At 36.3% G+C, this 118,205-nt stretch overlaps 9 protein-coding genes and 3 pseudogenes across 12 annotated transcripts; 4 read left to right on the plus strand and 8 right to left on the minus strand.

Annotated features, from left to right (window-relative positions):
* The first annotated feature begins 9,727 nt into the window (after nt 1–9,727).
* Nucleotides 9,728–15,761, plus strand: LOC143625125 (uncharacterized). Its single transcript, XM_077095568.1, has 6 exons — nt 9,728–9,820; nt 11,208–11,486; nt 11,557–12,202; nt 12,850–13,053; nt 13,138–13,399; nt 14,980–15,761. Exons 2-6 carry the CDS (start codon nt 11,218–11,220, stop codon nt 15,759–15,761), a joined length of 2,163 nt encoding a protein of 720 aa, XP_076951683.1. The 5' UTR covers nt 9,728–9,820; nt 11,208–11,217.
* A 3,174-nt stretch (nt 15,762–18,935) lies between these two features.
* On the plus strand, nt 18,936–20,755 carry LOC143625126 (aquaporin NIP1-1-like). The gene is made up of 5 exons (XM_077095569.1): nt 18,936–19,019; nt 19,134–19,358; nt 20,008–20,205; nt 20,323–20,384; nt 20,469–20,755. The coding sequence occupies exons 1-5, from the start codon at nt 18,936–18,938 to the stop codon at nt 20,689–20,691; spliced, it is 792 nt and encodes a 263-aa protein (XP_076951684.1). The 3' UTR covers nt 20,692–20,755.
* A 489-nt stretch (nt 20,756–21,244) lies between these two features.
* Nucleotides 21,245–23,317, minus strand: LOC143625036 (seipin-2-like). The gene is made up of 2 exons (XM_077095501.1): nt 22,424–23,317; nt 21,245–21,724 (listed from the first exon to the last, which is right to left on the minus strand). The coding sequence occupies exons 1-2, from the start codon at nt 23,315–23,317 to the stop codon at nt 21,245–21,247; spliced, it is 1,374 nt and encodes a 457-aa protein (XP_076951616.1).
* Nucleotides 23,318–29,368: 6,051 nt separating this feature from the next.
* LOC143625037 (putative leucine-rich repeat receptor-like serine/threonine-protein kinase At3g14840) lies at nt 29,369–37,040 on the minus strand (annotated as a pseudogene). Its single transcript, XR_013152207.1, has 23 exons — nt 36,903–37,040; nt 36,749–36,819; nt 36,612–36,680; nt 36,468–36,539; nt 36,313–36,384; nt 36,153–36,224; nt 36,003–36,074; nt 35,823–35,894; nt 35,648–35,719; nt 35,500–35,571; nt 35,353–35,421; nt 35,209–35,274; nt 35,035–35,097; nt 34,916–34,963; nt 34,754–34,797; nt 32,775–33,163; nt 32,485–32,680; nt 32,270–32,413; nt 32,011–32,129; nt 30,867–31,077; nt 30,551–30,788; nt 30,122–30,272; nt 29,369–29,671 (listed from the first exon to the last, which is right to left on the minus strand). The product of XR_013152207.1 is annotated as a putative leucine-rich repeat receptor-like serine/threonine-protein kinase At3g14840 (transcript).
* Nucleotides 37,041–43,681: 6,641 nt separating this feature from the next.
* Nucleotides 43,682–47,603, plus strand: LOC143625038 (26S rRNA (cytosine-C(5))-methyltransferase NOP2B-like). Its single transcript, XM_077095502.1, has 17 exons — nt 43,682–43,958; nt 44,057–44,223; nt 44,314–44,377; nt 44,462–44,595; nt 44,667–44,750; nt 44,829–44,903; nt 44,983–45,054; nt 45,138–45,211; nt 45,313–45,365; nt 45,445–45,554; nt 46,043–46,111; nt 46,195–46,269; nt 46,384–46,476; nt 46,575–46,654; nt 46,741–46,846; nt 46,953–47,209; nt 47,303–47,603. Exons 1-17 carry the CDS (start codon nt 43,682–43,684, stop codon nt 47,358–47,360), a joined length of 1,848 nt encoding a protein of 615 aa, XP_076951617.1. The 3' UTR covers nt 47,361–47,603.
* A 2,230-nt stretch (nt 47,604–49,833) lies between these two features.
* On the minus strand, nt 49,834–52,167 carry LOC143625127 (uncharacterized). The gene is made up of 8 exons (XM_077095570.1): nt 51,992–52,167; nt 51,274–51,367; nt 51,127–51,177; nt 50,872–51,045; nt 50,614–50,793; nt 50,412–50,531; nt 50,190–50,323; nt 49,834–50,081 (listed from the first exon to the last, which is right to left on the minus strand). The coding sequence occupies exons 1-8, from the start codon at nt 52,123–52,125 to the stop codon at nt 50,018–50,020; spliced, it is 951 nt and encodes a 316-aa protein (XP_076951685.1). The 5' UTR covers nt 52,126–52,167; the 3' UTR covers nt 49,834–50,017.
* A 1,138-nt stretch (nt 52,168–53,305) lies between these two features.
* LOC143625180 (MACPF domain-containing protein CAD1-like) lies at nt 53,306–57,340 on the minus strand. The gene is made up of 6 exons (XM_077095610.1): nt 57,056–57,340; nt 56,222–56,460; nt 55,462–55,657; nt 55,198–55,384; nt 54,942–55,096; nt 53,306–54,164 (listed from the first exon to the last, which is right to left on the minus strand). The coding sequence occupies exons 1-6, from the start codon at nt 57,338–57,340 to the stop codon at nt 53,562–53,564; spliced, it is 1,665 nt and encodes a 554-aa protein (XP_076951725.1). The 3' UTR covers nt 53,306–53,561.
* A 4,533-nt stretch (nt 57,341–61,873) lies between these two features.
* LOC143625181 (oil body-associated protein 2C-like) lies at nt 61,874–64,983 on the minus strand (annotated as a pseudogene). The gene is made up of 3 exons (XR_013152232.1): nt 64,710–64,983; nt 64,548–64,630; nt 61,874–62,259 (listed from the first exon to the last, which is right to left on the minus strand). The product of XR_013152232.1 is annotated as an oil body-associated protein 2C-like (transcript).
* Nucleotides 64,984–66,129: 1,146 nt separating this feature from the next.
* On the minus strand, nt 66,130–66,989 carry LOC143625129 (uncharacterized). Its single transcript, XM_077095571.1, has 2 exons — nt 66,764–66,989; nt 66,130–66,465 (listed from the first exon to the last, which is right to left on the minus strand). Exons 1-2 carry the CDS (start codon nt 66,929–66,931, stop codon nt 66,295–66,297), a joined length of 339 nt encoding a protein of 112 aa, XP_076951686.1. The 5' UTR covers nt 66,932–66,989; the 3' UTR covers nt 66,130–66,294.
* Nucleotides 66,990–81,831: 14,842 nt separating this feature from the next.
* On the minus strand, nt 81,832–84,697 carry LOC143625183 (organic cation/carnitine transporter 7-like). Its single transcript, XM_077095611.1, has 5 exons — nt 84,203–84,697; nt 83,884–84,121; nt 83,226–83,739; nt 82,359–82,561; nt 81,832–82,272 (listed from the first exon to the last, which is right to left on the minus strand). The coding sequence occupies exons 1-5, from the start codon at nt 84,469–84,471 to the stop codon at nt 82,015–82,017; spliced, it is 1,482 nt and encodes a 493-aa protein (XP_076951726.1). The 5' UTR covers nt 84,472–84,697; the 3' UTR covers nt 81,832–82,014.
* A 3,181-nt stretch (nt 84,698–87,878) lies between these two features.
* Nucleotides 87,879–89,806, plus strand: LOC143625182 (CBL-interacting serine/threonine-protein kinase 12 pseudogene; annotated as a pseudogene). Its single transcript, XR_013152233.1, has 2 exons — nt 87,879–89,339; nt 89,759–89,806. The product of XR_013152233.1 is annotated as a CBL-interacting serine/threonine-protein kinase 12 pseudogene (transcript).
* A 3,010-nt stretch (nt 89,807–92,816) lies between these two features.
* Nucleotides 92,817–96,178, minus strand: LOC143625184 (uncharacterized). The gene is made up of 7 exons (XM_077095612.1): nt 96,121–96,178; nt 95,042–95,404; nt 94,732–94,959; nt 94,303–94,657; nt 94,092–94,216; nt 93,862–93,997; nt 92,817–93,099 (listed from the first exon to the last, which is right to left on the minus strand). The coding sequence occupies exons 2-7, from the start codon at nt 95,383–95,385 to the stop codon at nt 92,860–92,862; spliced, it is 1,428 nt and encodes a 475-aa protein (XP_076951727.1). The 5' UTR covers nt 95,386–95,404; nt 96,121–96,178; the 3' UTR covers nt 92,817–92,859.
* Nucleotides 96,179–118,205: the final 22,027 nt, after the last annotated feature.

Below are 118,205 nucleotides of genomic sequence, written 5' to 3' on the forward strand. Positions count from 1 at the left end.
TCATGGACCGATAGGAATCCTGGTCGGCGTTTCTATTCATGTCCCGACCAGGTAATTGACGATAATTAGGGTTTTTTACATTCTTTGTCTAAAATCTTGTTTTTATGTGAAAATCCAGAATTCAAGATGTGGTTTCGTTGGTTGGTACGATCGTAAGTGTCAAAGATATGCTGACATCATTCCGGGCTTGCTTAGGGTGAAGGACAACCTTGAAGTTGGGAATGAAAGGCTTGTGGGGAAACTGAAAGCAAGAGAATCCGACGCAATGAAGCTTAACAAGTTGCTAATTGTTAGTTGGATAGGGTTTATTTTGTATCTTCTTTTGGTTCAAGGTGCAAACAAGTAATGTTGTGGGTTTGGCTGTTGATAGGTAGTCTTTTGGATGTGGGGTTGGTTGTTGATAGTTAAGTTGTCTTTTGGATGCTATCGTCTTTTGGGGTTGGTTTAGGTTGGTTTTAGGTGCAAAGTGCACGTCTTTTGTATCTCTTTTGTATGTCCAAGCAACATGATGTACAGTTTGTAGATTAATGAAAGTGTTACAATGCACAAGTTTGTACCACAACCATTTGTCATACTCTGGTGCACAATTGCAATACACAAAGTCAAAAATATTCATGCCAAACTTAATCAAGTCAAACTTATTGAAGTGAAAGTGTTTAACTGTAAGGCCCCTAACCCGGGTGCCCTACTTTCTCGCTGGTTGGACTTACTCATTCACATAATTCGTAAAATCAGAGTTAATTAAAACATTTCGCGGAATATAAAGTCAATCATTCTTACATAACTTAAATACTTTGTCTTTAAACTGAAATATCATAAGTCTTAAACATCAAACATAACTAACACGTGTCTCTTCTTTTCTTCGATGTCAGTCTTCCTTTATTCGCCACGTGTCTCCCTCAAGCCACCCGTCTCATCCTACTCACCTGCGTGCATACTAAAAGTCAGCTACGCTGAGTGAGTTCTAGTTAATTAACATACAATGCATCCACTTACTTATTAATACGCGTCCTAAGATACGTATTAATTAGTTTCCGGTTCTTCTACATTCATACGTACATACATACATACATACATTCATACAATCTTCCATACTTTATCTGACTTTCTTTAATTAATACCTACGCGTCCCTTCTATATTTTAACGAGCCTTTCATCCTATAAACTTCGCAGATATTATTAGGGTCTGCCACCCTTTATTCTTCGCAAATATTATTAGGGTCTGCCACCCTTTATTCTTCGCAGATATTAGTAAGGTCCGCACCCTGTATTCTTCGCAGATATTAGTAGGGTCCGCAACCCTATATTCTTTGCAGATATTTGTAGGGTCCGCAACCCTATATTCTTCGCAGATACCCTATATTCTTCGCAGATATTTGTAGGGTCCGCAACCCTATATTCTTCGCAGATATTTGTAGGGTCCGCAACCCTTTACTAATCGTTCAACCATACAATCATACATTCGTTCGTTTCATACCTTTATCCTCCAATTATAATATACTTAATTATAACTACGGGCATACTGAGTTAATAAACCCATATCATTCACATTCATACGCGAACATATATCTAATATACACTTACCATTTAAGTTAAGTGTATAAATCTAAACACATCGTGGTATGCACACAGCCCCGAAAACATAACACATAAAAGGGGCTAGAACTCACCTGGAGTTGATTCCTCTCTGAATTAATAGTAACTCCTTTCTTCAACTGGGCTCAACTAACTGTTAATAACGTACATGTGTTAATTTCTATATTTGCTTCATTACTTACTTTATTAGGTTAACGGGGTTAACTTTCAAGTTTCACCGAACCGACATGTATTCATCTTTAACCGTTCATATTAATTTAATATTCTTAATCCTTCTTTATTATTTTTGTGTTTATATATATGATTCTTATTTCATTATTAGTTCATACCTTCAACGTGTTTATAAATTAATGTTTCCCTAAACGAGTTCGGGTTCGTATCTAACTCATACTCGGTTAAGTTCTTACTTTTGCTTATTATAAGCTATCCTTCATTTAATCTCATTCTTACGGGCAAGTTCTCATGTTTGGCTCCTTTAGCTCACATTCCTTTATTTGGGGCGGTTTACGGGTCATTAGACGAGCCGGGTCTCGGGTTCGGGTTTCGTTCATGCCTTCTTATCTCCACGATCCTTTTATTATAAAATCTTTTTATTCTTATCTTATCCTTTTATATATTTTTTAATTATTTATTATTATTATTATTATTATTATTATTATTATATAAACCATCACCACCCCCACCCCCACCCCATCTACTTTAACCCTAGCCCCTTCCCCCATCATCCTTCATTCTTCTCTCTTCTCTTTACCGACGAGCAGCCACCGCCGCCACTCTCTATATCCGGCCACACCATACCGTCGCCGCTACTCCAGAAGTCCGGCATCTCCACTACGGTGCTACTCAAGAGACCTCAAGCGGGGAATTCTCTTGGGACGCGAAATTCAAGTTTCGCTTGGAATCATTTCGCTTGGAATCATTTTGCTTGGGATCATTTCGCTTGCCGGACTTTCGCATCCCGATGATTCGCGTGCCGGGATTCGCACGAAATGGGTTGTCGCACAAGGGGTTTCGGGTTCGCACGGGGTTCGCATGGGTGGGTTTCGCATCACCGGACTTCGCGCGAGTCTTATCCGGCCCGGATCTGGTTCGTTTAACTCGCCTCGGGTTTCGTGCAGCTTTTCCGTTCACCGGAAATGGGTTTACATCCTTACCGGAATTCGTTTTGTATTGTGTTGCCTTTGTTATTTGGCTTCGTATAAATAGGGTCCGATGGTTCGAGTCTCGGCACCACGGATCTGGTTCGGGTCCCATTTTTGGCCGGATCTGTTGGAATCCGGGTCTCGTTGAAGACCCGTTTTCGATGGTTTATTATTTATATTATTTATTTTCTTAAACACATTGACGTTATTATTTTGATTGAAACTCGTTTATCACAGTTCGTTTTATATCGATTCGTATATGTCGGTTTGGCTCGGTCTTATATTAATAATCTTAACGAGAAGGGAATCGAGATACATAAATATACAGTTTACCTTTTAGATTGGGTGAATCTTGAATAACTTGAGTGGAAGAGATGGGATTTGAAATGTTTGTGTAAAGGAGATTTGTGATTTGTGTGGTGTGTATGGGTGTGTGTACAATGATTGGATAATGACGATGAAATGATAAGGATGAAAAAATATAGGGTTTTAAGGGTTTAAATAGGCAAAAGTCTAAAGGCTTTTAAGCCCAGTTTACTTTCAAGTCCATTAACCTTTATTAACTTATCCATTCTCCTTAAATATTTAATTAATTTGATTGACGTCTCTCGATACGACAACTAAAATAAACCCGAAATATTTCATTTATTTATTACTGAAACGAGGACGTTACATTAACACAACCTCAAACATAACCAAATCAACATAAACCTCACAATTCACATAACATAAGTTGTTCACAATACATATTACCACACCTAATAAAGTCAAGTGCTGCCACAAACTTTAAAATACACAAAATCATTAGAGGGTTCAAAGTACACAACCAAAAGACCTTACTAAAGCAAGATAACCAAATGAAGATCTAGTGAAGCAGGATCCCATTAAGCTGCCTTTTTTCCCTTCTTCTTTAGTGGGCCTGTGCAAGTCCTCACATTATGGCCAGTGCTCCCACACCTGTCACATGCTCCAGAGGTGTTCTTCCTTGTCAATTTGCTAGTTGCTGGTATATCATCCTTTTCCACAACTGACCTCTTTCTTGCCTTCTTAGGTCTGCCTGCCATGGTGTGGTGCTTGGGTGCTACAATGGTTGTAGGAGCCTCACATTTTGTCCATAAAGTCATCCCATTTATTGGATTTACTTTAAAGGAGTAAACCAACTTCCACCTGTCCATTGTGTGCACCGGGTGAACCTAACTTTCTAATGCCCCCACCCTCCTCCATTAGCAGCCATGAACCAAAGTGCAGCCACATGTCTGCAGGGCATACCTGTATACAAGTCTTCATATAAACAAGGCAACTTGCTACAATTAATTCAAACCAAATGTAATCAACATACCTGTAATTTCCCAGCCCCTGCAACTACAAGTCCTTATTGCCAAGTTGACAGCACATGTATCAGTAGGTTTTCCACTCACCTCATACAGATCCCCTCCATTCCATTGCACACTGTAATGATTTGCTTGTTTCTGGATTGCTTCAAACAATTGTGTGGCCCTAGGTGTAAGCAGGCCTTCACATTTATCAATAATCCCAAGCACAGTTACAATCCTCCTCATTAAATACTCCCTTACATACTCAAGTGCAAATATGATGGGTCTGTCCCTGGCTTCCACAATCTTGCCATTGTATACCTCACACATGTTGTTAAACATTACATCGGAAATTGCCAATCATGTTAAAGGATTACACAAGATAATAAGCAGACAGTCTGGTAAGTATCACAAGCATACAAACTATTGCTAAAGTCTTTAAATACTAACCAGAGTAGTGTGACCAGGACCAGGATTGAGGTGCTATTTTTGACAACCACAAGTGTGCTTCCTTGTTAAACTCCTTTAACTCATTCATTGCAGTAAGAAACTCAGGTTCGGTTGTTGAGGTAGCACATTTGTATAACATGTTTTTGTACAGCACACCTATATATCCTGCAAGCTTCATATTCTCATGGATGTGCCTAAGACAGTATCTGTGCTCAGCACAAGGAAACAAAGTTTGAATGGCTTGAAGAAGCCCCTGTTCAACATAAACAAAGGTTAACAAATAACATAATGACAAATAGCAAGTGAACCTTTAATTCCTTACTTTTTGCCTGTCACTCATGAAAGTAAACCTTGAATTGCTTCCTATTTCCAGATCATTTGCCATAAGCTCTAAGAACCAAGTCCATGAGCTAAAACTTTCTGACTCCACAATTGCATAGCAGACAGGGTAGATTCCATTGTTGCTATCAAGACTCACTGTAGTAAGCATTTGACCAGGAAAGATGCCTTTCATAAATGCACCATCTAGACCAATCAAATTCATGTCTAATGCTTTAAACCCCTGTTTTAAAGCAGCTTGAACTGTCTGGTTGTAGCTTCATGAGCTGATGGTACTTCAACCTCAATCTTAACAGTGCTACCTGGATTTTTATCAACCAACTCAGCAACATAATCCCTAAGAAAAGAATACTGTTGCTTGTAGTCCCCTTCAACTTTTCTCTTTGCTTTCATCTTGGCCCTGTATGCTTTCATCTTATGAACACTAACACCATACTTCATTCTAAATTGATCTTGAACTGCTTTAACAAGGATGTTAGGGTTTTCTTCAATCTGTTCTAACATCTATTCAGATAGAAAAGTGTATGTGCAAGCATATATATTCCTTGATTGAATGCATGTGTGGTTGGTATTTAATGTCCTAACAACCCAACTTTGAGAATCTTTTACTTTGGAGAGAAACAAGACCCATGGACATTGATAAGCATGTGACTTTGTCCTTTTGCCCCTACCACCATCATGTAGTTCGGCTCTTGTTCCCACTAGCCCCTTCCCCTTTCTCTTTTTGTTCCCACTAGCCCCTTTACTTTTTCCTTTTCAGCCCCTTTGCCTTTCTCTTTTTTGTTTTTAGATTTCTGTTGGCTAGCAACATGCACCCCACAGTCATCAACCTCAAAGTCTAGCTTAGAACCAGTGTAAACTACCCTTACTTTCAACTTTCAACTGCATGTTGTCTAATCAACAGAAATCTAACCTCAAAGTTTGGAAGAAAATAAGAGGCTAAGAAGTTTATTAGACAACATGCAGTTGAAAGTAGAAGCATATATATTCCTTGTTTTTAGATTTATGTGATCATCTTGTTTAATTTTAATTAACCTTCTACTTTCAACTGCATGTTGTCTAATCAACTTCTTAGCCTCTTATTTTCTTCCAAATACCTGGCCAAGATAAAAGTTTGACATGTTTTCATTGGATCTTCTTATACTGTGAAGAATGTTTTTCCTATTGCTGGTCTCATTATCATATGATTCTGACCCACTAAGAAACTTGTCATTGTCTATTACATCCTCACCAAAATCTAGTGGTTCTAATGTTGGATACTAGTTCTAATGTTGGAAGTAATTTCCAACTTAATAGGCCTGTCACGTGTAGGTGATCAGGTTGGACCTATTGGGCCTATGGAATTAGGGTTTTATTATATATGGTAATGTCTTAGCTAGCAAGTTAGGTTAGTCTATATAAACAAGTCATGGTTAGACATTATAGATTGTGGTGTGAGATGCAACCGAGTTAGGGTTCATCTAGAGACACACACGAGATGTAACCGAGTTAGGGTTCATCTAGAGAAACACGAGTTATGTGTAATAGGGGTTTTTGAGTTATATTTCCTCTATATAGTATTGAGAGTTATTCAATATTAATTATCGTGTGTTTACGTTTTGGTGAGCTATATCAATTCGTCCTTGAATTTGTATCAGATCAAGACCAAGATGGTTGTGAATGCCAAGAAGGTCAAGATCATGGTTCGAATCAAACATGTGAAGAAGACAAGTTTGGAGACAAAGATTCACATATTTCGAGTCGGAAATTATGGGGGGGGGGGTGATTGTTGGAAGTAATTTCCAACTTAATAGGCCTGTCACGTGTAGGTGATCAGGTTGGACCTATTGGGCCTATGGAATTAGGGTTTTATTATATATGGTAATGTCTTAGCTAGCAAGTTAGGTTGGTCTATATAAACAAGTCATGGTTAGACATTATAGATTGTGGTGTGAGATGCAACCGAGTTAGGGTTCATCTAGAGACACACACGAGATGTAACCGAGTTAAGATTCATCTAGAGAAACACGAGTTATGTGTAATAGGGGTTTTTGAGTTATATTTCCTCTATATAGTATTGAGAGTTATTCAATATTAATTATCGTGTGTTTACGTTTTGGTGAGCTATATCAATTCGTCCTTGATCTAAATCATCCCCATCTTCAACATTCGTATCAACATTCAATCTGTAATCACTCATGTCCACTTCAGGGTCTGTCATGTTATTCTCCTCATCCAAAATATACGTATCATCATCATCCTCATTGTCAACCCTATTCTCCTGTATATCCTCTTTCTCATTCCCAAGCCTACTTTGCTCACTAATGTCTACATCCTCTTGATAATTCCCAAACCCACTAGAATGACCAATATCTATATCCTGATTGTCATTTCCAAACCCACTAAAATGACCAACATCTATGTCCTCATTGTCAGCCCCACTAGATTGCCCAACATCTTCATTTAACTTTAAAGGCACAATAGCAAATGGTCCAGGTTCATCAATCTCTTCAATAGTGATGGACTTTGACTTAGTTGGTGAGGTAAACAATTCCTTTATGTTTTTAACACCATGAGTGGTATAAACATGGATGAGCTTATGCTCTTCCACATGTCTAGCTAACTCCAAACAATCTCTGTCACTACTTAGGTGTTCAAGGCCATTGTCTAAGTTATTTTCAGGATGCAAGAACTGGTAGTACATTGGCATTGTCCCATTGTAGCCTAACATATCCAACATCAGATCAAGCTCATGAATTGAAAACTTGTCTATGCCTATCAAGTCCACAAACGTTATCTTACCTCCAACATAGGTACGGTTTGGAGGTATCGATAACCTACCACCAGTATGCTAGCACAAATTGAAATAACTAGGATATAAGCCTGCAATTTTTTTTTTAAGTTAATCAACGGTTAATCGCACCTAGGGTTACAAATTGTTAAATTAATCAGCAGAAAACGCAACATTACCGTATAGAGCATCGAGGTCATATTCTTCGGTTGTGTCGCGTACGACCCAGCCCGAATCACCCATCGGAGTTCATGATCGGTCTTTTTGTGGCTGAACCCTAATTTATCGAAGAGCGAGGATGAAGAAGATGAATTATTGAACGGTCAGGGGGTTAGGGTCGTTTATATATTGGGGGAAATTTGAAGGATAGTTGAAAAGACCGAAATGCCCTCATGTGAGTAGCAGCTGGCATGACTTAACGACATAATCTAACCGGGTTAGGCGAAAAGGACAAAGGGTGTCGGATTTTGAAACGTAAAGGACAAAAGGGATCAATTTTGAAGATGAGGGACAACGAGTGAAATTTGGGTGAAAGATAAAGGACAATTTCTGTAATTATGTCTATTGATTTAGAGATATTTTTACAATGTGTTATGCACAACTAGATGACAAAACTAAAAACACTAAAGATTTTTTTCCCAAAATGTTATGCTATTTCTCATTAAAATCAAAACGATTACAATAAAGTGGCAGACAAACGGGCAACAAGCTGCGCCGCAACCCCCTTTTGGATAGCAAAAGTCGATAGGCAGACCCTAGACGGATGTACGACTGGGGAGTTGAGTGTATTTGGATTACTTGGGGAGTACTCGGACATGGTAAATATAAAGAAAATTAAATTTTAGATATGATATATATGTCAAACTAGTTTTTATCCCTCGTATTACGAGATTGTTGTATATTATTCGTTTACAATATTTATATATTTTTTGGATTTTAGTTTTATTTATTATAAAATAGTTAATAATATACCTATTGTTTGATGATGAAAGGGTTTCACAAATAGGTGAAATGTTATAATCCGGTTTAAAAGCTATCTAGGTTTGGTGTGACTCATGACCTGCTTATTTTTTTTATTGTAAGATTGTTTCTTAATTGTAAATAATATTTTTTATTTTAAAAGCCGACATTAATTTTTAATATATCCCTATTTTACATAATTTTCGTATCAAATATTTGATAAGATTAATTGTTAATTTAATGAGATGTTATAGCCCGTTTAAAGGCTATCTGAGTTTAGTGAGACTCATGAAGTCGGGTCAAATGAATGAGATCCCTCAATTTACAAATAAAACAATCTGATAGCTTGAGAGAATGTATGGATGCTTCGTTTTTATATATTTAAAATTAAGACAGGTTTACTAATATTTATAATAAAACAAGTGAATATCAATATAAATAAAAGAAAGATATTTTTAAATAATAAACTATAATAAAAATTGTCAAAATCATTAAGTGAAATGATATCTGTTCTTTAATATTATATAAATAGGAATAATGTTTTTATATTTTTAAGTCAAAATCGGCTCAAGTTTACCGACTAAATGTAATTCTGGCAATGTGGACCAACTTTGACCGATTCTTAGTAACTAGATGGAGTTACAGAAACTCATCTCAGCGACATACCTTGTAGTGGCCTTGTAAACCTACTTTTACAAATTATTTTTCAAAATGTTTATAGACTGCAAAGTGTTTTTTTTCCATCCTTTTCAATGTGATGTGATGGTAAGAAACTTGGGTTTTTCAATTAAAACCCAAATTCAATTTCCATTTACAACACTTTGGAGAGGGTACGAGTGACTCAATGAAGGAAGACTATGATCTTTGTTATATCTGTTTGATCTCAAGGGCGTCTGAATTTGACCACCAGCTAATGGGTATTCTCCTACTGGAGATAATTTGGTAACGCTTAAGGTCTCTATACAACTGGGTTAAGCCGGTTAACGGTGACCATCTTGTACGAATTACGAAGTAGCTAAACAATTATAGCAGTTAAAATAATAATAATAATAATAATAATAATAATAATAATAATAATAATCATTTTGGGGGTTTAAAGATGTAAAGCAAACCCAGCCACCATCACCCATTTTGTAGGAAAAACTAAACTAAAAGCCCTATCAAAAACCCCTACTTCTGCCACCGCCTCTCGCCGATTAACTTCCGACGGCCGTCAAAACCCACCGACAACCAACCCATCTCGTATTCGGGTTCGTTCCACCGTCACTCTTCTTATCTACACGAACAAATTTGTATTTGTGTGTTACTCTTTATTATCATATGTATTGGTTAAATTCCTTAGGTTTTATGCCATTGTTGATTAGTTTTGATCCTTGTAAGGATGTATTTCAATCTAATTTATGTCATGAACTTGCTTTTCCCCCGGAATTTGTTAATTTGTTTGATGATAGCTCAACGCCTAACTCTGTTTTTTTTTAAACCAACCCTAGTTGTAACCAGAGCCGTCCCCGAGAATCGTTAAAAAGTTGTGGAGAAAATGAAAGGATTTTTTACTGGATTCAAATAATTAAATTTTTAAATGGGCTCATCGGATTAAGATTTGGGCTGTGCAAATTTTTTTTTAATAAAAACGGGGGTAAAGGAATTGAGTAATTAGGTTTAAACATTAAGAATACATTTTTTTTTCAATAAAAAGTATATAAATTTAAAAAAAAAATATTCGGGCCTACCTTGCTGATCGGGCTGTGGACGGTTGCCCTCCCCGCCCCTCTCTCAAAGCCGGAAGTGGTTAAGATTGAACGGAAATGAAGCAAGATTTTGTCTGTTAATTTATTTGGGTGTGGTGGGGTGGGTTTAAGGTTTAGAAATAACAACTTTAAGGCACTCTGCAGTGAACCAACATGAGTACGCAAAAGCTTGTACTATGTTTTTGATTTTTTTAAGTCAACTTTGAAATCGCATACTATTATGGCCACATTCTAATACATGCTAAGGGACTGATTTTGAAACTCAAAAGAAAAGGATTATGTTTAAAATGGAATTTATGTTTTAGTTGTTGTATGCAAGTTTAAAACAGGACAATCAAGCTCTAAAAAATGGAATTTATGTTTTCTTTTGTTCTATGTATACCAAAGTTTATAGTTTCTTGAGTAGTAATTTGTTTTCAGCTAATATATACATTCTTCTTACAACTTCCATGCGTATCCCTGCTGTGAACTTGATACTTTAAGTTGTATGAAGTATTAAGTTTCTCGTTACGTCTAATTGTACAAGTTTTAAAACTGTTTTGGAGAATCAGTAACATATTAGGATTGTTGAAAGACTTTTTCTTTTTTTACTTTGGATAGAAAAAACTGTATTTAGTTAGTATTCATCACTCATTTTTTAAAACCTTGAAAGTCTTTGCAAGAATATGATTCATTATGGCCATATGGAATACATGCAAATGGATTGTTCTCATGCGTTCAAATTCAATTTTACACAAAGTTTGTGTGAAGAAATTTCTAAGTTTATATGAGCATTAAATGGTGTTTTGAGTACTATGTTGTTGTTATGCAAGTTTCAATTCTTGAACTCATGAGATTTTCGGTCTTTATTTTCTCTTTTCTAATATTGCATTCTCTACTCTTCTCTTAGTCTATAACTTATGGACCTGGTTGAATCAATCAATGAAATCCCGGTGCAAAACCCGTCAGCGGATGACTTCTGTGCTGCTGATTTAAAATGGTTCAAATTTGGCACTCCCGAGCATCATGATGACGTGGCACTAATTCCTTACACTCGAGTTGACGAGTTCATTTTTGGAGAATGTTCAAATGTCGAATCCCCAACACGTTTCCACATCGAGAGAGGAAGAAATCGTTCAAAAGGCAGCTTACATGAATACAAAAGCGATGAATATTTACAATACTGGCTGTAAGTAAATAAATCTTTTTAAACATAATTTTATATTTCAACTATTTTTTAATTCTTTTTTTGTTTAAAGGTACTGGTGCTCATTCGGTCCCGAAAACTACGGGGAAGACGGAATAGTATTACCGAGCCGAAGATACCGACTCAACACACGAAACCGTGCAGCTCTGCCTCAGTCAATGCGAGGGTGCACGTGTAATTTTATGGTCAAACGTCTATATGCACGCCCGTCTCTTGCACTCATCATATACAATGACAGGAGACACGTGAACGAGTCGGGCCTTATCTGCCATGGCCCACTTGATCGAGATGCTATCGGTCCGGGAGCCAAGAAGATTCCGTATGTCGGGAATGAGATTCAACTGCAAACTATGTCAATGATTTATCTTGGAATACCCGAAGAGAATGTTCTAGAGAAACATATAGAAGGGATCCAACGGTACTGCGGGTCAGACGTGATAGTCAATTCCCTTGCTTCTCAGTATGTGCATAAACTCGGGATGATTATTAAACGGTCTACACATGAACTGGATTTAGATGATGAAGCGAGTGTACGGATGTGGGCAAGTCGGAATAGGAAATCTATTTTTTATTATCAGGAAAACACGGACCCGTTTGTTCTCGGGGTTCAAACTGAGTGGCAGTTGCAACAGATGCTTCGGTTTGGACATCAAAGTATTATAGCAGTTGACTCAACATTTGGAATCAAGAGACTAAAGGTAGGATGTAATCGTAAAAACTGAACCGACGAAAACAAAAACCAACGCTTTTGTTTTATGTTTTTTTTTTTATATAAAACTTGCATGTAATTGAAACCGAAAAAACGAACTGAACTGATTTTATGAGTTTTTGTTTTTTATTTTGAATTTTAAGTAATTTATAAGAATTTAATAAATGGCATCGCCCAAATGTATACTAATCAATTAGTGTGTTAATTCACAAAAAGGTTTAAGGCCAGATTCATTATTGTAGGGCAATTTTTTTTGGGCCCAAAAATTTCAACCCCTGATGCTAAACCCAAAATGACTGAACTGAATGGTTTTCAAAAACTCAAAAAGCGATTTTTTATTCTTTTGGTTTGGTTTGAGCCCAAAACTAACCCAAAGCGACCCATGCACATCGGTTTGTACATGTTAGTAGCCACTGAATATTTCTTTAACCACTCAAACCTATAACTAGAAATGAAAAATGGGTTGAAACTGGTACGAGTCTAAATGCGTTGAAATTTATACGGGTCAAAATGGGTTAAAACTGGTACGTGTGAAAACGCGTTGAAACTGATACTGGTCAAAGTGCGTTGAAACTGGTACGAGTCGAAACGGGTCGGGCTAATTATTATTATTGTTTTTATTATTATTTCTGGCAGTATCCTCTGTGCACGCTTCTAGTGTTTGATTCAAGACAACATGCACTTCCCGTAGCATGGGTCATTACACGTAGCGTTTCTAGTGTTGACATAAGCAAATGGATGAAAGCTTTACTTGTTCGTGTTCGTGCTGTTGACCCGACCTGGAAGGTCAATGGGTTTGTTATTGATGATGCAGCTGCTGAGACTGATCCTATAAGGTACGTTACTTGTTACCTCAAACCTAGTTTTTGACTGTCATAAGGTCAACATGCATTTTTGACCCGGTAACTTTTTGACTCTGATGAGTTTATATTTCTTTTTAGGGAAACGTTTTCGTGTCCTATATTATTTTCTTTGTGGCGGGTTCATCGATCGTGGCTGCGACATATTGTCAAGAACTGTAGGAATATTGAAGTTCAAAGAGAAATATTCAAACGGCTAGGAGAAATAGTTTATAGCATCTGGACAGGAGTAGATCCTTTTGCGGTTTTAGAGAAATTCTCCATTGACTATGTTGACCAAACCGACTTCATGCAATATTTCACTGCCACATGGGTGCCTAAGATTGGTTAGCCCACTCTTCTTTTGCTTCTATGTTCACCTGTTGGATTTTTCTTTATTTTACACTAGGATAATAACCCGTGTTACACACGGATGGAAAACATATCAACAAACAATATAAAATATAAACTACGCATTCAGTCAACACAAATATTTGACATAAGTTTTTTACCCTCTGATGTTACAAAAGATGTTAAACTACATCTATAACATAAAAAGAAAATACTTTATAAATAAACAATGCAAGGAATAAGAAATAATATAACATAAATGAACCATTAGACCTGAAAAAAAAATAAAAAACACATATTAGTAAAAGATTTTGTAATATTAATTGAAAACTAAGTTTACAAATACATACCAACTTTAAACTGTATCACATTAAGTTTTCGAAAATATCTTTGTAAACAGCTTTATTTAATTTTTTTAAATGTTCCTAATTGTTCTAAAGAACGTTTTTTTCTTTTTTCTTTTAAAGTGTTTTTTATAAATAATTTTCAGAGATATCTATATTTTTATAGCATTTTTCATGTTATTTCTTAATAAATAAATAAATAAAACTTAAAGAACATTCGGTTTGATCACCATCTCTTCTTCTTTCCTCAAGAGTAATTTAAATCATTGACAAGGTGGTTATTAATTGGAATAAATAGACTTAATCATGGAGTTAATTGCATTAATTTGAATAAATAGATGTAATTGTAGAATTAATTGAATTAAATTGGAGTACTTATTTTAAATCAGTGGATTAAAAATAATTGTGAATATGTGGAAATTATTGATATGGAAATGTGATTACATGGAATCCTATGTGGATAGGCTAGAATAAGGACATGTGGAGAGAATCATCTTGCTTTAATATATTAGTAAGATTAGGATTGTATACGAACTGAACGAACACGCACGAAGCATGTTTGTGTCCGTTCTTTCATTTAGCTTTAACAAAAACTAACAAACATAAATGAACGTAAATGGGTGAACATAAACTAATTTAAATGAACAAGCAAGACATGTGTTAAATTAACAATTTTTTTAGTTCATCTTTGCTTGTTTATTAATAAATAAACGAACTTCTCGCTGAACAATTCACCAGTTGTTCATTAAATGTTCGGTTCGTTTACATGCCAGTGTGCATGGTTCGGTTTAGGCTCAAACTGAACCAAAAACCAAAAAATTGGATTTTGAAAGTCGGTCTATTAATCACTTAAAAGTCGGTTTTTTCAGTTAGGTTCGGTTTTTGGTTAATGAAAAACCGAAACAGAACTGAAAATTGGTTTTAAAAAAACACAAAACCAAACTGCCAGTTTCTATATTTGGTTCGGTTATTTTGGTTTAGTGACGTCATTAGTTGTTTCGATTCGGTTATTTTGGTTTAGTGCGCACTTTAAATTTTAGGGGTGGCGATTTGGACCCATTTGCTTATAAATGAGTCTATTTTGTTTATGTTTTTTTTAACGGGTCAAAAATAACATAAAAAAATAGCATAAAAGGAAGCAAAGTCAAATGGGTTTGTGTTTTTTTTATTATTTTATATAAATTATTGCAGTTTCATATCCTTCTCTGATTTCTTAACAATTTCTGATTCAGAAATGTGGTTAACTGTAATGAAAACCCTCCCGCTTGCTAGTCAAGAAACATCCTGTGCAATTGAAGCTTATCACGTGAAGTTAAAACTAAAACTTTTTGATGACTCGCATCTCGGTGCACTCCAACGAGTCGATTGGCTGATTCACAAATTAACCACCGAGTTGCATTCGAGCTACTGGCTCGACCGATATGCAGACGAATGTGATTCCTTCCAAACCGTTAAGGAAGAATACATCAATTCCACATCATGGCACCGTGCAGTTCAAATCCCCGACACAGATGTCACTTTAAACAACCATTTTGCTAAAGTAGTTAGCCAAAGTGACCGAACCCAGGTCCATCTGGTTTGGAATCCTGGGTCTGAGTTTGCCTTTTGTGATTGTGAATGGTCGTTGCGCGGGAATCTATGCAAGCATGTGATCAAAGTCAACATGATGTGTGAGAATCAACCCGGGTATCAAAGCTCGACTTCGTTTCAGTCATATCAGGATATACTTATTAACATGTTTAAGAAACCGCCAGACGATTCGATGGAACTGGATTTGTCGGTAGCGTGGTTGCATCAGATTAATGATCAAATTGAGAAGCTGGTGGAATTAAGCCGGTCAGCGGATATTGGTATGCTGGTCAACAAGCTTCCATTGAAGTGGGGCAAGAAGAGAAACCGGACATTGCCATGTAGGCAGGCGGCGGCGGTTAGACCGTGTGTCAGCTCATCTTCAAAGAGTGTTAATGTTCGTAGGAAGAGTCGTAAGAGGAAAAGGCTGTCGAGTATAAGGTGAGAGTTCGTTATGCGTCGGTTATTTTAACTGTTTTTGTTTTTAATCGGTTAAAATTGTTGCGGATTTAACGGCGAGAACAGTGTTGGTCGTTCAAAGTTTTGAGGTTGAATAGAGTTGCGTCAAAAGGTGTATATAACATAACATTATTTTCATGGAAGATAGCTTATGGTTGAGACGTTTTACAAGAAAAATGAGAAAGTATGTTGTTTTTAATAGTTAGAAAATCTATATTGCTAACAAATAGTACATAAAGAAAAAACTCTTGGTGCATGTTTATACGCCAAAGCTATAATATAGAAACGTGTAATCGATTTCCTGGTCCAGAAGACTGGATTTCCTTATCAGGGTTTAGCGGGTTATGAATAGTTATTTTTCAACCCCAAGATCCAAGGTTTTGTTTTTAGTAGGATTGAGTTTGATATTCAAAATATTGTAATATTTTGAGTTTGGCAATGATACTAACATTTATCTACTTCTGCTCACAACTTAAATCTCAAATGGTTTCACATTATTGTTAAGTAAATCAATAACATGAAACAAATCATTACATACTATATTTTATAAAGTAACATAACAATCTAAAATATGAATGTTTATTTATATATTAGTGAATAATGATTTGATGCAAGCATTAAGTGAAGTTGTGAAGTATGAAATAAGCGTTGTATATTTCTTGCATTGTTTTGCATGCTATCGAAGTATCAAGCTACATTTGATATTTATACCTCATATGACATATATATTGGTTTGTAATTTTATATAAATTTGCAAGCTTTATACATAATGTCAAAATGGTTAAATGAAGATTTAGTTTACATCATTATATAAAGGTTTATTATCCGACTACACATATCTCATCTTTTGTTTGTTCTAACCTTTGCCAAGTACAAAGACTGGGTGTCCATACCTTTTGGCTTGTTTGACTATACAAACTTGTGAGTTGTGAGTCTCCATGTGGATTGTAAGTTACACAATTTACTTCTTTAAAATACTTGCATGAGACGGCTTTTAGTTTAAGAAAAGTGATATATTCAGTCTTTTATGACTAAAAAATTATTATTGTTTGCGTCTTGCATCTTGCTTGTTTCCTTGGTTTATACTTTTTAGCGGTATTTCCTTCGGCTTGTAGAAAAAGAAATACAAAATAGGTTCTGCAATCCACATGGGACAAAGTGACAAACTACGAAAGCCTAGCTGTTATATCCAAATTTAACCATTTAAGGATTTAATTTCACTAATTAATATTTTTCCCAATTTCTGCAATTGTCAATTGCTTTTCAATAAAACTCATCTTACTTGAGAATTATTTCCGTGTTCATATTGGATGATAGATCTTTAATCGTATAACTCAGAAATTTAAAGTTGGTTAAAATAATAAAATATGTAAAATGAAAACGAAATATAAGCATAAGTCAAATATAACATGGTCATTAAATAAACAAATTCGTAAGCCTTGCCGGTGGGTTGTTCAGTGGTTGCACTAATGCCAACCATATCTTACAACTTTAAAAGTATTCATTAAATATACTACTAAATTCAAGCTATTTAGTTTTCTTATTATTTTCATTTTATATAGAATAATATAATATATTTTATATTTATTATAATAATATAATATATGTTATATTTATTATAATCACAATAGCATTATGGATCTGTACGTATTAAAGTATGGCTCGGCCACTACGATTCAGTTATAGTTCAATATACGGTATGTGCATTTGCAATAGAAGGAAAAGAAAAAATCTAATCACTCATACCAACTTTACACATACTATATGTATAATGAACTTTTGTTGTAATTTTTTTAAATATATTATAGTCTCTCATTTTCCTTTAAAATTAACACAATCTGTTTTTATACCTAAAATCTATTTGAATTTATTAATATATTAGATTAACATCCTATATTACACGAGTTAAATAAATATAATATAAAATTTAACTATAATATAATGTACATAGTAATGACAAAAGTTATGCATTTAGTAACAAGTATTATCATTATTATTTCATTTTTTAATTATTTTAACAAAAGATAAATTTGAACTTGATAATATTGAAGACTTAAATAGAAGCCTTTAAGTGAAAAATCATTTAATTCATAAAGGTTCATAACTAATTTCATATTAAATTTACTTTATTAATGATATAATAACTATTCATAATTAAATTTATATTAAATATCTATAAATATATTCTCTTAATATTATTATTATCTAATATTCTTATTTAATAGAATAGAAAGATGGGAAAACAAAAATTAGATGGCCTAGAATAATAACAAGTGCGCCCCAATAATTTTTATTAAATAGCATAGATACGAGTTTGTATTAACTAATTTTGGTAACGGTGATGACATGTATGAGGTGGTGTATGTGGGTGGCGGTGGTGAAGACAACTATGATGGTGACGAAGACAGAGGCGTTTAGTGTTGTGTGGTGGTGTTGGTGATGGCAACGAACAACGATCACGAGTCTTGTTATCCCATTCAAACTCTTTTATATTAGCAAGTTTCATAGTAGTTACACGTGTATATCCATTGTTTAAATGATCAAAGCAAATGTAAATACAATTTATTTTTCCTAAATCAACTTATCTAATCTAACTATTATATTAAAACATTACATGGTGTTCATATGGCATTTAATTAAACTGTTCACATAGGACTCCACCTCAACAATTTCCAAAATTATAATTTACACCTAATAGGTCATTCAATTTTAATATTATTACCATTTATATAATTATTAACAAAGTCACAAATATAATTTTAAATGTTGTATTAAATCAGGTTTTTATATATTTATGAATTATAAATTTTATTTATCATTATTTATGTCATATAATCCATAAGGTATTTATTATATCTGCTATTAAATTTAATTTTTTTGTTACATTCTTTTAACCACCCGTGTATTAAACGGGCTATATTCTAGTTTTATATATTTATAAAATATTTAAGTCATACGTATTTCTAACATAGTTTTATTAATAAGTATAAATTCCTAGTAGATAATCCAAACTAGTTGTTATCTACGTTTGAAAAAGTAAGATATAAACATATGACAACAATAATAATAAGTTCCCAACCGTATAGAAAATAGAAAGTGAACAAGGTCTTCTTGTCCACCATAAATAAACCCACATTCCGGCAACCCACGGCCACTTCCAATGGCGGAGATAGACGGCGGTGCTAATGTGGAAGATCAAACGCATCCAACGTCATGTTTTCCAACTGTTCCTTTTCTTCAAAAGGTTCTCATTTTCCTAACTATTATTATTATTATTATTATTATTTTGTTAAAACATATTAATTGTTTAGAAAAACAATAATAATATTAATAGCATTTATATAATCATGGTGTGCAGTTGATAGCTGAGGTTCTGGGAACCTACTTCGTGATATTCGCCGGCTGTGCGGCGGTGGTGGTGAACTCCGGCCAGGACAAGGTGATAGGTCTTCCCGGAATATCCATTGTGTGGGGGTTGGTGGTCATGGTCATGGTTTACTCCGTTGGACATATCTCCGGTGCACATTTTAACCCTGCAGTCACCATTGCTTTTGCCTCTTGTAGAAGGTTCCCGGTCAAACAAGTAATTTTTTTAAAAAATCTTTGATTTTTTTTAAATGTTCGATTATTTACTGAAGAAAATAAAATAAAAAATATGTATAATCTTTTGAATATAAAAAAGGTATTGGTTTTTTTTTTAATAATTTTATAGTTTTAATTATAATTTTCTTTATAAAAGTTTTATATAAATATACTTAAGTACACAATGATTCATTTGTGATACTAGTATTAATTTGTCACAAGTATAGTGAACTTTTTATTATTATTTTTAACTGCTTAAATATAATGAAATTAATTTTGGGTTTGGTTCAAACTATCTAAAATTTAAATCTAGAAAAATAATAAATTAAGTACACAGATGATTCATTTATGACACATTGACACTATTATTATTTGTCATAAATATGGTGAAATCATTTATGGGTTTGGTTCAAACTATCTAATCAATGTGAAATTTATGTAATAAGATGATATGAAACTATGAAAGTGAATAGATAGTCATTTCACATGAACTCTTTTTTTATGATCTCTTAATATTAGAGACCAAAGCTAATCCATTATCAAACAAAAGTGTTAACATGTGGGCCAAGCTCGAGACTGTCGAAGCTTGAACTCAGCTTGTTTAGCATTTTCTTTCTAGAAATCAAGTTTAACTAATATTTATATGAAAGGTACCGGCATACGTGGTTGCTCAAGTACTTGGGTCAACCTTAGCGAGTGGGACTCTCCGTTTAATATTTAACGGCCATGAAGATCATTTTGCTGGAACCCTACCCGTTGGATCTCATCTCCAATCTTTGGTTTTAGAGTTTATTATAACATTCTACCTCATGTTTGTCATTTCAGGCATTGCAACCGATAACCGAGCAGTTACTATCCTATCCTTTATTTTATTTTGTTTTAATAATAACATTGGTAAAACATGATAATTAATAATATGTTAAAAATAATTAAATGCTAAAAAAATATGACCATTTTTTTTAAAGATTGGAGAGTTAGCTGGACTTGCAGTAGGAGCCACAATTTTACTCAATGTCATGTTTGCAGGGTATGTTTTCTCATGTTTATTATTTTATAAAGACAAATCTTTATTTTCTTTTTTTGTTTGGGTAAAAGTGTTCGGTGATCACAGGCCAATATCAGGGGCATCAATGAACCCAGCAAGGAGCTTGGGTCCAGCCATTGTGTCGAACCATTACCACGGCATATGGATTTACATGTTGGGTCCAACCGCAGGCGCCATTTCTGGAGCATGGGTCTACAACATCATAAGGTTCACCGATAAGCCTTTGCGTGAAATCACCAAGAGCACATCTTTCCTTAGGTCTGCTAACAGCCGTAATGCATCCAAATGATTATCTCCAACTCGAATGATTAACAAAACTTTTGTGCGTATGTATTCGTACTCGCATATGACTTATTTATTTATACTACTTTTTATGCGATTTAAAAAGATAATGTTATCATAGGTAAATTGACAAGCATATCAATCAATCAATCAATCACGCCCAGTAAAATCCCACCGACAGCAAAGCTATAAGTAGGGTCTGGGGAGGGTGGGATGTAGGCACACCGTACCTCTATCCAAAGGAATAAAGAGGTGGCTTCCAGAGAGACCCTCGGCTCTAAGTACAAGTGTATGAAGCAAAATAAAGGAAAATAAAGCAAAATAAAGGAAATCAAAGTTTAACAGTTATATAAAAACTACTACTAATTATAATAATATTAATAATAAGATCACAGTTTAACAGCTATATAAAAGCTAATAATAATAATAATAATATATGTAAGGGAAAAACCATTATGGTAAATTGACAAGCATGTCCATACCATATTCACATGTTGTGAGTTATTATTATAAAAAATATTGTTCTATTTGAAAAACCAATTTTATGTAAACCAGACCGATTATTCTACTAGTTCACTGGTCGGATCAGTATCACTGGTATCATTTAAAAGCGCACCACCTCTTAGACCTAGCCACGAACCACAACAGGACATCATAACAACCGAACCCAACATAAATATAACGAGACCAGTCCAAACAAACACAGTCACTTTCCACGACCACAGAACCCGCTTCAAAAATGGTAGTTGAGACTCGAGTTTCAAGTAAGCTGTGTAAATTTGAGGAACACCGCGACCCTTTGCAAACTCTGCCCGCGGTTCTAGTGCCACCCTCACACAACTAGTTGGAGTTTCCCGTTCAGTGTATTGGTTAAACTTGATGTGCACGGTTTGGGATTCTGATGAGTAGCCGGTTATTAGCGGGGCCAGCTTCAAAACCATCATCAAAAGGCGGATAGGCCCACTTTTGAAGCGGATTGTACATGGTTGAGTTGCACTTGCAAGGAATTTGCCATTGCTTGAGAGGAAGTCTACCCTCACCTTCAAGAAAACATTAATTCAAACCGTTATTCTAGTAGATAGTTGAAGTTGTAAAATTGACCCGATTCTTTATGACCAGGTCGAATCTGCTTGGTTTTATCTCTAAAACCAAACGGGTTTATCATTCAATCCATAAAACCTTGTTTTATTGAAAAGTTTAGATTAATATACGCATTACGTTTAAAAGAAAGTCATATAATTGGCACGACCCATTGACCCACTCTAATCTTAACGTTTAGCGGCATCTAAGCCTGGCAAAACGGGTCGGGTTCGAGTCAAAATTGGTTTTAAGAAAATGGATAGTCGTCAGATGGGCCATTTTAAAAGAGTATCAATTTGGTGGCGGCGGTGGACACTAGAGGCGCCCAAAAAAACCAGCTCAGGACCTATAACCGGAACCGGTATTAAAACTGGTTTGACCCGGCCCCTAGGGTTGAAATTGGGCCTTAACACTGGCCATGATAACTGGCTTGAACAAGGTCAAACCCGACCCGAACAAGTTAAAACTGCCTTAAACCCAATCCTTTCCCTTCAAAAACCGGTTCCAACTTTGACCAGAAAACGCCATTGACTTTTGTTGACCCAACCCAAACCAGTTTGGGCCCAGCATCCATGTTGTGCACCTCTAGTTAAGACAAATAACAGACATTGGTGGCCCGTTTAGACGCGCTTAAATATAAAAATGTCCCAATTAAATACCTGAAAATTTCCAAGATTTCTGTTATAGTCCGATTCGGGAAACGTCAACTCGACAGTAGCCTGCAACTTATGATCAGGCGGAAACACCCTCAACAAACCAACATTGCTAAACCCAATCTTGTCAACACAATCCAAACAAAGGGGCTCGAAACAAGACATCACAGGCACAAAAGCCACCGGACTATCTCTCGTATAATCAAAACTCAATCGCGTGATTTCACTCACAGGCGCCTCCACAACACACTTCATCACCACACCACCAACAACAAACGAAGAAACCAACAAACCAACCAAAATAAACCCGACAAAAGCCGAACACAGCAACCCCCATCCTATTTGTAAACATAACTTAAATAAAGACTTCTCTGTTTTAATGCAGTCACACATAATCTTTTTAATAATATGCAAACAGCATTTCAGTATAGCCTTCTTTCTTTCGATGCAGTCGCATAGAACCCGTTTGATCATATGCAAAAGGAATAATAATATTGCTTTCTTTCTTAGGAAGCAAGTGTACATAACGTATTTGAACTTATGCCAACAGAATAACAAGAATCTTATAATGATTATTATTATGTAATGTTCAGCACGTGTCGTAATCCCAATCGGGTCGGTAAAGAACCATATTGGAAATGTGACACATGTATGTATTAGCCTTGCCACGGTGGATATTAAATTAGGGGAGTTTACTGTGACGGACTGATCGTTGACGCTTACGTCGTCAGTTAATGAGCTGATAGGCCTAACACGGACCCTAGCGTCGGGTTTTTTTGGATTCCGGCGGCGGCGACGGAGACCGGCGGAGAATTGTGGCTCCAGCGGGTGATCGGAGTCATCGGAGAAGGCGAGATCGTGAAAGGCGTCGGTGAATTCGGAGTCGGAGTGTTGTGACATTGGAGTTGAGTGATGGAGAATAAGAAGCAGAGAAAGATGATGAACGATTTAACAGTGAAGTGTGAAAGTCTGTTATGTTTGTGAGTAAATGAAGGTCATGTTTCTTGAGTTGAAGTCTCAAGTCATAACAGTCAACACCTATCTGGGCTATTATTCAATTCACTTTTTTTTTTAAGTTATTATTTAAGATTTTCTTTAAATAACATCGAAGAAACACTAATCTAATCTAACACCAGAGGGATTAGCTTAGTATCTCGACCAAGTGATGTATGGATTATGGTTTGCTATGAGTTAGTATCGGCTTAACCTGTAATACAGAACACCGGGGGGGGGGGGGTGGTCTTCTCGTAATAATTGTTCAGAATGACAGGTTGCAGATGCCTTTATCGTTGGTCTTGCCTAGGTATTTATAGCCAAAGGCGTTGAGAAGGATGGTCCAGCTGTCCTCCAAGTCGAACCTTCGATTCTCATGGCTGCGCATGCTAGAGGTTTATGATTTGTAAGGCCCTCGACCCGGGTGCCCTACTTTCTTGCTGGTTGGATTTACTCATTCACATAATTCGTAAAATCAGAGTTAATTAAAACTTTTCGCGGAATTTAAAAGTCATTCATTCATTCATAACATAACCATCTTGTCTTAAACATCATAACATAAATTGTAACATCCTAAAATTTTAATGTTGAATAAAGAAAGTTATGTTTAGTGATTTCGCGTTATTGATTAATTAATATCGAGTAAGGAGCGGATCATGGACTTAGATTAATTGAGATGGGTTAAATGAGAATGGGCCTTAGGTCCATGGGCTTTAAGGGATATAAATATCCCCTAAACCCTAAACCATCACTCATTCCATCTTATTCTCTAACACACTCCAAAACACACACACACCACATCACCGCCATACGGCCGGCGGCCGAGAGAGGAACGAACAAGATCCGAGAGAGAGAGAACGACTAGTTGTGATTAAACAAGTTAAACGAGATCCAAACGAGCACAAAAAGGTATGTTCTTGATCTTTAAAGTTTAAAGATCCAAGCTTTATAGTATACACGGGGTATATAAACGACCGAAAACGGTTGGGGAACGTAGTGGATGATGTTGAACCATAACAAGGGTGTTAAAATCGCCAAAATGCTTGATGAAAACCAAACCCGCGGCTGAACTGGGCAACTTCGCCTGCGACTGGGCAACTTCGCCTTCAAAGCGATAACTTCGCCTTCAAAGCTTAACTTCGCTTACGGCCAAGTTCGCCTAAATGGTAACTTCGCCTAAAGCTAAGTTCGCCTAAGGATTAACTTCGCCTAAAGCTAAGTTCGCCTAAGGATTAACTTCGCCTAAAGCTAAGTTCGCCTAAGGATTAACTTCGCCTAAAGCTAAGTTCGCCTAAGGTTTAACTTCGACCCCAGCCAGGGGCTCTGCCCCTTGGACCCTGCTAGGGGCTGCCGCCCCTAGACCCCGCAGCCAGGGGCGCTGCCCCCGGACCCCCGTTCGTTGTGGGTAGTAATTAAGACTAGAAAGATGATATGAGTAGTGATAGTTAATTGATATGTATACTTGTTATACAGTCAGCCGTGCACAACTGAAGAAAGGGATTACGATTAACGGTGAACGTAACCGTGTTCAGGTGAGTTCTAGCCCCATTTATGTGTTATGCTTTCGGGGCTGTGTGCATACTCGATATGTTTGTTAATACGCTTATCCTAAGAGATAAGTGTATGCCTTATGTGAATGATGTGATATGTATGAATGATTGCTTGATGGTATGTGAACGATCTTCGGATATTGCACGTACTGTCAGGTTGTAACGCTATGTATAAGGTAAGTATGATATGTATGCTTATGTGTATGAACGTAATAAAGTTAATAAAAGAAGAAAATGATGGTTGTATGGTTACGAAAAGGGTACCGAGCCCTAATAATACTCGAGGTATGATGTATGGTTGTATGGTAACGAAGAGGGAATCGAACCCTACTAATATTCGAGAACTAGGGAACCGAACCCTACTAATATTCGAGGAAAGAGGGACCAGACCCTTATAATATCTGTGATGTTAGGGACCAGACCCTTATAATATCTGTGATGTTAGGGACCAGACCCTTATAATATCTGTGAGGTTATAGGGCGAAAGGCTCTTTAAAACGTAGGATTATGTATGTAAAGAAAATATGAATGAAAGTATGAAAGTATGAATGAAAGTATGAATGAAGGTATGAATGAAAGTATGAAAGTATGAATGAAAGTATGAATGAAGGTATGAATGAAAGTATGAAAGTATGAATGAAAGTATGATTGAAAGAATATAAGTTTATGTGTATTGTATAGTGTATGATTAACTAGAACTCACTCAGCGTAGCTGACTTTTAGTATGCACGCAGGTGAGTAGGATGAGGCAGCTCACTTGAGGAGACACGTGGCACTGAATAAGAGGCTGGCATCGGAAGACTCAAGACGTTTAAGTTAAATGTTTCGATTATTTGGAAAGACAAAATGATGTTTTAAGACAAGACGTGTTTTGTTATGAAATGTTTTATGAAAGTTTTTATATTCCGCGAAAGTTTTAATGAACTCTGATTTGTACGAACTGTGTTTATGAGTAAATCCGACGCTAAAGTAGGGCTACCGGGTTCGGGGCCTTACATAAATCCATAAAACATAAAACATTAAACGACACAGTGTCTTCTTCATAGCGATGTCAGTCTTCCTCTTATTGCCACGTGTCCTCATCAAGCAACTTGTCTCATTCTACTTGCCTGCGTGCACACTAAAAGTCAGCTACGCTGAGTGAGTTCTAGTTAATTAACGTACATTACATCCACTTACTTACCAATACCGTCCGAAGATACGTATTGCTACTTACTCATTCGTCTATCATTCAATCATACGTACATACATACATTCATACTTTCATTCTAACAACATACCTCGGATACTATAAAGATCCGGTCCTCACTTACCTTGGATATTATAAGGGTCCAGTGCCCTACATACCTTGGAATTATAAGGATCTGGTGTCCTTCATACCTTGGATCTCCTCAGAGTCCAGTCCCTACTTACCTTGGATATTATAAGGGTCCAGTGCCCTACATACCTCGGTTATTATTAGGGCCCGGTGCCCTCTAACATACCATACCATTCTAACTTCATTTCATTTCCTTCTAATTCCTTCAATCATAACTAATATAACATTACGTGCATACTAATTAATCAATCCATAACGTTCACATTCATACACAAACATGTATCTAATATACACTTACCATTTAAGTTAAGTGTATAAATCTAAACACATCGTAGTATGTACACAGCCCCAAAAACATAACACATAAAAGGGGCTAGAACTCACCTGGATCCTGTTACGTTCACCGTTTATAGTAATGTCATTCCTGAGTTGTGCGCGGCTAACTGTTTAACACATATATTCATTAATTAACCATGTACTAACATAATTAATTAGATTTGTATTTATTAATCTAGCGTACTTGATAGGCTAGGCTCGTTTGTTTGGGCTAACGAATCAAACGGGATTACTTATATATATATATATATATATATATATATCTCCCCTTTATAATAATGTGTTTCTTTTCATTAATATATTATTATGTATGTATATACAATATATATATATATATTTATATACCTTTCTTTTAATTAAATATTATATTTCTCTGCTTTAACGGATTATTTATCTTAAAAATATATCGGTTTATACAGAGGTGACGAGGTTAGTTGGTTTGGTTCATCTTGGAATGGCCCAGTTCACATCGCATGGCCTGGGTCCATTAGAGTTGCATAAACCAAAAATGAGTTGTGAGAACCGGGACTCGAACCCATGACCTCCGGTTTCCATGCTCATGTCTTATCCACCCAGCAGCATATGTGTGTGTTTAATGTTTACCTTCCAAACCTTTTATACACACATTGGCTGCTCATCATGAGCTCCTTTCCTTTTCCTTTTTTTCTTTTCTTTCTCTTTTCCTTTCTTTTTCCTTCTTCTTTCTTCTTTGTTTACGAGAATTATTATTATTATTATTATTATTATTATTATTAATACTTTTATTAATTTATTTTTATTAATATCAACAACTAAAATATAAACTTGGTTAGATTCAAGCTTCAAATATTATATTCTAGGCTTGCAAAGAGCCAAACTCGTGTTAGATCTACAAGTCATGAACGAGCCGAATTTAACTAACGAGTTAAACGAATTCGACCCTCAAAGTTCACATTTTTTACGTCAAGTTTATATTTTTATTAACCTTTAGGCCCCGATCCATGATTCTACCAATTTTCATGGAGAACCGACACTAAATGAACCACCTTTACACTACAAACGTACCTCTAGCGAAATTCGTTTTAGAGCTTAATCTTGACACGAGCTAGATCTTGATTCTTCTTGTTGTTTGGACGCGAAAATCACTAAAACGACTTGGATCTCGTTCTCGGGTTTCAAAGTATGGAGTGTGTGTGTGTGGTAATAATGGAAAGGTAGGGAATTATGAGATCTAGGGTTTTAGGAAATGTTTAAGAGGTACTTATACCCTTACCTTATGGACCTTAGGCCCATTAATTCACTAAGTCCAAGTTTTATTTTTAAGTCCATATCCATTAAGCCTACCATCTCTCATTTTAATTTATTAATTATTATTATACGACGATTGAATAACAAACTTTATTTAAATATTTCTTTATCTATTATTTCAAAAAGTCGGACGTTACATGATTGGACGTACTAGCTAGCGTACGGAGACAGGTGTCGTCTGACGGTACAACGCTGGAGGCTTGTAATTGGTTTAAAGTGCAATTGTGGTCCTTATAGGAATCTTGGCCTGTCATGCGGTATTCTGTCTCCTATGTACGACATGTCTTCCGCTTAACTCGTTGATTTATGATATGCCAAGGCTTCCTACGTAAGTGATGTTATCATTCACCTCGCGAATGGCGTTATGTGTTTCGCGGTCAGTCGGCTTTGCCTTACCTCTGGAACTCATATTGCTCCGCGGATGGTATATGACCCTACTTTCCATGTTCCGCGATTAGTCGGCTGTTCCTTACTTTTGGAACTTGTGGCATTTTGTGGATGGTTTATGACCCTACCTCAACAAACATTAACTCATGAAATTGAAAAATTGACTCGTAATTGAAAACAACGAAAAGGAAAAACCATTGGTTTGGTTTTATGTTTTCGTAAATACAGAATTTTCGGTTCAATTTCGGTTTTGCCTATAATTAAAAGTGAACCGACTTTATGTATGTTCAGTTTTTTTAATGGTTAGTAATTTCAAATAGTATAAGCCAAAATTTTTAGCCTGAACGAATAATTGATTAATTATTACTTAACAAAAAGAAATAGCCCAAAGTTTTAGATTCATATTCATTTTTTTCCAGTTATAAAGTTTTGAGCTCAAATGGTAAAATCGAAAAAACGATAAACCCAAATGAAAACTAAAACCAAAATAACCTAAACCAAACGGTTTTCAAGAACCCAAAAACCGAATTTTTGGGTGTTAGTTTGGTTTTGAGTCTAAAATTGATCCAAATCAACTCATGGCACCCTACGTTAAGTTTTCTGTTAAATTTAGGTAAAAGTTCAAATTATCCCTCACCAATAAAATTATAAAACTTATACCAAAACGTCAAAAGACCTTACCAGGAAATCATGACCCCTTATGGTATTTAATATTTATTGTATTATGTGACCAATCACAAAATCCATAATGCGACCCAGCCCGGCCCTAAAATTCTAATTTTGGCTGTTAAAAAACTTAGCACCAAGAAAAATAAAATACCTGCTCGCCTTTGCGATACATATTACCATGTATAACATACAAGAGTATCATATAGTTAAGGTTACATGTTGTGAGTTTATAATGATGTTTTTTATCCCTTTTTTTATTCAAACATGTACAGTCAGGAAAAGTAAGAAAAATCAGTTTACTTTGTGAACACACATATATTTACATAACTCTAAAACTCCCTTCGCACTTGTTCGGTTTGAACTCGTCTGGTGGATCATCATCTTGTCTCAACGGGCTCGATCTCAGAATGATCATAAGAAGACATTGAAAACAGCGGGTCCGTTTGAACCGAGCTCGATCTCGCGTAAGTCTTTCATGGCTTTAAATCTCAAATCATCCGTGTAGCCACCTGCTTCTGGGTCTATATCCGGGACACATATTCGACCTTCAAGCATGCTCACCACCTCAGACATGATTGGTCGTATAGACGGTGAACCATTCGTGCACAAAAGTGCTACTTTGACCATGATTTCTGCTTCTTCTTTGTTGATATTTGACCCCAATTTCTCATCAAAGATCTCGTCGTAGTTTTTACTTTTTTGCAATTGGCAAGCCTGCAAAATATGTATATTCATCCTGAGTTATATTTAAGATCTAATGGGTCAAATGAGTAAACTTTATTTAAATAAAAACCGATAAAAGAAAATGGGTCAGAGTCATCCAAAGCTCTTTTGTTAACACCTAAAACCTTATAAAATAATCTTACCAAAAAATAGATTTGAAACAAATTCCAACTAACTGGTATTCATCCGATTTATGTTTAACATTCAATGTGTCAAATGAGTATTTATTTATATTAAATCAGTTCAAAGAAAACTGGCCAGGGTCATCTTTACTAAAAAAAGAATATTATTAAATCTGCCACAAAGTCAACCCGCCTAGCTCAGTTCAAATTTAGTGAGGTTTTAGATTATAAATAACTAAATCCATAATGTAGAGGAGCATATAAATCATTATAACTATTGCTTTCTTAAGTTAGCTTATAAGAAAGAGTTATCTAATACCCAATCTAGAAGACATATGCAATCGTCCCGGGGAATGTAACTCATGTTGTTCTTCCCGCTCACAATATCCAAAGCCAACACCCCGAAGCTGTAAACATCCGCTTTATCACTTAAGAAACCCCATAGCGCGTACTCAGGTGCCATATATCCACTGCAAATCAATAAACTTTTGTTAACATGGCATTTAGAGCACAAAAAATTCCATTTATATATAAATTATAAATGTATTGTGCTAGAATATATACAATGGTTGGCCATCAGGCCTATTAGCTAAGCCTATTAGGGTTCTTGGTTCTCAGTCTACATATAAGGACTACACATGTATATAGACTGAGAACCAAGGACCCTAACAGACTTAGCTAAGGGCCTGACAGCTAACCGTAATATAATATTCTAACACATTGAAATGTTATAGATATTATAAATTACATTGTGCCAGCAACACGAGTGCTAACATGAGTTTGGTCATCCTCATTCAGCCTCGCCAATCCAAAATCTGCTATTTTCGGGTTCAAGTCTTTGTCAAGAAGAACATTAGTAGCTTTGATGTCTCTATGCACAATTTTGAGCCTTGATTCTTCATGAAGAAAAGCTAAGCCTCTAGCAATGCCAAGACATATCTTAAACCGTGTTGGCCAATCCAACATCAATTCACTTTTATTTGAACCTACAAAATGAAACTTTATTGTAAGTAGCAACCTTATAAAAGAAAAGGTGTTTATGAGCATGTTATTGAAACACTCACCAAACAAAGCATTGGAAAGGCTATTATTTTCTAAGTACTCGTAGACGAACATTAGTTCGTCTCCTTCGATGCAACATCCATGAAGCTTCACAAGATTTGGGTGTTGTAAACAAGATATTACACCAACTTCATTCAAGAATTCGCGGTTCCCTTGTCTTGACTCTGATGAAAGCTGCTTCACTGCAACAACCGTTCCATCACTCAATGTACCCTGCAGCAAATATCACACAACTTCACAATCCATACATGTAGAGGTGTAAATGAGCCGAGTCGCTCGTGAGCTACTCGAGATCAGCTATCTAAAAGCTCGAATTCGAGCCAAGCTTAAATGTGATCGATCCTAATACTAAGCTTGTTAAATAAACGAGCCCAAGCTGGCTCGCAAGCCTAAACGAAAACCTACTATTTGTATACTTTTTTTTATTATATTAAAAATATATTTTTATAATAATAATAATTATTATATAAATGTGATAAAAAATAGATAAATAAGATGTATTATGTTATATATAGAAACAATAATTAAAATATATATACATAAAATAATTATAAATGTAAATAAATTAATTAATAAAATACAAATGAGCCTAGCTCAAGCTTTGGAAATAGAGCTTGAAACGAGCCGAGCTCGATCTTTCATAGGTTAAACGAGCAGAGCTCGAGCTAAAATGAGATCGGGATCGGCTTGGCTTGATACATGGAATTTGAACATGAGTAGAGGTGCAACCCAGGCCGATCCGCTAATGGTTTAAAGTTTAAACTCTAGTACCACTCGAAACGGGCCAAGTCAGGTTGGTTGACCCACAAACAATTTACTATCAATATTATTTTATATTTACCTAATCAATTATTGTGATCACTATTACAACACAATAAGTTCTTCAATAAAACGTTTTAGGAGGTTGCATGTATTTAAGTGCAGACACAATGTTAAATATAGATATTATAATATTAGCGTTTATTTGTGTTTGGTCCACGTGAGTTAGGTTAGTTTAGATTTGTTTCCGGTGAGTGGTTTCCTATATATTGAGGGTCCCCCCTCCTTTGTAAACACACAATTTCAGCCACAACAAGTGATTCATTCATAAGTAAATCGGTCTACTTCTAGTGTCTAATGAGTAATCATTTTCTTGCCAGATATAACCTTGTATACAGGGCCGAAACCTCCCTGTCCTATTTTATTTGCAGCACTGAAGTTGCGTGTGGCAGATTTTAATTGCTTTAACGAAAATGAGATTGTTCTCAACTCCAATCCTTGAAAATCTGTTCAACAAAAGCATAAAACAAGTGAAAATAAAACATACAATTTATAAATGCACCATCACATAGATTTATTATGTTTCAAAGACTAAAACAGTAAAAACACCCAAAAAATTGCACATAAATTAATGGAGCCTTCATACCTTTATCTTTCCTTTTATTATGTTTCAAAGAGCGTTTCCACCATATAACTGCCAACACTAACAATACCAAACATGATACTCCAACTGCAATACCAACATAACCAATTTTCTTCTTTTTTCCACCAGCTGAACAAGTTTTGAAATCTGCCCACAAAGAGTTTGTCAAATATAATAATACATCACAAAAATGTAAAAATAAAGATATGAATACTTACAAGGCTCGACAGAAACAGCAGACACGAGAGGCCCATAAACTCCTCGTTTAGGAAACCGAGTTGTCCCTTTACCAGCCCAATAAAACCGTATCTCTAAAATATTATTCGTCACACTTACATTAAATGGAATTACCACTGAATTTCCCATTCCTCCAGATTCATCTTCAATGTTAAAATTCTTCTTAACAAGTCGCCCCTGTTACATAAATGATACAAAATCAGTTAGTATTCAATGCACACACTTATTCAACGTTTATGCAACTAACCCTTTGTGTAAATATCTTTATCACCTGAATAAAAATATCAAAAATTCGTCTGCCAAGACTTCTATAAGTAGTATCATTAGTGAACTGTAATTCAGCAAAGTGTAGTTTAACAGCATATTCACCATTTTCCAGACAATGGGCAAAGTAAACAAGTGAAAGAGGAGATAAGCATGCGGTTGCATAAACAGAAGACGATAAGTTTGTTGATGTTGTAATGTATCGTGTGTTTTGGAAAATATTGTCATCCATGAAGTCCCCAGTGCTACTTAATCCCCAATTATTATTATTATTGTTTATGTATAATCGAGATGCACCACCATCGACATGTGCATCTCCTTCATAAACAATATTCTTATTATTTTCTTTAACTCTCGCGCCATCTCCACCACTATTAATATGCATGGAACACCCATCTGTCAAGCACATCAAAATATGCATTAAAAATAATTTACTTTAATGGGGAGGGTTAACGTACAAATGAAATTAACGTGCTAAATATGAGAATCAAGTAGAGTAATTACATATACAAGTAGAGTAATTATGTAATTACACTATAGAGTAATTACGTAATTACTCTATGATGTAATTACATAATTACTCTACTTGTATATATAATTACTCTACTTGATTATCACGTTTAGCATGTTAATTTCATTTGTATTTGATCCAAACCCTACTTTAATACTCTAAATCTTTTAACAAAAAAGACATAGGAGGTTGTATGCGTTAAAATTAGTTTGGTGACTTTCAACTAATTTGATCAATTTAATCAGGTCAGTCTTTAGTTAAAAATTTGTTTGACCCTTTTGAGATATCTATTCATATGTATACGGGTCTAAATTCCCTCCTCTAACATCAGAGCAGGCTTGTAAACCAACCGAACGAACACGGACAGGGCATGTTCGTGTTCATTCGTTCAGCTTTAACCGAACAAACGATCGAACACGAACTAAACAAATGGGGTTTCTTGTTCATGTTCATTTATTAAGATTATGACTTATGAGCGTGATGGTGTTCGTTTATGTTCGTTAACAGTATAAATGCACGGTTCACGAACATAAATGAACTCCTGATGACCGAACACCAATTAAAAGTAAGCATGAACATTAATATGGGGGGTCTGAAAAGTTAATAAAGCTAGACAAATCTGTAATGGGTGATATGTTAATTTCACAAAACTAGACTAAATTGTAATCATCCTCAAATATTAAACAAAATATATAAGCAAGCGAACTTAAAGAAACGTCGACTAACAAGCATAAATGAACGTAAACGAACGAGCGTTCACAAACATAAATGAACAAATAAGACACGTGTCCATACTTTCTTCATGCTTATTAAATAAATGAACACAAGCAAACTTTTCGCTGAACGGTTCACTTGGGGGTGCAAACAAGCCGAGCCGAGCCCGAGCTCGACCAGGCTCGAGCTTGGCTCGTTTAACTTACACAGAGCTCGAGCTTGAGCTCGGCTTGTTTCGAGCTGTATTTCCAAAGCTCGAGCTCTGCTCGTGAGTAGATTTTCAAGCTCGGGCTCGGCTCGTTTACCATTTTATAAATTATTGTTTAAATAAATAATTATTTTTATATAATTTTTTGTATAAAATAATATTATTTATTTATTTATTTTTTTTTATAACATTATATATATATATATATATATATATATTAATTATGAAATATATATTTTAAAAAAACATATAAATGACAGGCTCGTTTAGGCTCGCAAGCCGGCTCGAGCTCGTTTATTAAGCGAGCTTAGTTTTAGGCTCGAGTTCGGGCTCGGGCTCGATTAAGCTCGGCTCGATCAAGCTTTTTAACGAGCCGATCTTGAGTAGCTCGGCTCGTTTGCACCCCTAGGTTCACTGAACGTTCGATTCGTATACAGGCATGTACAAGGGCATAATAATTTGGGGAAATCAATATTCACATAGCATAAGTATCAAAAAATAAGTAAATACTTGGAAATAACATCAGTGTACGTTTAAAGATGTAAATACTTACATCTTGGACACTTGATATGCTCTGTGCAGGCCACTATGTCCTGTCTGTTAATAACATTAATGTATAAGCAATAGACATTTAAAATAGATATTATCTTCCTTATATGAGTAAAAATTAAAACTAGGCGCGTTAAGATTTTAAATAAACAAAAAACTGTCTTACACTGAGTTCCCTGTTGATGAGCTTTTAAACAAGTTAATGTATGTATTCCTGAAAGAATTAGAAAAAAGAATTAGTATTGGTATTGGCAAATACAAAGGTAACAAGAAAACCATACATACGTGTTTTGTTTGCACGCAGGTCGATCAGGTCCTTGCCATGTAAAGTTGTTGTATGACAGGTCACTGTATTAAAAAGGGTCACATATGGTTGATCATCAGCACTTGTTATCCATTTTCTATAAACTTTATATATGACTACAAAACTTTAAATATAAGATCCATGAATAAACTTACATACCAGCTCCATTTAGCAAAATTGAGTCAGGTATGTCTCCACTTAGCATGTTACTAGTTAAAAACCTATTTAAAGAAACATCACGTTATAGTTAATCCATAACTAACCAATAATAATTAAAATGGATTAATAATCACACGTACACAAACCTCAAACTCCTCCCGATAATGTCTGGGGATATTCCACCAACTAACCTGTTAAAACTTACATCCCTGTCCAATTACAGTTAAAGTGATGTCATTACATGTACCAACAAACAAAAATTGGTGTTTGTATACTTAGTTACTTACAATGTTTCCAGTTCTCGGATCATCCAAACATAAGCAGGTAATTCACCTGTTATGTTGCAATTTCTTAAAACCCTAAATTAAAGAACAAAATTTTGTCATTTTGTATGTCTTAAAATAAAACTCATAAGAACATGAATTTTGTACATACAGTCTTATTAATCCACTAGCATTGTTAAATGGAGGAAATCTTTGTGCTGGTCCCGGCATGTCACTAATCCTCCTGCAAAACATGAACAGATGACAGAATCAGTTTGACCGTAAAACAAATAGATTAATAGTAAAGGTTAACTAGCTATGAATATTAAAAGAGATTCTTCACTCACAAGTCAGTTAAACCCTCAAGAAGAGATATATTTGAAGGGATCGGGCCCTCGAGTCCACTTGCAACCATTTCACTTCAGAAAGAACAAACAAAGAATAAAATCAATGGAATGAATGCCTGCCGTAACGTTTATATTAGTGTTGTAGTGCAATTAAATGATATAAATGAAAAATAATATTACAGTCGAGAAAGTTGTCTCCCGTTCTGTATAAAATCAGGTATGGGCCCACTGAAGTTGTTATCATTTACCCTACTGTATTGCAAAAGAAAGACAATGGATCCTTTCTTGGAATAAGAGAATAACATGTAAGCTATAATGCAAACAATTTACAAATTTGTTAAGTTTCATAGTTCACCAAGGGCTGCAGGCAATGTCCCCGTGAACTGGTTTGAGGACAAGATCCTGAAATAAACAAACTTAGTTAGGAATTTGGAAAGGAAAAAAAAACATAATGGAGAAAACATGTCATCAAAAGATTAATAAATCTTACAATGATTTCAAATTAAATAATCTCCCAAGTTGAGAAGGAACGGTTCCTGAAAGATAGTTTGCTTCAAGATGCCTGATTATAAAGTTTACTTAAACCACTGTTTATTTGTCTAAATAGCTTCACATTAAATATACAATATAATCAAGATGACATACAGCTTTGTGAGAGTGGTAATATTCCCTAATTCAGGTGGAATTTTCCCGGTTAATCGATTGCCAAGAACAGAACTGCATCATGGTCAGTGCATTGTTACTCGTACAGAAAAAAAATTCAGAGAAAAAAATTAATAAAAATCTCACATTTCTTGTAATTGTGTCATGCCCCATTCTGGTGGAATTGTGCCATTTAAGTAATTGTAAGCAAAGTCGCTGTAATTAAGAGTTGAGATTAATTGACTTTAATAATGCAGCGTTATCAAGATAAAGCATGAGCTTACATTGATTGAGATAAGGAAGCTTCATCAGTTCGGGTGAAAGAACACCAGGAAGACTGTAAAACTTCATCGTGCTGCATAGATTTAAAATATTAACAACTATAATTAACAATGTATATGTAACATAGACTAGGAAATGAGTATTATACATCCTTACGACATGACAGTCGGTATTGTTGTTGATGTTGCAATCACATCCAGTACTAGCATTAACTTCTTGAGTTAGCTTTGGCACTTGAGAAAGAAGATCAAGATTGCAAGTGTCACCATTGAACCTCCAATTGGTTGCACCCATTGTTGTAAGAATATTATTAACAGTTATCACTGGATCAAATCAAATGAAGAAGAATTTTGTAAGTATGGTTCGGTGTTGTAAAAAACGTGATTAGTCACCGATTAATCGCTAATTGGTATGCCAGTGATTCGATTTCGCCTAATTGGACCAACAAATCAGTAGTCGGTCAAAATTGGTCAAACTTCGGCCAAAATCTTTAAAATATTTGAAACATAATACTTGTTAATCCAATTCGATTAATAAGTTTAAAAAACTATAGAAAAATTTTTAAAAATTTAAAGATTTTCTGTGCGTGTGTATAATTTTGAAAAACTATGCATAAAATTCCAATCCGATCAATCCCTATTAATCACTAGTCGGTGGCTCACCACCCGACTAGCGCCTAGAGAGTTCTACAACACTGGTATGGTTTAAAGTGTGCATCATGCAACGTTTGCTTCAATGTTTATTCCAAACAGTAAAGCTAACAGCTGTCATAAATCTATTAGATAATATTGCATATCATACGTTTATTATACGTTTTATTACAATGACGGAACTTGAATCGTCACCTTTGAAAAAACAAACATTTATCGGACACTTTGATACCGCCAAGTTAAATGTCCTTTAGTGGCAATTTTAACAAATTAACTTATGAAATACCCTTTAACTTCTAACTAAAAAAAATATTAATCCAATGAGAAATGCCATGTATTCCACCTAGCTCATCATAACCATTTTCTTGCGCCAAGGTGTAGCATATCATAACCATTTGTATGCTAGAAAACCATTAAGTTGTAGTAGATCCATGTTACATAAGATTAAGATTCATGCTCTTACTTATATTAGGTGTGCAATACACCTACACCTACATTAAAAGACGCATGTAAAGGAATTTAAATATAGCAAATAAGACAACAGTTTTAGAAAAAAAAACAAAAATAATTGAACATTGTTATAGTTAAAATAATCTTTATTTTTCAATGCTACAACATTTGGGAGTCAATCAGATGTATTGTTAAGATAACAATGATTACAAATTTGATTAATCTCTTGTTTTAATAATGATCAAGATTATGTAACTTGCATTGTTGGTTGTTTATTAAAAATTATTTTATATCACATACATGTTACAATCCCTACAAACTACACTCGAATGATCACATGCAAATATTAAGTGCTACAAGATCCAGGTTAAAAATTACGATATGAAAATGTTAAGAGATCTAAAATCAATAAACTAAATAACAATAAAAGGATTTCTATAAACATAAGGATGCTGCTATAGCAACCATGATGTTATCCTAAGTTTTTTTTTTAAAAAACAAGAAATTTAAATAAAAAAGTTTTAGAGCGGTTTTTGAATTTCAAATTTATTATAGTCTTGTAGACAAAGCTTACTATTTTAAGAAAGTATTTCCAATGATTTATCATTTCAATTAATAATATGCAAACCATCATAAACCGTCTTGAAAGGGCTCAGGAGTTCAGGACAAAACCAAAGGGAAATTAGCATCCTCACTTTTGTAAAAACGAAAGTAAACGTAGGAAATGAAAAGGTCAAACACACATTATTTTAACTTGTAAACATGACCTAAATCTATGAAAAAATAATGCATGACTACCATTCATGTTTACGTGAGGGCTTGGTGATATGCGAAGTCTTACAAACCTCTTCATAACGGGACACGAGTTGAACTATATGCAAGGCCGGCTGGAGGGTGGCGACGGTTGGACCGTCGGTCGGGGCACGTAATTTTTAGGGGCCAAAATTTTTTGTATCTATATTTTTTATATATACATTTAAAAATATAAAACTTATAAAATATGAATTGCTCTTTACCATATTATAATTATTGGGTCCGAAATTATTTTTTATCCATAATCCATTTAATTAAGTTTAAATTATTGGGCCCAAACTAAAATAAAAACTAAAAAAATTAAATAAAAACCCGATGCACAATAAAAGAAATAGCGGTCGATTGAAATTTCCTTTTGGTTCATTTCTTCTTTGCGAATGCTGAACAAATAACCCAGCCGACCATCACTGTTGGTTCGTTGTTAACCACCAGGCTCCTTCACGGTTGACCAAGCTAGCCACCAAGGATCAAGCTATTTTTTTTTCCAATGTTAGGACTTAGGAGAGTTTCACGAAACATTAGTTAATCGTTAATTATTACGGTATTTGATTTTAATAATATATTTTTCTATGTTTATTGTTATAACATTAAGCCTCGTTTAAAAAAATTAGCTTATATATTTCGTTACTCGTTAAGGCTATGGGCCTTTTTTTTCCGTCTCGGCCGAGATATTTAAATCCTTGGAGACGGCCCTGACTATATGCATGACGAGTGGTTAAAGAATTAATAATTACACCAAACCTGTTGGTAATCAAGATTCTCATGCACGACATAAGCATCCGTTGTTTTATATTGACGCATTAACCCGACCGTGAGAATCCTTCGCACCCTTCTCACATTAAGCCTCCATTGCATTGGGGGAATTACAAGTATCCTGTTTACAACAATCTCATTACATATATACCTAATCCAAAACCTAAATTACACATATCCACTTCCTAATAAAAATGACATGTAATGACAATAATACCTTTCTCAAATTATGAAACATCAAAACCGATAGATAACCATCGATCGACTGAAACCTAACATCATATGTTGAAATATATACATAGTTTAATTCAATGTCAAACACGTGGTTCATACATTTGTTCTCTTATTATTTGCATTCTTGTTTACGTGATGATGGAATGATGCTCCGCTGTTGAGATCGTGAAAGGAGTTATGCTATTGGGCATGAAGCCGTGTCACACCCCGACCAATGAATGCGGAAACGTCGAGGCGCGACATGATTGCTCATTGCACAATGACACTATAAAGTTACAATATTTAAACAACTCATTTAAATCCATATCATTATAAATAACACAACAATTGTTCATACAAAATGCCAAATAGATAGATAAACAAATAACTTGTTCTTTTATTTTCTAATATCCTAAAGCCAAGATAATAAGTTTCTTCAAGTAATCTAATCAAACTAACATCAAACCTGTAACATTGCATAAAATAGAGTTTGTCAACACGAAGGTTGGTGAGCAATTTTCATAGTTTTGGACAATAAGTATATAGTATGAAATCCACAACTAGTATATGAAAACAATAAATAATAGCAACAATTTAGATAATAAAACCGTCAATAAGAATACATTGACGTAATACATTGACGACAATAATGAAATCGTCAATAAGAATACATTGACGACACCTTTCTATATGGGGATACCATATATACTCGAAATCAACGTATGATCATACTTTGATGAGGCTACCCGCCTTAGCATTCAAGAGGCTACCCGCCTTAGCATTCAAGAATTTGTACATAATCATGTAAAGCATATAACACCAAATCGAGCATTTATTTAAGTAAACATATACAATACGTGTTGTGGTTTAAGACTCAAGTATAAATCATTTGAATTTGAATAAGTATGCAATGCCACCCCTAAAACGAAAGATGGAAAACGGGGGATGAAAAAGTACTCACATTAACAAGTAACTTGAAAGATAGTGTCGTGAATAATCGGAGAGATCGGTTTAACGAGCAAGACCTATATTAAACGGGTCTTGTGTTAGTAGGTAGTCTTGGAAGGGTTTAAAATAAAATACATGACAAATAAAGTAAATAAATAAAGTTTAGGATTTAAAATGTAAATATTTGAGAAATTAAAGAAACGAGTTTTGTAAAATAAGTTTACTCGAAACCGGGTCTCGGTATTCTATTCATTAGTTTTTTTCTTTTTTTACTCAACCTATGTTAAGTAATAAATGTGGGTTAAAATGCGATATTGCAAAACCTTTGGTTATAAGAATACCAAAACGAGGTTTAAACGAGTGTTCGGGTTTGTCGGTTCGAGACTTGATAATTGACCAAGCTCACAGTTAACTTCCCAAAATAATAAATGTTATGAGATAACTCAATAAAATCAAAATAGACTTAACCAAGTATGTAGTTCTATTGTGAAGAACCTTAACGTTCGTTAAGCGAGTATACGACCTTGTCGGTTCGAACTTGTTATAAGAACAAGTTGGTTACCGACATGCCAAGTATGTTTAGAAATTAACTAAAATTGATTTAAAATATAATCTTGAAGAAAAATATGAGTTTTGGTGGCTAAAAACACACTTGTGTGTCTTAAGCGAGTGAACTCGGTTTAGTTCGGTTTTTTGGTTCGGTCCTTGACTCGGAATAAGATCGAGGATGATTACCACATACCCAATTACCATGGAACTTGTAAAATAACTTATAAATAATAATACTCAAGTTTTACATTCAAAAAGTTAACAATAAAGCTTTTAAACAAAAGTTCGGTTTTTGGTTCGGTCCTTGACTCGGAATAAGACCGAGGATGGTTACCACATACCCAATTACCATGGAACTTGTAAAATAACTTATAAATAATAATACTCAAGTTTTACATTCAAAAAGTTAACAATAATGCTTTTAAATAAAAGTTCGGTTTTTGGTTCGGTTCTCAACTCGGGATGAAACCGAGGCTAGTCACCACATACCCAATACCATGGAACTTGACAAATATGAACAATAAACTAAAATATGTAGAAGTTAAGCAAGTATAACAAGTTATATGGTTAGATTTGTTAAATATATAAACAAGGACTACAAAGTCCTCCATGTAACCTTGCCTTACTAGACCGACATTTCAACCGGCCGAGACCAGAGAAATGAAAGACCGAAGGTAAACAAGGAGTGTATATTATATATATGTTGTAACATCAAGCTTTAAGTATTGAGAAGTTAGTTAAAATGAAAGATTAGCTTATGAAGAACAAACTTATAATTCAAGAATTTGAGAGAGAAATGAAGAAATGAGCAAACACAAATGAAGAATATAGGTGTGTATATATAGGGTAAGTTGAATGGGTCTTTCATAAAGGGTATTTCATGAAAATGGGTTGGTTATAGACCCAAGAAAGCACAAACTACAAATGGGTCATTCAAGTCTCTATTTTGGTAGTTTTAGTCCATGGAGTTCGTTTTGAGAGTTTTCGGGGAATTTTAAGAACCGAAAAGCGTGTTTTTTTTTATCCAACAACTATAAAACAAATATTTAACATTCAATTCATCATTTTGATAATATCGAAAGGTTCGGGATACAAAACGGGTCGGGTTTACATTAAGAATACAAGTATAAAATAACCTGAAATTGACAAATGTCACAAGCCGGGAGCAGCCAAGACCAAGGATTTAATGTTTGACTAGATTTACAAATCTTAAAAAGTTGAGGGACTAGTTATGTTAATACTTAAACTTGGAAGCCTTAATGAACATTGTTTGACGTTCTATTGTCAAATGAACGTTAACGAAGAAACTAGCACACACCCCTCAATCACGTGAAAGGACTTTCTTCTACCTAGACTCTCTCTTCTCAAACGACCACTTGGGAATGACTTTGTTGCTATAAAGGTGTGCCTTTCATATCAAAGGGCATTAACAACAATCAACAATGCAGTATCTAGTTTCCTTGTTGTTAGGGTGTCATCCCCTTTGTCTTCTTCAATTTATAATTTGTAAGAATTTGTGTTTAGCTTGATTATTGAAAATAAAAAGCATTTAATTATCTGTTTTTGACATCATCGGCTATATGCAAACTAATGCAAATCAAAAGGAAAATCGTTAGATGACGAAAACATATGCAATTTCAAGGCTTCTTATCCTTTCAATATTCACCAATGATGTACAGCGCTTTCACTCACCTTCAACGACATTGAATGTGTATACAGTATGTACTATACGAAGATAATACACCTTCAGAGAATCCAGTCATTGCCGATCTGGTATCCTCTGTGGCCCCATTCCCCATTCTGGCATCAACTTTCTCAACTTTAACAAAATAAAAAAATTGATAATTTGTTACTTTTCACTAGAAAAAAAAAGATACATGTCATTCATCTAATTTTGTAAGTTAGACTTATGAAATTGTCCCTTGTATTTACACATTTTTCTTAAACAAGTAACTCCTTTATAAGAAACCTTTTATAAAAACAAAATAAATTAAGGGTCCTACCAGGGACACCCCACACCCTACCAATACGCCCCGTATAGAGCAATAATAACAAATAATAAATTAAAAATATATATATATAAGAGGCGGCGTATAGGGCTATACGCCCATTCTGATAATAAGACAAAAAAACATAATAAGATAATATTGATGGTTTTTTCTAGAAAAACCAACCAATATGCGCCGTATAGAGCTTATACGAGACGTATTTGTGGGGTGTTTTAGCAAAAGGGGTAGGCTGTAGAAAACCGTAAATTAAACTAGCTTGGCTTAAAAGAAAATATGTTTATTCATAAAAAAGAATAATATAAAATGACCCTTAAACCCTAATATAACCAACCCTTGAACCTCTTGCAGCATCACTCCTTCTTCTTGTCCCGTATATCGTTACCGCAGCCACCGCCGTTTCTCCGGCTGCTCAGGTTGATTCTTTTATTATTTCATATTTACGTTTTCTGTTCAATTTGTACCCAAACCCTAAAACTAGGGTTCGTGTATTCCTCATTCTTTCGAGTTATTTTCGTTTTGTGAAGTAAATTACTAAATTCGAACTCTGTTTATGCTAATTAGGGTTTTGTTTTACTGTAGCTTCAATGGTATAAAAGGCAAAAAGTCCCAGAAGAAATCAACCAAAAAGAAGCAAGTCAAAGAGCTTCCTACTTTTAACAAGAAGAAGAAAGTTGAAGTCTTGAGTGAGTCTGATTCGGAAGATGAAAACTTTGAAGAACAGAAGAGTCTTGATGGTGATGAAGGAGGAGATTCCGGGTCCGATTTGTTGTCTGACGGAGACGATGCGTTCGCAGGCGATTTTTTACAAGGCAGTGGTGATGATGAAGGTAGTTTTGCATATTGCATTGACTGTTATGTTATTGAATTATTATTATATTAGTATTGTAGTTTAAGGTTGTTTTTGGTTGGTTGTATTTGTTAACAGAAATGGGGTCCGGTTCGCAATCAGATTTGGATTCTGATGATACTGATATCGAGCGGAAAGCTAAGAAGATTGATGAAGCAAAAAAGAAAGAAGATGAAGATGCTTTAGATGAAATACGGCTTAATATTAAAGAAGCGCCCGATGAGTTTAGATTGCCGACGCAGGAGGTATTGCTGCTATCTGTATTAGATTTTCATGTATTCATGCTTAATAATTGTTGACTTTTGTGTTTTCGCGTTTGTGAGCTGTTTATGCAGGAACTTGAAGCGGAAGCACGTGGCCCCCCTGATCTTACCGGTCTCCAACAAAGAATAAAAGAAAGTGAGTCTTACTTTGTGGTCATGTTATGCAAACAATATTCTTTTTCCATGTTTGTTTTTTCATTTTTTGAATTACAATGTTCAGTTGTTCGGATTCTTTCAAATTTTACATCTTTGAGGCAAAAGGGAGCAACACGAAAGCAATACATAGAGCAACTTAAGATGGATTTGGAATCATATTATGGATACAATGAGTTTCTTATGTCTTCGCTTGCTAAGGTAATTTGTGTACTATGTGAATATGTATGTCTTTATGAATCATAATGGTTTTAATTTTGTGTTTTGTGTAGATGTTTCCACCTGTTGAACTTATGGAACTAATTGAAGCTCTTGAAAAGCCTCGACCAATTACCCTTCGTACCAACACATTAAAGGTGATAACTAATTGTATTATTTTAGCTTCTTTTTTGGTTTTTGAGCTATTATACTCACGGGCTGACCGGATGATGTAGACACAAAGACGTGACTTAGCTGGTGTCTTGTTGAACAGAGGTATCAATTTGGACCCGTTAAGCAAGTGGTCAAAGGTAAGGACTACTCCTACTCATTTGACTTTATATTGTTCTTTGATGTTTTATTAATTGTGTTTGTTTCAATGTAATACAGGTTGGTTTAGTTGTTTATGATCATCAAGTGCCATACGGTGCAACCCCAGAGTATATGGCTGGCCGTTACATGGTAGTAATTTTATATTTTGTTTCTTTTTTATTCTCAAGTTTTTGTTAATTCATTTCTTTCTATCTTTCTGCTTTTGTTTACAGGTGCAAAGTGCAAGCTCGTTTCTACCTGTAATGGCACTCGCTCCTCAGGAGAAGGAACGCATTGTTGACATGGCGTATGTATCTACTATAATTGCATCTTTATATCTGTCTTGAACTTTTTAATATTATTCTATTATCTCTATATCCAATTTAAATGATGGTTTTTCACTTGTAGGGCGTCACCTGGTGGTAAAACGACTTACCTTGCAGCTCTTATGAAAAACACTGGTAAGTTCTTGCTATACAGTTTTATCAAGTTAATCGTTTTCTTTTATTTGACACATTGTAACACACATATTATTATTAGGTATAATATATGCTAATGAGATGAAAGAGCAGAGGCTTAGTAAACTAACATCAAATCTACAACGATTGGGTGTTACAAACACTGTAGTATGCAGCTATGATGGAAGAGAGGTTAGTCTTTATAACTTTTACATGATCTTGCGGTGCGCGCATATAATGTATATATGTGTGAACCCTCGGGTGGGCAAAAGTAAAATTGCACTAATTTTGACGTTATTTTACTAATCTCGTGAAAATAACGTTAAAAGTGGCGGAAGGTTAATCAGGCATCATGTGGTGGCGTTGATAGCCGAAAGACAAGGGCACATGCACCGATCAGCCGGTGTCCCGATGATTGAGTGCTATGTGCCTTATGTCCAAGGCTTGATGCAAAACTACTATCGAGCCGGGGGTCTCACCGGAAGCAGCCTCTCTATCCCTATGGGATAGAGGTAAGGCTGTCTACATCTTACCCTCCTCAGACCCTACCATAGCATTGCTATTGGTGGGATATACTGAGTACGATGATGATGATGATGATGAACTTTTACATGATCTTTATTGTTTTAAAGCCTTAACTTTTAAGTGGTCTGATTTATTTGTCTGTAATTCTACTTTAGCTGCCGAAAGTTTTGGGACACAACACAGTAGATAGGGTTTTGTTAGATGCTCCTTGCAGTGGTACCGGGGTGAGGATTTTTATGTTTTCTTGTTCTAATTTTGTGCCTGGTTTTTTATTTTCACTTCGATAAAAAGGTTTTTGATGTTGCAGGTTATATCTAAAGATGAGTCCGTGAAAACCTCAAAAAGTGCTGTCGATGTACAGAACTGTTCACGTCTCCAGAAGGTACTTGCATCCTTTTTATTAATCAAATTTATTAGCTTTCAGGTTAGACATGTGTTATAGATTTATAGAGTTATAAAAGTAGTTATAATCGGGCTTCGTTTTTTTTATTTGCAGGAACTAATACTTGCAGCAATTGATATGGTGGATGCAAACTCCAAATCAGGTGGTTATGTGGTATACTCCACTTGCTCTATGATGGTTATTGAGGTAAGGATGCTTATTATTATTATTATTGTTGTTGTTGGTGGTGGTAGTGGTGTTGTTACTACTATTTTTATGATCATTTATAATTATTTCTTTTGCAGAATGAAGATGTTATAGATTATGCACTCAAGAAGAGGGATGTGAAACTTGTGCCATGCGGATTAGACTTCGGTCGCCCAGGGTACATAACTAGCATTCTTTTCTCACACTTAAAAAAAAAACTTTTGTAAATGCATCAAGGAAGGTGTGTTTTGTTTATGTATGTAGGTTTGTACGTTTTAGAGAAAGTCGATTTCATCCTTCGTTGGAAAAGACTAGACGTTTTTATCCTCATGTTCATAACATGGATGGATTTTTTGTGGCAAAGGTATTCGTGTGTTTCAATAGGAAATCGCAAGTTAATTACAGGTGGCATATTATGTGGTCAAGTTAATAAGTTGTGTTAATGTTACTTTTAATTTCATTTTTTTAGTTGGAAGAAAATGAGTAATGCCAAGGCAGCTCCAGCAACGGCACAGGTGGCGGAAGATGGTGATGCCGAGACCGAACCTAGCGTCATAGAGGTCCCTGCGAAGCAAAATAAAGTTGTGGCTAAAAAGGGGGAGAATAAGCGCCCACAAAATGATAATAATAAAAATAAAGATAATGCTTCTCTTAAGAGAAAGAAAGAAGAAAAGCCTCATGAGAAGAGGAAGAAATACAAACCTCCTCCAAGAGAAGAGATCTCAAGAGCCAGGTTGGTACCATCGTGTTCAGGATTCCGGTCTTTTTTAGTTTATGACTGTAATTTACTCCTAGTAACACAATGGCGTGTCTTTGTAATTTGCAGGGAAGAGAAAAGACAAGCTATGAGAGAAGCCAAGAAGAAAGGCAAACGTGCGGTTTAACACTCTGCGCTATGTTCACATTGTGGCATACATTGGATGGTCATGTTTCAAAAAGCCGATTTAAGACTTATAGGTTTTGTTTGTTGCCATCCAGGCACGGCTTTCTTGTTGTTCAATGTTCATTGGTTTTTATCCTATAAATTTTGTTTTTTCGGTTTTCTAGTTATTTCTCTTAGGGGCATACTCTGTTGACTTAAAAGGAAGTTATTAAAATTTGATATGAAATATTTATTAAATTGGTTACCCAATGTTTTATAATTTTTATGAAGTTATATAATTTAGTCAAGACATTTAATATTTCACTCGTCTAATATAATTTAATCAAGACATTAATATCTCACTCTTCTAATAGGTTATTCAAAAGAGTTAATATCAATAGATTCTAATTTTAGTTTTTTTCTTAAATGTTTGGCTAATTTAAGTTTTGAAGTTTACTTTACTAAAAGATGAATATGATGCTGCGTAATGAAGGGCTCTGATAGAGACAATGCTTTTTTTAAAAAGGTTGGTTCAAACCTGGACAAGAGAGTAGTTTAAAATTATTATTAAGAGTAGCAACAGTCCAAAATTATCATTAAGAGTAGCAACAGTTAAACCTGGCCGCGAGCCGTTTAAGGGCCGTCTTAGTATTTTTGTTCCTTCACTATACCTAACTCGTTCAAAATGTCTGATCTCTCTTAAATTTTCTTACATATTAAGGGGTACTAGTATAATACCACGGTAGTTGTAATGGTACCTCTCCGATTGAAAGAAACTTACATACACGAATCCGAAAGCTCTACTTGAACAAGGTAACACATTGTGCCATCGTGTAAAGCTTCATGTCTCGTGATTATCTTTATGATTATGGGGTTTATACTAACCTAGATATACTACATTATGCTTAACCTAGGTGCCTAATATCAGGAGGCTTGTTAAATATAAACTTTCAAGGTGAGACATTCGAGTTTGCACAACTCATATTTGTGTGAGACAACTGATTTTCCAATACTGTCGTGATACTTTTCTAAACTCATGATAGATAGTCCAAATGTTTTTAAATACATTTTCAAAAGATTTTAAGTGCATTACAATGATTAAGTCTCTGTAGACTTACGAGATGGTTACTACTGGTATTGTGGGTTTTGTATACAATGCTTGTCTACTGGGCTATTGCACGTTACTTATTAGACAAGTGTTAGCCAATAAGTAATATGACCACAGTCACAGATACAGTAGAGTGACAAGTAACTTTCGGTAATTTGTAAGCAGGCAGATGTAAAAACATCTTAATGCTGAAACCGTAAAATGTGTCGTTTATAAGGGAATGTACTCACCAGTATTTCCTGCAGATTAAATATTTTTAAACATTTTTCAGGTGACTTGTTACAGACAAAGGAATAATACTTTCGGGCTTCCAGCTTAAATAAGTGGTTTGTCACCAGAATAAAGAAACATGTTTTGTAAATTAAGGTTTATTCCTATAAAACCTATGTTTGTATAAAAATGGGTTTTAATCCCAGTTAATGAAATAAGAATCATGGTGTTTTACAACTCTGATCATTTTTTCTAATTACGGTCCTAATGTAATATTCCGCTGTAAATTATTTTAATAAACATCGATACCACCACTCGATGTTCGTGGCTCCCCTCCCGGGGTACAGGGGTCGGGGGCTGTGACATAAACACCCGCTTATGACGCTTACGAGCTATTTACATAGGATCGTCAAAACCTAAACAGCCGTTTAAAAGGTAAAACTGGTGATGCGACAGAGAGAGTGAGTGTCCAAAAAAGAGACAACCCACTTTATGTGATGTATATATAGAAGCCCTTTGACAAAAACATCTACATCAATATATCAACCACTCCTTTAATAATAAAACAAGCAAGCGATGAGCATAGTCAACCGTTAATCCTAGTCCCCTTGACAAACTGAGTACAAACAAGTTATATTACTATTATACAACAAAATGAAATATAATACAAAAACAATTATTACTATTACTGTTACACACCATATGAATAAACATGCACTATGCACACAAAATAATCAAATATGAGATGATGCAGTTTCATGACATCATGTCATGAAACGCTTAATGTATAAGGCTACAGGCGCATAACATTACAAGCATTCTCATTGGGCCTGACAATGACCGTGAATGGCAAGCAACAAAAAGAATTTAGAAAATTTGAACATCACGGTCGTGTGTGAAATATTTGTCTTGTGTTTTAAACTCAAAATATCGATTGTGCATAAATAACTTCAACATGATGCAGCTTGCCAAAATCATTTAGAGAACACCCTTTTCATAATAGGAACCGTAGGCATGATTAAAGAAAAACCATAGCAGGTTGAAAAAAAACTACCTCCTACTCTTCGTGTGTAACCTTAAAAGGTTTGTGCCAGTAACAGGAGACAAGGACATGTGTATCAATTATGTAGCGCATGCATGTCTGTTGTAAGAAGAGTAAAACTCCTGCTATCGAAGAAAAAGAGGTTCAAAGCTACAAACTCAGGATTTAATAAACTGTTTACTAAGTACATATGCAACGAGTAATTAGGATGCCAATCAAACCAACACCAAATCAAAGCAAAATCTTGATAGCCAAAAAATGAACAAAAACTTTCTTAAGTTCGCTATCACAAGTGTATCCAAATGCAGATTTCATTCAGTTATGCGTCTTTAAATATCTTCGGAATCACTTCATGTGCACTGATATCTAACGCCACTGGGTCCCTGCAAATAAATATTATAATGTGGACCATTATACCTTCTATTTCTCCTTACACTCCAAACTAATGCAAGTTTCAAGAGAATGGTAAAAATGTAATGAAGTATACAAACCTGCATAGTACTTGGCCTTCTTCGGAAGAACTAGGAACAAACCATTCTTTTCTAACGAGAGGCGATTCAAACTCCACAAAAAACCCGTCACTTTGTCCATGCTTCCATCTCCTCGGTCCCTGTCCTTTCCACACCTGTAAATCAAGAAACGCATCAAGTGGTTCAGATCATGAAATACACAATAAATGAATTGAAAGTATACATAAAAGATATCCACATTACCTGCGGATAGGATATGACACTCTTGGGTACAATTAAGCATGCTGCATGAGAAAACGATTCCACTGCATACTGCCTTAAAAAGGAAACACAATCACCATGTGTATGTGGCGACTCAAATGCCTGTTCAATAAAAAAGTCAACATCTTTAGAAGCGGGTCAATCAGGTTATGTTTATCTCAAATGGGTTGACTAAAAAACATACCTTGTCAACATTGACCACGGGTGCATATTTTTCAGTGTCGGTTTTTTCCTTATCGAGCAAGAAATAAACACGCGCATCAACTTTTGATGTTTGATGCCATGATTTAACCGCAGTCTCCATTGTTTCAACCACAAACGAGAAAATCTCTTTCCAAGATTCCTCACTACCATACTTCTGTGCCTGAAAAAAATAACAACTTCAAAATCTACTCACTTTATTTTTCACACAAAGAAAACAAAATAAACAAAACTAAATTACCAATTCAAATTTAAAACCATCCAAGTGTTTGGCCAGATCAACATTGGATCTCATATTATCCACTTCTTCTGACCGTTTTTTATCCTTTGACAACTGTGTAATCCTCTTGATCTTTTTCGACACCTCTGTACTTTGTGGATTATGCTGTGAGGCTAATCTAAAGGCTTCCAACGCCTACATTACACATAAGCATAAACATTAACACTATTAGGATAATAAAAATACAAAATACATCTAGAAAGACTGTTATCATACATCATCGTATCGCTCCAAGGCCTCTAATACACACCCTTTCCTGAAATAACCCTGTGGAACAAAAAATGAACACTTTTTTCAGAAACAAATTAACATCCACATTGGACAATATATAACAGATTATAGGTTCTCTTTTACTATTACTACCTTGTCCCAGCTGGGATTCAAAGATATGGTTGTTTCCGCATCACTCAGTGCTTTTTGTAGCTTAACAAGATTTAGGAACGCTGCAGCGCGATTGCTAAAAAGTAGAATAAACAAAAACAGATTTTAGTTATGTTAATTCTCAAATCTCAAACCATCAATTAAACCAACTAACATCAAGGAACAGGTCAAACGGGCGGAAAATGTCCGCAATTTCTACTTGTTTTTCCGATCAGATTTAGGGTTTTGTATCTAGCGGAAGGATATCCTAGAAAGGTCTATTTTGCCTAAATAGCCTAAAAAAGATTTCTGTTTTGGATCGAAACCGGCTCAAATGAACTCCAATTGAACTCATTTCTGCGGCATCAGAACCTACTCTAACACTAAGCCCTAAAGCTAAAGCTCAAAAGCTAAGCTGGTAGAGTTGCATCGGGCAGTTACAATACCGCAGAAACGAGTTCAATCGGAGTTGGTTTGAGCCGGTTACACATAAAATAACGCCCCTATTTATTTTTAGGTTTAGGCAAAATGAATTGTTTATTTGATCCTCAGTGTTTGTATATAATATAATATAATATAAAGATGATTAGAGATTCGATATATCCATTTTGAATTAAAGTGAATCAGACAGTAGTTTGTAAGTCATAACAACGGCGGTAGCGATTCATGTATGAATTTGTATTTGTGTATCAAGTAGCAGATAAATAACGAGTGTAGCTACCTGTAAAGGGTAGGGTTGGAAGGATCTTTCTTGATGGCTTGAGTGTATAAAGCTGCTGCCTTTAGGTAATTTCCGGCCTTGAAGAACTGGTTTCCTTGGTCTTTCAGTGATACCTCTGCTTTCGATTCCGCCATTGCAGCAGAGGTTTAATCGAGTAGTTTTAGGGTTTCTGTATTTTACTGTTAAATTGAGATGGGAATGGGAGAGAGGCGCCTGCCTTTGATGGGACAGATGCTACCTTGCTGTGGGTTTAATATGTTAATAATCTTATGCTTCTCTCTCAGATATGATATCTATTTAGTTCATTTAGCTTTCTACTCGTCTTACTTTACTATTTTTTTAACCGAAACTATACCGTCGGCCGACACTCGCCACAAGAACAGAACTCTCTCTGGCATAGCACACGGTGGGACCAAAACCTGGGTGGGCTCGGGATCTGAACTGACACCCTCGCAAAGCCTGACTCAAATCCGTCATTACCAATATACATCCAAAGTGACAAAAGTATAAATCAAGCTTGGAACGTAAGACTTTAAAAAAAAAATTCAAAGTAAAAATAGAACTAGAAAAGACATGAAAACTTAATAGTTAAGATAAGATAACAGATGAGTAGGATAACTTTTAAAGAATCGTTAACAGAAGAACTATGCATCCACAATATCATGTCTTACCAAATTAAACAAGTTGATCCTCTATCATTTTTAAATGTAAATAATGTGGACATATAGTTCGTTAGTTTTATTTTTTTAAAAGTATTCAATAATAAGATCGAGAGAATTCCCACTTTAATTCGAATGTGGTATTACAATAGTATATAAAAAACCTTTTTATAGCGTTTTGAACCAGGATATTTTAACAATGAGTTAAACGGTGTGTTTAGCTTTAGCAAAGTACACAGGTGCAATAGGTTTTTACGTTTTTGTTGGACACATTTACCCTTCACTGGCCTCTATTGGTCGTTTATCATCAAGTTCTTACTTTTTATTATAACCAAAATTCATTCTTTATATTATAATTGGCGTCATGTTAAAAGGTATAAGAATCATATAACACACCTATACATGATTCCATAAAAAAATCACATCTAATATAAGAGAGAACACAACTAAATAACCATGTAGTGTGTAACGTTTAAAAAGTAAAACAACCGGCACAAATAAATTACCCCTTTTTAAATTTATAATCATTGTTTTAGAACGAACTCAAATGTGTATATATTCACATATGTTGATAGTTAACCTCAACACTAACATCAAGAGCACTTTCCTAGTTTATTTTTCTCCAAACAGTCATACATTTGACTTGCAATTAAAATACATAAAGGGGGGGAAAAAAGATTAAATGCATATAGTCAATCATCCACATCAACAATTCAACATTCCTACAAGACTTCTACTTTGGTGTAGATCATATCATATACATGTATGAACTCAAACAAGTAACTTTACCTTTGTTTCATAACTACAAACAAATTTAGAAAGAACATAAACCAACAAAACAATAACCTCTACCTTCACTAAATGCATAAACATAATAATACTTCATTTGCATGTGCATAAAACCGCCATCATTAGTAGTTCAACAACGAGTATTTAACCCGCAGCCCGATCTTCCCTTTATCTACACCAAGTTTTGCCCCCGTAACCAGCCAATGACCCGGTACATCTTGCGGGCCCTTCGACATTTCCGTCATGTCCACAATCTTCGCAAGCTTCCCGGATTGACTCGGTCCGTCTCCTCCCTTATCATCACTGGGCTTTTGAAGATTATACGGGCTATGATCCCATACGGACCGACGTATGGTACACCCTGGTACTTTGGAGAAGAGAAGTTTGAGATGCAGGACACTTCTAGCACCAAAGTCCCATACCCCAAACTGGGCCCCAGTTACAATGTGGACCCCAGATAGATCGCCAATGTATGTCTCTGTGTGTTCTATGGGTGCAGTGCTTACATGTGAGAAGTTTTTCCACTTGATGGGCTCGAACCATCGGCTGTCCTGCTCTTCGGGTCCTTGCCACTTGGGTGCACCAATGGCCATGTGTGCATCCCAATGCGGTTGCAGGATTTTGGGAAGGGATACCAAGTGTTGTAAATGGACTGCTAGCCTGTTTTGCTTGCTTCCTTCTAAGTTGAGTCTTAGGCCCGTGACGGGCTTGCGCCCGACTGTCACCTGTAAATAAGGATGAATATAATGACTTATTTTGAGTAACAACCTTGACCCGCTTATATATAAGACAAAACAGTTTGAAAGTACAAAGTATAATTCAAGTGTTTACAATCTCCTAAATTGTTGTATTTAACAAAATCAGATTATAAACAGTTTTTAAAGTCATTATTATGCCAAATACTTAGGACATTTTAGAATGGATTCCAGCCGATCAATTATTTGGTTTGTTGCACGTTAAATGTTCGTTTCCTTTCTATTGCCACAATTTGACATCAACAAAGGTGGCACGAGGGCATGTAGAGCGGGAGGTCAAAACGGGTAATATTTTGTTAGTAATAGTAATAAAACATAATACTATATTAAATTATTAGTTAGTAACTTATGCGAGATATTTGACTTATACGTAATTTCAATAACATCTTATCTCAAAATATTGTTTTATGACTCCTAAATTTTCATTTACAGTATTTAATATTTCCTTTATTCAACCCATGTAATACACAGGTTTCTAACCTAGTTTAACATGCAGAGGGACTTCAATGTGCAAAAAGTTGACGGAGTTTGTAGGAAAGCTCCTAAAGTATGTTGATTTTTATGGTATTTACCCAAAATTATATGTAGGACTTTCGTATGCATTACAAATACACTTGCCATTTTTCTTTATTTTAGCCTTTTGATCTGACATGCTAATCTGTTTCAGGGCAATCCTATATTAATGGGAGGATATTGCTTCCTCAAGAAATCACTCAGTAAACGGGCTCATAAAATTTTAAAGAATACCTGCTCCAGACTTATGTAAAGCTTCGGGCCCATCAAACTAAACTGAAGAGATGGACAAACGGGTTCCTTTCTTTGAATGCTACTTTGTTCGGGAGCCCAAACTCGAGGTATTTGGAACTCCAAAAAATATTGTAAATCCTCTATAGGAGGCTTGTCTGGAAAAACGAGCAAATGTATGAGAATCTCAGGACTAATTGAATGTGTGACACATTTTTAGTTATAATACAAATTGATAACATTTGAGGTAAGGTCTTACATTCCAAATATAGGTCAATGGCACGGGTCAAATGTTTTATTCCGGGTACGCTTTGGTCAAGCAAAGAAACAATGGGAGTAAAAGTCATATTGATCACATCGGGTGCGGTTTCTACAGTTTCCGCCCATTTTGCATGACTTTGCTCAAGATCGTCCCCTCCTCTTCGCCTAAAAATAACCGTCACATCCTACAATAAAAAAGAAGAAAATTCGATTATTTTTTCAATACCACGTAATCACTTTTAGATTGCAAATTCAAACAAACCTTGTCCTTGTACTTTAACGGGCCCGAACTTGATTGGCTTTTTGAATCAACAAATCTGTGTTTTCCAATGTCTCTCACATAATTTTCAATGTCCGATATTGACAAAGGAGATGATTGATGTTGCTTTATATAAACTACATCTCTCCCTCCAACTGTTGTAGAGGTGACAATATGGGTGCCATAATTTTCAATAAAGCTGCAAAATTTATGATTATAAATTATAATAATCATATGAATATATGATACACTCATATGATTAGAGAAATATGACACAATCTTGTATAAAATCTGGTTTTCAGCTTCTAGAACATTCAGGAAATCATGAAATTCAATTTGTGGTGCATGCTCATTGATACACACTAACTGAATCTGTTAAAGTTGAACTATGTATTTATATGTATGTTACATCAATAATAATATATTTTATTAATAACTGATCAAATCGGTAATCCTAAAAAACACAGGTTTTTTAAAAATTGCTTTAATATAAGGATTGATCATTGTTTTGATATCAATTATCGTAATTATATCCATATATTAGTTATTTGTGTTTATTATTAAAAAAAAGCCGAAACCATCTTGACATGTTTTGACACAAATCTAAGAGAGCACTTATAAAATTATTGGATTAGTATTGAAATACAATAGTCTTTCTAATCATATTTAACACACTACTAATTTATCAACAAAAAGAAAATACGGACATGAAGTGTTGTGAGTCAACCCAACACGTTTGACCCGTCCTGTGCATATAACTTACCTGGCTAAGGATGCAGGATCCCAGGAATACGGAACCGCACGCTTGACTTCATCAAGCAAAACAAAATCTGAAGGTTCTAGATGAACCTCGTATAACGGAACTATGTATCCAATCATTGCAAGGGATTTTGTTGATGATGCATCAACTTGCCTCGATCCGGTAAAATTAAACATGGCATTAAAGCTTCCAAGAGGAATGTCACTGCTGAGATTCGATTTCATATTGAAGTATTTTGACATCTACAGTTACATAAACCAGTCATCAGCATTTAAAGAAAAAAATCTTCTTTTCCAAAATAATATTAAAAACGATCAATAACCAGCATTGTTTACACAGACTGTATTTATGTGATTCAATGTTACACTTTCCGAATTGATCAAACGGTAACATATATCGCTAGACGCGCCAATTCTAAACAAATGTTGTATGCATAAAACTTAATGCTCATAATTTAAAAGATTCTAAAACATAATAATGATCATGATTTGATGCTCATGAAGTAATGACAAGAATCCCTGAACTAGGATCACGGCTTAAACCTTCATCATGAAAACGTTACACGATTAACAGACATAAAAAGCCGATTTCTTTATAAAATCTAAACCCAACAAATGGGGCATAATGATCATCCACCATTGTCAATACAGCAACTATTATTCCACCAAAAACCAAAAGTTTTATTAAAAAACCCCCAAATTTCAACAACTTCCAACACGCCCACCAGCTGTTCGACGAATTGCCCACCTCAATTACCAAATCCAATTCAAATCATTCAAACCCACAACAAACAAATTCCCAATTTAAACAAATTAACACAGAATCAGTCAATCAGACCTCATGGAAGTTAAAAATCGGTGTGGCTTCAGTGTTTCTTTCGCCCGTAGAATAATCAATATCCACCGAAACATTAGGGATCGTAACATCGTCGGAAAACACAAGGTCTTTGGTGTGCTGATCGTCCAAGTGAACCAACCGAGACCCAGGTGCGCCTTTGCAGTAGAGAAGCCTGATGTCAGAGGTGACGTCAAACCCACGACCGAGTGCTTGAATTGAGTTCTTGAGAGTTGTGGTCAAGGCGTTGGTTTTGTCTTCCATGGAAGAATGATGGTAATCTATCATTACAGCAGGTTTCGATAACTACGATGTAGATGGCGATGGTGACGGTGATGGATTAGGTGAAGAAAAATTATGAAGAGATTGGAGCAGCAAAGGTTTGAATTTGGTGTGTGTGTTGGACTTTGACGGTGTGTGGTTGAATTATGGTATGGTGGTGATGAGTTTGACTTGAATATCATATCATTATCATAGATAATAATAAATGTGTAACAAACGCGTTTTTAAGGGCTAGTGTCTTTATGTATGTATGTATGTATGTTTTGTCAAGTAACTTAACCTACTACTTTAAGTCACAAATTCAGACCATGATTTCCAGAAACAGGGCGGCATTGACTTGTGAAAAGAATGATGTTTTTTATTACCTATTTAGATTTAGATTAACGTTTTTGGCGTGAAGAGAATTTATGGGAGGTGGAGGAGAGAGGAGGAGAGAAGGTGTGACGGATATGTATTGTTAGAAAGAAGAAGAGAGTGGACGTTATGAAAAGAGGGGTTGGTCGTTTGGCAACCCACCCGTGAAGAGGGACTGCAAGTGGTTTTATAGTGTGTTCGGAGTTAAGCGGTCAGACTTATTAGGTTAAATGGATGAGTTAAGATTAGGCATGTGGATTGGTCCCTGGAGATATTTATTTAATATTTGACGTAAAAGGTAGCTACACGTGTATCTTTGAGTTACTTTATATGTTATGTGTTATTAGCTCTGGATAGTTCGGTATAGCGTGATTTAATTATTGTTATTCTTTGTTACATCACAAAGTTATTGCGGCTACTTAAATATTGTTCTCCTTTCTCACGTCACGAAGTTATTAGGGCAATTTAACCATTATTCTTTGTTACGTGTCACACCCCGACCAATGAAGGCGGAAACGTCGAGGCGCGACATGATTGCTCATTGCACAATAACACTATAAAGTTAAAATATTTAAACAACTCATTTAAATCCATATCATCATAAATAACACAACAATTGTTCATACAAAATGCCAAATAGATAGATAAACAAATAACTTGTTCTTTTATTTTCTAATATCCTAAAGCCAAGATAATAAGTTTCTTCAAGTAATCCAATCAAGCTAACATCAAACCTGTAACATTGCATAAAATAGAGTTTGTCAACACGAAGGTTGGTGAGCAATTTTCATAGTTTTGGACAATAAGTATATAGTATGAAATCCACAACTAGTATATGAAAACAATAAATAATAGCAACAATTTAGATAAATGAAACCATCAATAAGAATACATTGACGAACCGTTAATAAGAATACATTGACGACAATAATGGAATCGTCAATAAGAATACATTAACGACACCTTTCTATATGGGGATACCATATATACTCGGAATTAACGTATGATCATACTTTGATGAGGCTACCCGCCTTAGCATTCAAGAGGCTACCCGCCTTAGCATTCAAGAATTTGCACATAATCATGTAAAGCATATAACACCAAATCGAGCATTTATTTAAGTAAACATATACAATACGTGTTGTGGTTTAAGACTCAAGTATAAATCATTTGAATTTGAATAAGTATGCAATGCCACCCTCAAAACGAAAGATGGAAAACGGGGGATGAAAAAGTACTCACATTAACAAGTAACTTGAAAGATAGTGTCGTGAATAATCGGAGAGATCGGTTTAACGAGCAAAACCTATATTAAACGGGTCTTGTGTTAGTAGGTAGTCTTGGAAGGGTTTAAAATAAAATACATGACAAATAAAGTAAATAAATAAAGTTTAGGATTTAAAATGTAAATACTTGAGAAATTAAAGAAACGAGTTTTGTAAAATAAGTTTACTCGAAACCGGGTCTCGGTATTCTATTCATTAGTTTTTTTCTTTTTTTACTCAACCTATGTTAAGTAATAAATGTGGGTTAAAATGCGATATTGCAAAACCTTTGGTTATAAGAATACCAAAACGAGGTTTAAACGAGTGTTCGGGTTTGTCGGTTCGAGACTTGATAATTGACCAAGCTCACAGTTAACTTCCCAAAATAATAAATGTTATGAGATAACTCAATAAAATCAAAATAGACTTAACCAAGTATGTAGTTCTATTGTGAAGAACCTTAACGTTCGTTAAGCGAGTATACGACCTTATCGGTTCGAACTTGTTATAAGATCAAGTTGGTTACCGACATGCCAAGTATGTTTAGAAATTAACTAAAATTGATTTAAAATATAATCTTGAAGAAAAATATGAGTTTTGGTGGCTAAAAACACACTTGTGTGTCTTAAGCGAGTGAACTCGGTTTAGTTCGGTTTTTGGTTCGGTCCTTGACTCGGAATAAGACCGAGGATGGTTACCACATACCCAATTACCATGGAACTTGTAAAATAACTTATAAATAATAATACTCAAGTTTTACATTAAAAAAGTTAACAATAAAGCTTTTAAACAAAAGTTCGGTTTTTGGTTCGGTCCTTGACTCGGAATAAGACCGAGGATGGTTACCACATACCCAATTACCATGGAACTTGTAAAATAACTTATAAATAATAATACTCAAGTTTTACATTCAAAAAGTTAACAATAATGCTTTTAAACAAAAGTTCGGTTTTTGGTTCGGTTCTCAACTCGGGATGAAACCGAGGCTAGTCACCACATACCCAATACCATGGAACTTGACAAATATGAAAAATAAACTAAAATATGTAGAATTTAAGCAAGTATAACAAGTTATATGGTTAGATTTGTTAAATATATAAACAAGGACTACAAAGTCCTCCATGTAACCTTGCCTTACTAGTCCGACATTTCAACCGGCCGAGACCGGAGAAATGAAAGACCGAAGGTAAACAAGGAGTGTATATTATATATATGTTGTAACATCAAGCTTTAAGTATTGAGAAGTTAGTTAAAATGAAAGATTAGCTTATGAAGAACAACTTAGAATTCAAGAATTTGAGAGAGAAATGAAAAAATGAGCAAGTACAAATGAAGAAGATGGGTGTGTATATATAGGGTAAGTTGAATGGGTCTTTCATAAAGGGTGTTTCATGAAAATGGGTTGGTTATAGACCCAAGAAAGCACAAACTACAAATGGGTCTTTCAAGTCTCTATTTTGGTAGTTTTAGTCCATGGAGTTCGTTTTGAGCGTTTTCGTTAAGAACCGAAAAGCGTGTTTTTTTTTATCCAACAACTATAAAACAAATATTTAACATTTAATTCATCATTTTGATAATATCGAAAGGTTCGGGATACAAAATGGGTCGGGTTTACATTAAGAATACAAGTATAAAATAACCCGAAATTGACAAATGTCACATTACGTCACGAAGTTATTATGGCATGCTTGATATTCGATGATTAAGGATTAGATTCCATCCTCTAATTTGGCTATATAGGGGTACCATCATACTGTTTGTATAGGATTTATTACGTGTCTATCAAGCGTACGGAAAACTTAAGTTGAATTATTTCTGTTAAACCTACCATGTTAAGTTCTTAACTTAAATTCATTTTATTATGAAAAACACACGCACACATGTTGGAGGCTCCCGTTATCTCAATTGTTGTGTCATCCTCATCCTCAACGACCCCTACGTTGTATCCATCATAGGCGACCCCCTTTGCAGATTTTGTTATTAAATCACCTTGGTTTTATAGTGATATAGTTGGCAAACATCTAAAACATAAAAATAAATTGCATTAAATGCTTGGTGCAACTTATTCAGTTTATTCTCTTATTAAAATTAAAAACCTATCATGTTTCAGCTACACATCATCGAAACAATTAGTGTGAACTCCTTAGTAGGAGTAAGTGGTACTTGACTGCCCACCAAGGAAGTGGCAACTGAGCCCGAACTCCTTAATTAGTAGGAGTACGTGGTACTTCACTACTCACTAAGTGGGTGCTAACCGAGCATCAGTAACCACCCACGAGAAGTGACAACCGGCTCGCGACAATACGAATGTGTGAAAGGACAAATACGACATCAAAGCGTCACACTACTTCCATTACAATTGCCCTTACCCGTCCATTACAATTGCCCTTACCCATGCCAGACGGACATTAACAAGTTAGGATACTAGTTTCTTGTGAGGCTCCCTTTTATATGCTATTTTAAAATTTGCGACATCAAAGCGCCACATTAAGTTTACGACATCAAAGTGCCAAATTATGCCCGTTACCCACGCCCGTCAAACGCCCATTACCAGGCTTGACAGACGACACGAATTAGGATACTTAATAATTTCTTGTGTGAGGATCCCTTTTATATGCTATTTTTATTTTAAAGTTTGTTTCAAAGTAAATCCCTCAATAATTTCCAGACCTACAAAGTAAATCCCTCGCTCACACCAATAAATTATCTATCTAGCTTTCACAACTTCGAATATCGGTGGCTCTTTCACGTCTGTAATGAATATAGAACGTTTAGTCCGTCAGATCACAGGTATAAATATCCTATTTATTTTAAACACATACCATTATATAATAAGTTTCCCCTAGCAGTCCATTATTAATTATTTGCTACTACAACAAATCTACATGAAGCCTACTACGTATGCAAGTCGAGCCTCACATAAACCACCATTAGCTCACGAGTACTCAGTATGTGTCTTGATCTGAGTGCTTTCAACGTCTACTTCAAAACACTTCTTGTGTTGTCTCCAGTAATCAGCCATTGGGTTTATCCACTCCGGCTCTGGATCTCCATTCTCGACTTCATGAGATCGTCCTTCAATATCTTGTAGTTATCGTCTCTCTTCTTCACCAACTCCGGCTTCACAACACCATCACCCTCAGCTTGCGGGGACACCATTAACGATGGTAGCCCCAATGAAAGCTTGTCGCCTCTATCGGTTTGCCATGTGCACCAAAACTTGCCGTAAGTTTTGGCTAGGTTCGTTAGCTCCGGCATGATAATCATATCCGGCATTCGCGGGTGTACCCAAAGACCAGACTTCACCTTAAAACAACAAATTAGCGTAATGTAATAATTACTCGATCTAGAGAATTTATTATTATATTTTGTTGTAGCATAATAATAATTATAATAATTAATTAATTACGCTACAAAAAAATAACTAGCGTAATAAAATCACTCTATTGGCCCACCACTTCATTGTAAATCGTTTGGTTGTTTTTTAATGATATATAAGTCGAGTTGGTATTCTTAAAAAAAATGGCATAGTTATTAATGTTCATGTACTTGCAAAAATGCCACCGCACAAATTTCTTTCTGCAGTTTGCACGAGTACACGCACGTTTTGTACAATAAGAATCCTTTGTATATTTTGTATAACACATTAATTTAATTTTTACATTAACTTTCCTAACATATATAATATATTACCTCGTAGTAGAGGCGGCAAATGGGTTGGGTTGGGTTAAAACGGGTCATGGGTCGGAACGGGTTAGGGTTGAAACGGGTTAGGGTCGAAACGGGTCACTTAAAAAAAGGGTTGTTTTGGTTCGGGTCGGAACGGGTTAGGGTCAACAGGTTCGGGTTATAACGGGTCAAGGTTGGAACGGGTCAAAACGCGTTTAAGCGATTTTTCAGTTCGTTTCAGCGCGTAACAGCTCGTTTAAGCGATTTTTCAGTTCGTTTCAGCACATAACAGCTCGCTTAAGCGATTTTTCAGTTCCTTTCAGCGCGTAACAGCTCGCTTAAGCGATTTTTCAGTTCGTTTCAGCGCGTAACAGCTCGTTTAAGCGATTTTTCAGTTCGTTTCAGCGTGTAACAGCTCGTTTAAACGATTTTTCAGTTCGTTTCAGCGCGTAACAGCTCGTTTAAGCGATTTTTCAGTTCGTTTCAGCGCGTAACAGCTCGTTTAAGCGATTTTTCAGTTCGTTTCATCGAGTAACAGCTCGTTTAAGCGATTTTAAAGTTCGTTTCAGCGTTTAACAGCTCGTTTAAGCGATTTTTCAGTTCGTTTCAGCGCGTAACAGCTCGTTTAAGCGATTTTTCAGCTTGTTTCAGCGCTTAACAGCTTGTTTAAGCGATTTTTCAGTTCGTTTCATCGCGTAACAGCTCGTTTAAGCGATTTTTCAGTTCGTTTCAGCGCATAACAGCTCGTTTAAGCGATTTTTCAGTTCGTTTCAGCGCGTAACAGCTCGTTTAAGCGATTTTTCAGTTCGTTTCATCACGTAACAGCTCGTTTAAGCGATTTTTCAGTTCGTTTCATCGCGTAACAGCTCGTTTATGCGATTTTTCAGTTCGTTTCAGCACGTAACAGCTCGTTTAAGCAATTTTTCAGTTCGTTTCAGCACGTAACAGCTTGTTTAAGCAATTTTTCAGTTCCTTTCAACACGTAACAGCTTGTTTAAGCGATTTTTCAGTTCCTTTCAGCACGTAACAGCCTGTTTAAGCGATTTTTCAGTTCATTTCAGCATGTAACAGCCTGTTTAAGCGATTTTTCAGCTCATTTCAGCACGTAACAGCTCGTTTAAGCGATTTTTCAGCTTGTTTCAGCACTTAACTGCTTGCTTTAGCGATTTTTCAGTTCCTTTCATCACTTAACAGCTTGTTTCAGCATGTTTTTGTTTCGTTGTTGTCGACATTTCAGTTTCGGTTAATTTGTCGATTTTTTTTTAACGAGGACAACGGACGAAACGTTTTAGTTTTTTTACATTTTTTATTTTTGTTTTATTTTTTGAGTTATGATTTTTTTATTAATTGTTTTGAATATTTTTTGATGATTTCTATTAAGATCAAAATCCCTCAAAAAAAAATTCAAAAAAAACAAATAAAAAATCATAACTCAAAATATAAACAAATAACGAAAAAAGTAAAAAACCAAAATATTTTCACCGTTAACCTCATTCATCAAAAAAAAAAAAAAAAAAAAAAACTCGACAAATTAACCGAAACCGAAATGTCGACGAAAACGAATCAAAAACCTTAATCGACCCGTCTAGTGCGAAAACTCGAAAGAAACCGAAACCCAACCCGTCCAGTGCTAAAACTCGTGTCGGCACGAAAGCTGATCCGAGCCGAAACCTAAACCGATATCGTTCCAATCTAAAACCCATTTTAACCCGAACATGTCACTTTTCCTTAATACACTAACCCACATCGACCCATGTAGTTAAATTTGTCAACCCATTTTGACCCAAAAATAAGAATGTGGAATTTCAAGTGACCCATTTTGACCCATTTATTTAAAACCTATGACCCAATTCAACCCATTTGAATTTTAAAACAACCCAAATTGACTCATTTGAAATGGTTTGGGTCAAGGTTGCCACCCCTACCTCGTAGGCATGAGAGTGCCATAGTTTTTGTTCCTCAGGTGGCAGTTTTTCAAATATATCATCAGAAACTATATATTCTACCCCTAAAAAATCAAACAATCAAATTATATCAAACCTCACTTAATTATTACAAAACCAAATGATCAAAATAATATTATATACCAATAAGATTTCCGCTAGAGTTATCATAAACCGTTGCTTGCAGGAAGTCCTGGTTAACTCGTGTAATAAAATGATGCGTCTCGATTTGTCGACTCATATCATGACTATACAAAGCAAAAGTACAAGCATGCTGGCTCATGTGGCTGATGGGTTTGAAGGATTTCAACATCTGAGCACCTTTGTCTAGAATTTGTTGTCCCATTGATAACGGTTTGGCGGCCATCGGTTCACCGTTCTTTTCGGCTCCGGCTCCGTTCTGGTTATTAGTTGAAGACATCGTCGGCCGTCACCGAGGAATTAAAGTTCCAATTGTGGTTTGATTGTGATCAAGAAATAGGAAGAAGTTAAGAGAGGTGGCGAGTGATGGTGTGACAAGGGGTGCCACGTGTTGGAGATTTTTGTACACGTGTGATTGTGTTGTCTTGTTAATACTAAATCAAGTCAGTTTAAGTGCACAGGAAGATCTTTATTTTATAATATTCTAATTTTTTTAAATAAGTTATATTTTAAATAGGTCCTTATTTTACCAGGGTCCAAGCTCTAGCTTTACCCATCATAACTGTTTAAGACGAGCCTAGTTATGTAAATTCTATGTGTATCGTCATGCTTGTTTGTTTGTATTTACAGTTGTTTGTATTTTGTTTTTATTTTTATTTTCACTCTAATCCCGTATTTCTGTAGTTGTAGACATGTATAGACAAGCTTATACATATATAAATGCTTCAGTCCAATCTCAGCTTTTCTAACTCATCAATTCAACTCAGGGAGTATTTTAACCACACACACATTAGCATTGCGAAATGAGTGCATATAATGCATACTTCTTAATTGCCAAACACCAATTGGTAAAGATCTTAGTCTTCATAGTTTGATGATTGATTCTTGATCTCAAATTAAGGATTTTTTAGCATTCATAATCTTAATTCAACTTGTTAATCAAACATATATATGAGGCTTGTTGAGTACAATTATGAAGTTAAACGTCTTCAAACGGATACATGAGGTTCATAGAACTCAAATAAGAAGGTGAAATATAACTAACACATGCCATGCTTAGCCTATCCAAACTAGAATTTAACACATTATTCACATAAAGATAGGCAACCAAGTCTACCACACAAGCGAAACCACCCAAATACGTTAATTCTATACATGAACGACGAAATCAGGTAAATACAAACACGCTTCTCCTTCTATCTATTAATTTAGACGATTAGTGTTTATCTTACTACCAGTCCTACCGCAATGATGTAATAATATATTTGCTAGCTTATACTTTGTTTTGAATAATAATATAGAAAAATTGCAACAGTCTAAAGTGTATGTTGCTGACCAAGTAGGAAGTCAGAAGTTGTAACAAGTAAAGAGCTAAATGATCCAAGCTGCAAGTCACTAGAACAATTTGTTGACCAATAAATCACTTGCATCGTCTATAAACATGTCATATTTTATAAAACACTTCTACAATATCAATCTACCAGACTAATTTTCCGCAGTAATTGCCTCAAATATTAATAAAGAGAAAGCACAACAAAATTCCATTTCAAGGAAACATGTCAATTTACACCAAAGCCATGAAACTCACTCACTCATAACTCTGTCTTGCTGCTGCTACTGCGCTATACTGTGACGAAACATCTTTTAGTATCTGAATCACACCCTTCAAATCACTGCTACCCAATTCAAGTAGATCCTGCAGCAACCCGCCATCCACAATTTCTGTACGTACCATCTCAACTGCATCCTTCAACGGACCCTACATTCACATCACAAAAAAATTGAATCCAAAATCATATATGCTTCCAACATTCACTTTCTTCTAAGCGAAATTGGAATCTAGTTTACGTGGCATTAAGACCGAAAGTTGAAAATTAAGATTTAAAACACTGAGATATCGGTGATATATCGGTACCGATACTCTGACCGATATTTTGACGGATATTTCACATGTAGATCGACAACCGAGATTAACTGCATAGCATTGGAACCAAAAAAATGATAATAATATTGCTATCATGAAACAATGGAAGATAATAATACGTAATGAATCTTACCGGTTGACTGAAAACTTTAAGCAACCGATTCAACAACGATTTTGACACCGTAAGCACAGAACCATAATTCCTACGCACCCAGTCAACCCGATCCACCTCCGATTCCAAGCGAGTCAACTCAGTCAAACCCCTCATCAACTCGTTCATATCGGAAACAGCACCCATCATTTCAACCGACGCCGTTCTAACATCTCTCCACACGTAGTTTTTTAAGTAGTCCCATCCAACAGACTGTTGAGTTTTAACAAGATTATCAAAGTCATAAAAGTCCAATTGTATGAAAAACGCAGCGGATAAAAGATTTAAATCTTGTTAGTTTATAGTGTATAAAACCAATTTTATACATGTAAAACCCAAAATCGGATCCAGATACGAAATACATACTATCTAATACATGCATGTCACTATAAGTCCATGCATGTCATAACTACCTTTCAAGTAGCAAAACCGGGTGAAGAAGGAGATGACGGAAGGGCAAGAACTCCAACGGAGAAGCTCCTCAAGCTTGTATACCCCAAGCTCCAACAACACACCTTTAGCTAGGATTTTAGCACTTGAAAAACACCTCCTTGTTCTTCTTCTCCTTTGGCCGAAATTGGGAGAGAAAGGAGAAGAGTGAGAGTGTTTTTGATACTTGCAAAAATGTGATAATAAAAATGAAAGAGGGATTTGGTGGTCATTCAAAATGCACCACTCCATGGACCAATTGCCTTCTTTGCATGCACCCACTAAGGGAAAAATAATAATATAAAATGAAAGGAGAAAAAAGGGGGGGGGGGCACCCTCTTCCTTTATTATTATTATATATTTTTTTATTTTTTTTATATCATAAAACTCAATTGTGTTATTTCCAAAAATAAACATAACACAATATAGGTAACATGCTTGGTAGCCATTTTCACATATTGTTATTTAACCATCTTAAATAACACTATGAAATCCTCTCTCTCTCAAAATATAAATCATCCATATGATTTATTCATTTCACAAGTATATTGTATTTAGAAACCCTTTCCAAATAACATAAGTGTCTATATTTATTTACTTATGATCATATCATATATAAACAAATATAATCGGTGTTTGTCTAGCTTGTTATTGGGTATGACCCGACTTGGATCATGACGTACTAGCCACATCAATAATAATATGTGTCTTGGGCATAACGAGTCCAACAATCTCCCACTTGCACAAGATATATAGAAGATTGATGCAAGTAGCAAATACCGCCTAACTACGGTTTACTACCCCTAATACGCATGACAAAGTGTGTAAGGCCCCGAACCCGGTGACCCTACTTTAGCGTCGGATTTACTCATAAACACAGTTCTTCAAATCAGAGTTTATTAAAACTTTTCGCGGAATATAAAACGTCAATCATTTGTTACAAAACATTAAATCTTTTCCTTGATACCATAACACCAAAACTTTATATTTAAAACATCTTTACTTCTTTCTTCAGATGCCAGCCGTTCAATCCATGCCATGTGCCATCCTCATGCTAACTCTATAATCAGCTCACCTGCGTGCATACTAAAAGTCAGCTACGCTGAGTGAGTTCTAGTTAATCACATAATCATACAATACATTCTTGCATTTCATACTTTTATTCTTTCATACTTCTATACATTCATATATTCATACGTTTTAAAGAGCCTTTCGCCCTATAACCTCACAGATATTATAAGGGTCTGGTCCCTAACATCACAGATATTATAAGGGTCTGGTCCCTAACATCACAGATATTATAAGGGTCTGGTCCCTAACATCACAGATATTATAAGGGTCTGGTCCCTAACATCACAGATATTATAAGGGTCTGGTCCCTAACGTCACAGATATTATAAGGGTCTGGTCCCTAACGTCACAGATATTATAAGGGTCTGGTCCCTAACGTCACAGATATTATAAGGGTCTGGTCCCTAACGTCACAGATATTATAAGGGTCTGGTCCCTAACATCACAGATATTATAAGGGTCTGGTCCCTAACGTCACAGATATTATAAGGGTCTGGTCCCTAACATCACAGATATTATAAGGGTCTGGTCCCTAACGTCACAGATATTATAAGGGTCTGGTCCCTAATTTTCGAATATTAGAAGGGTTCGATTCCCTCTTCGTCACCATACAACCATACATCATACCTCGAGTATTAGTAGGGCTCGGTACCCTTTTCGTAACCATACATTATCATTTCTTTCTTCTATTATCTCTATCATGTTCATACACATAAACATACATATCATACTTACCTTACACATAGTGTTACAACCTGACAGTACGTGCAATATCCGAAGATCGTTCACGTACCATCAAGCAATCACTCCTATATATCATATCATTCACATAAGGCATACACTTATCTCTTAGGATAAGCGTATTAACAAACATATCGAGTATGCACACAGCCCCGAAAACATAACACATAAATGGGGCTAGAAACTCACCTGAACTCTGCTTCTGTTTCTGATAGCTGTAAATCCCTTCTCTTAACTGGGCTCGGCTGACTGAACAAGTTACACGTATCAATTAACTATCACCTCTCATAACGTATTTCTATCTTTATATGACCCACAACGAACGGGGGTCCGGGGGCAGCGCCCCTGGCAGCGGGGTCTAGGGGCGGCAGCCCCTAGCAGGGTCCAAGGGGCAGAGCCCCTGGCTGGGGTCGAGCTGCCAGGTCAGCTTGGAAAAATTTTATTTCCATTAACTGTCTTAACACATTTCCCATTAGGTTTTTAATTTATTTTCTAAACGAACTTCACTTCAGGCGAAGTTAAACCTTAGGCGAACTTGGCTTCAGGCGAAGTTAACCCTCGGGCGAACTTGGCTTCAGGCGAAGTTAAACCTTAGGCGAACTTGGCTTCAGGCGAAGTTAAACCTTAGGCGAACTTGGCTTCAGGCGAAGTTAAACCTTAGGCGAACTTGGCTTCAGGCGAAGTTATCCTTAGGCGAACTTGGCTTCAGGCGAAGTTAAACCTTAGGCGAACTTGGCTTCAGGCGAAGTTATCCTTAGGCGAACTTGACCGTAGGCGAAGTTAAACCTTAGGCGAACTTGGCTTCAGGCGAAGTTATCCTTAGGCGAACTTACGCTTGAAGGCGAAGTTACGCTTGAAGGCGAAGTTCATCAGGCGAACTTAATCTTGCAGGCGAAGTTATCGCGCTGCAGATCTGTTTGCCCATAACTCCTTCGTTTCTTAGCCAAATAACTCGATTTTGGTACCCACGGAATCGTATGATCAGCGCCTACAAACCCCAACCATCAAATCGGCCTAAAATCGACGTTTTAGGGGTCCGATTTGGGCAGTAAGGTTTCGGGTCCGGTTAACCCGTCAAATCCTAACCATTTTCAGTAATATTAGCTTTGCGGGATTAGTTCTTACCTTACCAACTCAGATCTATCAACAATTCTCGGGTCTCGGCTTCGAATCTTGATCGGTTAGAATGTGTGTGTTTTGAGTGTGTATGGAGTGTGTGTTGGGGAGTTGGTGAGAAATGAGATATTTTGGGATTTTGGGGGTATTTATATCCCTAAAATCCCATTCTCATTTAACCCATCTCAATTAACCCAGGTCCACAACCCACATCCATTACCCAACACTAGCCCGACCCATACCAACTCCTATTATATTATTTATTTCCTGATAACCCGAGTAAACTTTCCATCTATTAATAAGTAATATAACTAATATTACCTTAGAAATTTCGGGATGTTACAAAGTGTCATTCAATAACATCATCCCCTTCAAGTCCCTTACTTGAATGATTTAGGTACATCTGTCCTTTATCCTTTTGCCACAGATGTCATGTCAAATCCAGAGACACAGAGTGATCATTCTCTGTTGATTTAACTTTCAGGCCTTAGACATCTCACTCTCAACGAATAAGAGGGACAAATCCCCTCTTGACTACATGCGTCTCTCACAATCACCTTGTACCAGACCTGATCTTAGCCTTGTGTACTGTCATGTTTCAGAACAGCTAAGAACTAAGTCAAAGTATAATACTTGGTGAATATCAAGACCCAATATGTATCTCGGGTCGGTGGATACTATGATATTCGCATTTACTCAAATTTACTTATGATCAATCACAAGGATTCCATGTAGTAATATTTGAGAGCGGGTCAGTCCAATATTTATAACCCATAAATATCTATGAATCTTGGCAGCAACCCTTGCTCTATATTCATATCCCATGAATATCCACCAATCCTAGTTCATAATAGTCTTACATTCATATTTGTTCCCACAAATATGAACGACTACGGACATTTAGAATAATTAACTTATTCATGGATTTAAACATGCTAAAATGGAACATAACTCAAAATATCATAATCATTAACCATAATCATATGATGAGTCAAATTACAATTGTTCCGATATCCAAATACAAGATTCGATCATATCCAATCACTAGAATATCGAAGTCCTAAGGCACAAGTGTGACCTTCATGCTTTGGCCTTTCAAGGAGCTTCGTGAGTGGATCCACAATGTTTTGATCGGTGTGAACTTTGCGAATACATATCTTTCCTTTCTCAACTTCATCCCTTATGTAGTTGAACCTCCGCTCAATGTGCCTCGTCTTTTGATGAGCACGAGGTTCCTTGATTTGAGCAATCGCACCCTCGTTGTCACAAAAGATTTCTAGAGGGTCCTGAATGGTACGGACCACCCCTAGGTCGGCAATGAACTTCCTAATCCACGCAGCTTCTTGAGCTGCCAATGAGGCGGCGATGTATTCCGATTCTGTGGTGGACAAAGCTATCACATCTTGTTTTGAGCTCTTCCAAGAGATTGCCCCACCATTCATAACGAACACATATCCCGATTGTGATCGAGAATCATCTCGATCGGTTTGGAAACTCGCATCCGTGTAACCCTTTACAACGAGTTCCTCCTCACCCGAACCATATATTAGAAACATGTCCTTAGTCCTTCTAAGGTATTTCAATATACTCTTGACCGCCATCCAATGGTTACTTCCCGGATTATGTTGGAATCTACTTGTCATGCTTAAAGCGCATGACACATCCGGTCTAGTGCATACCATTGCATACATGATGGATCCAATAGCCGATGCGTATGGGATCCCATTCATTTTATCTTGCTCTTCCTTTGAGCTTGGACATTGAGACGCACTCAATATCGTTCCTCTTTGAATAGGTACCAAGCCTCTCTTAGAGTTATCCATCTTGAACCTATTCAAGATTTTGTCAATGTATGCACTTTGGTTTAAACCTATCAACCTCCTTGATCTATCCCTATAGATCTTTATTCCCAAAATATAGGCGGCTTCACCAAGATCTTTGATGGAAAAGCAACTTCCAAGCCATGCTTTTACACCTTCCATGGTTGGAATGTCATTCCCAAATAGTAGTATGTCATCAACATACAACACTAAGAAGGTAATGATGCTCCCACTAGCTTTCTTATACACACAAGCTTCATCACCATTTTTGATGAATCCAAATTTCTTAACTTCTTCATCAAATAGGTGATTCCAACTTCTAGATGCTTGTTTCAATCCATAGATTGATTTCTTTAACTTGCACACTTTGTTAGGATGTTGTGGATCGACAAAACCCTCGGGTTGAACCATATAGACATCTTCCTCAAGATGTCCATTTAGAAAAGCGGTTTTGACATCCATTTGCCATATCTCATAGTCATAATGTGCGGCTATGGCAAACAATATCCTAATAGACTTTAGCATTGCTACGGGAGAAAAAGTTTTATCATAGTCAACCCTTGAGTTTGAGTGAAACCTTTTGCTACAAGTCTTGCTTTATAAGTATCCAAGTTTCCATGCATATCGGTTTTCTTCTTAAAGACCCACTTACTTCCAACCGGTTTGGAATTAAGAGGTGGTACAACCAAATCCCATACTTGGTTGTCATGCATGGATTGCATCACAACGTTCATGGCTTCAAGCCATTTGTCACAATCGAATTGTGACATTGCATCACGGTATGTGGTGGGTTCATCCGAATCTGCCACATAGCATCCATCCATGAAAAATCCATATCTTTTGGGTGGATAACTAATTCTACCGGATTTGCGAACGTTTTGTGTGTTTTGATCAACCATTTGATCATTCTCAACAACCTCTTGATGATTGCTAGTATCAACCAAACGTGTATCGGCTTGTGGTTCTCGATCCTCCTCGAGTTCCACCGTTCTACTAGTACCTTCCATAAGGAACTTAGTTTCCAAGAACTCGGCCTTTCGAGCAACGAACACCTTTTGTTCGGTTGGGTTGTAGAAATAATATCCCATAGAATCTTTGGGATATCCTACAAAGATACACTTAGTGGATCGACTTTCAAGTTTGTTTTGGGTGTTGTTCTTGACATAAGCCTCGCAACCCATACCTTTAAATATGATAATGATGGAGCCCTTCCATTCCATATTTCAAAAGGTGTCTTTTCCACTTTCTTGGTTGGGGCCATATTTAGAATACGGGCTGCGGAGAGCAAAGCAAAACCCTAAAATGACAGAGGCGATGTGCTTCTAGCCATCATAGATCGAACCATATCCAATAGAGTTCGATTCCTCCTTTCAGATACACCATTGTGTTGTGGTGTTCCGGGTGGAGTAAGTTGTGAGATGATCCCACAACTCCTAAGATGATCTTGGAAAGCATCACTTAGGTATTCTCCTCCTCTATCCGAACGAAGTACTTTGATGGTTTTATCGAGTTGATTTTGTACTTCATTTTGGAAGTTTTTGAACATTTCAAAAGCTTCATCTTTGTGTCTTAACAAGTACACATACCCATAACGACTATAATCATCGATAAAGGTAATGAAGTATCTTTCACCATTCCTTGTCATTGCATTAAAGGGACCACATACATCCGTATGTATGATACCCAATAAGTCTTTTGCCCCTTCGTTTGTCCCACTAAAGGGGTCCTCGGTCATCTTTCCTAATATACAAGACTCGCATTTATCAAATGAATCACCTTCACTTGATTCCAAAAGACCATTCTTTTGAAGTGTATGTATGCGATCTTTGTTTATATGACCAAGGCGACAATGCCAAAGATAAGTTTTACTCAAATCCATTTTGAGTCTTTTAGTGCTTGATTGGTATAATATGTTATCATAAGATGTGTTATTATGAACCAATTCATAAATGCCATTAGATGGCATTGCTTTAAAATAAAATACATCATTCATGAAAACATAAATACAATCATCCATGAAATTGAAATCATAACCATATTGTCTTAACAAGGAAATGGAGATAATATTCCTAGTCAAACTAGGAGCATACAAAACATTATTTAAAATTACTTCCAAACCATTTGGAAGCTTCAAAATGTAGTCCCCTCGGGCTTCGACAACAACCTTTGCTCCGTTGCTCATGAAGAGACTAATATCTCCCTTCTTGAATCCTTCATTTCCTTTGAACCCCTGCAACAAATTGCAAATATGAGTTCCACATCCGGTATCCAATACCCATGTGTTAGAGGAAATAATATTAAGATCAACATGAATCATGAAAGTTTTTGTACCCGAGGTTTGCCCCGCATCCCTCTTAGCTTTCAACTCTTTTAGATAGGTTGGACAATTCCTCATCCAATGCCCTATCTCCCCACATCCAAAGCACGGATCCTCCGCGCAAACCTTTGGCTTCTTTTCTTTCGGTTTGGGTGGTCCCGCTTTCGCCTTTCCCTTGAACTTAGCCATGACTTGTCCCTTACCTTTGGCAACCTTTGCCTTAGGTTCCGGGTGGTGCCTCTTCCTATTACCCCCTTCATTGATTGCTAGAACGGGAAAAACCTTTTTACCCATTCCCATCTCGGCCGTCTTGAGCATTGCGTGAAGTTCACCAATGCTCTTGTCCCACCCATTCATGTTATAATTCATAACAAATGTCTCAAACTTTTTAGTTAAGCCATTTAGGATCAAATCCGTGGCTAACTCTTTAGAGACGGGACAATTAAGGCGCTCGAGACGATCAATGTGGCTTTTCATCTTAAGCACATAGGAGGAAACAGATTGGGTTTCTTCCATACGACACGCATGAAGCGCTTGAACCGTTTCGAAGCGCTCCACCCTAGCTTGTGTAAGGAACATTTCCTTAAGTTGGGTGATCATGTCGTATGCCCCATGAAGTTCAAAATCCTTTTGAATTTCGGGAATCATAGTTCCCAACATGAGGCAAGAAACTTGCACCGAATCCTCATTGTGCTTTACCCAATTGTTATAGTTTTCGGCATCGTCAACACTAGGTTCATCGGGAATAGGTTCGTCGATTACATAGTATTTCTTTTCTTGCTTGAGAACGATTCTCAAGTTACGATACCAATCCATAAAGTTGGTATAGTTTAGACGATCCTTATCGAGAATATATCTTAGTGATAGGTTATTTACGGGTGGAATAATAACGTTAGGTGGATTGTTGATTGCGGCCATCTACAAACATAACAAAGCTCAATTTTAGTATTTTCGATATCAATTATTTTAATCTTTAATACCCTTTATGTCTCCAAGACAATTAATGATTAAAATCTAGAACCCAACGTTACATTCAAATAGTAGTTAGGTGACCTTTATCCTACTATTTAAATTAACAAGGTAGTCAATGCTTGACGATTGCAACCGTTTGCAACTTCTAGTTTTATGGGATCGGTTAAACATCTTATGTTTAGTTGGCATGTTTAATCCCATCAACACCATTGTATACCATGCTTCGGTGACCCTATTCACATGGTTTCCAATTTAAGTTGTCATACTCATACACACGTGTGAGTTTACACATACAAGTGCTTAGGTGACCTTTATCCCACAAATATGGTAAACCCACCTCAAACTCACAAGTTTCCTCCAACATGGTTAGGTGACCTTTATGCCATATTGAGTTCCCAAGTGATTCGAGTGTTGTATAAAAGGATGGTGTTCGACTTATTTTTCTTTTTTTTAAAAGGGTTTTTTTTTCGTTTTCTAAATTCTAGATTGGAAAACAATTAATGTACCTTCCATTTGCATGCATTCAAATGTATGGTACTTAGTTGAAAAATCGATTTTCAAAGTTCCTATTAATAAACCCATTTTATTATGAAATCACTAGCCTTTAATAAAACCAATTTTATTGCCCAACGATTTCTAAGGAACTAATTTTATGCAAGTTGTTGATTTTAAATTGTTAGCAATCCATATTGTAATAGCACAAACAAAAGTAAATCAACCAAACAAGCATACATTAAACAATCACATGTTCATAACCATAGCCTCCTATTATTGACTACACTTGTTGACCGAAGACAAGTGTGCCAAAAAGTCTCTCCTAAGGGACCCATAAGAACATGAACTTGTGTCGGTGAACTCCCACTTGATCCCGCATCCAAATGCTCCAAGTGTTCACTTCGTGTTGTGGTCTCCATCTATTACTTGGGTTTCCTTCCTTGCATCTTATTTTACAAAATATATCCTAATACATTTTTCTAGTAAAAGAAATACATCTAACCTATTTATTATTACAAACCAAATGAATGAATGAATAAATAGATTACAAAACCCAAATAATATTACAACCATATCGAATAAATTATCAACCACAACACAATCATACAACCAAACACAAGGCCATGGCTAGGTTATGAACATCTATTACACATCCAAATATGTAATAATCCAAGACCAAAAAATGGTTCCCCTTTCCCTCAAAACTTTCGGCCCAACCTTAACCAAACCGAAAGTTTCGGGTTTTGTCCAAACAAAGTAAACAATCATCCAAATGACCTAGTTTTTTTTTCAAGATTACCACATGCATGTAAAGTATAACCTTAAAAAACCATGGGGAAACCAAAACCCCAAAAACTTTCGGCCATGTGGTAAAACTCACCATAAACCCGAAAATTTTTGGATCTAATGAAGCACGCATTCGTATAAGCGGCTCTTGATGCCATTGTTGAGTTTTAACAAGATTATCAAAGTCATAAAAGTCCAATTGTATGAAAAACGCAGCGGATAAAAGATTTAAATCTTGTTTGTTTATAGTGTATAAAACCAATTTTATACATGTAAAACCCAAAATCGGATCCAGATACGAAATACATACTATCTAATACATGCATGTCACTATAAGTCCATGCATGTCATAACTACCTTTCAAGTAGCAAAACCGGGTGAAGAAGGAGATGACGGAAGGGCAAGAACTCCAACGGAGAAGCTCCTCAAGCTTGTATACCCCAAGCTCCAACAACACACCTTTAGCTAGGATTTTAGCACTTGAAAAACACCTCCTTGTTCTTCTTCTCCTTTGGCCGAAATTGGGAGAGAAAGGAGAAGAGTGAGAGTGTTTTTGATACTTGCAAAAATGTGATAATAAAAATGAAAGAGGGATTTGGTGGTCATTCAAAATGCACCACTCCATGGACCAATTGCCTTCTTTGCATGCACCCACTAAGGGAAAAATAATAATATAAAATGAAATGAGAAAAGGGGGGGGGGGGGGGCGGCCACCCTCTTCCTTTATTATTATTATATATATTTTTTATTTTTTTTATATCATAAAACTCAATTGTGTTATTTCCAAAAATAAACATAACACAATATAGGTAACATGCTTGGTAGCCATTTTCACATATTGTTATTTAACCATCTTAAATAACACTATGAAATCCTCTCTCTCTCAAAATATAAATCATCCATATGATTTATTCATTTCACAAGTATATTGTATTTAGAAACCCTTTCCAAATAACATAAGTGTCTATATTTATTTACTTATGATCATATCATATATAAATAAATATAATCGGTGTTTGTCTAGCTTGTTATTGGGTATGACCTGACTTGGATCATGACGTACTAGCCACATCAATAATAATATGTGTCTTGGGCATAACGAGTCCAACACAGACCACATGAGCCCGTAGAAGGTGAAGCCTTGGGTGTGTTTGTGGATGTTGTGGGCTATGGTTCTGGCTCTGGCCGCGTTGGAAGAGTCGCCGCGGGAGGCGCGTAGGTTGGAGACGCGGGAGAGGAGAGAGTGGGAGAGATAGAAGAGAGAGTGGAAGGAGGAGGGTGTGGGTATTGGGAGAGAGGAAGTGGGTGGTGGTGCAGTGAGGAGGATGATGATGACGGTGAGAAGTCGGAGGATCACCGGCGGTGAGTTTGGGGTTCCGATCGCCATGGGTGTTAGAATTATACTCTTTTTTAAAACGGCAAAAACTGAAAATCAATATACAAAAAGTTGTTTATTGGATTTTAATAATACCGATTAACTAACATTGTCCGACAATAATCCCTATTCATTTTATCATCACAACCGATCCAAATTTAAAAAAGTTGGCCCAATGGTTCCCCGTTAAAAATGACTTAACGATGTATACTTTTTTTCGAATTTCAAACTAATTTTTTAGGGCTTTTGATTGAAAGGAAGATACGAGTCGATTGATGTAAAACTTCGTTCGAAACGGTGCTCCAAAACGACGAAACAATGCTTCAATTCGGGTGTTTGAACTTACAATTAATAAAAATCAAGTCGTCTGGATCACCGTTTCGAGCTAAGTTTTACATCAATAGACTCGTATCCTCCTTCCGATCAAAAGCCCTAAAACATTAATTTGAAATTCGAAAAAAATTATAACGACGTTAAGTCATTTTTAACGACGGACCATTGGGGGCCATGTTTTTTAAATTTGGGACCGCCGGTGGTGATAAAATGAATAGGGATTATTATCGGCCAATACCAGTCAATAGTGATTATTAAAATCCAATAAACCTATACAAAATACAATTTATTTATTTTTTTTAACGGTTAATTAATGTTTCAAATCGACTATCAGCTAAATTCATCATATCGAGATACACTCGCTTTTCGATACCGAAAAAACTCTCACCTAAAGCCAACGCTAGTGAACACTCGCCCGAAGGCACAACAGTGTAGTGAGATAAAAGTTGTCCGGTTCAAGGATCTAACTACTAAACGACACCAACTCGCTTGGTCCCCAATCATCAGCTTGACGCCGCTAAAACTAAATGTTGGGGGTGGGGGAGAGAGAAAGCGAACCTGGGTTACATGGAACACCAAATCTCTTTCTTACCACTCCACCACCATCTCATTGGCGTTAGAAATGAAAGAATTGCAACAATCTAACCGGGTTTAAATTTGGTTTTATAGTAGTAACATTGTTAAAAACCGGTTCTCAGTTTAGTTCTACATTTAGTTTTTTTGTGAAGGGATGTGATCTTCATGCCCCACCTTTATGGTGACTGTACAGGTCTATATGGCTCGTATAGGGCACGCATGAATGACAAGTGTACGAAGAAGACACACAAAACAGCCATTTCAGGTCCTACACAGCCCGTATAGCCCTATATGAGCTGTATAGACGAAAAATAGTGTGTGTAGATCCATCATGGTATATGAAGATGTTATGCATTTTGTGAAACATGCTCTTTCTATATAGGAATTTAAAACCGTACTTGAAACTAGTTGACAAAATATCTTGCCAACCAACAATTTGAGTTGTGTAAATTTTTATAGTGTACATGGGACTCTTATTTTGAAGTACACAATTGAGTTTTGTTACAATACGAGAAGTCGTTCTTTGCATATATTAAGGGGGTGTTTGAGATTTCTTATTTTATCTCTTTAGGCTAGTTGTTATGGGCGCGGAAGAGGGGGGAGAATGGCGCCATGGAGGGGGGAACACCGTCGGGGGCGCCTTCAAGGCGGGTGCGGAAGGGGGGGGGGGGGGGCGGTGAAGGGGAAGGCGGGCGCGGAAGGATGGTGATGGGGGGGGGGGGCCAACGGTTAAAAAAAATTCCGTTAAAAAACTAATAATAATAACAATTAACATTTCTATATAAATTCAAACATTTTTCTCAATTTTACTCAAACAACTTTCATCTTCATACCAAATTTAACTATCTTCACAACTTTCGTCTTCACACTAAATCATGAATCCTAACCCGAACCCGAACCCAAACCCGAACACGAGCTTAACACCGAACCCAAACCCGAACCCAAACCAAAACCCGTGGGATCCGAGTTGTATGTGGTGGGCTAGTTTGCTCGCAAATAACGTCGACCTTAGCAACCCGTTCTATGCAAACCAACAACGACAGACGATTCGTCCACCCATGCCACCGTTTATCCCCCATATGTTCTTTCGGTCGCCAATGCCGTATACGTCCTCGCAAGAACCACAAACCCAAATACCCGAAATGCAAGTACCCGGAACGCAAGTTCGACGTCCAAAAAGAAGTCATAAAAAAAAGAACCCGGATGAAGTTCGAACAACCGAAAAGGTCGAAAGACAAATGTGGGAAGCGGACGAGGAAATGGCGTTAGCGTTAGCGTGGATCGACTCTTCCGAAGACTCGATTCAAGGTATATTATAAAAATATTTATATGTTTTCCATGTTATATTTTTTTGTTTACTAATACTAAGCTTTTATATGTATCGAAGGTGACGGCAAACATTCGCCGGAGTTTTGGGTACAAATACGCACCAAGTTCTTTGCTTTAATGGGTCGAGGAGAGTATCGCAGGAATGATTCCGTCTACAACAAATGGAAGTCATTACGCACAAAAATAACCGACTTCACGGCCGTTCACACCCGCGTTGTGAACAACAGAAAAAGCGGCATGAGCGATGCCGATGTGTTGGAGGCTTGCTTAAAACAATACAAAGCCCTTTATAATAAAGATTTTAGCATGTTGGAAATTTGGAGACAATGCATAAGCTCGCCAAAGTGGCATATGGTCCCGACATCATCACCACCACGACCGTCCAAACGGTCAAAGACAACGTCTACTTCGGCCAATCAATCGCCGTATCAACCCATGTCCGATGGTCGTTGTCAACTTAATCTAAACGAGTTGGATCCGGAATTAATTTTTGACGAACCGGATGAGTTGCTACGGCCGGTAGGAAGAGATAAAGCCAAGGCGGCGGCTAGAGGTGGAGGATTTTCGTCAAGAACCACATCCTCTAAGAGTTCCGACATGAGCTCGCATCTTGAAAACTTGGAGCTGAGGCTAACCGGGATTGCCAACATTAAAAAACAAAAACAGGAGGGCCTCATGAAAATGCACGAAGGAAGAAAGGCAATGCTTGCGGAATACAAAGCGATGCACCAAGAGCGAAAGCAACAAAAGGAATTCGAGCTCATCACAAAAGATTTTTCGCATCTAGATCCTATGTCGCGGGCGGTGATGAAAAAAAGAAAAGCAAAGATATTGGCCAAATATGCAAATGAGGACAAGGACGACGAATAGTAGTCATATTTTCATTTTTTTATTTGTATGTTTTTTATTTTTATTTTGTATTTTTTTATTATTGTATTATATATTATTGTATTGGTTTTTTTGTTTTATGAAAAAAGAAAAAAGGTTGGGCTTTGAAGCCCCCTTCACCATAGAGAGGCATTATGTCGTGGGGCTTCGATGCCCCCAATGCCCACGTGATGCTGGCGTGACACTATGGAGGGGCTTCGAAGCCCCCCACCATATCATACAGCCTTATAGCTTTTAATTAAGTTAATAAGTTATAAAAGTGTAACTTATTAACTTTTCCCTCTCCCATCAGAAGCAATCCGAAACACCTTATTCTTCTTTAAAAAGTTAATAAGTTATAAGCTAGTAAAAATAAGCAATCCCAAACACCCCCTAAGTGTCAGAATGTTATTGTTGCTTTTGGTTATAACGGTCTATCAAGCTCGATTAGTAAAAACAGCTGAAGTGTTAGCAATGGTTTGGTTATATTTTTCAATGATTTGATGTCTGTTTGTAGTATCGGAAACAACTACAATTGTTTGTCTCAGAGTTTAACCTAAAACTGTCTAAACGAAATCATGAACTCTTAAAAGTAACTAATGATGATTTTACATATTATCAGTCTGATAGCATCAGTCTAATTTCCAGTATCCAAATATTTGTCATATACAGTTGGTGTGTCTTAATTTATTGTTATTATTGCGTCTTCGATTTTATTATCAATATTATGCTAGGAATCAGAAAAAACCAAAACATGAAATGCGAAAAGAATTTGTTAATTATACATGAAGCATAATATCAATGCAAATTTGTAAACTACAAACATATTTACAACTATAGTCTATAGCAATGAGCAGTGTTTGTGTGTGTGTCTGTTTTCCATATTGTTCCTGTTCCTACCATCTGTGAGACTGTGAACTAATCAAACATCTTCAATGAAGACACCCCAAAACACTCACCCTGCAACACCTCAACCGATCACCGAATGGCGTAACAGACCGGTCTTTCAAGCTGCAATTATCTTATTCACCTTCTCGGGAACAGTAGTAGCATGATCAGTGAGCTCACGCCCGCTTGTTTCAAACGGAAACATCAGTACACATACACCTGAGGCAAAAATAACAAACTCAAACAGAAGAACGGCTGCAGTTTGATGACACCCATGTATCAACCCGACCGCCACTAGGGGACATATCATTCCACCAATTCGTCCCACCGAGCTGCCCACACCAACACCTGTTGTTCTCACTGATGTCGGGTATATCTGCAATAACAGATTAAGAAAATATAGTTGACAGTTGAAAGTTTAACTGAATTCACATAGATAGATTTTCAAGTTAAAAGACTTGCCTCTGGGGCGTATATGTAAACAACAGTGAATGTTGTGGTGATGCACACCCGAGCCAAAAATAGAAGAGTGGTTGTGACGGGTTGAGGTTGATGGGATACCAACGGGAGCAAGAAAAGACAGCAGAGGAAGAACATTATTGACATCGAGAGCTTACGACCAAGCTTGTCAATTGTAAAAGCAGATATAATAAGTCCCGGGAACTCTAGAAGTAAATTATAGGTCAGTCATATTCCAAAATGAGAAATATATAATAGCAAATCAGGTTATTATCATAAAAAACCATCAACTTGTAAAAAATACATGAAAAAGTCACTAAACTAAATTTTATATATTGAAGTCGCTAAATTTGTAAAAATGAACATACTTTTGATTTCTTTAATATAATAATTTGTTAACACGCAAATTGATCTAAATTTGATAAAGTGAGATTCAATATTTTCGCAAAATATTATTTGAAAAAAAAAAACTTCAAAAGTGCGTGCATTTTAAAATTTTAATATACAACAACTACTTTATTAACTTATTTACTTTTTCGTGTATTTTTTACAAGTCGAGGGACATTAATATATCAAAATTATGTTGACATATTTTTTCATGAATTTATAAAAGTATAGTGGTTTTTTATGGCATTAGCGCAGCAAGATCTTACAACTTCTTTACACTCGATCTAAAAACAGATAAGGATTTTTAACGGTATAGTTTTCATAACCATGTTTAATTTTTTTTTTATTTATAAAATTAGAAAAATTAAAGAAGAAAAAGATGTTCATGGGTCAACTCAATTCGTTCTGTTGCACATACAGACCAAGACCTGTTTTGACCCATAACCAAACCAATCTAATAACTCCAAAGTTTGAAACATATACCTGCAAAACTAGTGATGAAAATGTCTTTATAGCTAAGCTCCTGATGTTGAGGTTGCAGGTGAGCGGGCACGCAACTGTTTCGACCATTATGCAACTCTGTGGTCAAAAGAACGAGCCCATAATATGAGAACGCGTTCCCAAAAAAGACAACCCATAAAAGCAATGTGGGCTTGATGAGTTCAGGTGAAAACAGCATAGCCATTGTTGAGACATTTGGTTTTATACTATGATCAACCACGGTTTCACCATTGTCGGAGAGTAAATGTGCATCTTCTGCTTCAGATGACTTTTCATTCAACTGGATTTCGTGATCAGAAACAAGAACGCCAGGTGGAAGTGTCTGCCCGTTAATTTTTGCAACTTTTTCCAAGATTCTGAGTGCTTCGGGTGTCCTACCTTTTAAGCATAGGTACCTTGGAGATTCAGGGACTACCCGGTAGAAAATAAGTAGCAGAGACGAAGGGAGCGATGAGAATGCAAGTAGCCATCTCCATCCCAATGTTGGCATCACAAACTAAAATTAAAAATTAAACAGTCTGATAATCAGTTGGGCAAGGAGAAAAAGATGTTTTTGAGGAGATAGCAATGTGCGATATATATATATTATGCACATCTATAAATTAGGAAACCATATAGTGGTAGTGGAAAATAACCATACCCATGCAATGGAGGCTTCAAGAATAGTTCCAATAGTCCAAAAGGCAGAAAACACAACCATCCAAGTGCCTCTGCTTGGAGCGGGAATGAACTCTAAAAACCAAGAGGAGAGTACGGGCCCACCTCCCAGACCAATACCAACTAGGCACCGGAGCATAACTAGACAAATATAGTTAGGAGCTAAAGCACTAAGAAAACCAGCCACACAAGTAACCATTGCAGTTATAAGAAACCCTTTTCTGCAAGATAGTTAAAGACACATATCCAATACAACTCACCTTTTTGTAAATATTATGAAGAAATAACTTGAAGAAACATACCTCCGTCCATGCTTATCTGAGACAACACCCCATGAATAAGCTCCAACCAACATGCCAGCAAAGACCACGCTAGTTATCATGCTCTCTTCATGAGAAGAAAGATTCCATGCGGACTCAAGTGCAGGTCCCACAAAAGAAAGAAGCATCATCTCCATGGCTTCTGAAATCCAGCCCATCCCTGCATACGCAAGCACTAGGATTTGGAATCTTCCAAATCCAACGGCTGCGAGTGCGTCATCCACGGTGTACCTTTGGCTCTCCACTCCCATCTATCCCAACATACATACAATTATATACCAATGCGTTTGTAAAAGAGAGTGAAATTAGTATATGATGAGGAGCTGATACAAGAGTTAGCAGACACTTATATGGACCAGCTTGATCGGGGGAAACTGGACGGAAAGGGCCCAAACTTAAAAAGAACATAACTTGGGTTACAAGTGGAATTACAGGGTCCATTGCCAGTCGAACGGAAAGGTTTCGATGAGCCGGACCTTGTGGCAAACACCATAAGGGGCCTGACACAAATCCCACCATTCGGCAAACCTACCAAACTTAGAGCATCCCTTTATAAGGGCATCATTGTAAACATTTTGAGTATTCATAATTCAATCTATTTCTTCTTATTTGAGAATTATTTCTTTATTCTTATTATCTTGCTTCCGCTCTGCATCAATAATTAACTAAATGATTTGGTTACAATGGAAGGGGAACCCTAAGGAGACCTATTATGGTCATATGGGCCATATACTAACAAACCCTCCTAATAACACACTAATAACTATAATTAACAACGTTCCATATAAGAAGTACCCGTTCCATGTTTACTTCTAACTACTGATTCTGAATTGTAAATAATTAATAAATCACGAATTAAATTACCAATTGTGGGCTTGGGCTCGGGCTCCTTTTTTGGACTAGAGTGGAAGAGAAGCCGGTTCTCATAGTGGAGATCTATTAACCAAAAACATGGGAGCGGTTGGAAAGCCCTGGTCCATCTTGGAATCAAGTTAGAGAATCACTGCATGCTTTAGATATTGGCATGTTGCTTCTAGTTGATCCCATTGAACCATGCAATAATGCCAAATTCAACATTTTAGCATCTAACTTGTAAGACGTCAAAATGACGAAAAGCAATAAACTTTACTATTTTTTTTTTTATCTTTTACTTTGTTTCTAACATAAACCAAAATTTCATCCGTATATCCAACTCCTAGGCGGGATCCAAAGTGCTTGTATTATTAAATATTAATATCACAGTTACAGCAATAAGTGCAAGTGTTTACACAGGTTCTAATTGGTTTTCTTATACAAACTCCTTCAAATCCACTGTTTGCTTCTTAATAAAACTCTGCATCTACACCTCATCATTCTTGCCATATGTATAGCCTAGTAGTCAGTCAAATGTTTCTAACATACAAAACTACTATATGGACCTATTGGGGATACAGATGTGCATAATCATTTTCCATTGCATAGAATAAAGGTCAAAGAAACCCAAAAAATCACAATTAGTAAATCGTATGTACATGAAATGGGTTCCAAATAAACCCTAGTTAGAACGGTTTAAGAATACGCAGATGAAAGGAAGGGTAATCAAACAGAAGGATTGCAGAGAATCGAACCTTGAAGAGCAGGCAGGCAGGCAGGAAGATAGGGGTTGAAATCAAATCAATGTAGGAGAAAATTGATGTTGTCTGCGTTTTGACGATGAGCCTCCATCTATTTCTGGAAGAAAAATAAATTATTACATCTTAATTTATACTTTCATCGTTTGACCAATACCCTTGAGTCTTGACTCGGTGCCAATTCCAAGATATACCCGTCACCCGAAGGCCTGCTGGTTGGCAAATGACATTTTTTTTTCCATGAACGAGACTCGAACGGTCGAACCCACGACTAGAGGTGCACAAACCGGTTTATGATCGGTTTCAGTTACCATGGTACGATAGGTCTCGGTTCGGGTTTTTATCGGTTTCGGTTTGGGTTATGACCGGTTTTTGCTCGATTTCGGTTCGGTTAACCGGTTTAGAACCGGTTTTGGTGGAGAAAATTACAAACCAGTTCCGAACCTACGGTTTCAGTCGGTTTAAAACCGGTTTCTACGTAATCGGTTTCATACCGGTTCGATTTCAGTTCAGTTTCCGGTCATTTCGGTTAACCAGTTTATTTGCTCACATCTACCCACGACATCCGACAAGGAAAACCACGGGCTACCATTGGTCTAATTGGCCTTTGTATAAACATGTGAACATAATTTTAAAAATATGATGTCTATTTATTATTTTTCAACAAATTTTCATCATGGACTCTTAACCTCAGCATCAAAATCATGGGTCTCCTTTTTCATTCACGACGTTGTGATTTTGATGTTCTCTAAGATATATTTTTTCTTAAGTGAGGAAATCGTGGTTGTTGGATTTAACTGAATACACAACAGCATCGATGATTTGTGATAAATGATCCTACTTAAATACTTCTCCCCATTATAATCTAATTCTAACCTTATCTCTATTTGTTAAATCAAATTAAGTAATTCTAAACATTCCAAATAATAATTAATAAAAATAAACTTGTAGCTAACCCCTTTAACTTTCTTTTAACTCGTTTCATGATTAATTTTCAATAGTGACCAACAACAATTTGATCCATGAGTGGCATGTAAGACCAACAACTAGTCAGTGGTAAATTAGTCGTTAATAATAAGTTACCTCTGACGACGAGTAACTTTGATGAGTGATAACAAAGCATCATTCAATTAGCAACTAGCAGTGGTAACTAAGCATCAATGGTGTGTGTCCCTGCTACTTGGCATACGTACATTAACATGTTTACATGTGATTAATTTTACTTGGTGGCACACTAACACATCCCAACATTGATACATACAAACCCAATGGGATTGGTTTGATTAGACCAACGGCTTAGAAGTGTACAAAAAAACCAGTTTGGGACCGGTTCTATGCAAACCAAACCGAACCGGTTTGACAATAAAGCCGTTTTCACCCAAACCGCCGGTTCTGGAACTGGTTCCCCTTATGATTTATCAAACTGGTTTTAAAACCAAACCGGTTTGAGAAAAAAACCGATTGAAACCGGTTCTAAACCGAACCAAACCAAACTGGACCAAGTCAACCTCTGTTGCTCCTAAACCGGTTTCTACATTGAACCGGTTTGGGTCGCTTTGACCAAACGGTTCGGTTTATAACCCCGTTCAGTTTGAAAAAAAAAACGGTTTTCTACAACTCTAGACTTAAGTGCAATTCACTATGATCCGGCCCATACTTAAGTTTTCGGCTCGAGTTTAAGAGAAATAAATAAAATTTAATAAACCAGAAACTGATTAATGTGTAAGAATTTTTGTGTGTGTGAAAGAAAATGTGTGGCTTAAATGATACGTTGGGTGTTGACAATGTAGGCTGGCGTATGTTTTAATTTTTAAAGTTTCAAGCTGTAGCTGACGTTACTAACCAAATAATTAATTTAACAAAATAGGCAAAAACAAAATAATAATAATATACAAGGTAAGAAATAATAATAATAATAATAATAATAATAATAATAGTTAATAGACGGTGCTGGGCTGAGGCTGACCCAGAGGCGTGACATGAGATGACATGACATACACTCTGTTTCGATTCCCATGATTGCATTTGCGTTTGCATATATCTCACATCCCACCAAATCTAACCCCAATTCTCAATTCCAATGGCCTCCAAATCCCCCAATCCCACCACCCGCAAAGACCTTCTTTTAAACCGTTTCGAAATCGGCAAACTCCTCGGCCACGGCAGCTTCGCCAAGGTCTATTTAGCCCGCAACATCAAAACCAACGAGTGGGTCGCCATCAAGGTCATCGACAAGGAGAAGATATTGAAAGGCGGGTTGATCGCACACATCAAGCGCGAGATCTCCATCTTACGCCGCGTACGCCACCCCAACATCGTCCAGCTGTTCGAGGTCATGGCCACCAAGGGCAAAATATTCTTTGTCATGGAATATGTTAAAGGCGGTGAGTTGTTTAATAAAGTTGCCAAAGGAAGGTTAAAAGAAGAAGTCGCTAGAAAATATTTCCAGCAGCTTATTTCCGCTGTTGGCTTTTGTCACGCCCGTGGCGTGTTTCATAGAGACTTAAAGCCTGAAAACATTTTATTAGACGAGGATGGTGATTTAAAAGTGTCCGATTTCGGGTTGAGTGCGATTTCAGAGCAAATTAGAGGCGATGGTTTGTTCCACACGTTTTGTGGGACGCCTGCGTATGTCGCACCCGAAGTATTGGGGCGAAAGGGTTACGAAGCGGCTAAGGTTGATATTTGGTCGTGTGGGGTGATTTTGTTTGTGTTAATGGCGGGTTATTTGCCGTTTAATGATCAGAATATAATGGTGATGTATAAGAAGATTTATCGGGGGGATTTTCGGTGTCCGAGGTGGTTTTCGCCCGAGTTAAGTCGGTTGTTGAGGCGGTTGCTTGATACGGATCCAGATAAGCGGATAACGATACCGGAGATTATGGAAAACAAGTGGTTTAAGAAGGGGTTTAGGCCTGTTAAGTTTTATTTTGATGATGATAAGATGTGTAGTGTGAAAGACTATAATGTCGAAGACGATGGGATTGATTATTCGTCGGATCAGTCTTCATATTCGGAAACCGAGAGTGAGGTTGATAGTAGGAGGAGGTTAGCGAGTTTACCGAGGCCTGCGAGTTTGAACGCGTTTGATTTGATTTCGTTCTCACGAGGGTTTAGTTTATCTGGTTTGTTTGAAGATGGGGTTGAGGAGTCAAGATTTGTGTCACGAGCGCCGATTTCTAGTATTATTTCGAAGCTTGAGGAGATTGCTCAAGTGGTTAAGTTTTCGGTTAGGAAGAAGGATTGCAGGGTTAGTTTGGAAGGGTCCCGAGAGGGGGTCAGAGGTCCGTTAACCATTACAGCCGAGATATTCGAATTAACGCCTAGTTTAAGAGTGGTGGAGGTTAAAAAGAAAGCCGGGGATAAAGGGGAATACGATGATTTTTGTGAAAAGGAACTTAGACCGAGGTTACGTGAGCTTATGCATACGGATCAATCTCAATCGGGTGAATGTGGATCGTCGAATGTAGCTTCTGATACGGAGTGAGTAATGGAAAAGAGTTAAACGGGTATGATTTGATTCGGTTTTGTTATAGTTTGTGATGGTTTTGTTTGTATGATGTTTTGGTGGTGTTTAATGCTCATCTTTAGGCATCTTTTATATGGTTTTCAATAGTGCTAATTGAGTATTTGTTTGATGAAAATGTTGAATATTGTTGCTGATCATGGTGTCTGCTTGACCATATGAATGTATAGTGTAAATGCTCTAATAAGTTTATAACCATTGCTTTGATTGCATTAGTGTCTAAGCTCTTTTAAGTTATCATTAATAGTTTTGTATATGTTATCTTTGTTTGAAGTCAAAGGAAAGGTGAGGTAGGTGGTGTGACTTACCAATGAAACTTGGTATTCAATGATCATGTGACATCTAATCTTCTTTTTAATTTTTCTAATTTTAGCTTCTAAATACGTGTTTTGTTGTTCTTAGATTTGTGGTGGTTGACCATTCTCGTATCTACGTCCATTTATCGTCCAGTTGATCGATTTTGCGGGTTAGTATAAAACAGGGTTGGTTTTGGGCTAAAAGTCTGGCCTTGGTTTTGGTTTGACCGTTTGTGTAATCGAGTTCTTTATACGCTCTTAGAAGTCATGCTTGGTAAAATTCTTAAGTTATATACAGAAGGGACATGAAACAGATTCTTTGAATGATAGTTGGTATGTCTCAATGTAGAAACTTTTAACTATATTATCACTTTGGAGAGTTTTGACAATAGTGGCCTAAATATGGAAAGTGATTCCTACATCAGCAAGTATAGCTTACACAGAAAATGGTGCAGTTGAATATAAATAGAGAACCATCTGACAGGCATAAGCATTTATATATACTTGCAGTGAGAAAAACTGAGAAGTGGTTATGCGGTTACATAGCCGCTTCATGTCACAATTGAAAATTAAAATACATGTACAAATGTTTGTGTTTGAAGTAGTTCGTTGCTTAAACATCATTAGAAGAAACTAAGGGGAGTTGTGAGTCCCAAGAGGAGTCACTCATACAAAGGCGGAAAAGAACCATGTGGTGTTAGTAAGGCGTGGGGGTAAATGCGTCCAACGAAATCTAGAATTCTGGCAGCGATAACACACATGGCTAACACGAGTTATACACTGTTAAATGGCTAACACAAGTTATACACTGTTAAAAACCTAGCACCGTTATACGCTCACCCAGTTATAAACACTTTGAAAGCTTTTTTTCATATATATAGCAAACAAAATTTATATATTGCGGGTAAAAGTATTGTAGGTAGTGTTTGAAGTTTGAAGAATACAATTTATAGTGGCGTTGTATCAATATCATTAAAGGCAAAATGGACCTAAATGGCATATACCTTTTACCTATTGGCCTACTTGCAATTAGTTTTGAATTTGATGTTGATCTTTTCCATTTGGGTTTCCTTTCATCTTTACTCTGACATAACATAAATATCCTAAAAGGTTGCCACCATGATTTTAGTAAATACCATTCCATGTGAGTTTGTGTTATTAACAAAAACCACACTTAGTAAAATCATCAACTAATTACAAATCAAATTCTAAATATTAAAACCAACTTACATAGTAATTTATTCACATTCACGTAATTACAAAGTTATTTGTTCCAAAATCACGTCTAATTGAAAACATTGTGAATGGGAGAGGAGTGGACGGACTTACCTCTCCGTCCATGAGTATCTTTGGGGATCGAGAAACCAAGCCGATGCCGAAACACACAATTATTGTTCTTAAACAAACCACCACCCATCGTCCATGGCACTTGTTTATTGTAGATTGTCTAATATACTTTGAATTTAAAGATGCATGCCATTAAACTTAAGGTTGTTGAGTCTAACTTTTTACTAGTTTTACACACTTAATTTACACATGTAGTAAACATGTGTATTCAAGTCATTTAAATGATAATCATCGGATATTGATTTCTTATGTGTGTGTTTTATTCCTCTTATGTGTTTTCTAATTCATAAACCGCAACTTAATCGTCTTTTGTACGTGACTAATAAATGATTCATTACTTTGTAATTATTTAGTGGTCCACATATAAATTAGTCCTTATAAATTTCGTTTATTTTCCTCTAATGAGATGTTAAAGTTATTAAAATTAGTTATTTATTATATACAAAACAAATAAGAGATACTTAAAAATCACTTTTTCTAAAGTGGGAATATGATTGAGAGAATAGATCCATAGATATCAACTGATGTCATCTAATGACAAAAACAGGATGAAATGACCATAAAGATGTTTGCGGCATGAAAATATCTTCTTGTTTATGACCTTATATATTTTAAATTTGTAACATTTTAATGTAAAAAGGTTATCGTTACATATCAGTATAAATCTTTTTATTAAACTGGTATATGTTAATAACATATCAGTACAAAACTTAGTCTATTTATAGCCCCTATCAATGCAACACATTAAGCTCTCACCAAGTTGTCATTCATTTTAACCCTCTGTGAGACTGACTCTGTCCATCACAGTTCGATCCGCATGATCAAGTTGTCATTCGTCACATCCTATACTCATCTGTCACGATGGAGTTCATCTGCTTAGCAGTTGTGTCGGATGGCTCAGATACATATAATTCATCCGGTAGATAAATATGTTGTGTTTCTGGAAAGCATCAGCCTCAATTTATCATGCCAATCCACCTCAACCTATTGCATTTATCTTGGGTTTATATATATTATTATCATTACAAAAACTTTTGGGAAGATGATCAAAGGAAATCACAACTTTTCTGACTCCAATCTAGAGGCCCCTACTCACTTGCAGCCATCAAAGTCTCGGGCCAATCCAGCCACCAGCGACGGATGATTTCGAGGCACTGAAATGGCAAGCGAAGCAATGGATCTAGTCCAGAGAGTAACAATGTTTATGATCATTGAGTTTTATACGTTTATTATAGCACTGATTTTTGGTCAACATCAACTTGATTTTAGCTTTTAAGCAGACTGTCATACTCATCAATCACTCAACCCATTAGACCCACCAGCGCCCAACCTATTACAGCCGATGAAAAGAATAATTTGACCCATTAGACCCACCAGCGCCCAACCTATTACAGCCGATGAAAAGAATAATTTGAGCTTAGTCAGGATGGACGTCCGAACTTGACTCAATCCATTTACACTCCTCTGGTTGTTAACATTTACTCTCTAGTACGTTCAGTGAGAACATATAAATATTTTGGATACAACATATTCATAGTGGCACAATGCTGCACATTGTACAGCATGGAAAGAAGACGTGTACGGTGTACACTAATCAACTTGTCTAGCAAGTAGCAACTATATTATGTTTTGTAACACAGTTCTAAACAACTATTAAAATCGAGCTATTAACCAGAAAATGATCAACCAAAGACGGCCGGTTCAGGTTTTTCTGCCTGTTAAAAGTCTACATAATAGTATTGATAGCCTTAAAAGTAAGGTATCTGTCGGTACATTTTCAGTGGAAAAAAAAAAGAAATAAAAGATTACAAAACTTTATAAATAGAGATATCTAGAACAAGTGTAAAAAAAAGCATTTCCTTAAAACCCGAATAAACCTAGTTCACTTGCCTTCTCCTTCTCAAAAGTCTCAAAGTATTGATAGATGATAGTAACCGCAAGCAGAATTCCAGTGCCAGAACCAATCGCACCCATAAAATCTGCTAAAACAGTCAAGGCACCAATGCACATTCCCCCAAATGCAGCTGCAGTTGGGATGTATCGGTTCAGTTCCTTCTGAAGATTTGAGTCTCGGTGTCCAGGCATCACCATTTGTTGCTCCTGCACGAATCAAGATCCAAAATAAATTAATAACTTTTTAAATAAAACACACACATGCACCCATCCTCGTGCCACAACAAGCGGATACTATTAAAAACAGCCATTTTGCACCCGCACCAGTTTTGACCCGTAAACTGGCAGACCCATCAGGTAGATTATTAAACATTAACCCTTGCTAAAGCACGTGTCAAGTTGTATATAATGAAATTAGCTTTCAACAAAATTCAAAATCGAAACTCATCAAACTCACAAGGCCTCGTGTAAACAAGCCAAGTCGCTCGTGACCTCCTCGAGATCGACTTGCTAAAAGCTCGAACCAAGCCAAGCTAAACGAGGTCGGGCCTAGAAAAAGCTTGTTTAATAAACAAGTTCGAGCTAGCTCACCAGCTCAACATCCCTACTATTAATAAATATTTATTTAATATATAATATACATTTTTACAACAAAATATTGTATATAAATTTATGATAAAAATAATTAAATAATATATATGATGCTACATATAAAAACTATAATCAAATTATGAGCTAAATAACTAATGAATAAATGAGCCAAGCTTGAGCTATAAAAATTACTCACGGGCTGACCTTGAGCTAAAAATATAAAACTCAAAACGAGTTGAGCTCGAGCTCTCATAACTTAAACTAGCCGAGCTCGAGCTCTCGTAAGTTAAACGAGTCAACCTCGAGCTCTCGTATGTTAAACAAGTCGAGCTTGTGCTCGTTTACACCCCTAATCATGACATGTCAAGTGAGACATACCTTGAGTTGCTTGGCCACGTCTCGGGCAGATGATCCAGAAACTTCAATCCAAGTTTTTGAGAATAGTGCACAAGCGGTTAGCATGAACACCAAGTAGAAAAGAGCATGGAATGGGTTGGCTGCCATATCCGCCAAGCTGATGCAGCAGTAATTATAAAAAATAAACCCATTAACTAAACCAACCAAAACTCGTTTATTTGAAAATCATAAAGAAGCTGTGCATTTCATACCTAGATGGTGCAGTCACATAATAAGCAATACCACCAACCGGGACAGATTGACCAGAGTATTCTGACTCCTTCCACTTTCCCAATAGATCAACCAAGAAATTCCCACTATATTTCCTGTGAAGCAACTGCACGAATTGAATCGTTTAACAATATAAGCAATCTTCATCAGTTCATTTAGTACATGTACTACAAATATATATGATATGGATACCTGAGAAATGAAATAAAGGTTGGATACAAGTGCTGACTGGAGAATAATTGGCATGTTGGAAGTGTAAAACAGCTTGATGGGATACGAGCCTTGTTGACCACGGGAGTTCTTTGCCCTCACAGGCAAAACAACACGGAAACCTTGGAAGTAGATAACAATAAGGAATATCAAGACAGTAGCCAACAGGTTGGTCACATTAGGAAGATTTTGCCTGTAAAAAGCTTCACGCAACGCCCGAACTTTGTCTGATCTAGTAATCAAGAGATGGAACAATGCAATAACTGCACCCTCAAACTCAGCACCTCGCCCACTGTTGATGGTCGTAGGGCTAAAAGCTTTCCAGATAATACTTTCACTGCAATATTAATCGAAATACTTGTTAGAAGATCAACACAGAAAGCAATCTATTGTAGATATACACGAGCTTACCAGATATTAGTGGCTATGAACAATGAGATTCCAGAACCAAGCCCGTATCCTTTTTGAAGTAGTTCATCTAAACATATGACAATAATCCCAGCAAAACATAACTGAACAATGATCAAGATGGCATTCCCGACACCAAGCTGACCAACACTGCCATACATTCCTGACAAAACATAAGCGACAGCCTCACCAACAGCAATCAAGATTCCCAGCAACTTTTGAGCACCATTCCTATATAAAACACAAGCAGAGGTTAAATAGCAATATAATACAAGATTATAAGTTGCTTTTTACTGAAAACTATTAAACTTACAATAGAGCACGGTCCTCACGAACATTGTTGTCCACTTCAATAATTTTAGACCCAGCCAACAACTGCATAACCAGTCCAGAAGTCACAATGGGAGTGATACCAAGCTCCATGACAGTCCCACGGTTTGAAGCAAGGATAACACGCATCCAGTAAAATGGATCCGCACCAGTGGTTGAGTGTATGCCATACAATGGCAGCTGACTGCACACCAGAAAGATGAAAAGAGAAATCACGGTGTAGATGACTTTCTCTCTGAATGGGACCTTCCTGTCTGCACTCTGCACTTCTGGAAGAAATGCAAGAAACGGTCTGACTAGATGTAATACTCTGAAGCCGCCTCCCATGGTAGCAAGTCAGCCAAACCTAATGTTCATGTCATTTGTGTAATGCAACCATCAGTTTATTAAGTGAGATAAAGAACAACACATTGGTTTCTTAGATTGGTACATCATACACGTATCAATAGCTGAGACAAGTTTTATTAAATGAATGCATATTTTCACAAGATACATACCAACTCCTTTGTTTACTCAAACTGGTAGACAATACATGCCAATGTGTTTAAGAAACTCATATATGCAAAAGACTAAAGTGCAACTGAAGCAACTAAACAAGGTTTCCATAGAAAATTGTCAAGTTGAAAGGACATTAAAAAAGAATTAACACAAAAAGACGTAGCACTACTCGCAGTCTCGCATTATCGAGAGTTGTTTACACCTACAGGTTTCTAAAACACAGTTCATTCACTAAATTATGCATCCTCCAAATCTTATCATTTTAGCAACATGCAAAAGAATAAAACTCATGCACCAAAACATAATCACTTTATATATCGTACTATCGTTGACCTTCGGATCCAAATCATATCCGTATTAACAGATCTAAATCTAATCTAAACATTATTATAGCTCACGTATCAGCAATAAACCTCAACAATGAGTAACTAATTACAAAATCAGCTCAGATCGAGTCAAAATCAGTTGATTTGAAACTTTAATATGATAAAACTACAACCGAAAATGTGAATTGAGCGTGAGAATAGACATATACAGATTCGTAGTATAGATCAGAAGACTTACAGTGGTTGAATTGGTTGAGAGTTGATGAAATTGGTAGAAAGAGTGCCTAGGGTTTGGTTATCATAAACGGAGACTGAACACAAAGTCTCCGGTTACGGACCAAGTAAGCGAAAATGTTACATAAATATTCCTTTTTCTTTAACATACACTCTAAATTACTCCACCATTAAACTTTTGAAAACCAAAAGTTGTTTATTTTGTTAGGGTAGTCGTTATGCGTTAGCCAGTCTAAGTCAGACAATCAACAACAACAAAAGATGCCCTAAACACCGTGTTAAGGGGTTAACGCCAGAAGGGGTGGCGTGAATGGGGAAACGCCCTAGTCGTTAATTCACAACATCCAGCCCATAGTTGTCAATAGCGCTCATAGCACCCGATATGGCGTTTTGCGTAGCGTATCAGCACTTTCCCGCTAAATTGATTTAGCGACCTAATAGCAGGAAATAGCGCTAATTAGTTTTATTTTTTATTCTTTTCTGGGGATAAATATCTATAAAGATTGAAAATGGAGCATTTTTAGGGTTTTTGGTTTCAGGGTTGAGAAAGAAGACATATTTTTAAAAAGAGAGCCTTTTTAGGGTTTTTTTGTTGCAGAATTGAAAATAAAACGTATTTTCTTTCATATATTACTGGAATATTGATAAAATATACATGTAAAATATTTCTAAAATTTTCTTTTAGTCTACCGCTAAACACGAAATAACGCTCGCTATTTCATCGATATCGCTATGTAGCGTATAGATAGGTCGCAATTATCCGCTATTCACTATTAACAACTATGGTCCAGCCTTAGTGAGCTACACAAAAAACCATCTAAATTGTACATTACATCAATCCCTCTAATAATTTGTTAGTGCACTAAGATTAGTTACATGTAAATTGATAAATGATGACAATCAACATTGTTTTTAAGGGATACTGGTTTAATATGTTTCCAATATAAATTATTTTTTAGGTTTAAATCATGTTAAATGAAGTATGGCAATCATTTGATTCTTTAATAGAATAAAACATGTCTTGCATGATGTTTACAATTGTCTACTACATGATATTCACAATCGCCTTCTTAAGAATACAGGATGAACTTAAAAAGTTTTTGTATGATGACTATTGAAACTTTTTTGTATATGTAGGGATATCTTGACATTTTAATAAACAAGAAGGGTAAGTTTTGTAATTTCTAAAACCAGACATGTCATGGAGTTTGTTTGGATTTACACGACTTTTATCTAATAAGAACAGGCCACGTAGGAATATTTTCCACCTGTTTCGCATTTGATATATTTTACTACAAGTACATGGAGAGATACTTTAAAAAGATACAGATTGTCAGATTTAAACAATCTTTGTGTTCTTAATTTTGTTAAGCATAAATAATATTAATAGAGATAAACGAACACGCTATGATCTAATTGGTTATAACCTAGAATCACTAACTTCAAAACAAAAAATATGAACTTTGTAACAACAAAATTATGTCTTCTACATGTTGTGACAAATGATAGTTATCTCTATGACTATCAATGTCTCTCTTTCCTTACGAAGATTTTCTCTTTGTACGTATCTTTTAGGACTCAATGTAACATGCACAACACATAGGTTATAATTCAAACACCATTTAAAAATGTTTTAAGAAATACTTTTTAAATAATGTTTATATAAACTTTTCACTTTGAACAATTAAAATTTTGCACTTTATAGGGTTTGAACCCCGTTATTTCACACTTTAACTATATCACCACTCCATCAAAGTGGGAATGATTATATTTTTTCTTCATATATTTTATCTCATGTCTAAAGTGAAACTAGAACCCACAACCATTTGGTTGAAAGTCATATACTTTTGTCACTATAGCAAGTTAGTGGTTAAAAATGATATTTTAGAATGCCAATAAACTACCACCTTTTACCACCGCCACCAGTGGCAGGCCCAGGATTTTTTCAACTGAGGTCCCCTCTTTTTGGTGTTCATATTTTCACAACCAAATGTTAAATTATTCAGGTCGAACATCGCTCGGGTCGGGACGATGAAAACATAACAAAATACAATGTCATAACAAATATATATAACTCACAAATTTTGAGTCCACCCTAAAATTCAAGTTTTAAACTTTATTTTTAATGATCCTTCATTAGTTAGCTCTAAAATTCAAGTTTTAAACTTTATTCTCAATGATCCTTGCATAATTAGTTCAAAAATTCAAGTTATAAAAATGCTCTATAACATATTATGCAGTGTTGAAGTAATTAACTTCTTACAAAACTGTTGATGCAGTTTGTTTTTCTATTGAACAAAAATGCATATGTGTTGTGACAATTAACAAATTAAACAATAACCATGTAGTTTTCAATGCATATATGTTGGGATAATTAACAAATTCATTTGAATTTAAAAAAAATGAAAGATTACCACTACACCAATCTTTCTAATCTTTCTTTTAACATTATGGGATCCAATTAATTTTTTTATGGATCATTGTAAAAATTAATATACCGAATCTATTAATTTTTTTTAAAAAGATTGGTGTTCGGGGACCCCGACCCCCTCTATGTGGTCCGCCCCTAACCACCAACTCACTCTCAAACACACGACCTGAGGACACACAACTAGCACGCTAACCACACAAACCACGAGTCGAAAAACATTACTTGTATAAAGAATTTATTTAAAAAGTTACAAATAACTTTGCTTTGAATGCTCTGAAATCAACACATGCGGTTTGTTTTGTGGTTTGTTTAATGAATTTCTCTTAACCAAAAAAAGTAAAAAATAAATAAATAATGCACATGCTGTTTATTTTTTTAACGTCAATTTTAGTGCGTGGATTATATTATGTTTGGCTTCTAGATAGATTTTTGGAAAGAAAATACTTTTTCCTTAAGAAACCCGCTTGGATTTCTGAATTACCTACAATTATAGAAAACATATTTAATCAGTATACAGTATATATACAAACAATTTAGATATAAACAATCTATCTATAATATATATAAACGAAAACCCTAAAATCCTACATGTCGTAATTTGGTCGTTCCCCCTTTTTATGGAAGCCACCAGATTGATTGATTTTTAAATAGAGGCCTCTCATTGATTTAACCCAAATTCATGGGTTGGGTCTTACCAAAACTAGATAGCTCTTAAACGGGTTATAACATCTCATTAAATTAAAAATTAATCTTACTATAATTTAATATCTAATTTAAAAAGAAAGATATTATTTATGATTAATAAACAATTTTATAGTAAAAAACATAAGCGGGTCATGGGTCACCAAATCCATGTAGCTTTTAAACGGGTTATAACATATCATTTATTTATAAAACCCTTTCATCATCAAACGCAAAGTATATTATTAACTTTCTTACAATAAAGAAAATTTAAATCCAAAATATAAATATTGAAAAACGAAAAATGTAAAAAAATCATTCTCTCAAGCCATCAGATTGTTTTATTTGTAAACGAAGATTTCTCACGCATTTAACCCCAAATTCACGGGTATATGTCTCACCAAACCCAGATAGCTCTTAAATGGGTTATAAGATCTCATTATATTAAAAATTAATCTCATAAAATATTTGATATGAAAATCCTATAAAATAGGGATATACTAAAAATTAATATCCTATTTTATTTAAAAAAGAAAAAATATTATTTATAATTAAGAAACAATTTTATATTAAAGAAAATAAACGGGTAGTGGGTATCATCAAACCCAAATTGCTTTCAAACCGGATTATAACATATCCTTTATTTGTGAAACCATTTTATCATCAAACCTCAAGTATATTAATTATTAACTTTCTCATAATAAATAAAATTAAAATCGAAATATACATATATAAATATTAAAAACGAATAATATAAAACAACTCCCGTAATACGAGGGATAAAATATAGTATTTATGTATATTTGAACAATATAGATATAAATCTTAATCTTAAATTTATATAAACGAAACCTTTAAAAAATTCTTTGCTTGCTCCACACATTCTCTCAAGCCACCAGATTGTTTTATATATAAATGAAGGCTTCCCATGCATTTGACCAGAATTTACGGATACGGGCCTCATCAAACACAAATATCACTTAAAAACAACAACCATACCCAGTATAAATCCCACCAATAGCAAACTGTTAGCAGGGTCTGGGGAGGGTGGGATGTAGGCAAACTGTACCTCCATCCCAAGGGATAGAGAGGTTGTTTCCAAAGAGACCCCCGGCTCGAAAACCATATGCATGAGATCAATAATAATCGTGATATTAGTAATTAATACTAAATATGTGTTATATTAATAATAATGATATTAGTAATGAATAGATCAATAATAGTGTAAGGCCCCGTTACCGGTAACCCTACTGTCGTGTCGGATTTACTCATAAACACAGTTCTTCAAATCAGAGTTTATTAAAACTTTTCGCGTAATATAAAACGTCAATCATTTGTTACAAAACATTAAATCTTTTCCTTGATACCATAACACCAAAACTTTATATTTAAAACATCTTTACTTCTTTCTTCAGATGCCAGCCGTTCAATCCATGCCATGTGCCATCCTCATGCTAACTCTATAATCAGCTCACCTGCGTGCATACTAAAAGTCAGCTACGCTGAGTGAGTTCTAGTTAATCACATAATCATACAATACATTCTTGCATTTCATACTTTCTTACCTTCATACTTTTATACATTCATATATTCATACTTTTATTCATTCATACTTCTATACATTCATGTATTCATGCTTTTATTCTTTCATACTTCTATACATTCATGTATTCATACTTTTATTCTTTTATACTTCTATACATTCATGTATTCATACTTTTATTCTTTCATACTTCTATACATTCATATATTCATACGTTTTAAAGAGCCTTTCGCCCTATAACCTCACAGATATTATAAGGGTCTGGTCCCTAACATCACAGATATTATAAGGGTCTGGTCCCTAACATCACAGATATTATAAGGGTCTGGTCCCTAACATCACAGATATTATAAGGGTCTGGTCCCTAACATCACAGATATTATAAGGGTCTGGTCCCTAACATCACAGATATTATAAGGGTCTGGTCCCTAACGTCACAGATATTATAAGGGTCTGGTCCCTAACATCACAGATATTATAAGGGTCTGGTCCCTAACATCACAGATTGTAACACCCCGTAACCGCAGCGGAAACGTACACGGGATGCAACAGACACATCTGATATCAACAGCATTACTTATAAAGAAAATACCACTACATTAATTTATAACATATTACATTGTTGCGAGTTGCGTTACTGTCTAGGTGTTACACACATATATTACCAATAAAACATTAATAAATTCATTACAAAACATAGAGCAGCAAGCTTCCAACAGGTAGCACAGATAGTTAAGCACATATCAATCATTCCAACTTGGGCATACATAGAAAACATGTAAAGAAAACGGGTCAACTACGAATAGTTGGTGAGTTTCACTAATTTAAATAAACACTGACAAATCATTTTTAATAATCATTTATTAACCATATAATCATGCTGGGAACTATGTTACCCCAGAACATTTCCAGTAACTTTCTGGGAACTATGTTACCCCAGAACAATAATAACCCCTGGGAACTATGTTACCCCAGAACAATAACAACCCCTGGGAACTATGTTACCCCAGAATAATAATAACCCCTGGGAACTATGTTACCCCAGAACAACAATAACCCCTGGGAACTATGTTACCCCAGAACAATAATAACACCTGGGAACTATGTTACCCCAGAACAATAATAACCCCTGGGAACTATGTTACCCCAGAACAACAATAACCCCTGGGAACTATGTTACCCCAGAACAATAATAACCCCTGGGAACTATGTTACCCCAGAACAATATAACCCCTGGGAACTATGTTACCCCAGAACAATAACACATTATAAACATTTTATATATTCTATGCATCAGTCCATATATATATAAATGTACAAGTATTTCCATACGATCGGTATGTACTTAAATACTTTAAATAAGACATGTTTTCCGCCCCGGGAAAATATAATTAAAACAATTCATTAAAAGGGGCTCGTGAAAACTCACCTTGTTGTGAGTCGGTGAGTAATATAAGGAACAGCTACGTGCCTGGATCTGTAATATAATATCTAGTCGTTACTATATAATTCCCATAACTTAAATACATGTCAATCGGTACATCTGGGAACATTGTTAACCCAGTACTGTACTCGATTCGGGGACAATGTTAACCACGTGACACTTCTAAGGACTCAGATTGACATTGCTTAGAGTTTGACAGTCAATTTAGTTAAGGTGATGAAATTATAGCTCGGTTTGACACCCCGTTTGGCCGTGGGGCCCGTTTCCGGTATTTCGGTGCCGGAAACGGTAAAATCGGGTAAAATTACCCAAATCATCCGGATTATTTTCGGATGATTTATTTTTACTTAATTTACTTAGATTTATGAAATAGTCTATTTTTAGAGTTTTCATGTACCAGTCAGCTCGCTTATGCGAACTTTGCCGGTTTACACGTTTTAAGCTTTAAAAACTTGTTTTTATGTTCTTTTTAGCACAAATAATTACCCGATTAGTCTCGGGTCTTGAAATTTTGCACAAAACTTAATTTGACAGAAAGGAATTTTGTAAAAATTTTCCAGATTTATTTTCTTATATTTATATTTATTTATCTATTTTTAAATCTTATTAAAATACTAAATATATCAAAAATACCAAAACACTTTAGAAAAATCCCAAGTTTTTCTGGGATGATCTTTATCATCCTCATAACTTTCTGGAATTTTCCCAGATTTATTTTCCTACATTTACATTTATTTATCTATTTTTAAATCTTGTTAAAACACTAAATATATCAAAAATACCAAAACACTTTAGAAAAATCCCAAATTTTTCTGGGATGATCTTTATCATCCTCATAACTTTCTGGAATTTTCCCAGATTTATTTTCCTACATTTACATTTATTTATCTATTTTTAAATCTTGTTAAAACACTAAATATATCAAAAATACCAAAACACTTTAGAAAAATCCCAAATTTTTCTGGGATGATCTTTATCATCCTCATAACTTTCTGGAATTTTCCCAGATTTATTTTCCTACATTTACATTTATTTATCTATTTTTAAATCTTGTTAAAACACTAAATATATCAAAAATACCAAAACACTTTAGAAAAATCCCAAATTTTTCTGGGATGATCTTTATCATCCTCATAACTCCCTGGAATTTTTCCAGAATTTAAAACTTATTTTTCAAGCCATTTTCACCCAAAACCGAGCTAGAAAGCCCTAGAACTCGTTTCACCGAAAAGCCTACTTAGACTTTTCCAACTGAGCTCAAATTTTGTGGGTGACTTTTATATGTTATAAAAAGCTTATCTTAAATTTTCCGGAATTTTTCATCATGTTTTGCTATTTTTCACTATTTTTGGCCAAAACCGAGCATTAAATTCACCAAATATTCATCTTTTATCCAAAAATTACCAAAAATTCACAGATCTCATATTCTCATGTGTAGATCATCTCTGTGAAATTTCGTGACCCGACTCTAAGCACACGTAAATCTGTCCATTTTTTCATAACACACGAAAACCGAACTATTTTGTGTTTTCTAGCTTTAGATCGCAAGGATCTCGGTTTCTAGCCTTTGCTAGCCGCTAGATACAACACTTACAAGCACAATATCACTATACCAAGCAAGTTACACCAATAATCAAACCATTTCTTTCACAGTGTCGGTTTTTAAGTAAAAACAAAGATTTTAACCGTAAAAATTCGTTATAAACTCTTTTAACTCATCACTTGGATCAAGATCCTTTGTATAACTTGTATACATCCCTTGATCATGCGAGAATCGGTTTCAACTCGGGTTTTCACCCATTTTTACATTTGAAACCTCCTTTTCTCAAGATCATGAAGTTAGAAAGCAAAATTCAAGCTTAAAAACATATGTTATACCTTCAAATCTTGGTTAGAACTTGAGTTTTTGGATGAACTTAGAAGGGTTTAGATAGTTGAGAGAGTTTTGATGTGTAAAAAAAAGAAAAATGAATTGATTATGAATGTAAAGGGACCGATCGGTCCACCATAAGGGTGGGGGGTGGGTCCCACAAATCCATTCTAAGCCACATATTCGGATTACGCAATCCGGATAATGTTGTGGATAATCTGGTTCAGTTCGTTTCTCGTTTAAACTCGTAATTCGGCTTAAAACGGGCCTAAAATGGTTGTTTTTCGGGTTAACATAAAATTTATATACAACTGATTTAAAAACTTTAAAAACTTAACCCATGACATTAAAACATCATGTTATTAATAATTACGCATCTTTTTCGGTTTGATTGATCGTCTCTTGCTTGGTTTGGTGTTAAAGGTTTCGTTTATCGTACCGACGTACTAATAAATCGAAATCCTTTTTCTGTGCTATAATTCACTTATCCCGAAGCATTAATACCTCGTAAATATCACTAAACATTATATACTTCGTCTATAATGTAATTCCCGATTCGTTCGGGTTTCAATAATCGTTCATTGGTTAATTGTAATTCCAATATGATTCACTATATAATTGAGTATGATTCATACTGTGAACCATATATATTCGTATAAACGTGCTATAACTCATATAATCAATATTAAATAACACGTAAATAGTATATTCCGGCTAGGGTATACCTGGAGTTGCCGGAATCGTTACATTCTCCCCCCGTTATAAAAATTTCGTCCTCGAAATTTTATGCGTCAACTACTTCCTTTTGAGGAAATAGGTTGGGGTATTTCTTCCGAAATTCATCCTTTCGTTCCCAAGTAAATTCTGGGCCTCGTTGCGAATTCCATCTAACTTTGACCAACGAGATCTTATTGTGTCTAAGTTGCTTGATCTTACCGTCTACTATTTCGATGGGCTCCTCTACGAAGTTGAGCCTATCACTTATTTGAACACCCTCTAAGGGTAACACCGATGTCTCATCCGCCAGACATCTTTTCAAATTCGATACATGAAACACGTTATGAACTGCACTTAGTTCCTCAGGCAGTTCTAGTCGGTAAGCTACCGGACCGATCTTTGCAGTAATGTTGAATGGTCCAATGTATCTAGGGGCCAACTTCCCCGCCTTTCCAAATCTGACCACTCCTTTCCAGGGTGATACTTTCAAGTATACCTTTTCACCCTTCTCAAATGACAACGGTTTTCGACGGGTATCAGCATAACTCTTCTGCCGATCCCGCGCGGCTTTCAGGTTGTTCTTAATCTCAAGAATCTTGCTGGTCGTCTCCTGGACCAGATCCGATCTAATGACCTGCGGGTCACCCATTTCAGACCAGCAAAGTGGTGATCGGCACTTCCGCCCATACAATGCTTCATAAGGTGCTGCCTTTATACTGCTGTGATAACTGTTATTATAGGAAAATTCAACGAGTGGGAGATGTTGATCCCAATTTCCCTTAAAGTCCAGTACGCAGGCACGAAGCAAATCCTCCAAAGTTTGAATGGTCCTCTCAGACTGACCATCGGTCTGAGGGTGGTAAGCTGTGCTTAGGTCAATACGTGTTCCCAAAGCTTCTTGGACAGCTTGCCAAAGTTTGGAGGTGAAATGGCTATCCCTATCGGAGATGATCGAAATGGGGATGCCATGACGAGACACTATTTCATTTATATAAATTTGCGCAAGTCTCTCAGTGTTAAAAGTATTCCTAATTGGAATAAAATGTGCCGATTTGGTTAATCGATCCACGATTACCCAAATCGCATCATGACCTCGGGGTGTCTTGGGGAGATGTGTCACAAAATCCATTGTGATCTGCTCCCACTTCCATTCGGGAATTTCCGGCTGTTGCAACATTCCCGAAGGTTTCTGGTGCTCCGCCTTAACTCTCGCACACGTCGTACACTTGCCGACGTATGTGGCTATATCCTTTTTCATTCCTGGCCACCAGTAAAATTCTTTCACATCCTTGTACATTTTATCCGATCCCGGATGTATGGAATATTTCGATTTATGAGCTTCGTCCATGATTAAATCACGAAGGTCATGGAGGGTCGGGATCCAAATCCGATTTTTGAAATAAAGAATTTCGTCCACACGCTGTTCGAAATTCTTCTCATTCCCGTAAAGTCCTTCTTTAACCAATTGGCCCTCTTTCAACGCCTCGCGTTGAGCGACTCGAATTAAATCTGAAAGGTTCGACTGGACTATCATCCCCAACGCTCGCACACGTAGTGGCTTGACTCGATCCTTTCTACTCAAGGCATCGGCTACAACGTTAGCCTTGCCGGGGTGATATCGTATGTCACAGTCATAGTCACTCAGCAACTCGACCCATCTTCGTTGCCTCATATTCAGTTCTTTCTGATCGAATATGTGTTGCAAACTTTTATGATCAGTGAATATGGTGCACTTTGTACCGTAGAGATAGTGTCTCCAGATTTTAAGTGCAAAGATGACTGCTCCCAGTTCCAAGTCATGAGTAGTGTAGTTTTTCTCATGAACTTTTAACTGTCGAGACGCATAGGCTATGACCTTTTTATTTTGCATTAACACGCATCCTAACCCTTTACGGGATGCGTCACAATATACAACAAATCCATCGTCTCCGTCGGGAAGACTTAAGATTGGCGCTTGGCACAATCTTTGTTTTAGCGTTTGAAACGCCGTTTCCTGCTCTTCACCCCATTCATATTTCCGATCCTTTTGAGTCAGGAGGGTTAAAGGTTGGGCGATGCTGGAAAAGTTCTCTATAAATCGACGATAGTATCCAGCTAAGCCTAAGAATTGGCGGATTTCTTTCGGAGATTTAGGCGCTTGCCAAATCTTAATAGCTTCAACCTTACTCGGATCAACGTGTATTCCTTGGTGGTTTATAACATGACCGAGGAATTGCACCTCTTGTAACCAGAAGTTACACTTGGAGAATTTTGCATATAACTTCTCCTGATCCAGGAGTTCTAAAACTAACTTTAAGTGTTGCTCGTGCTCCTCTTTACTCTTCGAGTATATCAAAATATCGTCAATAAATACAATGACGAACTTGTCAAGATAGGGTTTACAGACTCGGTTCATGAGATCCATGAACACCGCTGGCGCATTTGTTAGCCCAAAAGGCATAACTAAAAATTCGTAGTGGCCATAGCGAGTCCGAAACGCGGTTTTTGGGATATCCTCCTCTTGAATTCTAACTTGGTGGTATCCCGATCTAAGATCAATTTTTGAGAAATAGCTCGCACCTTGTAGTTGGTCGAACAAATCATCGATTCGGGGAAGAGGATATCTATTTTTGATGGTTAATTTGTTCAATTCCCTGTAGTCAATGCACATTCGAAGGCTTCCGTCCTTCTTTTTCACAAATAGTACAGGTGCACCCCACGGGGAATAACTGGGACGTATAAATCCCTTATCCAACAATTCCTGCAACTGGTTGGATAGTTCTTGCATCTCGGACGGTGCAAGTCTGTAAGGGGCCTTAGCAACAGGGCCGGCTTGAGGTAACAGATCGATTCTGAATTCGACCTGTCGGGTTGGCGGTAATCCAGGAAGTTCCTCTGGAAAAACTTGTGGAAATTCGCGTACCACGGGAATATCGTCCACCCGTTTTTCCTCAGAATCAGCGGCCGTCAGGCTCGCTAGATACGCCACACATCCCTGACGTATATATTTCAACACCTTGAGGTGGGATATAAATGGTATCATGGTGCCGGATTTTTCTCCCTGCACTAATACCTCCTCGTCATCCGACACCCGGATCTTGACGGTTTTCTTTTCACAGTTTATTTCTACCCTATTACGTGCCAACCAATCCATTCCCACTATCACGTCAAAACTACCCAATTCTACCGGTAATAAGTCAATCAGGAAGGATTGTTCGCTTAGAATAAAAGGGCAATTCCGAACAATCCGATTAACTATCATGGTTTTACCGTTAGCGACCTCTACGGTGTAGGGTTCTATGGTTTCACCGATAGGAAGGTTTGCTATCGAAAGGAATCTAACGGAGACAAAACTTCTATCGGCGCCTGTATCAAATAATACAGAAGCGTACTGATCAGAGACGAGGAAGGTACCTGTCACTACGCTGGGGTCCTGGCGCGCCTCGTTCGCTCCCATCACAAATGCCCGGCCTCGCGCCGGATTGGACGACGATGGCTGACCCGCGAGTTGTCTCCCGTTTCCTCCCTGATTCAGTTTCGGGCAGTTCCTTTTGAAGTGATCCGTGCTGCCGCATTCGTAGCAAGCACGGCTAGTGGTCACCATCTGGTTTCCTTGCGGGTTCTGCTGTCGGGCTGGTTGAGTTCTAAATGGTTGCGCACGAATTGGTTGCGGTTGACGGTTCAGGTTGTTCAGATTTGTCTTACAATTTGGTGCGTAGTGTCCAACCCTGCCACACCGGTGGCACACTACCTCCTTGCACACGCCACTATGGTGGTAACCACATTTCCCACATTTAGGAAACGTTCCCCTCTGCGGTTCTTGCCTTCCGCCCGAACTAGTCATGGCATAGCTCTGGGCAGCGGGCCTAGCTCGTTTACCTTGCTGTTTCTCTCGGATCCTATTGTCATACGTACCTCGCTTTCCCCCAGCCGACTCTCCCGTCGTCTTTATCGATCCGCTTCTTAAGAAATCATACGTGACAATACCAGCCTGTGTCACTGCACCCTCATACGTCTGGTGCCCTCCCGCGTTAACTATGCTCCTCACTACTGGAGTAAGTCCCCAAATATAACGTTCCACCCTCTTTGACTCTGGGGTGACCAACCACGGCACTAATCGTGACAGTTCATTAAACCGGTTGGTATATCCCAAGTGGTCCGCCCCATGCATCTCTAGGTTCCACAACTCATGTTCCAGTTTCTGCAATTCATTCTTTGGGCAGAAATGTTTCAAAACAAGATCCTTAAGCTCTGTCCAGGTCATGCGGTTTGTCGCCGCCTGACCTCGAGTCTGTACTATGGTGTTCCACCATGTCAAGGCATGGTCTGTGAACGTACAGGTGGCGTACTTAACGACACAATCCTCGGGACAGTTGCTGATATTTACCACTGATTCTATTTTCTCTAACCATTTCACTAACCCATTCGGTCCTTCCGACCCGTTAAATTCTAAAGGCTTGCATAACATAAAATCCTTGATTGAACAACCCCTGGATGGTCCAGTGCGGTTGGTCTCTACAGTAGGGATAGGGCCATTACTGTCGGTAGCGACCACCGTAGGCGGTGCGTCATTACTCGGCATAGTGTTGTCATTCCTTGGAGGATTAGCATTTTGTTCCCCGTCATTATTTATGGGCGTTTGATTGCTCGGAGGGGTTGGATTGGTCGAGTTATTAATACTGGCGGCGATGCGCGATACTATATCCGGTATCGCCGCCTCCAACTGTTGAGCAATCAAACGGCTCACATCTACTTCCGATATTTTCGTTGATCGTTTCGGTGCCATTCTACACAACATCAAGGAAACACATATAATTAATACCATTCCAAATTATGAAACACAAACACATTCCATACATTAATAAACATTAGTACATATTACACAAACATCCATTTACATACTTCCCAGTCATCATTACACAACTAAGTTTTAATACAAAGGGCCTATGTTGGTATCATCCTCGACATAACCCGCAATGGGTCAGTGCTTGAATGATACCCAAAAGTATCGATAATGATATGCCCTACAAGAGACCCCCTATGGGCCAGTGGTTGTACTATAACTAAACAAGATTCACTCCGTGTTAGTATCACCACTAACTACTTACACGGAGTATCAAAAAGCGGTTCAAGATTCTACCATCCAACACGTCTACACATGGTGGTAAACCAACCCCACCAACACCGCCACCAGCACCACCAGCACCGCCATCATAACCCGCATTCGGGTTTCCATCTGGTCGATCAACCAGTGGGAGTATGAGCACTCCCTTTTTAACTGGTTAATAGCATACTGGTGGTCCAGTATGCTGTCCCCGAGGTACGCCCGCCTCTGTACCCCCACGACCAGGGCGGCAGAGTGCTCGTTCACCTGCTCGGTGAGAACACGTAGCCAAGCCGCCAAGTCCCGCTCCTGCCTTGGCAGACCCCACACAGGTAGGGTTGCAGGCTCGGGTTGGGGGCGGGAAGACTCGCCCCGGTGGTATGTGGATCTGGGTGGGGTAACAGTGGGCGGAACATACGGGGCACTGATCCGCGCCGTGAGGCGGGGACCGTGTCTGGGGGGAATCGGGGTGGTCTGTGGTGCGGGCGGGGTAGGAGACCTGGTAACCCTAGCAGGGGAGGGTACACTAGCACTCCTAGCTGGGGTGGTCTGTCTAGAAGTACTATGACTAGCCTCCGAAGGCTCGGAGCTGGGTGCTACACTTGGGCTTCCAGAGGCCCCGGAACTAGCCTCTTCCGGGTCCTCTTCCGTCGACACACTAGGTGTTCTTGCCATTATACCTGCACACAAGTTAACAAACATATAGTCCTTTTCGTAGTGTAATTCATAATTAAATTAATCATGCACTTACTTATACAATTTTGCCACATAATAGTATTATTATACATTTACACATATGTTGCCAATTTTACCTATTTAAGTCCCCCGTGACTTCCCCTGAATTCCCTCGTGCAGACAAGTCTGTTATTATGTTCCGGACCATAATAACCCACTTGTCCATCCAAGTTCATCCCGATCTCGTCACAATATATTATTAGTTGATATTCAGATCCTATAATACTTGAGCTACTGGTTATATTTTAGGTATCTTTTTCAGACATCCTAATTCTTTATAACCAATGGCTCTGATACCAAGTTCTGTAACACCCCGTAACCGCAGCGGAAACGTACACGGGATGCAACAGACACATCTGATATCAACAGCATTGCTTATAAAGAAAATACCACTACATTAATTTATAACATATTACATTGTTGCGAGTTGCGTTACTGTCTAGGTGTTACACACATATATTACCAATAAAACATTAATAAATTCATTACAAAACATAGAGCAGCAAGCTTCCAACAGGTAGCACAGATAGTTAAGCACATATCAATCATTCCAACTTGGGCATACCTAGAAAACATGTAAAGAAAACGGGTCAACTACGAATAGTTGGTGAGTTTCACTAATTTAAATAAACACTAACAAATCATTTTTAATAATCATTTATTAACCATATAATCATGCTGGGAACTATGTTACCCCAGAACATTTCCAGTAACTTTCTGGGAACTATGTTACCCCAGAACAATAATAACCCCTGGGAACTATGTTACCCCAGAACAATAACAACCCCTGGGAACTATGTTACCCCAGAATAATAATAACCCCTGGGAACTATGTTACCCCAGAACAACAATAACACCTGGGAACTATGTTACCCCAGAACAATAATAACCCCTGGGAACTATGTTACCCCAGAACAACAATAACCCCTGGGAACTATGTTACCCCAGAACAATAATAACCCCTGGGAACTATGTTACCCCAGAACAATATAACCCCTGGGAACTATGTTACCCCAGAACAATAACACATTATAAACATTTTATATATTCTATGCATCAGTCCATATATATATAAATGTACAAGTATTTCCATACGATCGGTATGTACTTAAATACTTTAAATAAGACATGTTTTCCGCCCCGGGAAAATATAATTAAAACAATTCATTAAAAGGGGCTCGTGAAAACTCACCTTGTTGTGAGTCGGTGAGTAATATAAGGAACAGCTACGTGCCTGGATCTGTAATATAATATCTAGTCGTTACTATATAATTCCCATAACTTAAATACATGTCAATCGGTACATCTGGGAACATTGTTAACCCAGTACTGTACTCGATTCGGGGACAATGTTAACCACGTGACACTTCTAAGGACTCAGATTGACATTGCTTAGAGTTTGACAGTCAATTTAGTTAAGGTGATGAAATTATAGCTCGGTTTGACACCCCGTTTGGCCGTGGGGCCCGTTTCCGGTATTTCGGTGCCGGAAACGGTAAAATCGGGTAAAATTACCCAAATCATCCGGATTATTTTCGGATGATTTATTTTTACTTAATTTACTTAGATTTATGAAATAGTCTATTTTTAGAGTTTTCATGTACCAGTCAGCTCGCTTATGCGAACTTTGCCGGTTTACACGTTTTAAGCTTTAAAAACTTGTTTTTATGTTCTTTTTAGCACAAATAATTACCCGATTAGTCTCGGGTCTTGAAATTTTGCACAAAACTTAATTTGACAGAAAGGAATTTTGTAAAAATTTTCCAGATTTATTTTCTTATATTTATATTTATTTATCTATTTTTAAATCTTATTAAAATACTAAATATATCAAAAATACCAAAACACTTTAGAAAAATCCCAAGTTTTTCTGGGATGATCTTTATCATCCTCATAACTTTCTGGAATTTTCCCAGATTTATTTTCCTACATTTACATTTATTTATCTATTTTTAAATCTTGTTAAAACACTAAATATATCAAAAATACCAAAACACTTTAGAAAAATCCCAAATTTTTCTGGGATGATCTTTATCATCCTCATAACTTTCTGGAATTTTCCCAGATTTATTTTCCTACATTTACATTTATTTATCTATTTTTAAATCTTGTTAAAACACTAAATATATCAAAAATACCAAAACACTTTAGAAAAATCCCAAATTTTTCTGGGATGATCTTTATCATCCTCATAACTTTCTGGAATTTTCCCAGATTTATTTTCCTACATTTACATTTATTTATCTATTTTTAAATCTTGTTAAAACACTAAATATATCAAAAATACCAAAACACTTTAGAAAAATCCCAAATTTTTCTGGGATGATCTTTATCATCCTCATAACTCCCTGGAATTTTTCCAGAATTTAAAACTTATTTTTCAAGCCATTTTCACCCAAAACCGAGCTAGAAAGCCCTAGAACTCGTTTCACCGAAAAGCCTACTTAGACTTTTCCAACTGAGCTCAAATTTTGTGGGTGACTTTTATATGTTATAAAAAGCTTATCTTAAATTTTCCGGAATTTTTCATCATGTTTTGCTATTTTTCACTATTTTTGGCCAAAACCGAGCATTAAATTCACCAAATATTCATCTTTTATCCAAAAATTACCAAAAATTCACAGATCTCATATTCTCATGTGTAGATCATCTCTGTGAAATTTCGTGACCCGACTCTAAGCACACGTAAATCTGTCCATTTTTTCATAACACACGAAAACCGAACTATTTTGTGTTTTCTAGCTTTAGATCGCAAGGATCTCGGTTTCTAGCCTTTGCTAGCCGCTAGATACAACACTTACAAGCACAATATCACTATACCAAGCAAGTTACACCAATAATCAAACCATTTCTTTCACAGTGTCGGTTTTTAAGTAAAAACAAAGATTTTAACCGTAAAAATTCGTTATAAACTCTTTTAACTCATCACTTGGATCAAGATCCTTTGTATAACTTGTATACATCCCTTGATCATGCGAGAATCGGTTTCAACTCGGGTTTTCACCCATTTTTACATTTGAAACCTCCTTTTCTCAAGATCATGAAGTTAGAAAGCAAAATTCAAGCTTAAAAACATATGTTATACCTTCAAATCTTGGTTAGAACTTGAGTTTTTGGATGAACTTAGAAGGGTTTAGATAGTTGAGAGAGTTTTGATGTGTAAAAAAAAGAAAAATGAATTGATTATGAATGTAAAGGGACCGATCGGTCCACCATAAGGGTGGGGGGTGGGTCCCACAAATCCATTCTAAGCCACATATTCGGATTACGCAATCCGGATAATGTTGTGGATAATCTGGTTCAGTTCGTTTCTCGTTTAAACTCGTAATTCGGCTTAAAACGGGCCTAAAATGGTTGTTTTTCGGGTTAACATAAAATTTATATACAACTGATTTAAAAACTTTAAAAACTTAACCCATGACATTAAAACATCATGTTATTAATAATTACGCATCTTTTTCGGTTTGATTGATCGTCTCTTGCTTGGTTTGGTGTTAAAGGTTTCGTTTATCGTACCGACGTACTAATAAATCGAAATCCTTTTTCTGTGCTATAATTCACTTATCCCGAAGCATTAATACCTCGTAAATATCACTAAACATTATATACTTCGTCTATAATGTAATTCCCGATTCGTTCGGGTTTCAATAATCGTTCATTGGTTAATTGTAATTCCAATATGATTCACTATATAATTGAGTATGATTCATACTGTGAACCATATATATTCGTATAAACGTGCTATAACTCATATAATCAATATTAAATAACACGTAAATAGTATATTCCGGCTAGGGTATACCTGGAGTTGCCGGAATCGTTACACAGATATTATAAGGGTCTGGTCCCTAACATCACAGATATTATAAGGGTCTGGTCCCTAACATCACAGATATTATAAGGGTCTGGTCCCTAACATCACAGATATTATAAGGGTCTGGTCCCTAACGTCACAGATATTATAAGGGTCTGGTCCCTAACATCACAGATATTATAAGGGTCTGGTCCCTAACATCACAGATATTATAAGGGTCTGGTCCCTAACATCACAGATATTATAAGGGTCTGGTCCCTTGTTTTCGAATATTAGAAGGGTTCGATTCCCTCTTCGTCACCATACAACCATACATCATACCTCGAGTATTAGTAGGGCTCGTTACCCTTTTCGTAACCATACATTATCATTTCTTTCTTCTATTATCTCTATCATGTTCATACACATAAACATACATATCATGCTTACCTTACACATAGTGTTACAACCTGACAGTACGTGCAATATCCGAAGATCGTTCACGTACCATCAAGCAATCATTCCTATATATCATATCATTCACATAAGGCATACACTTATCTCTTAGGATAAGCGTATTAACAAACATATCGAGTATGCACACAGCCCCGAAAACATAACACATAAATGGGGCTAGAAACTCACCTGGGTCCTGTTACGCTCGCCGTTGATCGTAATTCCTTTCTTTAACTGGGCTCGGCTAACTGTATAATATTTACATATATCAATTAACTACTACTACTCGTTTTGTATTTCTATCTATATATGACCCACAACGAACGGGGGTCCGGGGGCAGCGCCCCTGGCAGCGGGGTTCTAGGGGCGACAGCCCCTAGCGGGGTCCAAGGGGCAGAGCCCCTGGCTGGGGTTAAGCTGCCAGGTCAGCTTGGAAAAATTTTATTTACATTAACTGCCTTAACACATTTTCCATTAGGTTTTTAATTTATTTTCTAAGCGAACTTCACTTTAGGCGAAGTTAAACCTTAGGCGAACTTGGCTTCAGGCGAAGTTTAAACCTTAGGCGAACTTGGCTTTTAGGCGAAGTTAAACCTCAGGCGAACTTGGCTTTTAGGCGAAGTTAAACCTCAGGCGAACTTGGCTTTTAGGCGAAGTTAAACCTCAGGCGAACTTGGCTTTTAGGCGAAGTTACCATTTAGGCGAACTTAGCTTTTCAGCGAAGTTGCCATCAGGCGAACTTGGCTTCAGGCGAACTTATCATCAGGCGAACTTGGCTTGCAGGCGAAGTTCATCAGGCGAACTTAGCTTGCAGGCGAAGTTCATCGCTTGAAGGCGAAGTTGCCCAGATGAAGGCGAAGTTGTCGCGCTGCAGATCTGTTTGCCCATAACTCCTTCGTTTCTTAGCCAAATAACTCGATTTTGGTACCCACGGAATCGTATGATCGGCGCCTACAAATCCCAACCATCAAATCGGCCTAAAATCGACGTTTTAGGGGTCCGATTTGGGCAGTTGGGTTTCGGGTCCGGTTAACCCATCCAATCCTAACCATTTTCAGTAATATTAGCTTTGTTGGATTAGTTCTTACCTTATCAACTCAGATCTATTCAACAGAATCTCGGGTCTCGGCTTCGAATCTCGGTCGGTTATGTGTGTGTTTTTGAGGAGTGTAAAAGAGAAAGATGGAAATAAATGATATTTTGGGCTTGGGATGGGTATTTATCTCTCTCAAGCCCACGGACCCAAGGCCCATTCTCATTTAACCCATCTTACGCAATCTAAGTCCAAGACCCACATACATTTCCCAACACTAGCCCGACCCATACCAACTCCTATTCTATTATTTATTTCCTGATAACCCGAGTAATCTTTCCCTCTATTGTTAAGTAATATAATTAATATTATCTCGAAATTTCGGGATGTTACAAATAGTGATATTATAATGAATAGATTAATACTAAATATGTGTTATAGTGATAATAGTGCGGGTTAAAAATTAATCTCATCAAATATTTGATACGAAAATCCTATAAGATAGAGATGTAATAAAATTAATATTCGATTTTTATAAAGAGATATTATTTATAATTAAAAAACAATTTTATAGTAAAAAAAATAAACTGGTTATGGGCAGTGGCGGATTTACTCTATGCCAGGAGGGTCGGCCGACCCCTGTGAAAGAAAAATAATTAGTACTATTATAGTGTCAAATCTTGACCGACCCTTGTGAAATTTTAACACCGACCCTTGTGGAATTTCGAAATCCAATGGGTGATGAAAGAAAAATAGAAGAAAGAGGGTAGATAACCAGAAAACTTTTTTCCGGGCAACTTTACAGCTTTGTTGTATGAAGTATGAATGTTAAAGAAGATAGATTCATAGAATGCCCTATTTCTTGTTTAGTTACATTGGGCTTTTCATTTTTTACCTTGTGGGTTTGTGGCCCAGTTGAAAACAAAAAGAGAACATGTAACTTATTGAAACTTGAAAGTATTCTTTAACCCAAGTAAAAGGTTTGTTTAACATATTACATATATCAATATTCAGGTACAAACTTAAATATACATAAGAAATCGATTTTGTATTCTTTTGGTTCTTTATTGTTTTCATTTTAGTTTCACTTATAATAGTTTCAATTTATTAGATTATATATTATTTTTAAAACTTACTTCCATTAAAGAAACTTTAAACAAATATTGATTGGTATAAAACTATAAACGTCTAGCATAGAGATAGCATTTTAAAATCGGTGAAGTGGTTGTATATTAACCAGAAAAATATAAATCTTATATATATTTAGGCAGGCTAGAATTATATTTTACATATTTTTTATACATGACCGACCCGATTAGAACGGGTGAACCAGGTCAAAAATAAAAGTGTATATCGACATGACCTGACCCGAACTGAAACGAAAACTTTTTATATATACCGAGTACCGGCCCAAAAAATTTCCGACCCCTGTAAGAAAATTTTCTGGATCCGTCACTGGTTATGGGTTTCACCAAACCCGGTTAACTTTTAAACTAGGTTATAGCATCTCATTTAATTGTGAAACTTTTTCATCATCAAATTCTAAGTGTCATTAATTTTCTTACAATAAATAAAATTAAAATTAAAAAAATATATAATAATTAGAAACGAATAATGTAAAACAACCCCATAATACATGGGATAAAAACTAGTAAACATATATTTAAACGATGTTAATATTAATATTAACGTTACTTGTACAAAAATTATTTATTTAAAAATATAATAATAATAATAACAATAACAACGCGGTCTAGATTATTAAAGTCATTTCTAGGTGTGTAGACGGTAGATTGTTTAGATTATCAAACTCATATAAAGAGGTGTGCTATATTATATTTTTGTTTCACCCTATATCCTCTTAGTTTTTTTCTTCCCATGACTTTTTTATAGTTTATTTTTATGAGCGCCCCACCTCTTCACACTATTTTCTCTACTAATACTTGTACAATATTTTTGAAAATAAAATCTTTATCTAGTCATTATATCCAAATCAAACACTTATATTAGGGCACGAGCTTCAAGCAAGGTTAAGGATGATATTGGTATCGTATCTGAATCGAATCGGCAGCGTATCAAAAACTATCAAAAGTACAAATGAGTGAAAATATTGATTATTTCAGAATCGGGCGGTACGATACCGTTGAAAGTACTGAAAACGAACTATACCAAAACCGAAAACATGAAAAAACAAGTATTGGTATCGGTACAAGTGGTGTTTAAAAATTATTTTGTTTTTAAAGTAATGTATACACAATTATTAAATAATTTATTCAGTTTTATAGTTAAAAAACTTAAAGTCA

The sequence above is a fragment of the Bidens hawaiensis genome, unplaced genomic scaffold, assembly GCF_021521415.1.
Source record: "Bidens hawaiensis isolate Kalapana, Puna unplaced genomic scaffold, B.hawaiensis_p1.1 tig00004020_1, whole genome shotgun sequence".
Classification (NCBI taxonomy): Eukaryota; Viridiplantae; Streptophyta; class Magnoliopsida; order Asterales; family Asteraceae; genus Bidens; species Bidens hawaiensis.

Bases quoted from the DNA above. Each gene is read 5' to 3' on its own strand.
- LOC143625125 (XM_077095568.1), top strand. From the start codon at position 11,218: ATGGACCTGGTTGAATCAATCAATGAAATCCCGGTGCAAAACCCGTCA. The intron at 11,487-11,556 runs GTAAGTAAATAA...TTTTGTTTAAAG, and splicing joins GAATATTTACAATACTGGCT to GTACTGGTGCTCATTCGGTC. The intron at 12,203-12,849 runs GTAGGATGTAAT...TATTTCTGGCAG, and splicing joins TTGGAATCAAGAGACTAAAG to TATCCTCTGTGCACGCTTCT.
- LOC143625126 (XM_077095569.1), top strand. From the start codon at position 18,936: ATGGCGGAGATAGACGGCGGTGCTAATGTGGAAGATCAAACGCATCCA. The intron at 19,359-20,007 runs GTAATTTTTTTA...TTTATATGAAAG, and splicing joins GAAGGTTCCCGGTCAAACAA to GTACCGGCATACGTGGTTGC. The intron at 20,385-20,468 runs GTATGTTTTCTC...CGGTGATCACAG, and splicing joins CTCAATGTCATGTTTGCAGG to GCCAATATCAGGGGCATCAA.
- LOC143625036 (XM_077095501.1), bottom strand. From the start codon at position 23,317: ATGTCACAACACTCCGACTCCGAATTCACCGACGCCTTTCACGATCTC. The intron at 21,725-22,423 runs GTATTTAATTGG...GTTTTCTTGAAG, and splicing joins GAAATCTTGGAAATTTTCAG to GTGAGGGTAGACTTCCTCTC.
- LOC143625038 (XM_077095502.1), top strand. From the start codon at position 43,682: ATGCTAATTAGGGTTTTGTTTTACTGTAGCTTCAATGGTATAAAAGGC. The intron at 45,366-45,444 runs GTAAGTTCTTGC...TATTATTATTAG, and splicing joins AGCTCTTATGAAAAACACTG to GTATAATATATGCTAATGAG. The intron at 46,477-46,574 runs GTAAGGATGCTT...TTTCTTTTGCAG, and splicing joins GCTCTATGATGGTTATTGAG to AATGAAGATGTTATAGATTA.
- LOC143625127 (XM_077095570.1), bottom strand. From the start codon at position 52,125: ATGGCGGAATCGAAAGCAGAGGTATCACTGAAAGACCAAGGAAACCAG. The intron at 51,368-51,991 runs GTAGCTACACTC...TCTACTTTTTAG, and splicing joins TCCAACCCTACCCTTTACAG to CAATCGCGCTGCAGCGTTCC. The intron at 50,794-50,871 runs GTAATTTAGTTT...TATTTTTTTCAG, and splicing joins ATGGTTTTAAATTTGAATTG to GCACAGAAGTATGGTAGTGA.
- LOC143625180 (XM_077095610.1), bottom strand. From the start codon at position 57,340: ATGATAGATTACCATCATTCTTCCATGGAAGACAAAACCAACGCCTTG. The intron at 55,658-56,221 runs GTAAGTTATATG...TAAATTTTGCAG, and splicing joins GATCCTGCATCCTTAGCCAG to CTTTATTGAAAATTATGGCA. The intron at 54,165-54,941 runs GTATTCTTTAAA...CCTTATTTACAG, and splicing joins TTTACATAAGTCTGGAGCAG to GTGACAGTCGGGCGCAAGCC.
- LOC143625129 (XM_077095571.1), bottom strand. From the start codon at position 66,931: ATGATGGGTGCTGTTTCCGATATGAACGAGTTGATGAGGGGTTTGACT. The intron at 66,466-66,763 runs GTAAGATTCATT...ATGTGAATGTAG, and splicing joins TTAAAGTTTTCAGTCAACCG to GGTCCGTTGAAGGATGCAGT.
- LOC143625183 (XM_077095611.1), bottom strand. From the start codon at position 84,471: ATGGGAGTGGAGAGCCAAAGGTACACCGTGGATGACGCACTCGCAGCC. The intron at 84,122-84,202 runs GTATGTTTCTTC...ACTATCTTGCAG, and splicing joins TCAGATAAGCATGGACGGAG to AAAAGGGTTTCTTATAACTG. The intron at 82,562-83,225 runs GTATATGTTTCA...ATTTACTTCTAG, and splicing joins TTTCATCACTAGTTTTGCAG to AGTTCCCGGGACTTATTATA.
- LOC143625184 (XM_077095612.1), bottom strand. From the start codon at position 95,385: ATGGGAGGCGGCTTCAGAGTATTACATCTAGTCAGACCGTTTCTTGCA. The intron at 94,658-94,731 runs GTAAGCTCGTGT...TTAATATTGCAG, and splicing joins TTCATAGCCACTAATATCTG to TGAAAGTATTATCTGGAAAG. The intron at 94,217-94,302 runs GTATCCATATCA...CAATTCGTGCAG, and splicing joins ACCTTTATTTCATTTCTCAG to TTGCTTCACAGGAAATATAG.